The sequence below is a fragment of the Epinephelus fuscoguttatus genome, linkage group LG24 (assembly GCF_011397635.1).
Source record: "Epinephelus fuscoguttatus linkage group LG24, E.fuscoguttatus.final_Chr_v1".
Lineage (NCBI taxonomy): Eukaryota > Metazoa > Chordata > Actinopteri > Perciformes > Serranidae > Epinephelus > Epinephelus fuscoguttatus.
Genome location: NC_064775.1, coordinates 15,286,305 through 15,430,483, shown reverse-complemented (window position 1 = coordinate 15,430,483; position 144,179 = coordinate 15,286,305). Strand labels below are relative to the sequence as shown.

At 40.9% G+C, this 144,179-nt stretch overlaps 5 protein-coding genes across 12 annotated transcripts in view; 2 read left to right on the top strand and 3 right to left on the bottom strand.

The window, feature by feature from the left end:
• Positions 1-15,831, bottom strand: part of LOC125885195 (DNA-binding protein SATB2-like) — a 34,105-nt gene extending 18,274 nt beyond the window's left edge. Inside the window, exons 1-3 of the mRNA XM_049570729.1 lie at positions 15,780-15,831; positions 4,379-4,615; positions 1,572-1,757 (exon numbers count right to left, since the gene is read on the bottom strand). Coding sequence (XP_049426686.1) covers positions 1,572-1,757; positions 4,379-4,571 — 379 coding nt within the window. The 5' untranslated portion in view covers positions 4,572-4,615; positions 15,780-15,831. The remainder of the gene's footprint in view (positions 1-1,571; positions 1,758-4,378; positions 4,616-15,779) is intronic.
• Positions 15,832-20,100: 4,269 nt separating this feature from the next.
• On the top strand, positions 20,101-21,443 carry LOC125885194 (gamma-crystallin S-like). The gene is made up of 3 exons (XM_049570728.1): positions 20,101-20,174; positions 20,445-20,687; positions 21,058-21,443. Exons 1-3 carry the CDS (start codon positions 20,166-20,168, stop codon positions 21,328-21,330), a joined length of 525 nt encoding a protein of 174 aa, XP_049426685.1. The 5' UTR covers positions 20,101-20,165; the 3' UTR covers positions 21,331-21,443.
• Positions 21,444-21,575: 132 nt separating this feature from the next.
• LOC125885192 (potassium voltage-gated channel subfamily H member 8-like) lies at positions 21,576-55,880 on the bottom strand. Of its 5 annotated transcripts, none has more exons than XM_049570723.1 (15): positions 55,652-55,880; positions 43,453-43,686; positions 43,170-43,301; positions 42,706-42,851; positions 41,298-41,556; positions 40,045-40,202; positions 37,302-37,509; positions 35,707-36,075; positions 35,267-35,466; positions 34,286-34,535; positions 28,340-28,554; positions 24,399-24,673; positions 23,760-23,869; positions 23,522-23,574; positions 21,576-22,658 (listed from the first exon to the last, which is right to left on the bottom strand). In XM_049570723.1, the coding sequence occupies exons 1-15, from the start codon at positions 55,725-55,727 to the stop codon at positions 21,963-21,965; spliced, it is 3,381 nt and encodes a 1,126-aa protein (XP_049426680.1). In that variant the 5' UTR covers positions 55,728-55,880; the 3' UTR covers positions 21,576-21,962. The 5 variants fall into 5 exon arrangements, with proteins under 5 accessions (XP_049426680.1, XP_049426684.1, XP_049426682.1 ...); XM_049570727.1 differs by lacking the exon at positions 55,652-55,880 and adding an exon at positions 45,306-45,369; XM_049570725.1 differs by lacking the exon at positions 55,652-55,880 and adding an exon at positions 44,997-45,146.
• A 7,017-nt stretch (positions 55,881-62,897) lies between these two features.
• LOC125885191 (protein FAM184A-like) lies at positions 62,898-133,397 on the top strand. Of its 4 annotated transcripts, XM_049570722.1 has the most exons (25): positions 62,898-63,348; positions 77,530-77,607; positions 80,937-81,071; positions 81,410-81,508; positions 84,102-84,308; positions 84,747-84,920; positions 85,071-85,232; positions 86,202-86,337; positions 89,181-89,362; positions 89,447-89,632; positions 95,924-96,046; positions 97,079-97,240; positions 102,055-102,176; positions 102,496-102,646; positions 108,599-108,713; positions 109,038-109,135; positions 113,407-113,560; positions 114,400-114,527; positions 114,673-114,857; positions 118,712-118,858; positions 119,112-119,229; positions 121,975-122,079; positions 124,176-124,268; positions 124,367-124,491; positions 128,591-133,397. In XM_049570722.1, the coding sequence occupies exons 1-25, from the start codon at positions 63,184-63,186 to the stop codon at positions 128,703-128,705; spliced, it is 3,465 nt and encodes a 1,154-aa protein (XP_049426679.1). In that variant the 5' UTR covers positions 62,898-63,183; the 3' UTR covers positions 128,706-133,397. The 4 variants fall into 4 exon arrangements, with proteins under 4 accessions (XP_049426679.1, XP_049426676.1, XP_049426678.1 ...); XM_049570719.1 differs by lacking the exons at positions 124,176-124,268; positions 124,367-124,491 and adding an exon at positions 120,671-120,805 and having other exon boundaries at positions 62,900-63,348; XM_049570721.1 differs by lacking the exons at positions 84,102-84,308; positions 124,176-124,268; positions 124,367-124,491 and adding an exon at positions 120,671-120,805 and having other exon boundaries at positions 62,900-63,348.
• Positions 133,398-135,642: 2,245 nt separating this feature from the next.
• pln (phospholamban) lies at positions 135,643-143,916 on the bottom strand. The gene is made up of 2 exons (XM_049570717.1): positions 143,803-143,916; positions 135,643-137,748 (listed from the first exon to the last, which is right to left on the bottom strand). The coding sequence occupies exon 2, from the start codon at positions 137,496-137,498 to the stop codon at positions 137,337-137,339; it is 162 nt and encodes a 53-aa protein (XP_049426674.1). The 5' UTR covers positions 137,499-137,748; positions 143,803-143,916; the 3' UTR covers positions 135,643-137,336.
• Positions 143,917-144,179: the final 263 nt, after the last annotated feature.

The window sequence follows — 144,179 nt, the reverse complement described above, 5'->3', positions numbered from 1 at the left end:
ACTTGGCGTGCCATAACAAACATGGAGAATTACAGCCTGATGGGATAGCTGTATCTGTCAGGGAAAGATGAAACTCATTCTAAGATCCATGTAGATACTGAGGTAGTCCACTGTAAAAATGTTCGTAACCACAGGGTTTGAGGAAACAGAACATGAGGTTTAAGGTGGCGACCACCCAAAGATACACTGAAGCACCGTGCTGTTGCTACCTAGCTTGTTCACTACACGACAGAGGATCGCCAATGCATGATGTTTCCAAGATATTTGGCATGCTAACAATCTGGATCTGTTGGGAACCTTGTTGGTGAGCTACAGCAAATGACAGCACAAGACACACGTTGACATCAGAGACGAGTGGTGCTGCAGTGCTTTCCAATGTATGTGTGTATGTTTGTGAAGAAGAGAGAGAAAATGACAGAGAGAGGGGAAGAGAAGGGGAACTATTGCACGCAATGTTTCTGCAAGTTATTAGCTTAATAACTAACAGAAAGGATGCTTTGTCACTTTGATATTTTTCTGGTAAGCACCCCCCAACCTGGGTTGCGTTTGGACCCACGCATCACGACATACTCATCAGGGATTCCTCCTGGTGAAAGATCTTGTCGTGTGTGACCCTCTGTCGCTGGTCAGTCACGTAGTGCGACAACTTCAAGATTCGGGGGATGGCTCTGCTGGGTAGTCACGGCCAAAACACCAATGCTCTGGCCTGAAGCACGCTGAAACTCCAGGGATTGTAACACCAAGTCCTAACTGACGAATCTGAATACGATTATGGGTGGATGTCATGATATCTATATATTGGTTAAAGTAAATGTCTGTGTAGCTGTTTATGTTTAGTTGTTGTCTTGTTTCTGTTTTTATTTTGTATTATAATGTGATTTTTGTTTGTTACGTGCTATAGAACTGAGCCAGATCACTTTAACTTGAACACTTTAATGTTACTTGTATTCCTGTCCTGTATAATAATGAAAAGAAACATGTTCGCTAGCTGTTTTGATGTTTTAAAAATACGTAATTGTCACATTTAAACTGTCAGACGGGGTTGTAGTTTGACTGATATTCATTGTCACAGGACGTCTGTCATTTCCAAATAGGATTTCTAGAATATGAGGTGAAATTATAGTGCGCGTCAACATAAGTACAGTGCATTCTTTTGCTGTATGGCTGAAACATGAGACTTTATCGTGCAGGGATAAGCTGTATTTAAACCTCTGAATCCAGAAGGAAATACACAGTAAAAGATGCATAATTTTAGGACTGAAGCGTTCTGTTTTCTCAGATCAGATGACCCCTTCAGTCATGTGGGGTGCGGTGATCACAGGATGCCTTACACACAGTCTCATTTATGTGTGTGACAGAATTTGGCTGAGCTTTGGGGACAGTTCCCTCGGATGCAATGGTTAAAATCAGAAAAGCAGAGGAATCTCTGATCAACTTGACTAGTTAATCTGACATCTGATTATATCAATGATTCATATTAATATTTATCCACTTTTATTTAGTGAGAAAGTTATCAGGGGTGGTTTTGATTTGAACATGCACCTGCACACACACACTCAGACTCTACTTACCACTTGCCTGTACAGCTGAGCTGTGTGAGTATCCCAGGGCGACCAGTGCCGTCTCCACCAGCTGCGTGAAGAGGACATCCTTATGAACCAACACAAATTCAGCGTGACGGTCGCCGTGCCCCTCATAGTCACCGGCTACGCCTACGTCTGCGTGCTCCACCACACAGTAGACTGGGATCATCAGACCTGGCAGAGACAGAGTTATAGGAGAGGGTTAAACCCTAATGAGACCAGCTTCCTGTGAATATGCTTAGTCTCTCTTCTTTCCAGGAAGTGGATGTTTTTACAGATCCATATTCTCCATACATTTGTTTCTCTTTTTTTCTTTTTTTTCCCCTCCAAACCAAACTTCGCACAGTTTTAGATAAACTGAAGACAGCATTCCTAGGTGCAAACTTCATGTGCCACAGAAAAACCCTCAAAGTTCAACATGGCTTCTGCTTTCAGATTTTCAGATTACTAATGCTGTTCCATCACCGAGTACACTTGCGTCATCATCGATGTGACATATACTTAATGACAAACAAATTTGGAGTTTTAGCACTCTTGCTTTTGGATTTGGGACACATTTGTTCCATGTTTACTAATATTTTTGGGCTGTCTTAGAGCATAGGAATAACATGTATGAATTTTGAAAATGGGCGTAGTTCCTGTGTGAAAGGATTCCGACATTAACCAAAGCTGACAGCAACAAATTTCTTTCTGTTCGGTGACGTAGTGTGTCAGTGTAGCTGTATAGCAGCTTGGTGGTTTCATTGGAAGACTCTGGTTAAACTGGGCAGCTGCCAGTGTGAATATAAGTCAGTGTAATACTGTACAACTGTATTTGTGTTTGCACCACACATTAACAGCCACAAGGAATAAGACTTGTTTCCAGAACCGCTCTTAAAGCACTGCTGGACGGAACATCTATATCATTTAGCGATGCCATAACTCCAGCAGTGAAACCGATTCCTGTGCGTTGGTCTGGACGCGTTATTGGGCAAGTCTCGAGAGCTCCTCCTGGAACTATTCACACCCATCCAGTCCATTGCTCGGTCCCACAGGAACTGCTAATTAACAAGCTATCAATCCTCCTCCTGACGAGGCAGCGACACATCAGCTGGAGCCAAACCACAGCAGCACCAGGCACGCTATCCGCCAATAAGCCAGCCACTCAGTGGAAGGGTGGAGGGAGGCAACCCAGCCGAATATCTCTGTGTGTATGTGTGTGTGTGTGTGTGTGTACTTTTACAATGTTTGTGTGATGATGCATGATGATGTTTTCAACTGCATGAGAGAATAATGGGCATTTGTGCGTGAGTGTTTTCTGTGTTCGGTATTTTAGAATGTACATGCTGCCCTGCAATACCAACAGAGAAAGTGTGTGTGTGTGTGTGTGTGTGTGTGTGTGTGTGTGGCCGACCCACCCACAGACAATAGAAACCACCATCATCCACATGTCCTTAACAAACTTTACTTTGGTGCCCTGTGCTAACACTTTTAGCATCCTCAAGCTAACACTTTAGCACATCACAATCACGCAGACGAGGGCAAAATTGTTTAAAGCTTTTGCAAACATATTAACCAGCAAAAATTAAAGTAAAAAGCCAACCCTAGATACACTAGATTTTAAGAAAATCCTGCATAGTACATCTTTAATGTGAGGAACATAAAAACAAACACATGAATATCATATAATTGAATTTAGATAATTATATGTTTTATTGTGATTAGAATGATTGGAATATTGAATTTGTGGGATAAGGAAATACTGTTGGTCCACTGATTTCAATTAAGATTATAAAAACCTTTGGATGATGTTGCATGTGATCAGTTTATGAATTGCTTACATACTAACCTTAGATGTTGTGGCCAGTCAGACATTTACAACAGTGCTGAGGCTGTAGAAAACTGTGTTTATCTTGTTTAAGTTTATATGACAACACGTCAGTTTCCTAACTGCATGAGTTTCTTCTTTTTTGCATTTGTTTCTATTGTGCTTATAAACAATCGGCCACGTGCCTTTACTTTATGATCAAGTGGGACAGAAACAAATGAATGAAAAGCAGACTGAAGAGGCTTCTACGACAAAGTGTGAAAGGAAGGCCTTGACGCATTCCGGTTCCTTTCACACACTGGTGAAACCTACATTCAGCCTGTATCTCTGGTAGATTGCTTGTAATTGTGTTGTGCTAAATTCGGAGCAGCGCTTTATGACTGTAAAACCACGTAAAAAGGGGAGACGTATTTAGAAGTGGCTGACACTCCTATTTTTACCATAATTCCTGAAGTGCTGTTAATGTATTTCCATGTCGATTTTACACACTTTTCCATGTAAAGCAATGTTTTTTGTGCACTTTTGCTAACTTTACCATTTCTTTTGCTCTCTTTACTATTAGTGTTTTTGCAGTACATGATCAGTTACTTGAAGCATGTGTAAGGTGAATGTAGTGCATTTTTTTAGGTGTCGAGCTAAAGTTTTTTGTTTGATAATTACATTATTTTCTTCATGTACCATTGTGTGAGTTAGACCACCTACAATTGCATGTGTAATGTACTCATTAATATAGACAAACACATGCTGTTAGGAGCTTCACTTCAAATAGACTAATACTTCTAATACTAAAAGTGTCTTGCATTTTAAGGGTAGGTGTAAGGGTAAGGGTATTTTTAGCTGCCTGTTTTGCCGCAGCAGTCTCGCTTAGTACTGGACCAACTTCGGAAATGTTTGTTCCCATTAGTAACTTAGACACAAAATCATAAGGTCGAAAAATACCTAATGTAACCTTCAAGTAAGCATGTGCGTGTCTGTGTTAACACCCCACCTCCTAATGGTCTCAGCGGCGTGCCGTTCTGTCTGATCCTTGGAGCTGCTGGGCTGCCGTTGACCTCCAGGCGGTTCGACTTGCACGGCGGGGGGCCACTAGAAGCGGGGCTCTCCCCTCTCTCCTCTGGGCTGGCGCTGTCTCGAAGGCTGGGGCTCTCCGTTCCCCCGCCTGCACCTCCACGCTGCTCCATGCCCCTGAGAACTGCAGCAGGAGCACCCAGCACAGAGTGTGAAGCTAGGAGGAAACACAAGAAAGAAGAAATACATCAAGCTATGGACACTTTTGATGTGAAAACAATCATACGTCATTTTTCAAAAGCTTTGGCTTCACTCCACAGTTATGTTTTTGATGTCACATCCTCATTAAAGCATGGATATGATCGTTTGACTGAGCCTACATAAAAGGAAACAGTGCCTTGTATATCACTGAAAACAGATGATCATATTTTTTAAGGTTTTCGTTAGAAAGGATGATGACTATGCAGTTATTATATCAGTGACTCTCTCCCAACAGAAAACCAAAGCAGGCTGAAATGGTCCTCGTGCACCTACACACTGTATATCAAGTATATCATCTTTCATATTCTGCCAGTGTTGACAGTGGAGAGTCATTACAGACTGTTTCATCAACAAGTGGTCGTTTTGTTCGGTTCCTCCCCGGGCAAAACAGTGAACACATTTCTTTGTTATTCACATACAAGAGAGGCAGCAACGACCACAACAGACACGGAGTCAGAGGCATCTGGGACAAATCACAGGTCAACAAGTGGCATTCACTCAGACTAAATACAGACGAGTATATTATTCTCTGTTCAGACACTTTGAAGTAAACGACACGTTATAATGAAAGACAACTATGACAATGCAGCCTGTATACTTCTGGTAAGGATACAGCCATAAAGCACACATAGAATTGGGTGCTACAATTTTTATTTTTCTTCTTTTTTTAAACATATAGGTGGTGTTAACATCATTTTTAGCAAGTTGCCTCTATATTTACTATGTAAGTTAAATCCTGAATATATTATTGTAGTTTTAAGAGTCTTTTTCTTTCATGAACATGTTTATCTATGTGGCTTCAATATATACAGCAATGAAATAATCTGGAGCGACCATGATGACTTAAGGTGAGTAGATTACCTTGAAGTACAATAGATATGAATTAAACCTTGTGTTTTCTGCTGTATAAGCAGAAATGAGATAAAGAGACATGACATGACAGGATATGACAAAGGACATGACAGTGTGACATCATCTGTGTTGTGCATGAACGCCCTTGAAGAGTTCATTGAATGTGCTCATATTTTTTCTGAACGCTGAACTGAACACATAAGTTGGAAATGTATTGACTTGAGTGCAAGTGTTGTCAACCCGGTCTCACTCCAACGTCGACGAAAACCGCCGCTTGGTCGGTGACTTCCGGTGTCAGACACCAACAAAAAAACGCTGTCCTTTCACATGAGCGTGATACATGGCTGTCCGCTATTATTCTTTAATTGTGCCTAGCAGTGTCAGGGGAAAACCCAACCATGTGCGAGTGTTGACAAAATGTAATCACATGCATGTGTTGTTGAAGAAAAAAAAAAAAAAAAAGGTCAATTTGCAGTGTTGTACCGATGTAGTGCCTTTATTTTGAAAGAGACTGTATGCAAACGTTAAATTTCCTGTGAAAACGGACAATGCATTTAACAGGCAGAACTTGACATGGCGTCCCAGAACATCAACAACCAACACACCCAGGGTATCTTGCATGTCATATGTGGGCGTGGCAAGTCCTTGACCAAACGTCAATATGTGACGAGGTCGGGGTAAAGCAGCGTTCATACGGTCAGGGTTTCCGAGGCCCTGACCATTAACTCAGGGGGAAAAGTGCTTTGAACACGTGGTCAGAGCAGAATTTTCGCTTGGAACGTGGTGCGGAAGTGTAGCAACCCAAGGACCCCGAGTTGACGTGGCATGACATTACAGCAATGGTGGCCCCCTTCGCAACCGGCAAGTCATATATTTTTTCTTAGGTAAAAAAAAATGCATCTCAAAGACGTCTTCAAGCAAATTCTCCACTGCTACACGTAATTTGAACATTCCATATGCAGAATTAGTAACATTGCCAACACCATACATTAGCAAAACGTCTTTGACCTCTTCATTTAGCCAAAAGGGCTAACAACATCAGCCCAGCTCCATTGGGCTAGAGCAAAGATAGCCTTGTACAGCTGTGGTTGTTTATGTCCAAGGTCCGGTGTGCGGTGATGAACGACTTTTTCCGGAAGTAGGGGCTTTTCCGGGCTTTTCATGCCAGGTCCTCAGAAACCTCCGAGCCCTCAGAACGCAGCCTAAGAATGTGTTGGACTTATTACACCTGGCATGCTGACACATAGATGTATAAAGAGAACTGGATACAGTGTTGGTCGCAGGACCCTTTTCCTGTGAAAGTTGCTCAGTGATACATGAGGCTGAAAAGTTCAACTCAGCGGGCATAAAGTTCCAGACTTCCGAAATGTAATCGGACTGAATAGATCTTTCTTGGGGCCTGTCTGGACACAAGGCACGAGAATTTTGTTTTCCCTTGTGTCCAGTGTTTATGCTAAGTCAAACACCTCCTGGCTTCATATTTAACGCGTGGATATGAGAGTGGTACTTATCTTCTCTTGAGTCTTTGCAAGAGAGCAAATAAACACATTTCCCATTATGTCAAACTATTTCTCTCAAAGATGATGTTGTTACATGAGATCACTTGGCTTACAACGCAAGAAGACACAAAGACACATCAAGATATGGATTTATAGATGCTTAAATGTAAAAAAAATATACCTCATCAGTTTCTTATTCTACACACAGCACACATATATTGTAATCTGTTAAAGCTCATAAGCCCAATACTTAAAAAGTGAACACTATCAACTCAAATGTTATCTCAGGTCTCCATGTGATATTAAAATGAAGAAAAAGGTGCCTATGCATCAGTTCACTGTCTAATTTAAAAACATCTAATAGTCAGCAAAGCCTCAGAACATGTCAGCATACCCAAACCTGCAGCATCATGCCTAGCTACACAAACTCTGCACAGTGTCTTTGGGAGAGCTGCCTGCTCTCTCTGCTTTGTGTTTTTCCTCACACTGTGTGGTTTTCCACTGGTATGACTGTAAAGCCGGCAGCGACACATGAATCTGAACCCCAAAGCGACACATGATTATAATAAAACGCACATGCAAAATTAATAGCTGCTGTTAAAAAAGCCCGTCCAACACAAACAAGACAAAAAAAATAAAATTAAAATCACACAGTATGGAGCTCAAGCGCCCTCCCCCAGAACACCCATTGCAATCTGTTTCTCTTTACTGCATTTAGCTGAGGCATTATATGACTGAAATAAATGTATTTCAAAATGTGCTCCAGACTCATTGATTCATTAAAATCAACTGGTATCTGGTATCTGTGTCTGATATATCTGTCATAATTTTTCAGACAACCTCTTAAAAACTCACGAGTTGACAGATTTTGAGTTCATATATTCTCTTTATCTCTTTTTCTCAATGTGTCTGTACATATCCCAAGTAATGGGATATGTACGAATGAATCATGAGCCAGTTATTCTTGCAAGACCCATGTATTTTGGAAGGCCGTGAAAGGCTGGAAGTGGTCCAGAGCAGTCCAGGTAGGAGAAAGACTGGAGTGGTGGCTGGGTCATAAAACACAGGACTTTCACCATGAGACCAGTGTTTGGAACTGTGTGAACTCTGAGTTAAGGTACATCGTCAGCATGTTTCTTTTCCCTAAACCTAAGAAGAGTAACTTTACCTGCCCATACCTCACCTCCATAACTTTATGTTAATTATGTACCTTAACATTAAGGACCTAACGTCATTTGTGGTGCACTGAGTTGTCATACAAAACGTTGTTTGAGGATAGGTTGCTCATTTGCACAGGGGGTTGGGATGTGTTCAGCCTAGCTTAGCACAAACACTGGGAGCATGAGGAAGCTGCTAGTGATGTTAGATTTGTGAATGAATCATTTGTTTTGAACAACTCTTGAAGAGAAACAAGTTAACTTGATTCACAAGTGGAAGTGAGTCCAAAATCCTGCAACTGTATCCAGTTGTGCATAAGAGCCAGGTTACCTTCCAAAAGCTGCTGCTCAAGATGCTCTATTATTTTAAATTCAGCGTGCACCCCCTGAGCCAAGGAACAAGTCGTTCATGACCTCACACCCCTTGAGCTGAAGCATGAGTGAGAGCCGCTGCTCAGCGACAGACTCTGGTTTCAGTGGCATAAAACACACCCATTGAACCAAAGAACAATTTCCAATTCTGACTCAAAAGACAAATATACAGCTTTAATTTTTAGGAGTAAATGGATTGTAAGGAACGAGACATTTACTGGGAGCAAGCCCTCTCAAGTTTAGGGAGACTCATGGGTACCCATTGAACCCATTTTCATTCAGATGTCTTGAGGTGAGATTTCAAGGGACCCCTTTGAAAATGGCCATGTCAGTTGTTCCTTCGTGAAAATTTAGCTTAAATTTAAAGCGTTATTTAGCCCCCTTTCCCAACAAGGTAAAACAACATGGTTGGTACCAATGGATGCCTTAGGGTGTCTAGTTTAACAAGATACAACTACCTTTGTTTAAAAGAATGAGCACGCCTCAGCTTCTTAAGGAGTATTATTTGCCTCTAATTATTTCCACCAAGCAGGGCTGGAGGGGGAGCCTGCAATTGTATCAGGGTGGCCAGGGCCCCCTGCCTGCCCCTCCTTGGGGGCACCACAGGAGTACCCCGACCCAATTACTTCCTCTTCCATCTCCTTCCACACCACACCGTAAATCAGATAAAGAAAGATGAGAAGAACAAGGAAGCCAGTAGACAACACGTGTGCTGTACATGCTGTCACTTAAAAGGTTTTGACAAAGAAATGTCACGTGTTGCTCACACCAAGAACATACTGATGAACACCTACTACTGAAAAGAAATGCCATCACTTGAATTAAGAGCTTACTGTTTTCCTCACTCTTCATGGTTCACTGTGCTACACCAGAACTGTTAAGGCAGAAATTCACCTCTGACCTGGTTTGCTCATTGACAACAATCAAATTCAAAACATTCCTTCAGACATGGCGGCTTTACAGACACCACGTCTAATGCTTTGCAACAATATACAATTAAAAGCAGTCTTTATTACGAAAAGACCACCACTGTCGATCCTGCTGCTGATCCCTGTCCCTCTGGGTGCAGCTGTCCCTCCCACGCTGCCTCTGCTAATTTACCCATCAATTCTATTATCATAAATCACATTTAATGATCGCTAAGCATTCTCCAGGCCACCAAAACCAAAAAACATCTGAATATTACCCCCCTAGGAAATCTGTTTTCCCCTGGTGGGATTCATTTTCACTCCAGGGAGTTAAATAATTAAGGGCTTTATTTCCGTCTCAGTAATTTTCTCAAATGGACACACACCTAACAATGACACAATGCTGATTAAAATACACTTTTTCATAATTATTTTAACACGACACAGGTTCCGTCTAGATCAGACACCTCACATACTGTATCACATCACAAGCAACCGAAACAGGAATGCAAGAAAAGCGTACGAATTTTAGGCTGCATGTCAACTTTTAAAACATAAGCTGCTCTCTCTCCTCCAGTTTGTGCTTGGCCTGCTTTTAATAAACACATTTTTCAAATATTTGAGGCAATTGATGATAATCAGCCCCCTTCCCGTCTTCATATTTTCTCCTCTAACCAGTTTAAGTCATTAATGAGTAGACATAAAATGCGGAGGGGAAAAAAGATGGTTGTGGTGTTTGAAAGAAACTCACAGAGCACAGAGTATGTACAGTCAGTGAAACCAGGCACACAAACAGCACATACTGTAATAGAACAACACGGTGTGACTTCACTTTGTGAGGCTCTTCAGTATTGGGACAGTTTGTCTCTCTGTTGCAGCACATTGGGTTTCGAGCTTTACCATTTTTAACTTTATATAATGTGTTTACTTTGCTCATTTCAGCACAATACAGCAGCACAATTATACTAAACATATAGACAAAGAAAGCAAGGAGTTTTTAGGGCCCAAAATGCACACAAAAATGTTGCATCTCATGTATAAACTTTTTAAAATCACTTAGCATAATAAAAAATTTGGCCATAAATTATTGACAGTTTGTCCAGCATCATCAAACTTGGTGAATATTTTTATTTCAAGCTGTTGAGGCACGTCCCAAAAATGTTTTTGCTCTCAAATGAATGAGTGTCTGTCCCATTGTCTTTAACGCAGGTGTTGTAAACTGTCAAAGGTCTTGATCCTTTGCAGCTTTCAACCATTAAACATCCAGTGTGCGATTTAGGGGGATAAACTGGCAGAAAATTAATACAACATAATACTATAAGAGTATTTTCTTAGTATATGATCACCTGAGAGTAAGAATCCTCGTGTTTGAGCCATTTATATCTACATAGGGAGTGGGTCTTTGTTTATGGAGATCGCCATGTTTCATCGCCATGTAGAAAAACACTGATTTGTAACATGAAACTGCTTCATTCAGTGTTTTTACCAGTTTAAGTTATCAGGTCTGTTTGCTCTGGATAGGAGGAGACCTTGGTGAATAATTCAGCTTACGGTAAAAACCTCCTGGATGATCTGGATCATTAAGTTATCACATAAAAAGGTGAGCACACACTGGCATGTGTAGCTAAGCTACTTGTCTCTACATGCCAAACAGCGTCAAAGAAACACTGATTTATAAACATGAAACTGCTTTATTCAGTGTTTTTACTGCTTTTAATCATGGGGTCCGTTTGCTTTGGAGACAAAGAGACCTTTGCAGATAATTTGGCTCACAGTTAAAAACCCCTGAACAAAAAACACAGAAAAAAATCTAACTAGAAGTTTCAGCTGGCTGCAATCTACAATTCTCACCACTAGATGACACTAAATCCCCTGAAGTCTTACACACTGTTCCTTTAATGGTCCATGTTGGCTTAAACCTTGAAATTGCTGCCTGTGGCTGTATCCCCACAAGAGGTATCCGAGTGGTATTATTGTTGGCGCCGCTGTCACAAAAACAACCAGATCACTTCCGTTTTTGTCAGAGCCTAGCAACTACTAGTTTCCACAGTTACTTTGGAAAAAAAAAAAAATCACACTGACACTTTTTGGTAACTGGGGATAACAGCCGATAGCTACTGGGCAAATAAAGTGCTATCTTCTTCCTGTTTTGGTTGCACAATGGTTGACACACTTCCTTTATGCCGTAAATGGTGTCTTTATTTTTTATGGGAGATCATACCTAATGGCTTTTTTACTTGACTTTTAGCAACCAATATAAATGCTGGTTGTGTCATTATTCATATAGGGTTACACTGTGCAAACAAAATTTACGTCACGATGAGTTAAAGCAAAAAACTTGTCTATTTCCACTTTAATGTTTCATTCCAGTATGTCTACAACTTCATCAAGGCAAGTTTGTACAAATATAATGCATATCCTTCTCTTAAACATACTGAGGCTTGTGTGTCATAAAGGGCTTAGTAAATGCACTTGTGCACACTGTGTGATTGCATCTTTTGACTTCAAGTTGAATTGATTTGTTATTTTATAATTAATAATCTGTCTTTTATCCTTATTCTGTTTAATTTCAACATCATACATTAACTTTACACTTCCATTTGAGCCTTATGTATCAAAGTTAAAAATGTATTTTTTTTATTAGATTCAAATTATTTTCATGCCAAACTGAAAATAGTACTTTACCAGGCTAATATAAATACCTTTATGTGAAATACAGTAAAAAAAAAAAAAAGAAAAAAAAAAAGGGGGGGGGGGGTGTAAGACCTTGTTACGCTTGAAAAGTGTCTTTCACTCGCGCGTTCACACACATGAAACCACTTCAAGCGACACATTCAGAGGGTGTATAGCCAAGAGACCACACACTCCCAGCACACACTTTACTAGCACACATGGAGGCCAAATGTACAGTCACACTCGGTAGCCTCTGACTGTCAAATCATGGAGAAACACACAGAAAACCTCCGCTGGCTGCAAAAATACTGTAGTAGATTAATTTAGGCAGGGTCCAATTTAAAGGGTCTCCTGAGTGTCTTTAAAAGAGCTTCAAGGGCCTCTAACAGCATTTAAGGTGTTCACTGTAATCAAATTAACTGTGAATTCTCTAAGTAGGGATACTAAAGTGGAGTCTGGTGACACCTAAGAGCCCTTGAGAGGGTTCACAGGGTCCTTGAGTAGGTTGCACTTACAGTAGGACTGGCTGAATTTTACTATAGTTTAGTTCAGTGGAAATTATTAGAGTCTGGTGACACATACTGTAAGTGTGTGAGCAGGATCCAAATGACCCTGAAAGGGTTCCAGGGGCCCTTGAGGAGTTTCCAGTGGCTTTTAAGGGGGCTCAAGGGGCCACTGAGAGAATTCAAGGACACCACCCAAGCATGCATACACACAAGAGGTCAAATCTGTGTGTCTTTGTTTTGTCCGCCTGATGCGCGAAAAAAAGCAAGGGTTTTTATGAGGAGGAAAAATCATTCATCACATTTTGTAGATCTTAAGGGTACACACTCAGTGAGTTCTGGTGACTAACGCTGGACGTAAACATAACTTTGGTTTGTTTACAAGAAAACTGCACAGTGCACCTTCAAAACTGCTCAATCAGCCTCTTCTGACACCGTAAAAATTCCAAACACTTGTGCTAAATTGCTTCGATTACGGGCTGATGAACTCTGAACAGGTGAATATTGTCATAATATACTTACTGTTATTACTGACAACAAATAGCACTTATTTCTGCTGCATTTGGGTCAAATGTTGAGTTTCATCACGCTTATTCAGGCTTTAAATATTTAGGCACATTTAGGTTTGGTTCAGATGCTCTACATTTAGTAATTATAAATTCACATTTTACATTGTGACAGGGAACTATCTTTTATTTAAGTCAAACAATCAATCAATCAAACTTTATTTGTATAGCACTTTTCATACATTAAAAATGCAGCACAAAGTGCTTCACAGAATAAAAACAAACAAAAATAATACATACATATTGAAAACCCGCCCCTCCCACCCCCACATATAAACACACACACACACACACACACACACACACACACACAGTCAATATAGTCAATATTATAAGTCCATTTTTAGACTTTCCTTTTTGTTCTTACTGCTTGTGTGCATTAAAAGAAGCACATTTCAGTCACCTACATAGGAGACCTGTATTCGTCATTATTACCATTATGTTTATAGTTAACAGGCTGCAACAATATTACAACAGTATATATTCAAAAGTGTAAAACAGTATAAAATATTCAAAATGTTTCAAAATTCAAAATTGTATTATCTTTATTATGAAATGGTGTCATTGCTGACGCAGCTAGTTTAGTTTCAACAGATTTCTTGGGCTCGCATGAATACACGCCGAATCCCATTCAAATACTGCTCAAATAATAATTTGTTCATTGTTTATTACGCATTATTAGAAACCATACACATACTGTGACTACTGACTAAAACTTCAGGACATATTGGTAAATTCGGCATATATTTAAAAGTGATAACTTACTTAATTGTCGTTAAGTCTGAACTTTTAGTGCTGCTGAGGTCCCTACTGTCCTCCGCTCCGCACGGCAGCATGACGGACATTAGCAGCTGTAGGAGCAGAAGCTTCTCACCTGACGTGTCACAGCAGGACAAACACAGCTGCTGCTAATAAAATTAAGCTAATAATGGTTCCGTTTGATTCAGGTGTGCCAAATGAACCGCTATTGAAAAATTTATGGCAGCCAGTGCTGACAAAACGGCGCTGACAAAACAGTGTCCTATTGTTAAGGCTCAATGGCACACTAAATAAGACTGTGTAACGTTAGCTAGCTGTGTTAGTCATTATTAACAGCTAATTGTATTAGCTGCAGCTTTGTTTAATCAATTATACCTCTGTGGAAAGGGTCAGCTGAACTAAAGGATATTAATAAAATACTTGCCTGGTTGTGTGCCAGCCTGAACAATCACTTATTATATATTTTAAATAAGGCTTTATTAATTACTATGAATTTTGAACAGAGTTTGGTGTGTGGTGTGGAGCTAGGACAACAAACCTTTAAGCTAACAGCTAATTGAAGCTGGAATTAATCAAGTCAGTTTTTGTCAACTTTAAAACAACTTTTCAACTATTAAATTATGACCAGTGACACTTAATTAAGAATTAGGACACGTCTTTTTGTTCTTAATGCCGTTGTATATAGTTATTAAATGTGTTTTTGAATTAAATACACAAATACTAGCCGTAGCAAATCATTTAAATTGACTGTAAAAGTATTTTGCTTCAACTCCAAAACATTAAGGCAATAAAAATTATATTTTATTCTATTTTTACCTTATATCAGCTCTTCCTATTTAAAACTTTTTTGTATTTTCTACATCCTAGGCTGTATACAGTACCATATTGAGTAATTTCTTTGCAAACATTTCCATTTTCCTCCTTGACAGCATGAAATTTCCACCGCAAAATTTAAACACTAATTGTAAAATGTCATTAATTTCAAATTATTAGTGATTCCTTGTGCCAATCCAAGTGCTGTGTAAAGAGGAGGTTAAAATTAAACTTTCACCATGCATTGAAAAATGTTTTACAGCTATATTCCAAAGTGGTAATCAAGTTATGTGAAAACCACACAAATTTTTGGTATTTTTATTAAAGCAAAACACTGTAAGATTTGCAATGTAAAGGCTGTGAAAGGAGGAGAAAGTGTCAATACATAAATATTAGAAAAACTGAATTTTGTAAGGAATTATCTACATTTCCAATATTTATTTTAGAGTAAAATTTGACAAAAATAAATCACAACTATCCAAAGACAACCTGTAACATCAATTTACCATCTACATCAAGTGTGAGTGTATCAAATATTGGATAATGCAACAACTTGTGAGACATTTTCACAATCGTTAACTGGATTTTCAACAAGAAAACACATTTTGTTTCAGTAATGTCCCATAAAAAGTGACAGTGCCATTTTTCTACAATTTCTTTTTTTTTGGTCAGAAAGTGTGTTAGTTGCATTTGGTTGTATTTTCCTTACTTTACTGTCATAAAACCAACCTGTTTAAGGTCAACTGTAACTTTACAGTGTTAAAAGTATGACATTTACTTCCATACAAATATACTGTATATGCAACTTGACATTAAATTTGTCCTACATTGTCAAAATTATTTCATGTATCAGTCTATACTCCCATGAAACTTACATTACTTCATCATGAGACATCTCTACATCATTTTAACTATTTGAGAAGGATATTTCATCACAGTTAGTTTAGTTTTCTATCTGTAGTTTTCAGTCAGTTGTAAGGTAAAGAACTTTTTAAGTTTTCAGTAAACGCTTACTCACTTTTTAAGAAGTCACCGTGCTCTCTGGGAAATAAACTCCATCCATTGGTGAAAACGAGTGAATCCAGCCTGAGAGAATATGAATGTTCCCCAACGTTTCCCCTTGGTAACAAAAACAGCGCACCGGGAGAAGGAGCAAGGAGATATAAAGACAAGGAGTGATGAGGACAGACTGCTGCTGCCTGCTGAGTAAAGAGCAGTAAAATGACACATGTAGAGGGAGCAAGGGAGTGAGGGAGGAGGGGAGGAAAGGAGGGAGGAGATGGGGTTTGGGAGGGAAACTGACTGACATGCATAAAAATGAAAGGAAAATGTCACATTTATTACTGTCTTATAAAATAATCTGTACCATTAAAGCTCTCCAGCAGAAAACATAGTGTCAAATCAATAGAAATATGAAAAACACGGGCAAAAAAAGAGCTACGTCTTTAGTCTACAAAGGCGTGAATGACTAATGTGATCACAGATTTAGAAAGGATAATTTATTTCCCAGATGTCATGATAGCAGAGAACAGGAGGAGGAGAAGAAGAGGGGAAAAGGAGATTTATGTCAGAAGTTAATCACGCGAACAATGTCACAATTCTTAAATAGACACTGAAGAGATACACACAGAATCTAAAAGTTACAAATGATCAGGATGGATCATAGAGGGGCTGATTGTCTGCCCCCTACTGGTAGGAAAGAACTCAAACTACAGGACTGAAAGGACAAAAATATGCTGTGGGAAATGTTTTGACCTGAGCTGGACATTCAAGGCAAACCTATCATTTCTTGTAAATCCGTCCTTCTTCACTACAGTTTGTTACTTTGGTTGAAACTCTAACATCCACCCTTTGAGCCTATATGATGAGTCTGAGTTCACCACTGACTTTTAGAGCTTCAATATACAAAATTATATCCCCATATTCTTGCATGTACATATTTTTCTCTCTTTATTCTTTTGTATTTTGCTTTCCTTATCTATTATTTGCAGTTTTGCTTCTTTTTACTGCGCTCATTTAGGCACCCCGTATAAATTAGTCTGGTCAGTTTTATTTATGTCGCCCAATATCACAAATTTGCCTCAGGGGAGCTTTGCAATCTGTAGATAAAGACAAATAAAGGCTGAATGAATCGATTAATAAAATGTATTAATAACAGCATTTTTGTTTGAAGCTGTTTTAGTTACAGAGATGACTTCATTATTCATAAATGGTCAGCAGACTTAGTAACTGTATGTGACAGTACTTGTTTAGACACAATAAAAATGGACAATTAAAAAAAAAAAATGTAAGTTAGTGAAGTTTTTAGCAAAAGATTTATGCCCACACTTGTGCCTAGGAATATTCACTTAAAGCCTAATTTTTATTTTATTTTATTTTATTTCTTTTACAATTCTGAATTCAGTCTAACTTAACCTCATATTTCTAAATTCTGACTTTTACCCTTAAAGTTCTCAGACTAAGCTCACTTTAATCCTCAAGTTTGTTTGATTCTAACCACAAACGGCACTTCTAAAAACTATAGTGAGCTTTCATATTAATTCAGAAATTGAACATATTTTTACAGTGGGTTTTTTTCATATTTTAATTATCATTTTCTTGTATTCCATTATGTTTCTTCATTTTTGCAGTGCTTGTTTTTATTTTATTTTTTCTTGTTACGTTGATTTTATTCACTGACACACCAAAGCAAATGTCTTGTATATGAAAATCTATTTGGCAATAAACCCAAATTTTATTTTGATCTGATTCTAAAAGACGCTTTTATGATCGTAATGTTGCATTAAAGACTTTTGATTGTTTTCACAAGCAGACACATGGAGTAAAAGTTATTTTAAAACTCTTTTAAAAGCAAGACAAAAGTCTGTAGTACCCTGAGAATGTATCCCACATATTCCCACCATCCAACACTTAAGTGTGTATAAGTGTGTCTGTCCAAACAGCAGAGCTGGTGGTCAGCTTTCCTTGATTTATTTTAGATGGTAGAATAGTCACCTATCATTACTACTCCGCCTGTCTGCCTTCCTGTCGCTCCTCCTCTGTGGTTTGTGAGTGTATGTGTGTGTATATGTGTATGTGTGTGTGCATGCATGCAAACTGCCAACACTTGTCTGTCCTTCATCATCCTAAGTATCTTTGACAGCTCACCACAAGTCGCTCAACATGAACAAGAAGTGTGTGTGTGAGACGGTATGCGTGGCAATTAAAGAGTGCTTTCACAAGGCTCCAATGAAAACAAGCCAGCTCTTATTACCTGTAACAGCAAATATTTATGTTCTGCGTGTGTTTATGGTGTAAAACCACCATGCAGAGCTGCTTATGTACCAACTAAAGCATTTCTGATTTACTTAGATGGCATACGTGTGTGCTGAGTTTCAGGTGATGGATACTGGTGACCAAAAGCTGTGTGAAAGCAGAGGAAGTGATTATTTTTATACAGAATCTGGACTGTGTCTGGAGAAATTACTGTTAAATGAGTCACACTGATACTAAACTGACTTCTTTTTGGGGTTAAAATGTTTTGTTTTTCTTTTGCTATATGTGTAATTTCATTAGTAGAATGGATTTTTATGTGTTGCACTTATCAGATTTAACTTGGCTGCTATCCTCTAGGGTTTCAAATAATGGACTGTTTTCATGATCAATTAATGAATCTGCTGATTATTTTCCAGATTACAAAAGTCCTGAGAGGCAAGGTGATTTTTACTTTTTATTTTTTGACAGCAATGTTGGCAAAAAAAAAAAAAAAAACTATCAATGAAAAACAGCAAAAAACCTCTGATGAAGAAGGCTTGCTGTCTTTTCACTGAGGAAATGCTGCCCCCGTGTGGCACCTGAGGGAGTAGGTTTTGTTTCATGCATCAATTTTTGTTTTTTCTGCATCAATTTATTTTGTTCTAATTTCATTTTTCATGTTTTTTTTAGGTTATAGATTTTTTTTGTCAATGCACATGTTCTCAACATTGAGTGGGACATGTCTATGTCTAAACGTAGGCCCGTTCATTCACAATTAATTAACACTTAGCTCTGCAGTTACCATAAAACATCAACTAATAGCCCAGGCTATTATTTGCCTAAATCACTGAAATCAGCAGGCCAATATTTGGGACAGACGTCTATATGGGACAGGCTTTTAATGTCTTAATGTCTTCCTCACCTGTATGAATATTACTTGTATAAATATTAGGCTTCAGATAATGTATCTATTCTGAATCATTCATTTGATCGAACTCCGACAGACAGAGCATCAGAGAGAGTTATGGCACTCAAGGATCACAGCACTCAGCATACCGACACAACACCACTTTATCCTGTTAAAACAATACTCACAACTTAGATTAATCTTTCTGATCTGAGGACCCTTGCAGACAAAAGGAATATGAATAACTTGCAGGGTAATCGAGGAATGGACACATAATTTGAGGTAGCCAATAACCTGGTTTTATACATCCAAAGAACTTCTACAAAAAAAGAACCGCTTTACAATCAGACCAGGCCTCTAATTGAGACATGTATTTATTTGTCAAAATGTGTAGCTACACTGGGCCACTAAAAGGGACTGGGCGTTTCATTGGGACAAGGCTTTTAATTGACATTTTACGGGTATTCCTTAATCCTGTTTATAATCATCTTCATGTATTCTGTCCAAGACACTCAGAAATGTGTCTTTCTGACATTTCAAGGGACTTTTAGTGGGGAGGAAGCCAGAAACAGAGTAATGAAAACAAGAAATCCTTATTTACCAGTAGCGTTCTCATAGCTGTGTTAATCTGCTGGATTTGGGGATAAAATTTACAAATAACTAAAAATTACACACATATTGACATTTTGTGACCTTTAGTAAAGTTGATAAAAATCTAGTAACTTAAAGTAAGAAGAATTTTTTGTCTGGTGTTGTCTGTCTGGTAGTTGTGTGGCAGACACTATGGATTCAGGTTAAAATCATGGGATTAAAGGGGATTAAAATGTGAGCCAACATTGACATCTTGTGGCCATTTGATGAACTGCATCTTGAGATGCATTGATTGATCGTTTTGTTCCCTCAATGCATGAGGACAGTTTAACATTTATACAGTCACCAAACAGAGGTCCATAATATTTGTATTTATGTCACAGTGTGTTTGTGTACGTCTGTGTGTGTGTGTTGACAGTGCGGTCAGTGGCTGAGGTCTTTATGCTGAGTAATCCCACAGCCTCTTTCTGGAAAACATGACCGGCAATGGAACCACTGAGTCAAATTTTGGATCTCGTTCTCATGACAAAGCAGTTGTCTCCATCATAGAGGGCTCTGCAGGTATAAAAGAGAATGGGGGGCACGTACGAGCACACACGCACACATAGTATTTACAGTACATTACATAACACACATTCAAGGGAGACACAGCGGAGCACAGCTGGTCCCAGGATGGGCAGGGTGAGTAGGAGCGAAAGATAAAAAGTTGGTTATAGTTTAGTGTGATGTGCATGAGTGAGAAGTTCCATAATGTGAATCAGCTGACCTTTTGACCTTTTATTAAACAGGATATCAGCCACTTGTGAACAGTGACCACGATATCTTTTTCCTAGTCAAGTTTGTGCTTTTCATATATTAGTATTAGTCAAAAAAAACCTTAAAAAAAACGAATATTATACAGACAAACCTTTTTAAATAGTTAAGTATTTCCTGATGGTTACCTTCCCCCAGATCATCTTCTATGAGGACAAGAACTACCAGGGTCGCAGGTATGAGTGTGACAGCGACTGCACTGACTTCCACTCCTACCTGAGTTGCTGCAACTCGGCCCAAGTGGAGAGCGGGACCTGGGTGATCTACGAGAGGCCGAACTACATGGGCTACCAGTACATCCTGAGCAGAGGCGACTACCCCGACTACCAGAGCTGGTTAGGCCTCAATGACAGAGTCTGCTCCTGCAAGATGATTCACTTCGTAAGCCTCCCAGTCTTTAAAAACTGAACAAAACTTATTTAAATGAACAATACAGCACCATATCTCATATTATTTCGTCCATCACTGAGCCTTTAAAGATAATTTTCTTAAAGATTCTGATGCTCATTTCATTGAATGACTTGTTAAAACACTTATTTTTGCAGTGACATTAGTTAAGACCTACCCTGACACTGCACTTGTGCTGTGCCATCCACTTTCCAGTCCTTCACTCTTCCACACATCCTCTTCATCACAGCCCAAACCTGCCTCCATCTCAGTAAACCTGTATCCTCCCATCCATGTTTGCACCATATCTCTCCAAACCCTTCTCCCTCTCTCCGTTTCCTCCTTTTTTTTTTATCCTCCCCAGACCAGTGGAGATCCTTACAAGATCCAGCTCTATGTCAAAGGAGACTTCGCCGGTCGGGTGTTTGAGGCGACTGAAGACTGTCCCTCTGTGCTGGAGAACTTCCACTGGAGGGAGATCCACTCCTGCAGGGTCCTGGGAGGCTGGTGGGTCTTCTACGAGCACCCGCACTACAAGGGACGCCAGTACCTGCTGGAGAAAGGCGAGTACCGCAAACCAGTGGACTGGGGCGCTGTCTGTCCCACTGTACAGTCTTTCAGAAAGCTAACAGAGTAGGTACTGTGCCTTTTCTCACCCTCTTATTGGCTGTTGATTGGCTCATGATTGACACCTGAGTGATGTCAGACGGAGCAGCAGCCGTGGCAACAATAAAAGTGAATGATAAGAAATGACTGTGTCATCACTGTGTCTGGGTGTCTGAGAGTACGAGTGACCTCCAGTCTGATTTTGAGGGGGTGATAAAGGGACAGTTCATCCCAAAATCAATAATACATATTTCTCCCTCTTACCTATAATAATAATTTACAGTGTTTTACAGCAGGTATGCATACCTTTCTGATTAAGCTAAAACTCACTGGTTTTGTCCTTTTAGCTTCTTCCAGCATTTGTGGGATGTCTCTGAAAAGCAGTGTCAGAGCGCTTTTGAGGAAGTTTGGGGGGAAGTGGGCTAACTGCGTGTAACTGAGCGTATCCCGTCCAAATCAAATCAAAATGAAACTGTAAAACAAACTATTTTATTATCAGATCTGCATACAGCTGGTGCTAAAGATCATAGTTTAGAACAGTTTCAAATCGATGTATTTACATCTGAACTCACATGCCAAACTTTGGACAAATGTTTGTCATGCAGTTAGTTGTGCGGCATGCTGGTTGGTCCCGTCCTGAGCCAGTGTCCTCATCTTCTCCGCTCACACCGACGGCTGCCCTTCGTTGATGAAGCTGAGCTGGGCTGTGGGCTCCCCCCACTCCACCTCCTGCAGGTTCGAGAGGGATTCTCGGGTACGTGAGGCCATGCTGGAGGACTGGAGGTCGGGCTGGGGATAAGACGGGGATGTGAACTGGGAGTGAAACTGGAGTGGAGGATGGGACTGAGGCTGCCCACTATCAGGTCCTGATAAGTCTACCAAAAGGGGAGTGATGAATGACGGATGGCTTGATGAAGAAAGAGAGGGGATAAAAGAGGAGGGATGTGGAACAAGTGTGTGCTCATGGGGAGAGCTGTTGAGTGAAGGGGGAGCTGAGCGATGAGAGACTGGGGGAGCGGTGCTGGCGTGATGAGGAAACAGAGGATTATGGGAGGTGATGGGTGGACAGTGAAGTGGATCAAACTCTCCTTGTAACGCCTTCGTCATGCTGGGCTGAGGAGAGGACGGCTCAGGTACCAGGAGGGAAGGAGGATTTTGATTGTCCGAACAGTCCACAGGTGCGTGTTGGGTGAGAAGAGGTGGGGCCGGGGAGCAGCTGTGTGATGACACGCTTGGAGGCGGAGTCATTGCACTGGGTATCAGCAGCGTGGAGGGGTTATGGAAAAGAGGTTTGAGGAGACGCGTCATTTCCTGCAGCTCCTGACTGACAGCAGTCACCTGATGGGAGAGGACGCTCATCTGCAAAGGGCAGAGTCAGAGGGAGGCAGTGATGCTGGTCACACAAGACTCTTGTTTTTGATATACAGCAAAGTCAAAAGTTGGCTTATAGCCCTGCATTTACTGCACTTAGAGCTAAATTATTCCTTCAACAAATTGCATTTTTGTACCACTTCCATTAAACTGCCTCCTAAAGTCTTTTATTAGCATAAAATATGGATGTATTCTTTTTTAAATAAATAACCAGAGCTGTTAGAAAAAGAAGAAACATGTGACATTAACAGCTCAAGATTTATGATTCATTATATACATGCAGAATTTAGAATTCATTTAAATCTGTGAGGTCTTTGGTGACAGCTGATGAAAAGTATGAGCAAAAGTGCAACAACAAACTTTTAAATTCATCATAGCTCATAAAAAAGATAAGCAACAATTCATAATAATGACCTCTTTAAAGCTTCTGCCACTGCGAAATACAAATACAAATGGTTCTCAACACAGAGGTGGCTGAGCTAGAGGCTAACGGCTAACAATGCTAGCTTCATAGACAGCTCTTAACAACGGAAACAGTGCTAACGGAGCTAACAGAGCTGACCAGGGATGAACTGGAGGGTGGGCGCTATGCTTCAGTGACAGCACTGTGTCAATATCAGCAGTGACAGCTGTGTGAGCACAGTACAAAGTAGCCGCAGTGAGCTAACCAGTGGGATACACACATGCAGTAACATGCACATGTGGCTGCACCGCTTACCACAACCACAGAGAAGCTCAGATTACAACACACACAGAGGTAGATTGACTTTATTCTCTGCTCAGGACGCCATAACTCTGCTATATCTTTACATGGCAGTTACAGTTTTTCTCCTCAGTATGAGCCATCTTACCTCATGTTTAAGTTTAGCGATAGTCTCCATGGTGTCACTTTCATCATGGGCTCCTGTGGAAAAAATAAATAAACTAATACACGCATGCATATATGTATAAAAATACAGTACATGTAAGAAAGGACTGCAGCTCCACAGATCATCCAGTCCGTGTATGTTCCTTTGTGTGTGAGTGTGTGTGTGTGTGTGTGTGTGTGTGTGTGTGTGTGTGTGTGTGTGTGTGTGTGTGTGTGTTAACCTGAGGCAGCTGACTCAGGGCTGGGTAGGAAACTCTGAGTTGCACTGGGAGAGAAATCAAACTTATGAGCGGAACCGCTCTGGTGTTCTGTCTCGATCCCGTCCACAAACCTGAGGACAGACAGGAAGAGGGGAGTGATCCGGAAAATAAGCTTGTAGTCACAGTGTACAGTCATTTTTCTTCCCTATGGCTTTTCCTTGACAACATACAAAATCCCAAATGTCTCTTGTGGCTTTACATTATTCATAAACACAAACTAGACATAGTTCAATGGCCAAATTTACTGAATCAAAGAGCAGTATCTGACGTAGGCACCATAACGGTGTGTTTTTCTGTAGTAGTAATTTGTAATGTAACTGTAATTTTTCCCCAAAATATCTTTTTGGAAATCAGACACAGTGACACTATTTATGCTCCTGTGCCTCCTCACACAGCTGTACCAAAATAAATGACTTCCTCCGGCCAAGCGTCTGCTGCCACCTCTCCAGGGACTCCATGCAAATTAGCCTGTACATGGTTAGTGTTCATGAATAATGCCACAAGTCACAAAGACACCAAGTCAAATTCCAGCAGTGGGTTCCTGAATCAACAAGCTAACACTGAGCACCCAGTCAGTAAATCAACGCGTGGTTTCCTCACCGAGGGCTGAGGTCTGGCTGCAGGCAGCTGAAGCTCACCACGGGGATCTGCAGGCTGGCGGGTCGGGTGTGATCGCTCACAGGTCTAAAGGTTCTTGCCGGCAGTAGTGGGGAGCGTAGAGGGGAGCGTAATGGGGAGCGTAGGCCTCGGCCCAGTCTGCCTAAAGCAGGTATCTTGGGGAGCGGGGAGCGCTCACCCTCGGACCCTGATCCCTCCTCGTCCTCCTTGATGGATGGAAGCTTCTTCATGATCCCGCCGTTGCTCTCACAGTCTCCCTGAGGGGTCCAAAAAAAAATCCAAACTATCCCTTTAAAGCCTGCTTAGAATTAGCTTGTAGTTCTGAATCGGGACACAGCTTTAAGCAGAATTAACAGGTCAACAATGTTGAGGTCACTCTTTCCCCAGATGGGGGAGCTGCTGAGCCACGAAAAGCCTCACTGAGTGCAAGCAGTTGCCATTCACAACAGCTGCAATGGCGATGATATCCATTCAGTTTGTGAGCAGCGCTGTACAGAAAAGCTCTCATTCAAAACCAAGCAAGCATCAACACCATTCAAAGACTTTCAGCTCTTCTGACGGAGTTCTATAATCTCAGCTGAAAGAATACAAATGACCTTTGTGGACGTTTATAACTCCTTACAAGTCAAACAGATCATCCTCTCAGAGTCAAATTCCTGCAGTCAGCATGTTGTTACTTGTGGCTGGTGGAAGGTTATTGGACTTATATTCCTGCATCCTCTCTGGACTGTAACTAAAAGCTGATTAAAAAAACTGGCAAACAGATCTAATTTTCTCTTCCACCTCTATTCTCCCCTCCTCCTCTTATTCCCCTGTCACCACCACCCTTCCTCCCCTCTGTTTGTTGTCTTCACCATCCTGTCTTTGGCTCACGTGCCTGGCTGGTATTTTTAGATCACAGAGGTTTAATTTTAGCAGTGGTTTGCCTGAAGGGAACTAAGCGAAGAAGGGACTGTTTGGAATTTGTGTGTGTGTGTGTGTGTGTGTGTGTGTGTGTGTGTGTGTGTGTGTGAGCAGCACGTGCCACCGCTAATATACAGCATGCCACTATAAGGGCATCATCCAGTTATGTGTGTGCCTCTGTGGCTGTAAGGAAAGAGAAATGTGTGTGTGTGTGTGTGTGTGTGTGTATGTGTGTGTGTGCGTGTGTGTTGCGTGTTGAATAATGGTCACTGTACATGTGTATGCACATGACATGTAGCAATGGACAGCATATAAACAGCACAGCACGCAAGATGTTACATGTATTTGATGCACTACTACTGTCGCTGTACTACAGTGCATATACATATAAACTATTTGTGTTTGTAAGGTGCAGCCAGGAATGTGGAGTTTTTTGCGCACACTAAGGGTAAATTTGAGTTTTATATATATGCTTTTTTAAAACAATCACAACAATTACAGACAAAAATCCAAACTTTCTGTGAGTTAGTTGTGTTTGGAGTCAAATCCACTGAAGCGTCACTTAGTTACGATGCTGCACAGAAACAGAACTAACCTCCTGATGATCCTTAACGCACCCCAACCTTATCTCAGGGTGGCTACAGGTATCAGACACTTCAATGTATTGCTTTTTAAAACTTTAAAAGGTATTTTTACACCAAATCAAAGACAGAATTTTTTTGGCAAATCATGCTTTCCTTATTAAAGAGAGTTTGGTTAATCTACATCAGCTAAGTGCAAGTATAAAGTAAAAAGACTCATATTCTCATTTGCTAAATTAGTTTCAATTTAACCACCCCAGACAAATGAGCTGAAACTCCCAATTAAACAATCCGTCTTCTTGACTTAAGAACTTATTTCATTACAGAACGTGTTCCATCCAGAGCTGCTTGTGGTGTGTTGGGGATGTGTGTGTATGTATAGCGCTGTCCATAGGACTGAAAGGCAGTGGAGGAAATCAATAAACAGACAGAACACTTCACTTAGTTGAATTCTGCTTGCTTGCTCTGGTTGTAAACAGAAGTTTCAACTTTCTCTTGGAGAGAGATGCGAGCCACAAACAGCTGACTCTGCGTTGATACCAAGATAGGTTGTATATCATGATTTACTGGGGGAAACCAAGCAATTCTGTGTCACATCAGACAATCAGAACCCCCATACAGCCCCAAAGGAATGATGCATGTGTGACATTTCGACTGTAAGACTGGCAGTCGAATGAGGCTCCTCAGACCGAATCATCAAATAGTCGACTGTTTTGAGTCACCCATAGCGCCTTCAACTAAATTTTGTTCTCCCCTGCCCTGTATTTCCTCCCTGGCTAGCTCCTGGTTCCAGCTTTATATGTCAAACACACATGACTGTGACATCGATCATCTCAGCTACAAGAAAGTACATAATGTGTTTCCCAAAATGTCCTTTAAGTTGCACAGTGAGCTACAGCAATGGAGTAGCTACACAGCTGAATTTATGACACGGCAATACAAGGCAATATTGACAGCGAAGGCTTAATTTTACTTTGTTGACAGACTATATGTGTTACATTTCCTTTTGCTTCTGTACGTTCAGGAATCTTATTTTGATGCGTACATCCAGCTGGAAGAAAACCCAGTTTAAATAGAATTTGAAACAGTTTGTTTGACCTGCCTGAAAATTGGATGGAAACAGTGAAGCTTGACAGCTGGGCTAAAATAATAGCTGCAAGCGTCGTGCTTTATTCCTGTATCCATAAATGAACTGCATCCTTTAATTTACTCGCATCTGCTCCTTGTTCTTCGATCTTTTTATAGAGATAAGCTGTTTATCATCAAAAATTAAGTGGACTCAGCCAATCAGGGTGGATTGGTAGTTATAATCAAGCGGGAGTCAGTACGTTTTCAGAATCTGACACAAAACTGTCAAGGTGTAAAAAGCAAAGGATTTCACAATCTCATGAATCCCATCGGTCCATATACTCCATCCAGGATGTTAATTAAGTATTATTTAAATATTTTCGCGCTGCTATACCGTCTCGTCCCCTGATATTTCTCTTGGACGTCTGCTCTAATTAGCAAGCTTACTCACAGCAAAGATATGACTTAGTTATTTCCACTATATATGCTGGTTATTCATGTGTACGCCACAGCTGAGATCCATCTGTAAATCCCTGGCATCTGAATCGTCCATGTTTAGCTCATGTCTTTATCTGTTGGCTGCATCTCAAGCAGAAACCGTGGCTTCCTCCTCACTAACCAGTCCAGATGGCTAATCCGTTCCAAGTGCAAAGCCATCACTCCGGCATTGCGTAAAATGTTGGGTAGAGGAGGTCACTGCATGGCTGAGTCTAATCTAAAAAACAGAAGGACCCTTCTTGTGGATCTTACCCAAAATGTTTTTAAGGCATTTAGAACATGAGATGAGTCTATGCTGTGATAATGTAGTGATAATAAAAACATGAACAGAGGGAAAACCCCAAAAAGCTGGACACAGGTCTTACACCAAAACAGTTTACAGAGACTAGCTGTCATACTGCACAGATACTGGGTTGGAATTCAGTTTTTGCCCAAGGCAGAAGAAGTTCAAATGTCTCAGGGTTTATAAGTGAGGAAGAGAGGTTGTTTGGACATCTGATCAGGATGCTTTAGAGCATGTTGAGCTGGGAGGAGATCCTCCAGAACATGCTGGAGGGAGCACATACCCCATATGGCCATCTGGAAACATCTTCATATCGCCCAGGAGGAGCTGGAGCTGGAGCTGGAGGAGCTCACCTGGTTTCAGAAATTCAGCTTAACCATCAAAACTAAGAATTTCACTGCAGGCGACCTGTTATGCTCATTTACTGGTATTTTGGGATTATACTAGAACAAGTTTCCGTGTTTTAATGTTCAAAAAACATTAAATTAAATCATTAAATCCCCTTTAAATTCCTAAAAGCAAAAGTGTAAAGTGGGCAGCAGCAGGTATCACGTTTAGAGAGATCAGAAAAGCATCGGCCATCCTCCTACCTCAGCATTGTGTCCCTCTCTGAGGTTGTACGTCAGGTCGTGCTGGATCTCAGTGATGAACTTCTGGGCGTAGTCAGGATAGAGACAGAGCACCTCGCGGAGGCCTTTGAGGCTGATGTACTGCAGGTCGCAGTAGGTGAGGGCCTTCACACAGGCGTTAGTCTTTATCACTTCCTCCTGGGTCAGACAGTCGGAGCCTATCAGGTCGCCCCGACCTGGACAGTAGAGATACATACTTTGTGTCAGATCCTTAACCTGGCACCTGATATAAGAGCCATAATACAGTATTAATACTTTTACTGTCGTAAGGGATCTTAATACTTCTTCCACCAATGGCTGCATTATATGGGAAGACTACAAAGCATGAGTTGCCCCAGTAAAATAAATAATCCTCACCAAGAGAACACAGAGAGTATTAAATATACTGACCCATTTAAAGAGCACAATTCCCCAAAATATTTAAGGCACTCATTTCTGTGGTTTTATCACTGGCAAGTGGCCAAGGTATAAGCAGGAATACACACTTAACCCAATGTTTTTTACGATTGGTTACACACTGAAATTAAAAACAACACATTGTTAGTAAAACCTGAAACTCAAGGAGCAAAAGCTGAGCTCAGATCTGCACAACTGTAAGCACATTCTCAGCCTCACACTCTGCAAAACACAACACACACTCTACATCAGACACAGAGATCTAACCTGATGTCACTTCTTTGCCAATCATAAAATAAAATAAATAAAAACAAAACTCTCTGAAGCAGAGAGGTTGAATATATGGCTTGCCTATTCTATATTTGTGTTGTAGTGTTCACCATGGGATACAGATGGACCGTTGTGAAGTATAACAGGAGGTCTGTATTATCCCATTCCTCTGCTTTCTCTCTCTACCTCACTGCCTTCTTAGCAGCTGTAAATCCAAAGTGGCAGTGCCAAAACAATTTGTGCGTGTGTGTGTGTGTAAGAGAGAGAAAGAGGGAGAGAGCGAGAGAAGCAGGGAAAATTGAAGGAGTGTTTCTACAGCACGAGAAAGAGAGCCAGAGTGTTTGGATGTCGGTTCGGGAAATATGTTTGTTTATCTACAGCTGCACGAGAGGAAAAGGTGGTGTGTGTGTGCAACACCCTCACATATGTGCATGTGCACACACAGCAGGTCCAACATGTTAATGAGTTTCCTCCATAGGCAGCAGTAACTTCATTATTTACAGCAGTTAGATCATTAATATGAAAAACAGTGTTGCCAATTTGCTCCCACTGCTGTATACGGACCTGAACTGATTCCAGAGCTGTTTGTGAGTCTGTTTGAGTGTCTCTTTTCTGTTTCATCTGTGTTATGCAGAATGGAAGGAGTGTACGTGTTGTAGGACAAGGCTCCAGAGAGGCTTTGCTTCTGGAGGCAGGTTTATGGTTGTAGTTTGTTAATTTTGCACTATTTGAAAAGCAGTTTTCTGGACTTTTTCAGTTGTTTTGGCTGTGTGGGGCGGGTGGATTACTTTAGTTTTTAAGCCACAGTGTGTTTATGCAAACAACGGATGCGTTACATTTATACATTATTTTGCAGCGGATGCATTTAAACTTTACGTATCTCAACAGTGCTGTGATTAATGCGTTGTCAAGATTAGACACAAAAGATGGTGTGGCCTAAATTACTCACATTCAGTAGCACAAAAGCTGCTGGAAAAGCAGGGCTTGGTTTGGTGGTTCAGATGCCACTGGGAATGCCGCAATGGGCCCCTAAAAACACCCAGGTTAAGTAAGCAAGTAAGTAAGTAAAATTTTATTTATATAGTGCCCTTCCCAGCACAAATGGACAGAGTGCTTTACGTAAATAAACAATACAATAAAATACAAGATAATAAAATAAAATAAAATGAGGACCTAGAAATTAACAAGGTAAAAAAACTGAATAAGAGGGGGCGTTCCAGAGCCTTGGGGCCACTACCCCAAAGGCTCGGTCCCCTTTGGTCTTTAGTCTGGTGTCCTGGGGAACACCAGAAGCTCCTGGTTGGCTGATCGTAGTGATTGGCTGGAGGAATATGGGAGGATGAGATCAGATAGGAGGGGGCGTGACTGTGGAGGGCTCTGTGGGTAAATAACCTAACCTTGAAATGAATTCTGAATTGGACTGGGAGCCAGGGCAGAGCAGCAAGGATGGGGGTGATGTGGCATGATTTCTTGGCCCTGGTGAGCAGCGGTGTTTTGAACTAGTTGGAGTTGGCTGACAGGTGATTTGTTGAGTCAGGTGAACAGAGAATTACAGTAATCAAGCCTTGATGAGATAAAGGCATGTACAGACATTTCTAATTCAGAGTGGGTTATGATGGACTGGAGTTTTGCAATATTTCTGAGATGAAAGAAACAGGTGCGGGTGAGAGATTTGACATGCTTATCAGGATGCATAGACTGGCAAAATAACACGTCCAGATTTCTCAGGTGGGTGCGAACATTTTCTTTATAGTACCCCAATTGTGTGGACACACAAGGGGCAATATTGTCTGTGGCTATGATTAGGACCTCTGACTTAGCAGCATTTAGTTGGAGAAAATTACAGCCCATCCAGATTTCAATTGCCGAGAGACACTCCTGTAGGACTGTAAGTTTCTCCAACTCATCGGGCTTGAAAGAACAGTACAGCTGGATGTCATCCGCGTAGCAGTGGTAGGAAACTCCTGTGAATTTACTGATGAGGGAGGCCAAAGGGAGCATATGTAGGGCAAAGAAAAAGGGCACAAGGACAGAACCTTGAGGCATGCCACATGAAAGGGCAGAAGGGTCAGACTTAAAAGGGCCCACAGCTACAGAGAAGCTTCTCTCCCTAAAGTAGCAGGCGCACCAATTTAAAGCTCTTCCAGATATGCCCACCCACTCCCTGAGTCTGTCCAGCAGAATGCCATGATCGATCATATCAAACGCCGCAATGAGGTCTAATAGGACTATTATCAACTGACATCATGATGTCATTTGAGACTCTGAGGAGGGCGGTTTCAGTGGAGTGTTTTTTACAGAAGCTGGATTGAAATTTGTCTGCGAGGATATGATTTGACAGATAGCTAGTGAGCTGGTTGGCCACAACTTTCTCTAGGCCCTTAGAGACAAAAGGCAGCTTGGAGATGATCATCAATGGAAGCCCTGCAAGGGTAGCCGAAAAAACAACCACTTTAGTTGTTTGTTGATCTGAAACAGTGGTCTGCAGCTGGCAGGGATCACCTAGTTGTCACTAGTTGTTTACTGCATACTGCACTTTACTGCATACTGCACTTTACATCAAGGTATTCTATATTTTTGTCATTACAATTATGAACAACATTGCACTTCCTGCCAAGCACCAAAGAGTGGACAAAATCAGTGACTATCTGATGAACACAGAGAAACATTTAGGAGCTAAAGAGCCAGATATTTCTCTCATGGGTTTTTGGAGACCAAATCAGAGCTACAAAGAGGACATTTCTTTATCAGGAGGCCCAAGATATGACTCCGAATGAATTACAATGTTGCTACATGATGGCTGGATGTGTAAATAAGTGATTATTTTGTTTATTATGTTGTGTTTAAAGTTTGTTCCCCTGCCCGTAAGTGGCAAAAAAAAAAAAAACAATTAATGCTGTTTATGGTTCCCTGTTGGGCCTTTGGCTGCTCCCCAAACTGTTCCATCAGTCTCTGGGTCACACTCCGTCTTTCACTTGATGGGGTGTGACATGTTTGCCCACAGGGGCAGTTTAATATGAAAATAATTGCAGTTTTATCATATTGTAGCACTAGGCTGCTCCCCTTCATCATGTTCCTCTTCATAAAAGCTGTCTGGCTGGCGATTAAATGCTGGATGTCTAATAACTTCCTCAGACGTAAAAGCCCTTTCTCATCTTCGGCTCATAATGCTGCAAACAGACTCTAAAATAGACTCCAAAATAGACCAAAGACGAGGATATTACTTTAAAAGCACTTCATGGTCTTGCTCCAGCATATTTTGTGAATTTTATGCCCATACACACAAACTCAGTCTTACAGTCTGCAACAAACCTTTTGAAGCAGATCTCTGCAGTGTTGTGTAGCTTTTAATTAAGGTGCTGTTATCCCTCCACCAAACCATCAGTCCAGTGGTGATAGCTTATCAACCAAAGCTGCATCACCTGGGTCTCTTACATCTCTTTCATCATCTTGATATGAAACATGAACCTCTCCCAGGGAAAACAAAATTCATTTCACTCTCACTTAGCAAACAGCCGGGATACTTGTAAAGGCACTGCAGTCGTGGTTCTTATTTTCTGAAGGTTGCTGACCCCACATTATTTGGGGCTGGTGTAGGTTGGCTGCTACATCTTCTTCTTGCTTCCTCTCGTAGACGCTGGTTTCTGAGTCACTTTACTGCCGGAATCTAGGGAGGGCTTCTATGGTTTGGAGTCCAAGACAGAGAAGCCCTTCAAGATTCAGGTAGCAAAATGACTCACTCAGACTGCAGGCCCAACAGGAGGATTGACCCAAACCCAAAAACTCACCTCCCATGGGAGCGTGGGCCATTGGTGTACTTACCTACTTATTTAACCTGGATCTGAGCAGGTCTGTCAGAGGCAGTAATGGAGCTGTCCATTGTGCTGAACCTCAGTGGTGTGTTTGGCATGTACTGTACTGTATACTATATCATGTTTGAAATATTTAATATGAGCATTTTCAAAGCTACAGTTGGTACCTTTTATAAAAATAACATTTGGTCATATACGCTGAAACTGTCACTACATATACACAGTATCATACAATATGACACAAACAATTTGAGAGGGCAGAGGAAGATGACTTTTTACACATACCTGTCTCATGTAGTGCCGTGTGGCTGCAGTGACAGTTTCAGCAAATACGTTAAGTTATTCTTCCAAAAGTTACCAACTACAGCTTTGAGGTCAATATATTAGTCACTGTCAATGTGTCAGCATAAACTACATGTACTGTATATACAGTCATCTGCCACTTTATTAGGTACACTTGTTCAACTGACCATCATTTAAACGCCACAGCCCTCCTGAGTATTGTTGCTGACCGTGTCCATCCCTTTATGACCACAGTGTACCCATCTTCTGATGGCTACTTCCACCAGGATAACGCACCATGTCACAAAGCTCAAATCATCTCAAGATGGTTTCTTGAACATGACAATGAGTTCACTGTACTCCAGTGGCCTCCACTGTCACCAGATCTCAATCCAATAGAGCACCTTTGGGATGCGGTGGAACAGATTCACATCATGGATGTGCAGCCGACAAATCTGCAGCAACTGTGTGATGCTATCATCTCTACTGTATACGGACCAAAATCTGTGAGGAATGTTTCCAGCACCTTGTTGAATCTATGCCACCAAGAATTAAGACAGAAGGCTAAAGGGGATCCAACCCAAAACCAGTCAGGTGTATCTAATATTGTGGCCGGTGATTCTGAAAATGTTATATCATTTTAAGAAACCACTTTGGGCTTCTGATGTCTGGTATTGATAGTTTTATTTATTATACTACAGCAGCTTATTGCTGTTTTTGGAGCATTTGTTCAAAATCTTTGAAAAGTTTGGTTTGTTATAATCAAAATTAAACTCATATTTAATACTATAAAAAATATACTTAAAAGGTGGAGTCAGCGATTTTGGGGAAAGATTTGTGATACTTGAACTCAGCACCCAAACAAATACACCCTCCCGTCAGTGCGTCCTCTCCCTCCCACTCTCTGTCTACACATCCACGGCCTTTCCCCTGTCTGGTACACGTCTGAACAGCCCCTGTCACTGATTGGCTGGAATAGTTTGTTTGTTTCCCATTTATCAAGCCAGGGCTGTGTGTGAACTGCAGATTTTTTTTTTAGCACACACGAACAGAACAGACAGCCAGCAGACCATGAGGAGATTTTTGCTGAATTAGAATCGCTGACTGCACCTCTAACACAAAATATCAGCTGTTTTTTGTTGTTTACCCAGAATGGCCAGCACAGTGTTGTCCTTCAATACTTCCATAGAGCCCGAGCATACGAAGTAGATCGCCTGGAGGGCGTCGCCCTGGCGTATGAGGAACTCTCCAGGAGCACAAAAGGAGGTCTTGATGATGAGGGAGAGGGAGCGCAGACACCCCCTGCTGGCCGACTCAAAGAGCGGCAGCTGCAGCAGCTCGTTGTTCAGATGCATGGCGATGTCGGCCCTCAGCTCATCGGGAAAGTCCTTCAGCAGCTGTGAAGGGATTTAGAAAAACACATTTTACCTCTGCAGTGAAGATACACAAAGCACAATGTGATAGCAAACTATGGAGAATCCTTGTCTCTCTTTTATCTTTGGCGGCTTCTCTCCTTTGTGTGTCATCATTTGAATGTGACTGTGTGGGAAGGTGGAGGTAACAGAACCTTTTCACTTTCCCACATAGTCACAACCAGCTGACACGTGCATGACAGTTTATGGATGAGGTTTTTCCATTATGTACATTTACTCAAATATCACCTCTATATACTATACCATGCTATACTATACTATAGAATGAATTTCCACTGTATGAGAAACAGCAGCGAATCAAAAATCGTTGCAAGGGAAAGTTGTGGGTTATTACCTTAAAGTATTAGCGTCCCCCATCATGTTATCTCTTTAAAAAGGATTATCTAGATTTAAAACCACGGTAAAACACATCAAGAGTGAGTTTAGTGTCTATGAGGTCATTAATCCATGAAATTAAGATAGCTGGCCCAGCGTGATAGAAACCCAAAACAAAACCCAAATCCTCTCAGTGACTTTGTCTGGTAGGAGGGCAAGTCACCAGATTTGCACTTTCAATTTCAGAAGCCAATCCCATTTTAACTGGCAAGGTCAATCCAACTCCCAGAGGTCATATACCCATCTCTAACATTAACAGAATATTTTCAGAAATGTGCCTGTTACATTTAATCACTAAATGTACAGAGAGTCCCTCCTACCTCGCTGACGTCGATGCCGTTGTTGACAGACCAGGTTGTCTGGAAACATTCCATCATGCGTTGCTCAAGGGCCTTGGGCAACCGGTGCACCCGGATAAAGTCCTTCAGGTCCTTGGTGCGGGTGTGGTAGAGGGAGCGGCGTGAGTACATCCTCTGGATGATGGCAGTCACATTACCAAACACCACAGCGTGCATTAATGCTACGGACAGAGAGACAAAAGCACCAGAAAACATTTTTAGCTCCCCATCAGAAAGGGCTGTCCGCCTTAGAAGTACTGAGCATACAACTGGATAAATGAGACTTGGATAATACTGCATGAGTTGTGCGAGAGTTTGTAAACAGATGTTTTCTTCTAAAATTCCACGTAACATGGGGTAAGTAATTGATATAAAAAGGGTAACTTGGGAATATGACTGCTTTGGTGTTGTGTTGAGCCCACCTCCAATCAGCATGGTGCAGATGGAGAAGATCTTCTCAGAGTCTGTGTTGGCTGAAACGTTGCCGAAGCCCACACTGGTCAGACTGCTCAGGGCAAAGTACAGCGATGTCACATAGGAGCTCCTGACCGACGGGCCGCCGCTCAGTGTCGTCCCAGAGCCGCTGGGCGTCCTCACTCTTGTCCTGCTGCCGTTCCACTGGCCTGAACCCAGCAAACCCACCTCGTTCAACCCCGAGCCGTTCCACTGGCTGTAATTGGTCAGTCCTGCTGTCATGGTACCTTGAGGCAAATCAGAGGCTCCCAACAGGGAGGTCAGCGGTGACAAGAAGTATGGTGTTCCCAAGCGTTTGGCCAGTTCATGGAGCCAGCCTGGTGGGAAGAGGAGCAGGCAACAAGAGTTTGTCAGTTTAATGAGATCTATTGTTAGATTACTGTTACTAGAAGGCTTCATTAGCAGTGAGGCTGGAAGGGCAAAGTAATTATATCAGTGTTTTTGTATTTGGGAGTACGGGCCACACTGTACGCTAGTTTTTCTGATAATGTCAGCTTTAATTTGCATGTATGCCTGCTGCAAAGTTTTTGACTACTTTCTAAATTTGTCTGCTTGTCTCATACAGCAAAGACTCACACAAAAGTAATCCCTTCCAATCATCACTTATGATGACCGCAAGCAGTGTGTTGCGGTGTCTGTCTCTGCACATACCCTGCCTTCTGCCTGTATCTTCTTATTTTCTTCTTATTTTGGGTTGTTCGGGATGTTTATGGGTGTCAGTCTTTGAGTGAGAGTGAGAGTCATGGAGGACCTGTTCAAATTTAAGTTATGAAATGATACTGTGCCTCCTGTTAAGATGAAAAATAAGGACTTGGTGTACAAAAGCCTTAAGGCATGAGAAGAGTAAAAAGAGTCAGGAAAATGTTTCATTTTTAAATATCATTTTCTATAACTGACAACATTTTTATATATTACAACCTCCAGGAATGTCTGTTTTTTTTAATGTGAATGCTGCTGTCATGAATTTTTCCTCTGAGGACTCAAAGCACTGGAGTTTGATTGTGATGTGTAATGGTAAATGGATAGTGTTTATACCCTGCTTTTGAAGCCGGGGAGGACAAAGCGTCTTTAAAAGCCTCTCATTCACCCATGCACACACACTCATTAAGCAAGAATAATGGAGCGCTGCCCTGCTCATCGGAAGCAATTTAGGGTTCAGTGTTTCGCTCAATTACCAACCCTACAATTAATGGATGACCCGCTCTTCCACCTGAGCCATAGCCGCCCCATGAACACATCTGTGCACATCTACATCTGTGAATCAGTGGAGGCCTTCTCTGTATAGTTTCTCCTCCTGTCTCATTCCACATTGCTGATTTAAACAGCCTCCATCACCTCATGCACCTCGCAGTATTGTTGTGAGCACAGTAGGAGAGGAAACAGATCTCCATAATTAGAAGTGTTTTCTCAGTAAAAGGACACACACACCACACGCTGAGTGTATACAAGCATGTCTTCATAATCTGCTTTGAATCTGTAAAAATGACACAGATGATCTTCGTTTTGGTCTCCATCTTTCCAATGATTAAGGTCAGGCACAAACCTATATCCCAGGAGGCGGGGCTATTATTTTCAATCTCGCTGCGTCCGATGAAGTACCAGATGCAGGCCATCCAGTGGCCCAGTAAGGCGAACGTGGACATGAGCAGAGTGAGGACCACGGCGCTGTACTGAGAGTAACGATCCAGCTTCTGCAGGAGGCGCAAGAGGCGGAGGAGGCGCACCGTCTTCAGCAGGTGAACCCCGAAGTTCTGGGAGAGAGAGAGGAGTCATGAATTTGAAGGTATGAACACATCTAACACATGATACACAAAATGGAGCTCAGTGGGATGAGATTAGTTACTCCTGGATAGGTACTGCAGACTATTAATCACAACCATATTTCATGATTAATTTTAAGAGTTACCCATCCGGAGCCCATCAGAAATTACTCATGCACACTAAGAATTTTAATCAGACATCTTGACAGTGCGCTGTATCACTGGGGAACAAGCCCCACCCTCTCATTCATGGAGCAGAAAAACGGTCAAAACCTTGTCACTCAGATGGGATTAGAAATATTCCAGGACCATGAATGGATGACGATACAATGGGCACCTGAGCACAAACATGCAGAGGGCCCACCACCTTCCTACACTGGAGCAAGACACAGACTTTACAGTTGTTCAGCCTTTTGCTGAGGTCTTGCATCTCTTTGTAGTTATAACACATCTCTGTTGTTGTTTTGTGTCTGTTTGTAGTCATTTTGAATCTCTCTGTGTTGCTTTGGATCTATTTGTGGTTGTTTAAAGACATCTCAGTTGTTGTTTTGTGTCTCTTTGTAGTCATGTTTTGTCTCTGTACTTGCTTTGCATTTCTTTGTTGTTGTTTTGATTCTCTTTGTAGTTGCTCTGTGTCTCTTTGCAGTCATTTTGTGTCCCTTTGTAGTAGTTTTGTGTCTCTTAGTGGTTATTTTGAGTCTCTCTGTGTTGCTTTGTAGTCATCTTAAATCTCTTTGTAGATGTATTGTGTCTTATCATAGTCATTTGGCATCTCTTTTTTGTTGTTTTGCGTCTCATAGTGGTCACATTGTGTCACTTTGTAGTTGTTTTGAGTCTCTTCGTTGTAGTTCTGTCTCTTTGCAACCATTTTGATTCTCTTTGTAGTTGCTGTGTCTCTTTGTAGAAATTTTGAGTCTTCTTGTAATACTTTTGTGTTTTTGTGTGTTAGCAGTCATTTTGAGTCTCTCTGTGTTGCTTTGTCATCATTTTAAGTCTCTTTGTAGTTGTTTTGTGTCTCTTCATCATTAATTTGTGTCTCTCTGTAGTTGTTTCTTTACTCTTGGTGGCCTTTTTGAGTCTCTTTGCAGTCTTTGTAATCGTTTTGAATCTTTTTGTAGTTGTTTTGTATCTCTTAGCAGTCACTAAAGTCTCCTCAGCTGTTTTGCATCTCTTTGTAGTTGTTTTGTGTCTCTTTGTTGTCCTTTTGAGTGTCTGCTACATCAGTACGTGTCTCTCCGAGCGACATTTCGCAGGTGAGGGCCAGGGGGTCGAGCCCTTGGGCTTGTGTCTGGTAGGCCCGTTCAATAATCCATCTAAGACCAGGACACCAAATTTAGCTCAAGATGAATTTAGAGTTATTTTAATTTCAGTTGCAGCTTAAGACACAGAAACCATTCAGAGAACATTGCTGCCATTATCATCTCCTACTGAAAGAATTCCTGTGGTCTTGCAGTAAAAATGTCCTCATCAAACATTTCTCTTTATTGATTTCCTCCCTCACCTCCGTATAAACTGATTGCAATGCCCTGCATGTTTTGGTGCTCAATAGGTGCTCTGTTAATTGAATAGCTCTGGTTTCAACAAAGATGGATTACTCTCCAAAAGGATTTAATTCTCTGGATATTTGGTCATGAATCCATTCAGAGAATTTAATTCTGTGCACAGTTGTGTAAAATCTCTTCTCTACTCCAGCATTAATCACAGACAAAAACACCCTCTGTTTCTGAGCACACCCAGTAGTCTCTTTAAACCCATTACACCAACATCCAGCTCTACCTGAAGCCCATTCAGCAGCAAAAAACTGCAAGCTTATCACATGACCTGCTGTCAAGCCAAAAGTAAAGTCAAAAGTCTGAAAAATTAACATAGTTTTGCTTTCAGGAGAATTTTCCTTGTTCTCATTACAATATAATCATCTTGTGACCCTTCAGATTCAGTGATCCATTATCTATCAAACTGTATCCTTTACAACAGCTAGCAGGCTCTGCACTCAGCATCATCTGGCTAATCTACTCGCCTCTACCTGTAATTTGTCCTCAGCGTACTCATTTATCAGCTTAATTACTGGCTGCTTAATAATGAGTTTCTTGTTGAAGCTCACACTCTCAGTTTTCTTCCCTTGCAGCAAAGACAGCAAATCGTGAGAGCAGGATTTCAAGAAATTATGAACACAAAGTTGAAGATAAAAACAATGTTTTATTAGCTCTCAGTTTTCTTTGCCTCGTCTTTGTAGCATAACATTTGCATATGCAGGCTCTTTCATGGTCTTATTAAATTAATGTTGAGTGAGCACCAAACAGCAGGAGAGTGCAGCTGATAAAAGAATGATGTCTATTACCACTGTGAGTGCCCACAGAGCCTCTGCCTATACATCACATACACATAAATCAAACCTAAAGGCAAGCAGAAGTGCAAGCAGTCAAACATGTAGGATTTATATGCACTCTCCCAAATGTGCACACATTATATAACAAGCAGACCTGTATAGCTGTTTGTGTGAACAGTGTGCGTGTGTGTGAGACCCACCACACTGATATTGAAGGCGTAGAGAAGGTCAAAGGGCAACGCGGCAATCAGATCCACAAACAGCCAAGACGTGACGTAGTGAATGCAGATGGAGCGGGCGTCGTACACGACCTGGCCAGATGTGCTCACGAAGGTGGTGCGAAAGTTGAGCACGATATCTGGAACACAAAGCTCATCAGTTATATCTCGTTTGTTCACACAAAACAACAAGTTTTCCAACTTTTATGCTGAGCTAAGCTAACATGGTGCTGGCTGTATGTAACTTTACCCCACAGACATGACTTTGAAGCAGCAACAAGGACCTTTCATTCTGTGTTGCCTTTGGCGCCCTCTCTGGACAAAAGAGGTAGTAATTCCATCACGTATGTAAGAAAAGAACTAGATACAGTACTGGAGAGGGGGCCCCATCAATTCCTATGAAAGTTGCTCAGTGGCGCATGAAGCCAAAACATTTTGACTTCCCAAGTAAAAATATTACCCAGATCTTCACAGAGCCATCAGACTAGGAACTTTGCCAGCCGAGCAGCTAAATTCTGGTTGAGCCCTCCACTGAATGGAGGAGGAATATCATCCATAACCACAAAACATAATGTCAAAAATACAATTTTCTACAGCCTGCTTGCCCATGTGATTTTGAGGGGAATCCAACCAGGGGGCAGGCATTAAGAACAACTATATGGAAACATCCAATCTCTTGCTGACGGTCTTGCTTGCTTATGTAGGTCATATAGAAGCATCAGTATGAAAGTGAGACTATTTTATAACCAGTTAGACCCTTGTAGCTGCTTTAACAAGCCTTCCTCAAGCGGGATTAGTGGACTTGGTTGCCGGAGGGGAGACAGCGGGGTGAGATACAGAGGAAAGAATGTGGAGATCGTTAAGGAGGGCCAATTAGCATACCGCTCTTATGCGTCAAGAGGAGGAGTTGGAGGCAGTGCAGGCTATGGTGCGGCTAACTGGGCCAATTAGGAGAGAAGGAGTGGTGGTTTCAGAGCTGCTTGTTTGGATTATTATTGTAAACCAGGAAGGAGGTGCCCCTTAAAGTGATATTAGGAGAAAGTGGAAAAATATATAAATGGACAGAAGCCGAGAGGTGAAAGGATGAGTCTGGTGATATTCTTTCTTATTGCTGATAAATTCCATGAGAAGACCAAAACCAAGAATAAACTGATTCCAGTATTACCTGTGTAGCTTAAGCTTAATAAATTTTAATCCTCAGGATAACAAGGGAAAAAAAATTAAGGCAGCCTTACCAATGATAAAAAGTATCTCCACCAAGATATCGCTGACACTTGGAGGGTTACGCGCTGCTGAGGCGCCGTCCTCTCGTACTTCCACTGCAGTGAAGCAGACGTTATAAGGAACGGTGACAGCAACATAGAAAGTGGCCAGCAAGATGAGCCAATCCCAGCCGGCCTTAAATGCACCGTAGTGAAGGAGGATGAAACGGGACTTCTGGACATCTGCCACCTTGTACTCTGGGACCGGGTTCGCATTGGCTCCAAGAACACTCTTGATGTGATGTATGGAAGCACACACACAAACATTGATGAAAAAGACATATTAGCTATATGAGGGTATATTTTCTGTGTAAATTGATTAATAATAGATTGTCTTATTATCTACTGGGAGCCCTGTAGCTTAAGAGAAGCTCCACCAGCCAGGCCAGCATAAATATTTTAACATCATTAGCAGCACTGCTACTCCTAGTAGTTTAATATTAAATTAAATAAATTAGTTAAACATGGAAACATAAACAGAAAGTAATCAAAAATAAGTTGCCTTCACAGTATATCTAAACAACGTATTCTCATACAACCGTTTGTATGATATCTAACAGATTAGTGCCCCATGGCTGACGTTATGTACTTCATGAAAGGTTACGTACTTAACGTAGAAATAAACAAGTTAGGTTCAAGTGAGGAAAGTTACTTTGGTTAGGTTTAAGAAAAGAAGCGTGGTAGGGTGTCATTCAGTTAGAGTAAGTAAAGTCACGTACGTTAGCATTAGTAAAAGAAACAAATAATTTGTGAGTCAGCATTTACTTTCCTGCATTCTGGTGAATTTTTATGTTTCAATTAATGGGCGTAATGTCTGTAATTCTGTCAAGATAAAACGGGTGTGCCCCCCTGCATCCCCCCAAAATCTATGCCTATGCACGCCATGTATGAACACATTATGTCATGACAAAAAACACGTGTCTCTGAGCATCAAGTTAAAAGTTAGCTGATGCAAGAGGATGAAACTTGTTAAACATGATACAGCACCTGATGAGCCAGCCTCATGATTAATTCAAATGACTAATGAGAGCTTTTATGCTAATTTCTTCCCTCTTAATTCCCAGGTCATTAAGATAACACTGCAAGGGCACATTTTGTCTCATCCCTGTTGCTTGAATTTACAAGTTTTCATCTTACTGACAGAGAAACTAGTGCAAATTGATGCCCTTGACAACACTTTTGGACATGCAAATCGCCCATTTTAGAAAATGCGAGTCCTCAAAATTAATCTGCACTACACTGTGTAATCCTTATTAGCCATGGGGTCACTGTACTCAAATGATTTATCCTCTAAAAATATCACTTTCAGTGTTATGCTTTACGAAATACAGCAGGTCAAGTCTTAACTAGGACAGACGGTATGTAGGACAATATGTCTCACATTGTTGATCTTCAGCTTGCTCTTGGTTTTGTCCTGTTTCTGTAGGTGTCCAGACAGCTGGTAGAGGACAGCGCGACTGCGGCGGCGCTCCATGTTGAAGCCTGGAGGGCGGCTGATCTGGCGGATCTCCAGGCCAGTTTCCTCATCTGAAAAAAAGACACAAAACTAGAGATAAATAGTGAAAGAAACTGCCTGTGTATAAATCTGTGGCTTTTACACTTTGATTTAGAAACTGTAATTTATTATTAACCATTAATCTGAACAAAAGAATTGATGTGCTGTTTTGCTGAGAGAGGAAAACAGGTAATTTGCTTGGTGACGGCTCCCACACCCCCTCCATAACAACACCAGTCATGTCTGCTGATAGATTTTTGCCCCAGCTGCAAACCCTCTGTTGGATCATTTCATGTGAATTACAGTGGAATTGGAAAATGCCTCACTATATTTTTCATGCTTTCTCTCACCAGTTTCAGATTCATTGCCATGGTCCAGGTCCTTATTTTCTGTAATGTCCTTTTGTGAGACCAGGAACAGAACCACCTCGCTCTTCTCATTCTTTATGGGCACTATGTCCAGCAGACACCAGAACTTGGAGCCTGATCAAATAAAAGAGATTTGAATTTTCCAGCCTTAAAAGAAATTACCCTGCAATCTCCAAACATGTCAGGTCTGACAAAAAGACATCTCTGACACTGCCAGTATTAAACATGATTATCTTGACAATATCCTGCAGCTATCCCAACTTACCACTCTTCTTGTACAGAATGATTTCAGTCTTAAACTCCCGACGTTCATCCAGAGCTTTCTGCATCTGAGAGGTGAGGCGGTCGCTGGTTTCGCTGCCATACAGGAAGTGACACATGCAGCTCTTTTGCATCAGCTCGCCACGGGCAAAGCCGGTGAGTTCACAGAAGCCATCGGAGCAGTAGACTATGGGATAGAGGGACTGGACCTGAGCGTTCCCCAGGACAAAGTTACTGTCTGTTTGAAGGAAAGACAGGGAGGTAATAGGGACAAGACACAGGAGAGGGAAACAGAGTAGGCATAAAGCATAACTAAAGATGGTGATGGTAAAGATGGTAAACAGTAAGAGGACCACAAACATCCAGCTCAAGAGATGTTTGATGGTCTGTCAGAGGGTCTCCAGAAACATGAACACATAAGTGTAGTTTTATTTACTCCTGCTAGAGCGCTCCCCCTAAACACATCTGAGACTGCACAAATCTGTCCCTGTTCAATCACTTAGCAAAATTCAACTTTTCAGAACTGCTGTTAATAGGGATGCACAATATAGGATTTTTTGCCGGATTTTTTTATATATAATAGTGAAAAATAAGAAAAATAACGTCAGCAGATTCTGATAGGTCATTCTAAAGCCAAAATCAGTCAATACAGAGGACATGCTGATATTATTGTGCATCCCTAGCTTCTAATTTGTAATTAATGTTGTGTGTTATATATTTTTAGTCTCGATTTCTCATGGAAAGTGGATTTGTGTCACCCGAAAAACAAAAGTAGATGTGATAAATGTGATGTTAGTATTTTTATTATTATTGTTATTCACCCAAAACTTAAAAAAAATGTCACTTATGTTGGTTTACAAAGACATAAACTGAAACTTTCACTTTTCAGAACCTTATTCTTGTCTCAGTTTTTACGGTTTCAAATAAATTTACATGCTTGAGTTGAAAATTAGAGTCTACAGCCATGCTAGCATCTAATTAGCTTAGTGTATCTGTGCTAGTTGCTACACTACATGCTAATGTCACCATGCTATGTTTAGCAGGTAACGTTAAAATATGGCTACCTCTTTCCATGTTCACCGGTTTTTTAGTTTGCTAGCTTCCTATAGCTGTTTTTGTTCGCTAAATGCTAATATCACCATGCTATATTTGGCAGGGGTAATATGGTATGGCTACCTCTTTCTCGGTTCATCAGCTCATTTTAGCACGTTGGCTTGCTGTAGCTGTGCTTGTTCGCTAAATGCCAATGCTAAATTTAGCAGGCATAATATGGCTACTTCTTTCTCGGTTCACCAGCTTATGTTAGCATGTTAGCTAGCAGACATTTCCGAATTAGACAGGTACATTTGCGTCTGACGGCATGCTACCATGGTCATAATGACAATTTTGACATAACATACAGCAGGTAAAATGTTGTAGCTACCTCTTTCGCTGTTCACAACTTTAAATTAGCGTGTTAGCATGCTAATATTTGCTAATTAGCCATGATGGTAAATTAGCTAGTTTGACGGTCATTTGCCGTTATATCAGATGAACATAAAGTTTGACCTGATGATGGCGCTGGTTGAATAGTTTCTACAAGTCATGCAGGTGGGACAGTGTCCACTAGGTGATCTGGTAGCTGAAGAGGTGCCAGTTTGCCTCCTGGGCACCTAAGGTGAGCAAGGCACTGAACCCCCGACTGCTCAGGGCGCCTGTCCAAGGCCCACCCTTGCTCTAACATCTTTCCATTTAATGCATGTAAAAGTCCTGTTTGTGTATGTGTGTGTATTTCGGGCCTGTGTGTATATGACACCAGAGTGAAAACAAATTGAATTTCCCCTCAGGGATTTATAAAGTATATCTTCTTCTACTTACTTTTTATGGGAATGGATTTGAGTACTACTTAATGCATTCAGGTAAAATGGAACAAAAATTGGCAATATTGGGACATTTTTTTTCCAGATTGAACCAGCATGATGTATGCTATGTGTCACAGCATTTTTTTTTTTTTTTGTATTTTTGTCACTTAAAAATATTAAAGATGACGCAGTGAGCCCAAGTCAGCCACAACAGTCCAGGAGTAGCCTTCAGCACACGCAGGCATATAGACAGTTATGGCACCATGGAAACAGGCGGTAAAAGGACAGGGAAAGCATGGCAGAAAAGTAAGACAAATGTTTTTAAATCAATAGCCTCTGGATACATTAATGATTAATTTAATTAATGACTGAACTGATGAATGGATTTAACTATTTAAAAAACAAACAGTATGACTATACCATTTAACCTCACTTGTCATCCCTCAAACCTCTATGGAGGTGTACTAGTTGAATTAAAACAAATGATCATTATCATTATTAGTATTATTAATCCAGCAGGATGAACATGTTGCAGTTGTGACGTGTGCCAGTCTTGTTAGACATCCAATCACATGCTTTCCTCAACCATGAGGTCATCACCTACAAGTTCACTAACATGTCATCCCAACTCAAAGAAAACACAATTAAAATTTCATGCACGGCGTTCTTTTTTTTTCCTCGGTGTTCCTCCTCGCTTTATGTTTGCATCTGCACTCCGAAAAGCTTCAGTGTAATTCTGCTCACTTTGAAGAGCTCCTCCTCGGGGAGAATTTAACATGCTTGCTGCTTTCCAATGATATTCACTTCATCTTCTTTTCTTTTTTTTCACTTCCCGCTATTGTTCTCTTCAAATAATCTCTTCTTTTTTCTTTGTTCCTCCCATGCGTATTCCCCACCTCTCTCTGCCTCTGTGCCCTCTACAATATTTCCATCTTCTGCGATTACAGGCTACACAAATAAACTACACTGTTCTGTGGAGCTCAAACATCCCAGATTTAGATTGCGAGAGTAATTTTTGCAGCCTCAGCAACATTAAATAGGGAGTTTACTTTGCAGAACAGAAACATGTAACTCATAATCAGACATAAATAAGTGTAAAAAATGATATTTTTTCTCATAACAGCTCAGTGATGTTCCAAAACCCATATTTCACAATGCTGTGTAATGATTCCTGTGGAGAGGTTGGTGTGTGCAGCAGAAGTAAAAGCATGCATGTAAGCATACTGTCTGTTAGTAGATTGCCAGAATGATATGAGCAGGAGCTCTGACAAATGGTTTGACAGCCTGAGTTATGGGGACAATCTTGAATAATTCATTATGAAACTAAATTCAGTATGATAGGTGACTCACACAGCCAAGGCATTCAATCCACTGAGATCATTAAAGTCCATACATAAATGAATCTGGAGGACTGGAGCGCTCACTTTGAAGAATGTGAGCAATATAGAAGGAGAGAGCAGGCGAGCCAGTGATTGAATGAAAGGGGGAGACAGAGTGAGAGACAAATTCACCGAGACACAGAGAAAGTGGGATTGCACGGGGATGAAGCGGGAACAATCAAATTTAATAATTCATGCATTAATAAAGTGTCCAGTGTAAACGCTCTTGCCGAACCTCATCGAAGCACCACTCAGACAAGGAGTAGCTACAAACTGCCGCTCGTTGCAGCGGGCTCATGGGAAGTCACACATTTTCTCAGCACAACAAGTTATGAATCACAATAATACAACTGACAGAATGATGCTCCTGCAACATCTGCTGGGTTTGAAGCTGGGGAGCAACTCCAGTGGAGGGAATTGTGGATGGTATGACACCTGGGCAAGACACCACTGTTCAAGACCAACAACAGACAAAACCGGTTGTTTTTTAGTGAGTCATTTCTATGTTTCCATGACGTTTTAGGCTCCAAACGTAGGTGTTTTTTGTAACCTGTCTGTTTATCCAGTGCCAAGAAAAGCAGCTGTTTTCCTACCAAGACACTTCTGCATTTGCAGCTGTGACTGTGGCACCTAAACAAGGTTTTTTAAAGCTCAAACATGATCTTTTGTGCCTAAACATCACCACACAACAACCACAGTGCTGTTGAAATGTAAGAAAATGCTAAGTTTCAACATATCTTCTATCCAGTGGTTTGCAGAAATGCCAACATTTTCTGTAGTGATTGGGTTATTTGAACAAACTAATCAATATACAGTGTACAGATTTATATGAAGCAGCCCAGTGCTCAATTACAGTCCAATGCACTAACTCCACTCGCATATCAGGACATTGTAAATCTCCTTTTTGGACTGAGTGCGTTTATGGTACTTGGTAATAATAGGGATAACAGAAGGAGTACCTCACAAGATGGTGCCCCTTACCTTGTTAAATATGTAATAAATAATGTAACTATTTTAATTACTACATCAAAGTAATACAACTTATTATGTTTGATTATGATTGACTGCTTTTGTAACAGATGTTTCAAAATGGGTAATAAAGCAGAAAAGTCCTGAAAAATATATAAGTGAATAAGTGTTGCAATCAAATTTGACGGCATCCCTGCATGATGAAAAGATGCAAAGCAACACTATGGGTGTTAGCTCTTCTAGCTATCCAATCAAACGTTGCCACAATCCCTCTCAGCCAATCATGATGCTACTGTCAAATTTCAAATCTGCTCTCCTCTCTGCTGCTCTCTGCACCCCATTCATAGTAAAATGTCAGGTTGTAGGTTTTGCTCCACAAAGCAAATGTACCTCACCAACAACCACAATAACGGATGGAGGATCATGTTGTGAGTCTATCATCTCATATGTCCACGATGAAGGCCACACACTCTGTGCAGCTGCTTTTTGCCTGCTCTGCTTCCTCACCCTAACAACAACGGACCACTGTGGGACTCGAGATGCAACAAGTGTGAGGCCGTGTTACTCACATATACAGCCAGATGGATTTGTAGTGACAACAGCAGCAGCGGCGTCGACTGCAAGGCAGCAGGGGAGGGAGGCGGTCTGAGATTCTGAACATAAGAGTGACGCAGATGGTCGATTTTGAAGAGTGTGACAGAATATAATAGGATTTCATGAATCACTTCTCCCAGAGAAAAAAAAATAGGCCTGTACTTTTGAGATGATTAACTGGTAGAAAGAGGAATATATTAATATTTAAGAGCAGTGTGCACGATTTGCATAAAAAGAAGGGTAGTGCTTTTATTTAAGGCGTGCTTTTACTGGCCTTCTTACACTAGAGCTTTTCAGGAGAATGTTAAAGAAGAGCAACCAAGCTCATATGTCAGTGTTGCAGGCAAAGCCATGGGCATTATTTGCAAGTATTTTCTCCCGTTCAGCTACAAGATTGTGTTTTACAGAGTTGAGGTCAGGTCTCTCTGCAGGCCAGTCAAGTTCCTCCACACCAACACAATCTCTTTATAGACCTGGCTGTGTGCACGGGGGCATTATCATGTCAAAACAGGAAATGACTAGCTCATTTCATTTCATTCTTCAGCCTGACATTGTGGTCCGTGTTACTGATTTCTCTCTTGTAGGGGGCTTTTTTTGTTTTGTTTTGTTTTGTTTTGCCCTAACCAGTCAGTAGCGAGTGACTCATCTGTTTGTCATTTTCAGTCGACACAGAAGCTGCAGAAGAAAATCATATTCTGATTTACTTATTTACAGTAAGTCGAACAACAACAACCTGCACCGCTGTGTCAGTCTCATCATCTGTCATTCTTTTTCCATTACTAATATTCAAGCGTGTGGATTTTTTGAGTAGAGAAAACACACTGAATATAAAAATTGAGTGTGTTCATATACAGGCAGCACAGGAGCAGTGTTTCACACAAATATCATTAAAATAGGAGAGACACAGCACCAAGAGTTATATCTTAGCACCTGGATGTCCCCTGCCTCAACATTGTGTGCAAGGTTACCCTGCTCATTATGCGTACATAGTGGCCATTTCCCCCAAAGACGTGATCTGGTTTCAGAGAAACAGCCCCTGTGCTCCATTATTTCCCCTCCACTCTGGCTTTCTGCCGTGTTCCTATTTTCCTTTATTGTACTCATTTTCTGCACATTCCCCAGCAGGCGCGAGGCACGCCTGTCACTTCCACACTATGATCCAGGTGTAATAACGTGCGAGCTGAAACTACAAAACCACTCAGACTCAGGCCCCGAGCAGCTTAGGGAACCCCGATAAACCCTGGTGCTGATAAGCTGACAGCGACAGCCCGCCACAATACATTCACTACTGTGCACAATGTAAGCCAAACACACTCACAAAGGCCACACATGGTTGTTTAGAGCACTTTTTAAGGACACTATGTTGACTTGCATTCATTCCATGGACACTTAAAGGGACAGTTCAAGCCCAAAATCAGATGTCTGCCTTCTCTCGAATATAATGTTACTCGATGGCACTCGGTTTGTGGTGCTCAAAGTGCCAAAAAAAAATCCATTTGAAAAACTCATCAGCAATGTCTCTTTCCAGAAATCATGACCTGGTTACTCAAGATAATCCACAGACTTTATTGTGAGCAGTTTCATGTAGGAACTATTTTCTTTCTATTGAAGTACACCCACCGAATGGATCACCGTGCTGAAGGAAGAGTGCATCTACTCATGGACGAAAGCCTCACGTTTGTGACAGCACGAGATGTAAATGTTAACGGCTAAGCTGTAAGATGAACTAGCTCAGTGGTGCTAGCTGAGCCATATCGACTACCTATGAGGAAATGTTTGCTGCTAGGTAAGCGTTGATTTGCAAGTTTACTGTCTTTGCCTATGAAAACACATTAGTTCCACCTGCATAGTTCCTAATTGATTACCAAAATATTGTGTGGTGGTCCACTTAAAGTACGTAAAGACAAGTCGAGGGCTATTTAAAATCAGTCCATGGTCCTCAGTTGGCCCCCAGGCTGGACTTTGGACATGCCTGCAGTAGATGCACACCTCCTTCTGTTCAGTGATATGGTTGGCGGGTATAATTCAAAAGAAAGAAAATAGTTCCCACACAAAACTGCTCACAACAAGGTCTGTGGATTATCTTGAGTAACCAGGTCATAGCTTCTAGAAAGAGACATTGCTGCTGAGTTTTTCAAATGTATTTTTTTGGCGCTTTGAGCACCACAAGCCGAGTGCCATCTGATCAAAAGAAGGCAGACACCTCTACAGCTGATATCTCCAACACTCTGCAGCTCACATCAAAACAGTCTAGACTGATAGAGAGCACTACAGTTAAGAAGACATGTATGTGTTTTTGATACTGGGTGGACTGTCCCTTTAATTGGACTACTATAATGTATCAAAAAATGTACACTGAATCCTGTGCACAGCAAAAATCTACACTTGTAATGCTTCAAAAATGAATCTGGAGTATATGGCAGTACATGTATAATGTATTTATTCAATACCAATCATCTATCATCCATTTACAATATCACATTAATAGATCATAGATGGTTGAGAAGAAAACATAACATTTTCAAAGTAAGAGTCTGTACAATAGGAAATAAATCTGGCAAACAATGAGGGAGCTAAACGCTGACGGCCTGATGATTATTTGTTAAACTAGCTCTCTGATGTGTTACCTAAATCTGAACCGAAAACACATTTTTACTCTGCATCAGCTTCAAAACTTTACAGCCCACAGCTTTGTGCCAGAACTCCCCTGACAGAAACACAAGAATCTGTCACTCAGAAGTCACTCTTCAGTCTCGTATGCTCACTTTTACAGACATTTTTTTTGTGTCCACACCCAATCAAAACTACTGTATGACCAGTGAATAATAGACTTACATATCTTGATAAAGGCATTAATTAGTTTTAATTTAAAGAGTTTGAACTGACTAAGGTGACACTGATTATTGGTATAACTCATCTATAAAGTATGACGATTGCAGCCCAGTTGCCGGGAGGACATCTTGGCATTGGACATTTTTCCAAACCAAGGTTACATTACATTACATTTGTACATTTTATATGTAGTGCATCAACATTCCCAAAGTGATGTGGGCCTAATGTAACGTATCTGTGGTTTGCAGAAACATACAAAGCCAACATACATTCTACTGATTTGCCTGGAAATTGCCACGTCCAGTGCTAACATGTGTTGCTTTCCTCAGTTTCTCATGTACACTGACTCCCTTTGGGGTTTTAGATGGTTCGACAAAATGAATGAAGGACATCCCTGTGGGCTCTGGGTATATGTCATTATTTTTTGACATTTACAGGCTCAGCAATCAATTAACAAGGCAAAAAATTATCCTAACGATAAATAAACCTCAGTTGCAGACATGGTTAAGCTTCATCTCCTGGGCACCGTTAATGTCTGTACAACATCCTCCCATTTTCAGTCTAGACAGTGTTGACCAACCAACATTGCCATCCCTAAGTGATTAATTAAAATCTGTAACCTTTGTTCTTATTAATATGTATGTCGTGTATTGAGATATCTCTGAGTGAAAGGGTTCGTTCTGTGGCTTTCTACTGCAATATAAGAAAAAGAAATCTGGAGAGATTTCCCTGGAGTCCTGCTGGTTATCGTGCTGCATTAATGTTGTATGGCAAAGATGGAAGATCCCAGCCTTCAGACCTGAAAATACTTTTCTGCTCAGCTGCTTTCTAGTCGCTATCTGCCACGACGGACATGCTCAGTATTCTGTTATTAAGTGTGCAGAGTGACAAATAAAACAAAGGTTTGGTCACAGTGGGACTTAAAGTGCCGCCCTCGATGCTTCAGACTTGGCATTTCTCAACCTGCACTGTTACAGCTTTGAGTCATTAGTGTGATGATTTAATGTGGCATCTCTAATCTTTCCCTGCCCATTTGTGGCTGTGTTTGAGTCTTTTTTTTTATCTTAACTAAAAACAAAGAGTTTTTCTCAACCCTTCCACCCCTCACACACTTCCTTGGCAGCGCCCTGTAGTCAGCTATGTACAGTTGTAAAGCTCAGCTAAAGGAGAAGCTCCTCATTAAAATCCCCCTATTGTTTTTTGTAGCAGAATGAAGAGCTCAACATGAGCATGAATCCAGTGTTCATTTTCTCACACCAAGCATGAGGAGGTGCTTCCATTCATTCATTCACTGCAGTTTGTTCAGATCATGAGTTATACAAATAAACAAACGGGCGTGAGGGATTTTTAATGTTTAATCAGGGTTCAATAAGATGCTTCTTTAATTCTAACTCGCTGTTATCTGTGTCCCCTTGGAGCAAGAAACACAACTTTTAGATGTATAGGGACAAATAATCTGATAAAACATTTATAAACAAGCTTGGTAAACCCAAGCGCGCAGTGAGGGGACATTTGGAATCATTAAGAGGCCCCTGTGGCAGATTCTCTTATCTTACACTGACTTACTAACAGTGTTATTAAACAATCTAGACTGATAAATAGCACTACAGTTAAGAAGAAAATATGTAATTTTGATTTTGGAGTGAACAGTCCCTTTAAGAGCACTTGTTCTATTTGTATCATACGTTTTAACATTTATTGGATGCTATGTATTTGGGATGTATTTTTTCTCCTATGGCTGGTTGGATGAGTGTGGGTGGAGGGGAAAAAACTGAACACCTAATGTTCCTTACAATAAAATATTACTGAAAAAAAGCAGAGGTGCTGGATAGGAGAATCCAACTGATCGTCAAACGTCAGATTCAAAATGTGTACTCAGTCCTGGTTGCGGTCTAGTGGACCAGCTCTTTTAACTTGTGATCATACATAGCGGAGGGCTCGTGGGAGTTTGCCCGTTGAGGATGGGCTTTGTGGGCTGTGTCCCTTGGAGAATCTTGTGGGGGGCGCTCCTGGAATATAAAGTGTGGGGGGTTGCTACTCAGTGCCGTCTGATCCTTGTGTAACCACTAGAAAGTCAAGACAAGCCCACCAGTCGTGTTGGACTGTATTTTAGTCAGTTAATTTGTTCAGTTCATGGGTAATATTAGGATAATGTTATTTTGTGTAGCAAAAAGAGAAGATCCCCTGCACGTGGAAGCTGCAAGAACTGATCAGACACAGAGGAGTGAAATCTGTTCCCCTCTCAGATCAGAGAAAAGCCGATCACTGTTGACACCCAATGAAATATTCTAATTGAATTAATGCAATCTTGTGAAACGCTGCCTTCAGGGGACACACAAGACACATCAAATACCTACACATGCCACTGAAGATGACTGATTTCCACACAGCACGCTGTAATCATGTAGCACCTTGCAGCAGGAATGCCTCGGTAATCTAATTTGCTGCTCAGAAAATAGACAGATCCCACTCTGATTCCTGGTACAGTATATCCTTCATCCACACAGTCTGTCTGCTGCTCGGTCCTGCCTGTTAGTTTGCGCCTTCAGGACTGTGTTATGTAACAGTGTTAAACATGATAACTGCATTTTGCATATTGATTGACAGTGATTTCTGTGTACATTTACATGGGCTTTGTATATGTAGGGTAGACTGATGTGTGGGGTTTTTCCACTGATTTGTGTATGAAAACAGGTGAATAATAATTACAGTACAGGTTGTATTATGTGTCATGGTGATGATTTTAGTTAAAAAACTAAACCTCTGAGGTTTTTAAAATAGTGCCACCTTTACTTGATGAATGGATCCATGCTGTCTTTGGTAGCTGATGTAACAGTTTGAAATGTTTCCTTCATATCGTCCTAGTGTTTAATATAAAACAATACATTTCAATCCACAGTACTGTATGCAAGGCTGGATTTTCAGCCAGGCAAACCAGGTAACTGCTTTGGTGTTTCACCTGATTTGAGCGAATTCAATTTAAACTTTGTTTGGGGAGCCACTACAGTGTGGTGTCAGCTGACCCTTGGGCCTGTTAAGTGGGTCCTGCTTCATTACCTAATCTTGGGGTCTGTTTTTTAAAAGGGCCCATGCATCAAAGTCTAAATTCAGGACTTTCATTGCAAAGTTTTGTGCTTATATTGGCAGATTCCCAAAGGAATGTGTTTAATCACATTTCCACACAGCGGCTTAATGTACCCAGCCAGCCAAGACACCAGAAGAATCCCATGAAAAGCAGTTGTTTTTTACAGAGATGTCGCAGCATTTTCTGCTGGGATAGTGCCATGAAAAGCAGTTGTGTTTTTTGCTGAGATGTCGCTGTGTTTCCTGCCAGGATAGTGTCCTACAGAGCGGTTGTTTTTACTGAGACACCCCTGCATTTCCTGCTGGGATAGTGCCAAGAAAAGCAGTTGTTTTTTTGCTGAGATGTCGCTGCGTTTCCAGCCAGGATAGTGTTATGAAAAGCGGCTGTTTTTTTACCGAGACAACGCTGCATTTCCTACCAGGATAGTGCCACGGAAAAAAACGGAAAGCATTTGGGTTTTTTTCGAGACAATGTTGCATTTCCTGCTTGGATATGGTCATGAAAAATAGTTGTTTTTTACTGAGACAACGCTGCATTTTCTGCTGAGATAGCGCCACGAAAAGCGGTTGTTTTTTTTACCGAGACAACGGTGCATTTCCTGCTGGGACGGAGCTACAAAAAGCAGTTGTTTTTACAGAGACAGCACTGCATTTCCTGTGGGGATAGTGTCATTAAAAACAGTTGTGTTTTACAGAGACATCAATACGTTTTCAGCGGGGATTGCATTCCAACAACAGTGTATTTTAAGCTGAAACATGATCTTTTCTCAACCGTAACCAGGTCGTTTATGTGCCCCAGCCTAACCAAAAGTTAACCATCAAGTTTTAACACATCCAATGTATGGTTTGCAAAAATGTACAATGCCAAGATGTATTGGGCAATTTAGTTGACCCAGCACAAAAAACACTGCACATCATGTGGGAGACATCGTTGGGGGGGATATTATGGGCCTGGCAGCTAATTTGGGACCCCATAACAGGTAATCCAGCCATGATAAATTAAGTGTAACTGAATAAACAGCATACTGAATCCACATGAACTGTAACTTTTTGAAATGACTGACACTTCTCAGTTGCAGTTGCATATTTTGGTTAAGGGTAAATTATCACTAATGTGAAAAAGGAAAAAGAAAATTTTTATAAAGTCATTTACATTTTTGTGCACTCACTGACAAACTAGCCTATGTCATTCATTTCTGCATCTGGCTCTGGAGGACCAGAAGACAATGGTTAATTCTTCTGGGTGACCAAGTGGGCACTTCATGCATTCTTAATATGTTAAACATTAGTCTGTGCTTCATTCATCATAATCCATTCATCAAACTATCAGCTCATGAGTCCAACAGTCGACAGTCCTCTTTATGCACTTTACAGGTTTTTGGAGGACTTTGCATTTTCAGAGTTTAAATATTGTTTATAAACTAATTTGTGAAATATAAACTGCGTGAAACCTCCATTGCGCACCATGAAATTAAGGGATTAGGGATAATTCACATGTACTCACGGGTCCCATCGAAACGAGTGGCGATGGTATCCAAGAAGGTGTTCTGTGGCGCAATCAGACCCCGCATCACCGGCATCCGAGAGCGGGTCGAGCCGCGTCTCTCCCGCCGCTCGGAGCCTTGGCTGTCGGTGCTCACGAAGCCCGGCAGGAACCTGGACGAGGTGGCTGGCCCTCCTCCTAACCCCTGGAGGAGGGCGCCGAGCCGAGACACCCGGGACTCCACGGTGGGAATCTGACCACCGACCACCGTGCAGAAGAGGAGGAGAGAGGAGCCGCTGGAGGCTGGAGGAGGGAGGACGGAAGGGATGGAGGGATGGATGGATGGATGGATGGAGGGACCGCGGTGAGGATGGTCACATTTACGCACGGGTGTACTGCAATGCAATCCCCCTCTCCTCCTCCTCCTCCTCCTCCTCCTCCTCCCCTTCCCTCTCTCTTTCTCTCGTCCTCTTGTGCACAAACACTTTTCTCTCTCCTTCTCCTTCCATTAGCTCTCTCCTTTTTTTCTGTCTCCTCCACCGGCGCATCCACCTCTGTGTGTCTCTATTTGAAATTCCAGCAGTCTCTCCTCACCTCTCATGCTTTGATGTATTGATGAATGCATATTTCAGTAAAGTGGTATATTGTCTTGATTTTGGGTGTTTCTTACAAATTAACATCTCCAGCAGTCTGCAATGTTTCACACCTGAAGCTGTAAAATGTGTCACCAAGACAAAAAAAAAATCTCCTCTGTGGAGCTGTGATAAATATTGTGATGGACTGATTCATTCATTACACATGTGAAATATCCAAAAACACCATGTTCCTGTCCATATGTGAGTTTTCCCACGTGATCTCATGTGATAAATGTGATCTCCATGAGAGGAATTCACATGCCCTCTGATAGACTGGAGGCTTATCCAGGTTGCACCCCACCTCTCCACCAATATGAGCTAGAAAGACAGCTACAGATAACAAATGGATGGATGTCCTTTAATAAAGATAATACACCCCCTACAGTAGAAACCACAGTTGTAAAACTATGAATGACTGATTGAACAACTGTAAGGATGCTGCTGGAGATGACTGCTCTGTGATGCAGCGATGCTGAGCCCAAGATAAGTTTCCCCAAGGAGACAATTAAGTATATGTCATCCCATCTCATCTCCAAGGATCCCAGCTGTTCTGTTTGTTACAGGTTATGTGTTTTGTGGCTCGACTCTGTTTCCCACTGTCATTTCATTTAACACAAGCCGTTTCATCCTGTTGTAACCTATAAAAGCTCTGTGTGAACTCAGCAACTGGATCTGTTAGTTAACTCTTTGCTATCGGGAAAAAGTTTATTTAAGTGGTATTAAAGTATATGGAAACGGTGAACTGACTTGTTCCTACAGCAAAGACACTTTTGCGTAAGGTTTAAACATAAGAACCACTTGCTTAGGGTTAGAAAAAGATCACGTCTTGGTTTAAAATACCCAACTTAAGGGGCACAGTCCCAGATGGAAAAGCAGCAATGTCCTGGTAAAAAGCCACTGGGGAAAAAAAGCAATGAGTCTGTAAAAACACCCAAGTTTGGGGGCTAAAATCCTGCAGGGAGAACAGTGATGGTCCCTAAAAAACACAGATGTTTGGTGGCTGAACAGCTGTAGGAAAAACAATGACTGGTCTCTAAAAATCAAATGTGTTTGGAGGCTGAAAAGCTGCTGGGAAAAGAGCAATGGGTCTGTAAAAACACCCAAAGTTTGGGGGCTAAAATGGTCCTTAAAAAAACACAGATATCTGGGGGTTGAACGGCTGTAAGAAAAACAGGGACTGCTCTCTAAAAAACACCCATGTTTGGGGGCTGAAAAGCTGCCAGGAAAAGAGCAATGGGTCTGTAAAAACACCCAAGTTTGGTGGCTAAAATGCAGCTAGGGAAAGAGCGATGAGTCTGTAAAGAACACCCAAAGTTTGGGGGCTAAAATGCTGCAGGGAAAACAGTGATGGTCCTTAAAAAAACACAGATATCTGGGGGTTGACCAGCTGTAAGAAAAACTGCGACTGCTCTCTAAAAACACCCATGTTTGGGGGCTGAAAAGTCGCTGGTGAAAAGAGCAATGCGGTCCGTAAAAACACCCAACTTTGGTGGCTAAAATGCAGCTAGGGAAAGAGCGATGAGTCTGTAAAGAACACCCAAAGTTTGGGGGCTAAAATGCTGCAGGGAAAACAGTGATGGCCCTTAAAAAATACAGATGTTTGGGGGCTTAACAGACATAGGAAAAACTGTGACTGGTATGCCTAAAAAGCTGCTTGAAACACAGCAACTACCTGGTAAAAACAAATGGTTTTGTTGTTTAGTGTCTTATGCTGGGCCTCTGAAACTAAGGAAACACAGGGCTTATGTTATATCATCCTAGCTCCTCCATGACACTAACCACAGACAAAACCAATAATGCTATACTTAAACCCACTCAGAATCCAGACAAACTGAAACAGTGTTGGATGTGGCTTACAGCTTAGTAAAGTCCATATTAAATGTCCTCATGCCGCAGATGTGCCCTTTGGGTGTGGCCTGGACAGGCTGAGGCTGTCACTGTGAAGTGAACTGGAGGGGAACACTAATCTCACACAGGCAGACCTCTGTCGCTTCAAGCCTTCAGGAGTCATTCAAGCACAGAAATTGGTTAGAAAAACACTTTATTTGTATCCAAACTGAAAATCCTGAGGTGCTTTTTCTGAAGGTGGAGACGTTTTCACACTCAGCTGCACTATGGCTGCCTCAGGATTCCTGACGGGCTTGTTATTCCCAGCAGTGGAAAGTTAAGTAGACCTCAACTTCACAACATCTCAAAGGGAAACAATTTATTTCATCCTCTACTGCATGTAAACTACAGCTGTTGAGCCTTTGCACACAAAACATGACCATCGTATAGTTTGGTGCACTGTTATACAGTAAACTACCCAAGAGCAAAGTTGGTTGTTTATTGTTTATTTATGAGTCAGTAAGAAAGAAAACAAAGCAGCTGAGTCAACAACGAACTGAAGCTTGTGTCTGCACATCACTGCTTTTAGCCGAGCGGGCTCAATGCCGGGAGCAACAAAAGCCCAGAGCTACTGTCTGCAGATAAAACTAAGCTAAATTAAGCTGTCCACACCTGCCAGTGCCATCGCTTGGGAAGTGGTGAGCTCTTCACTAAAGCATTGCGGCAGAACGGTCTCGATCAAGTGAGGAGATGCAAGGTGGAGGAAAGGGGTCTGGGGTGGTGTTGGTCAGGGTGCAGTAGCTGGGGAAAATAAAGACTACTAGCCTGATGTAACAAAACTGGATTCTTGCACTGTGGCCATGATGTTGAAAGAATGAACAGTGATCATATTTTAATATCAAGTGGAGGCCATGGGTTGTATTAGTAAGGAAATAGCGCCCTCTACAGGACATACAGCTGAAGTGAAGGGAAATTAAAGAATTCCAGTGATGCAAAATGTCACTTTTTGAAAACTCTGCCTGGTCATTGACTTTGTTTGCACCTCCAGCTGCACCCAGAAGTTTAAACTCTTTATTGTCATGTGCATAACAGTCACAGAGAAGCAGTTTTTGGTAATGTATCAACACCTTCAACAATGTGCATTAAATATGTAAAAAAAGACATAAAAGAGAATCTTAGACATAAAAAAGTGCAACTTAAAGCTAAAATATGGCGATACAATAAAAAGGAGACCCCATCTAGTCTGAGAAAAGCAGCATTTGTCAGCCTGTGAGTGGATTGATTCACTGATTTGTTGTCAAGCTTCATCCAGTGCTGCACCACAGACGCCTTAGCACACCTCCTCCACACCACCCTACCTCATCGAGACAAGAAAGGGGAGCCATATGAGATTGTTGTTTATTGACTGCAGTTCAGCGTTTCACACCATAGTTCCCTCCAGGCTTGTCAAAAAGCTCAAGGAGCTGGGATTAAACACCTGACTGCGCACATGGTCCCTTGACTTCCTGACAGGCAGACTCCAAGTGGTGAGAGTGGGTAGACATACTTCTTCCACCCTCATCCTTTACCCCTGGAGCACCCCAGGGCTGCGTTTTGAGCCCCCTGCTATACTCCCTGTTCACACACAACTGCATAGGCATAGGTTATGTTTCAACTTTGTTTCAAACACTTAATATCCTGCATTTTGGTGGATTTTCTTGCACCGATATGTGCCTTTTCTGAATCAATTTCTGGCTTAAATATCTTCTATCTACTGGGGCATACAAATGCACACATTCTTAATATTTAGGAGGACATTACCTCTGCGCCCCCACTGAAATCTTCACCTATGCACGACTGTGTAGCCACTTTTGAGGTCTACACCATCATGAAGATTGCTGATGACACAGTTATGGTGGGCCTGATCACAGATAACAATGAAAAGATTGAAGGAATTTGAGGACCTGACCCGCTGGTGTCTGGACAACAACCTACTCTTGTACTAGGAGATGATAGTGGACTTAGGGAAGGAGCAGGGAAGGAAGCACCAGACTGCAAGACCCTGCAAAGAGTGGCTCATTCAGCTGAACACACTGTAGGTGCTGCTCTACCTGAAAGATGAATACACCAGGTGCAGCAAAATAAGGCCAGGAGAGGCATTAAGAACCCCAACCACCCAGTTAATGGCCTTTTCTCACTGTTAATGTCAGGAAGAAGGCACCAGTTATACCATGCCAGCACTTAGAGGCTCAGGAAAAGCTTCTGTCTTCAGGACAACAGGATCCTATGTCTCAAACCCTCAACGCATAAAACCAAAATGGTGGATAGCACACTATCAATAAATTAAAAAAAGTGTATCATTTTTGTGATTTGGGTGGACTAACACTTTAACCCTTTCACCATAGGGATATATGATGATATATAAGTTCTGGTATCTTGAGTTATTTGGAGGCATCAGAAGCACATGTATTTGATTTAGTACTAAGCCAAATGGATGGAAAGTCACATCGCAGGCTGTATCCTGTGAACACATCTGAAAGCATTCTGCTGTTTGATCAAAGCACTCAAGAGGACTCAGCAGAGACATCAGTGCTGCACTTTAAATAGTGTCTAGACCCAAATTTGGCACAAAGGGATGTAAAATTAGTTGTAACTGTTACACCAGTCATAGATTGGTCTGTGGAGAGAGCTAACTGGAGTTTCTACTGATAAAGCGAAATTGTCAAGCCTGGAGACTCAAGTTTGTAGCAATGCTATAATGTATCTTTTGAGGAGGGGATGTATGACCTTATCTTTGATACACATGCACATAAAGACTTATGTACACCTGTGCAGTCATTCATTTTTCATAGGGACTAGTACTTTGGAGTCAAAGGTAAGTTTGATATTCTACATTTTCCTATGTTTTTGTGTCCAAGTGACTAATGGGAATAACAAGTTTTGAAACTGGTTCAGTGTAAAGTGAGAATGCTGCAGTTGGCAGTGGCTCGGGGGCTGCAGTGTAACCACTCAACGCATATGCACTATCAATTTCTGTCACTAAAAGTGCTTTTTTTTTTTACCACTGACAGGCTATGATTGTTGTATCTGGAAACATATAAAAAATGCTTACAGATAGACCTTTTTGTTAAAATGTAAGCTGCTTTCTGTTTCACCAGAAACAATCACCATCATCAAACTCACCAGACTCAAAACACAGTTGTTGTTGAAAAACACAGAAGCTATCTTTAAAGAGTGTTCCAATGAAAATGGTTGTCAGTGTTTGAGGATTATACAGTTAGTTTATTACTTTATTGACACACAGAAATAGGATATTTGGGTCTAAACAATATATGAAAAAATCATATATACGATAAAACCCATTTGGAAAAATAACTGTGAGCACCACAAACTCCACTCACCTCCATCAAGTTGCAGTGGAAGCAGGAATAACCGAGACTGATATCAAAAATATTGCTTATAAACCAAAAACATGCCCAGACACCACTAGAAGTACGAACATGTTTGATGTCAATGTTTAATATGCAGCAAGGCCTTTCTTTATTTTTTATGTCTTTTGCTGATTGGGTGAACTGATCCTTTAATAATTATTTTGCAGTTCATAAATATCACCAGCAGATGTCAGTGCAGGATTAATCACAGCTTCAGCATCCACAGAGTGATGTAATGCAGTAAGGTATGAATGGAGACTAGCAGCAGTCCCCTTTACGTTAATAGCTGTTACCTGAACTACATATTCATTTTTTATTGCAACGTGTTTATTTGTAAGTTTTGAAATAACTGTCAGTTATATTGCTTGGTTAATTAAATAAAGGAGAAAATAACTTTATATTTTAAACAATAAATCAATTACAGACATTCAGAATCAGTGTAGTGTTTAGTAAAATTTTTGCTAATTTTCTTGTGTAATACCACACGTACACAAAATGTTGTAACCTTTTTCCAGTTCAAACATTATCTTCTTATAAAAGCAACAACGACAATAAACCTTATTTATGCGGAACTTTTTTTTTTTTTTTTTTTTTTAAAGTTACAAAGCAAATTTACAAGGTTGAAGCACAATCCAAATATTTTAGGACTGCAAAGAGGCAAATAAAATCAGACAATTAAAAACAAATCAAATAAATTACCTGACAATAATTTTTATCACAATAGCTCACAACAATAACTGTAATATCTACAATTTTATACAGAAATTTTTTTTTTTAAACTTCACATCCGAAGGTATTGCTTTAAGGCTTGTGTATGGAGATAGATTTGTCTTAATATTAATTGTGCGAGGAGATGACAATCTGTGTTGAATGTGTAATCTGTAAATATAAAAAAAAAACTTTTACAAAAATGAAAAAAATGTAAATGCACAAAAATATTGTGCAAATATAAAACACATCTGCAAATACACAAATTTGAAAAATCCCATCAAAAGAAAAAAAATAGATTCAGTGTGCAAATTCACAAGCATAAAAAATGAATTCCTAAAAGATACTGACAGTATTTTGAATTAAATATTAAATAATTTTAAATAAATGTATTCACAGATATTTTTTATTTGTGGTATTTGGGAATTTGCAGATCCACTTTATACTTGCAAAACAATTTCTGACTTTTCAAAACTAATTTTATAATTGTGAAAGTTTTTTTTTTTCATTATTATTGTTATAACAGATCACATATTGACACAGGGACTGTCGATCTCCTTACACAAATAATATTGAGACAAATCTGTCTCCATACTGCTGAGGCTGAAAACATGACACGCTCGTGTTCATCAACATGTCGGCTGTTCTCTGACTGTAATGAAACAGTTGAGCATCCACATAAGAAGAACAAGTCATAGAGGGCTGCATTACAGCCCACTGAACCTGCCATTGGCTGAGCATCTGGCGCGCGTCTCCGCCTCTCTCATCCTTCCGAGCGCTCGCGCCCGTCTGCGGATGCGTGCGACGGCACGGTCTCGCGCCCCGCTGTCCCTGCTCCCCATCTTTCTCTCTCCGTGTCGCTGAAACGGAAGATTAACCACAAACACAACAATGGGAGGATTTAACGCGTAGCAGCCGCTGCTCCATTTTATTGCAATTGAAAGCGTCGCGTTTGGGTTTATTCCCCGTGAAAATGGCGACGGGGGCAGGCTGGCAGCCTCCGTACAACACCTCGACTAGCAACACCAAATATACCCCCTCTCCAACGTCCAGCATGTTTTACGACGGGAGTTTGACGCTGGAATACACTCAAGACCTGCATTTGAAGATGAGCAAGAAGATAGCACAACTGACCAAGGTCTGTGGATGTGAATGGGTGACGTGGGGTGTAGTGGTCAAGTCATTTAGGGCAGGTTGGGGGTGTAGATGGAGTAGTACTGTAGAGGCTGTGCTGCTGGTGCTGCTGCTGCTGTGGGATGGCATTTGTAAACATGCTGAGGGGGAAGGATGTGCTGGTATTTATGAATGCACTTTGGTGCAGGTCAGGAGGTTGGATACTGGTGTGGGATGTGTTGGTATGTTGGAGCAGGTTTGATGGTATGTCACTGCTCTGCATCGCTGCAGGGTTCATAGGTCACCATTAAATACCCAGGGGAGGGTTGTTTTGGATGCTAATATGTAGTGGTAGTTAGTAAGTGTGAATTTTATGCAAGACTTACCTAGAAAGAGTTTGTATCCTCCTGTGGTCTTACTACTACTGTGCAGGCTGGTAGTACGCTGTACTCTGCCTGTACTCTGCCTGCAAAAACACAAAACTGTGACCACACTGTATTTACACTGATAGCTGAGAGATTTCCAGATGTGCTGCCATCAATTTTACACACCACTGTTCAACCTGGGCATGTCTCTGTGCCATCACAGCGCTGCCATCGCCGCTCAAGGGCCAAGGGAAGTTATGTAATCTTGGAGGGATGCAGAGGTTTGGCAGAGATGCTTCTTTGTACTCCACCTGAAACCAGTAGGATTGAGGGGACACTATGTAGCGCTGGAGTAGGAGATTTAAGGTGGCAGCTACAGTTTACAGCCACTATAGGTGAGTCAGTAAAAGAGCAGATAAAATGTTAATAAAACAGATTATATGATCATGCTGCACAGGGGGAGACAAAAGCAGAGAGGATTTTACATAACAGGCATGGTGATCGTAGTATCCCAGTACAGAATTAGACACTGTGTACAGTAGGATAAGCTGTACACACAACACTGCAAATAGATTGAAACTGTGGATATCCAGGATTATAATGCAGCGGTTGATTAAATTGTTTGTAGTGGTGGGGAGATTGGCAAGACAATGGCGGTGGAATTAAGGTCCATGAACGACAGATTTTAAACTCTGAAGGCAGTCCAAGAATGCGTTCAGTGTTTAGTTAGTGTGTTTTCCTTGTTTTTACACAGATGTCCTGCTCCTTTAAAACAAAGAAATGCAGGTTAGGTTGACTGTGATAGACCTGGCAATCTGTTCAGGGTGTTTCTTGCCCAGTGCATGCCGGGAAATGCTCCAGGTTCTCCATCACCACTGTACCCAGGAGCCTGAACAGAATGAGCACATGTAGAAACTGGATGAATGGATGGTTGGAAACCACAGATATTGATCCAAATGAAAACAAGAGATTCACCACATCACTAAAATTTATGAAGACAGGATTGGGACCTGCTACCAGCCACAAATTAACTGACCATTTACCACACACATACTAGTCAAACTCATTATTTAATATTTGGTTTTATATTGTCAAAACCTTACTGATTGCAAGTGTAGCTTGTGGCTGGACTCATATCTTTCCTCCGCATACAGCTCAGTCTATTAATGATAATAATCACGGTAAACATGGCCCTGAGGTCAGAGGCAGAGGCAAAAGAAAGAGAGGGCAGCTGCCACTCACCTAAATGTCAGCGGCTATTTTTCTGCAAAAGTTGCTCCTTATTATCCAGAATAGGTGGATATGGTGTTGTAGCGTGTGGTTCAGGTTCGCAGTGGGTTCATGAGCTGATACGAGTAGTTGATGAATCAATTAGTGAATCAGCAGCAAGCATACTGATGATCACGTTTTTAGCAATTATTCTGAATAGTAGTGAAAAAAAGGTAAATATTCTCTGTACACTCATAGAAATAAAAGTGACAACCTGAATCATACAGGGTTCTTCAGCTTGTGCCCATAGGAGACCCCTTTTTGGTTTCCAAGTTTCCATTGGTAACCCTTTCAGAGGGTTCTACTTAGAACTCAGCGTAAGGGGTTATATCCAGAAGAAGGTTGCAAACGTGAGGCGCACTGCACTGCCTTTTTTTTGTGTGTGTTTTAGAAAATTTAATATGTTGCACCTTATTGTTGCCAGGCAACCATCCCATCCCCGCCTTACTCTAACCATCCCGTGTAATCAATCTACTGTTTATTTTGGCAAGCTAAAACTACCTGCGTATTTTCACTGTAATTAGTGGCTAGTTACTAATATGGAAAGGCTGAGGATAAAGTCGTACAGCTCTGGGTATCCAGCAGCCGCTACCACCAGTTCCCCCTTCATTGTTTATCAACTGTATACTTGTTGTCATGACCATCGCAGAAGGCCCGCCTCTCAAATCATCGGATTGGACAATGGGAAACAAGTGGAAATGACGTGGGGGGCTTTCCTACTCGCCAGGTGCCTAGAGCTCAGAGACGCAAGGCAGGTAGCAATGTAATTTTACTTATAACACAAGTAAAATGAATTAAGGGGATTCCAGATACGTCTGCGTTTAAAAATACCATTGGAAACACGAGTAAACATTTGAATATTTAAGGGCGAGAATCTTGTGTCACTCGTGCTTTCAATAATCCTTGAAGAACTCCATCTTCAAAAAAGGTTTCTTTGGAAGAAAATGGTTCTTAACGGAGCCCTTATTTCTAAGAGTGTACAATCATCTTTAATGTGAGCTGTTTCTCAGTTGCGAATGGGTTTTGAATTGTACTGTGTGAATAATTTGCACATCAATCGATGAGAAAAGCAACTGTTGTAGGATGTTATGTGGTGCAGTGGTGGTTTAGGTCCCTGGTTGAAGAAGTTAAAGAAATCCCTGGTCAAGAAACTATATTAAATAATGGAGTCCTCAGGTCCTTTCAGGAATTGGACTGTATTTTACTGCAGCTTTTCTTCAGCCCTGCTGAAAAGCTAAGAGCATTTCTCTGTGTGGTGTATCCAGATGTCTTTGCTTTTTAAAAATTGAAGGTGTTATGGCAGATTTCTGCCTCCGTGTTTTGCTTGTGTGGGGGGATCTGCAGGCTAACTCTTTCTGCTCGCTCATCCTGCTCAATGTGGCGCATGTGTTGCTCTTCTGTGGAGACACTTTCAGATGTCACTGCGCCGCTGCTCATGTGTTCCATGTGTTTATTTTAGGGGTGGTAATTCTTTCATAAACTAAATCCTAGCTCTCCATGAAGCTGTGTTGTATTTAATTCATTCCACTTTCAGTGTTGTTGAAAGCTTTGTTTAGAGTGAAGTAGGACTGCATTGTTTTCTTTAATAATTGTCACGCAGCAGTGCTTTGAGGCAGAGCAGGTAGAAAACAGGACATTTTCTAGTTGTAGAACATGTGAGAACCTTCTTGTTTTGGACATTTTCAAAGGAAGCACACAAAAAAACATCCCACGTTACGTTGTAACATCAACAAAGAGACAAATTAAACTCAAAAAATAAAATCTATGATGAAAAGGAGCTCCTTTTTAAACAGAATGTTTAGAAAAACAACACATCTAACATTTTTATCTGCTGCAGCAGAGCTTATTCAAGACTGACTTTGATTTTCTGTCTCATGGCTTCATATTTTATTGCAAACAAACAACAGTGCACAAAGCCAGCCGGCATTACTCCAACTTTTTTGATCATCAATTAATCTTTAGAGTAGTCTCTCAGTTTATTGATAAATCATTTGATCCATACATAATTGATTAAGAAATAATTGATTGTCATGTCAGAACAATTAAAACTACAAAGATGTTCAGTTTACTATCACTTAACACTTCATGTACACCAGAAGACACTGAAAAGACGTATTGACAATTACTTACATGTCAGAAAAAACGTCATCAATATAATCCATAATAATAACTTGTATTTGTGTAACAGAGGCTTGTTCTTGTGCCTCCCCTCCATGTTAACTGTCTACCCACTTTGCTGCTTCCTGTTTGGTGCTAGAGAGAGCTCAGCTATTGGTTGTTGATGATGTTCGCATCATTGAACTTCACTGTTTGCATGAGCCAGGACTAAAAACTTACCATAATATTAAAAATGTTTGATTTTATTGGATCAAGATGAGAAACAGACTGAGACAGCACTGACTGAGTTTTATGATCGCCTCACACCAAACGATCATGATCACAGTAGCACACCACAACTGTAGCAAAACTCATGATTTTATTATGATCATGAACACAGTTGTAAATAACTAATTAGTTAATCAACTAATCGTTTCAGCTTTACAACCAACTGTAGCAAAGTGGTTTAACCCAAACTAGTAAAAGAGCACTAGCTGTCTGATATTGATACCCTGAAGCTTTTATTTCTCTCCTGCCTGCGAGCAACAAAGACACCTGATGAGGAGAGTAAATGTGCGCTCCAGGATCAGACAGTTATTGTCACTGTGGTACAGTAGATGATGTGCTCTGTTCTGATCGAGACTCTGATAACATGCAGCCTGTGTAGCGTTCTGCAGCTGCAGAGATTTAAACAAGACATCCTGGATTTTGCCTTTCATGCTGTTACATCATCTTGAAGGGTAAGAACAGTGCCACATCGACAGCACTGAACATATCTTAAACCTTCTGACGTCAGAGCTACCATCACCTCTAAGGACAGATTCCTCATCTTGGCATTTTAGACACCTTTACTGCATGCACCTGCTGGGTGCCTTGAATAGCTTTAATCAAGTACGCAGCTGTTTTAGCCCATCTGATAGAAGACAAAGGGCTGAAATCTGTTGTGCTACACTGACTTTCCAGGTCATTTTCATTTGCAGCTTATGCTGTAAATGCATGGCTACGGTTAAAATACAGAATGCAGTGATTAGTAATAATAGTGGCTGCACAGCTGGACTGAACCTCTCTGCATTTATGAAGGAAATTCAGCTCAGTGAAGCCATAGAATGGTTTTCTTGCTGTGGGGGAGCGCTGACAAGCCCCAGTCTACTAAGCCAGAATGGAGATGTCAAGGTACACTGAAGTCAAGTTCATACCCTGCTTTAGGAGCCAAGGTTCAGTGTGAGTTCGGTACAGCAGAAACAAAACAAATATAAAAGAATAGTATGTTTCTTTTCATTTAGTTTGAACAGACACTGTCAAAGACAGACAAAATCCTCCTGCTGGGGAGTGAGGTAACATTTGCCCCCTGGCAACTTTGGTGAACTATTTCTATTATAACAGTAAGGAACATTTCACCAAGAAGCAGTGTGGCGTAACCTGTGGGACACAGTCATCTGCAACAAGAGATCATTTCATAGCTCACTTTCAGCAGGTTAGATAGTAATGTACAGGTGGATGATGGTGACGAGGAGGATGTGATAGGGGATGATGAGCGCACACAGACACAGACAGAGCGACAGTGTGGAGACAGTGAGGGAGGACAGCTCAGCTCCTTCAGGTAGCCGTGGCGCCAAATAGGAGGTAACTCCAGTTGAGAGAAAGGAGCAGATGTGTCTTTCCATTTTTGTCTCGTATTGTGAATTTCTGCAACAAATAGAGCAATAAAATGCGAAATGAACAGGTGTGCAAAGCTTTATTGGATGATGGATTAAAGAATACGGGCTTGGAGTGCCAAGGAATAAAACACTGAACACTTACCTAAAAGGCAATAACAGGTCTTTAAAACTGAAAACACCTTTTGCCATAAAACTAAAGATACTAAAATACATAGACCAATAAATAGGATTTTTCAATGTATTCCATATTGGCCATATTAAAACATTCAAAGCACCCAAGCATTTATCATCTTGGTGATTGGCACATCTGGGTGATGCTATCAAAAGCGGGTCAGCATGTCCAATGTGTTTCCATTCACATCTCCTACAATGGTGGAGCAATGCCGGCACATCGTCCCTTTCTTTGACACAACTATTTCTCTTTTGCTCTTGTAGCTGACCAGGAACCATGGATGTATTATTAGATCTAGATACTGGATCCAGAAATTACAACTTTTTAGTCCAAAATGTAATGAGTTGTGAAGTTTTACAGATATTAGACCACCGTGGATCAAAAAATGTAATAGACAGAGTCATAATTGATGTTGTTTGCAGTTCAAGGTGTCCTGTCAGCAGTTTTGCAGATGTCTCTTTCTATAATAGTGGTGGTCTGTGGGGAAAATGCTATCAGGGCCGTAGGAGATTTTTTTCTGGCGACTGGAAAAAAATTAGGAGCAAAGGGAAGCAGGGTTGGAACCTTCAGACATGTCCTCCAGTCCTGTTTCATTTGTTAAATGGACTTACATTGTACAGTGCCTTTCTAATCTTTCACCACTCAAAGTGCCTTAACACTCTCTGTGACATTTACCCATTCACACACACACACACACACACCACTTTCTACTCAGTTAAATAAACTCACACACCAATAGAGTTTCATTATCTTGCCTAAGGATACTTGCAGACTGGTGGAGCTGGGGATTGAATTGCTGATCTTCCAATTAGTGGACGACCTGCTTTACCTCCTGAGCCACAGCCACCTCATTTGTGCATGTCATGGTGTGACTGACTTGTTGCCAATTTGCTTGTTATGCTAACCTCGGGGCATGTTGCTAACAGCTTATGGCTAAAAATATCTGCCAAAAGTCGCACTTGTGAACTGTGGTTTTGCATTACAAGCATTAGTCTACATATTCTGAGCGTGGCTGCATGCATTGGATTATGACCTCCATACCATGATGTTTGGTACGAATGCATGAACCGTCACAGCCCAATGTATTTGAAGGCAAAGATCACTTAGAGATCCCATAGTTCATTTTTGTCAAGCAAGTAGGTCCTCACAGCTACAGAAAAATTGGCGCAGATTGCCACATAATGGATATTTAAAAGTTTAAGTTGTAGCTTAAATTTAGTGACACTAACATTTGTAGTGAGGAAATTATAACAGCCGGCGTTCTGCTCAAAGCTCCGGCCATGTCAACTTGTTGTTTTGAAATGAATGCTTGGATACTTGCTAGGAGGTCACAGCAGTCCCTCAAGAGTTCCACACAGTTAACCTCCAAAAATAAGAACCCAGATTGAAGCCTGAAGTCAGCTGTTGTGTCGGTATTGGTCCATTTAATGCTCATATCTGTAGGCTTTCGTACATTGAAGGACTAATGTTGTCAATATGAGTTGATAGCGAGAAGGTTTGGGAATACAGTTTTTATACTGTTTTTAAAGAGCTAACTGGATCAAAACATGTTTTCTACACCATATCTTAGTTTGTACCCTGCTCTTTTCTCAATATCACAGAAAACACTACTTGTGCGTTCTCTATCACAGAGACTCAGTGTGCCCTTGTTCTTCTTGCCCGCTGTGTTTGTGACTGAGGTTGTGATGTGGTGTAGTGATGCTCAGGGAGGAAAGCGTGCGCGCCAAGTGTCCTTGGAGCATCGGAGCAGCACAACAACGAAAAGGAGCAGATGCAAAGTGCTTTTACATCACGACTGGGAGGACAAAGTAAATGCGCTGTGTGCTTCAGCTAATTGGTAACAGAGACTCTGTTGCCACTTCATGGAGTGTGTGGTGAAGGAAAACAGTGGACTAAAAGCTCAAATGCCGTGGGATCCCGTTAAGACTACAGCACCTCCGAGAATAAGACTTCCATTAATCCTTTAATTAGTGAATATGATGGTAATCCTCTGAAAATGATGAGAGCAGAGCAACAGGGTTTTGTTGGAGCCAAATGCTGCAGTTGTTCAACTCCAGACTTCAATGACCTTTATTCTGTAGTTGAGTCAATAGTGATCGACTGAACAAAATGTCCTTTAGCCTCAGAAACATCCCTCCTGGGCGCCCTATTGTCATTTCCTCTCTTATTCTGCACAGAGCTGCTCTGTTTTTGACATCTTGGTGATAAAAGGACTCAGACTGTAAATCCAGCTCATAACTGGCCTTTTGATGAAAATTTGCAAGCAGCCCGTCATTTGTCCACCTCCGTCATACAGTAGATACAGTGCAGTTTGATTGATTATGCACTGGATCAATGCTCCGCCGCTTGGGAAGCGCTCAAGCTGAATGGACTGTAATGATACATTTTAATGAGATTCCTGTGGGATGTTTTAGTGTGCCACAATGGTTTAAATGTTCTGTCTTTCTGACAGGAATAAAAAGGATGCAGTGAGAAAGTTAATCTTTCTTATCTTTTTTATTATTCCCAGCGAGAGAATCATCATTATTTTAAAGACTTTGAATAATTATACCTCTGCCCAATTATGGCCTTTTCTTTCTAAATATATGTGATTGCAGATCTGCGTGCAAACCCTACATCTGTTCTGTTAAGCTCACTCTGCCAGTGAAGTGCTTTTAGATCATGTGAAAAGATCACCCACTCCACTGAGATCAGGTTGATGGATTCATGTGGCATGGTGACATAAAACAGTGGTTTTTAGTTTCAAAAAAAGATTGACACAATGAGCGCCGTTCTGGAACGGTAACGTTACGTGAAATTTTCGTTTAGGGGCACTTTGCAGCACTTTTGTCTGTTTTCTAAATTCAAATGCACTCCCAGGGACCAAAATTTGGCACTGATGGATTTATCGGGAATCGATTCTCGGCAAAACAGACATAATACGGGTTGTACCCATAAAAAGTTTGTTCCCTAACCCTCATACATGCTGCTATCAGGCAGTTCTAAACAGACATGTCTTCCTTATATGGCTCAACATATGGACTTGTTTTATTTCGCTCCACTTCACTTTTAAAACCTCAGCAAAATCAGTATGATGACATAGCTATGGATCAGTGCGGACTTAAAATTACATTAGATCCAGGTGAATACATTGGTCTCTAGTGATTGGTTAGGGAAAATCGAATCCCCCTGCCCACACGTAAATCAGTAAGAGTGGACGCAATGTCAAACTGAAGATGGAAACAGAGCATAATGAGTTAACAATTCTTTCTGACATCAGCCGAGTGAAAAGAAGCAGCTCGGGGGAAATCATAGGATGCAGAGGAAGCACGCTGTAGTTTTCATCTTCCTCTCGCCAATAGAGAGGTCAGCAGCAGGAAGGACGGTGGTATACAAAGGAGATCCATGATAAATGTCTCACTGCTCAGTGAGTGATTGACTGTAGCTGTAGCAGCTGCAGGCTGTTGTGTTGCCTCCTGGCTCGGTGTGATTGGAGCCTCAGGCTGGAAAACTTTGCTGTGAAACCCCCGGCAGAGAAGAGAGGAAGAAACTATTTGCTGTCACTCCCTTCATTTTCTTTTATTGTAAAAGTTCCCATACCGAGGGATGGACACATGCATGCTCTGCCTTGCTTTCATGTGGTGGCTAACTCAGCAGGTGCTCAGCTGGATGATGAAAATGGGAGGAAAATCTGCTGTACTGTATATTGTTAATGTTCTCTCCTATGTGGTGGAGAATTGTTTAAAAAAACTGCAATATTTATGATGGCTGGATGCTTCTCTGCTACTGAGAATGTTGATCAGCTTTTTATAGCTTGTCACGTTACACCAGTCTGGTTGACAGATGCCAATTAAGTCTGTTAAAACAGATCCGGCTCCAGCACAGTGGAAGTAACACATTTTACAGCATGTTTGCATCTTAACACATTGAAATCAGATGTAAAATTAGTAGTGTTGCAATCCGCAACAGCTCCTATATCTCTGCTGTGAAGGTTTCAGTTATGCAAAGGATAACAGTGTGCTTAAAGTTACAGATCTGAGTTTTCCAGCTGACCATTTTCATGCCAAGAAAATCCAAATTACCGAGGACTTCTTCTAGAACATCATTGCTGTCAGGGTGGATAAGACTCTGAAAAAGAATTACAGTAAACCACAGGATATTAAAACGTCCATCAAATCCCAGGAATAAAATCAAAATTAGCAGAGCTTAAGGGCTTTGAAGTTAATCAGTCATATAATAAATATACAGTATCATCAATCAAATAGTAACATATCTGTCATATCAGATGTAGGCAACACTTTTTAGTCATTGATCGTGTGTGAAAGTTTTTCAATTAGTGGTTGAAACTAAGAACAAGGAGTTTTATTCAAGCATGCACCAACTATGAGCTTGCATTTTTGAGAATAAAGCTGTGGCAGGAAGTTTAATTTTGGCATCCTTGGTCAAAAATTTGTCTTGGATTTGTTTTCCTTAACCTTACCATAGTTGCTATACACAGATGTTCCCACAATGGCAGTGGGAATTTCAAATAAACACACATAGAAAAATATATTCCGTCTTATTTTTATCTCCTTTCTGTCCTCACTTCAACCCCAGTCTCCACCTTAGATATATATCATGCATTATAAAGCACAGCGTTGGCACTTGGACTGCTGCCATTTTCATCATTGATTAATCTACAAAACCATGTTAGAACTGTTCATCATGCTACATAGTTCAGTCAACAAATATGTTTTCACTGCTGGTTATAGCTGATTTGCAACAGAATCACTTTAAAACACAGAGAAATTGCATCGCGAATGATTATTTATGGAAAGCTTTAGTGTTAAGATGGAGACACAAACAGTAATGCGAGGTCTCCTTATTCCTGGGAGATGGGGAGAGAAAGAGAGCGGAGAGAGAAGCAGATACAGAACAAAAAGCGGGAGAGATAAAAGGATGAGAGCAGAGGGAGAGGAGAGCGAGATGAAAGCAGCAGGCACACCAGCGTCATTAAAATAATCATGTATAATTGAAGGAACGTTTCCATGGCCGGCTTACTGCTGGGAATCAAAGGCTCACACTTGAGGAGAACAGAAGGCTAACACCTACCTTACTCGGCTCCTTTCACTGCCAGCTGAAACATACTGTCGAGGTTGCACCGGTGATGTACCGGTAAATAAAAACATGCAGGTATTGATTATCAGCAGGCGGCAAAATGAGCAGAAATCAGTCATGTCGTTGCACTTTAAAATGACAGTTTAAATTATATCACTGATACATCTTTTATTCAGAACGACTTCTTCAGGAGACAAAAACCAAGTCCTTTTTCCAAGTATCGTCCGTGTACGCTTTTTGACCTCTGATTGAATGTTTGTGCTGCAGAGCTTTTCTCCAGTCTTGCAACAGTTAGCTGCAAAAGTGCACAAACCAAAATGGGTGGAATTTCAGTAACCAGGTCTCATTTGTGATCATTAGGGTCGCTTCAGGGCCTCAGTGTGCTTCAAACAACGTGCTTGTCATCTATCGGCTGGAAACCCTCTGTCTGACAACCGAATTGGGGTGGCGGTGACACATTTTTGTGAGTTCTCAGAAGCCGACAGTCTGACAATCACTCCCACTTGGCCAGGTGTGCGGAGGCATGTTTTAATCTTCTCTTTCTTCTCTGTCACATAACTAGTCCTGTCACTTTGTCTGTGACCACCATGAATCACTTGAAGGAGAGACTGACACTCTTAAATACTTTTGTCTTCAGATGCAGTTGGACAACATGTCATCAGGGCTGGGTATCAGTACTTTATACCTTCAAGGTATTGACCAAAATAACCCGTGACAGATGATATTGAATTATGAGCCAGCCCTACACGAAACCATGACATGACATATATGTCAGAAACACTAATGTACATACATGGATATCATGAGAACAACACCAGGGTCATATGGGATGCAGAAGTGCCGGGAAGTGCATCAATTTTCCATGGAGCGCTGCCTGCTTTCTCTCGCCACCTACGTTGACAAATTGGCCAGTCCACTGTGGATCTGCTGTGGCCCCGAGCTCCGGGGCTGGCTCGCGATCTGCAGCGATAGTTCTGGCATCTGGTCTGTTTTTTCTGTGAGCTGCGAGCGAATCTGGCAAGATTGATAATCTGTTACAAATGATATGTTATATATGATGATCTGATTCCTGTAAATGTTAAAATATGCATCTAATGCTTACTCATCCACATATTTGTCAGTTGGGTCTAAACAGAGAGCGAGTCGAGCAGACGCACACACACACACACACACACACACACACACAAGCACATACTCACACTAGCAGATGGAGACAGAGCTCTACGTGTGATTAGAAAAGAGCAGGCGTGCAGAATCACTTGCTGACTGGTGTGGAGAAATGTGCTGCTGGTGTGAATGGCCAGTCAGCTGCTTGCGAAACAATTGATATGTCAGGGCGCCTCCATGTCCGGGGTGAACATGGTGTGACCATGCTGCCTTTGAGGGCATTTCTTAAGTCAGGCAAATGGACGTCAGTGCATGAATATGTACAGGATGTAAATAATTGTTATCTGTGGTTGAGGTACAGATGTATTACAGCAGTGCTTTTAGTTTTTCAGTGGAGCTTTCAATAATAAAAAGTTCCCAGCTGTGATTATTACTTGGATGTTGATCCAAGTGGTGTTTAAATGTCAGAAAAGTGCTCTCAGTAGAGCGAAGATCTGCAGCAGGTGTGCCTGGGAGCATTTGTAGGGAACAGGGAGTGCAGGGTAGGCTGTGTGTCCAGCATGTATAAATAACAGCAGTGGAAAGAAGAGGAGACAATATGCAGGTTACATTATCAAGTTGTAACTAAAGTAGACGGGCTTTATGGAGACATACCTCGGACACAATGTCCAATAAAACCCCTCCCTACCTCCGTTTACGGTTCCAGGAATCTCACTCAATTGTCCCTGTTGGCTCCCTTACAGTGAAGATGATGCTGAAGACAACAAATTAGGGGGTTTATTCATCTCCTGTTGTGCTTAACTGCAGTGGATTATAATTTACCAGGTTTGGAATTAATCTGCAGATGCTCCAGTTGAAAGTGGCACCAAACTTTTTTATGGATCTTGGTTTTTTAGCCCCAAGAAGGAGCAAAATATGGCCTGTAACAGACAGTAAGGCTTGTTGTTTTTAGCCGAGCCAATTGCTGTGAATGCCTTTTGTTATGTGAGCTTGTTTATCCCAGTGACGGTATAAAACAGTAAATAAAACAGGATTTTTTCAACAATTATAAATCATCGCAATCAAAAGAGGTTATTGAGCATAACGTCATAAATGGGCACAAAAGTATTAGGCTGATTGGTCCAGTAGTTTGTGCAAAAATAGCAGTGGACAGATAGATTCACACTAGGGCTTGGCGATATGAAGATAGTATATCGTTATCGAGATATGAGACTATATATTGTCTTAGATTTTGGATGTCGTATCATGATATGGCATGAATGTTGTTTTTCCCTCATTTTGAAGGCTGGATTACAATAAAGTGATGTAAATTTAGCAACTTACAGTTTCCTTCATCCACTCGATTGTTATGTCCACTGTATGGGTGATTATTGATCAAAAATTTCATGATGTTAATATTTTCTGGATCATAGAGGGTTTTTTGTTATTTTCGATTTTGTCTCCCTGTCCTAGCGTTAATAAAATCCTTTCGAGGAGATTTAAGTATATCGAGATATATATCGCGTATCGAGATATAGCCTAAAAATATCATGATATAATTTTCAGGATATATCACCCAGCCCTAATTCACACACTTAATCACAAACACGACTGGATGCTTGATCCCCTCCAGGCGAGCAGTAATTACATGCTAAAGCCTTATGGAGGATAATTACCATGTATGTGTCTATTACATGCTGTACGTAACCTTTCACATCACCTGCAAGTGGAACAAAATGTGGAGCTTCTAGTTCTCATGCCAGCGGGGCTGTAATTCAGCTGACCATGACTGAATATTAGCTGCTCACCAGGGGCTTCAATTTGCTGAAGCTTAAGCGTATTTTAAAGCTCCTGCATATCATTTACCTGCAGCACATTGAAAACCTTCTTATACATCTGAGGGAGAGAGAGAGCAAGCATGACTGACAAGATGGTTTTCACTTAGGCTTGTTTGTGGAGGGTGCTGCAGCCAGCAGAGTATCAGGTGACAACATCTGAGAGCCATGTGGGATTTCTGGGAATAAAAAAGGTCAAAACATCTGATCAGTTATCTCCTTTGCATCAGATTTGTTTTGTCAGCTTTTGGATACAAAGACCTTCGTCATGGCTTCTTTGCTGTGACTTGTTTTGTGTGACTCAGTTTGTGAGGTTTACCTAAGTCAGGCTTTTCTTGGCTTTCTTTACAAAACACTCATTGCTCAAGAAAAGTTTAGATACGAAACACTTCTGAAAAAAGAGGTGACTGTATTTTACAGCAGCTGCTGTGAATACACAGCTCTGTCTCTGGATACTTCTGTCTTTAATCAGTGTGCGAAACCCATTTCTCTCCTTTCCTGATGTTATTGGTATTGATTTTGCTGCACTCTGAATGCAGAACTGAGATTTACTCCTCACTGTGGAACTATTGATCTGATATTGAAACAGTTAATAAGAGCTTTATGTCCCATCCTCATTCTGTCGTCTAATTCTCTTCCTGTCTCCAGGTAATTTATGCTCTCAACACCAAGAACGACGAGCACGAGGAGGAAATCGAGTCTCTGAAAGAAGCCCACGAGGATGAGGTATGGACATAGCAGAGCACAACACCCATGATTATATACAGCACAGTAACATGCGGATAAAGTCGTTCTCCATCATCCTAGTGCCCAACACAAACAGCATCACTCTTTCAGGAATGAGCCAGGCTGTCATGAGATAGAGATTTATCTTTAAATGCTGTTTTTCATTAGTTTCAGTGGAGAAATTTGTGACACTCTCATGAGTGAGGATTTTTCTTGGCCCGTTCAGTATTTTAGTGACTGGCAGTGTGCTGCAGTGGGAGTAGAGGAACAGGAGGCGCTGCTGTCACACTGCAATTTTGGCGTCAAGACTGACCGTATTTTAGCTGTCTGCAGGGAGCAGGTCAGTGCCGCACTGTGGATGATGCACCCTTGTTTTTGTCACATTTCGGGGGAAGGTGCTCACACATAGCCTGGGAACCAGAAGAATCTGCTGGCTCATGTTTTATTTGCTCTGGCAGATAACGTCTGGTCCGTGTCCTCTTCAGACAGATTTCCAGCCGTCTTTGCCTGGGTAGAGCCAATCACAGCTAGGGATGTTCCTAACGACTAATTTGCTGCGGACTTGTAACAGTCGCATGCACGTTGTTCTGTCCATATTATCTGCGTGAAAGAGGGACAGAGGGAGAGACGTTGATGATCAGAGCAGCTGGTCAGTCTCACATACTGATCCTTACTTCTCCTGTTTTCTTCTGGCTATCTTAATAATAGGTTTAACCAACTAGTAATCCTAGTATTGACCTGGGAGGGGAGCAACATTCAGTCATCTAGTCGCCCCTTTATCTAATATGGGGCATGCTTCAGATGATGACTAACAACTTGTAGAGCCTTCAAGCGTTACGCAAAATGCGTGATGAATACATACAGGAATATGGGAACATTACGGCGATCTTTAACCTATCTAGTAAAGAGGAGCGCTGTTGAGGCATTTTTAAAACAACCAAGATGGCTGCAGCTGATGTGGAACTTTCTGTTTAAGTACTATTTTCAAACTCTGATGGCCCAGACCCAGTTTATTCATGCTACTTGTCTGCTTCACCTTCATTTTTGAGCGTTCATCTTAATTGCTCAGAACAAATACACTGTCATTTGAGTAAAGGCAGTGATGCCATTAAGGTAGAGTAAAGATTAGTTAATGTCTCACCAGCATCTGTTATCCACAGTTTACAGATGTGACGCTTTGTCCTTTCAGCTGATTTACTCACTTTAAAGCTGTGGGTGCAGATGGCGGCCAAATGAAAGGAAAAACCACTGTGAAGTGTGTTAGTGAGGTGTTTTCACACCACAAGCCTTCAGAACAGCTCTAGTGCTCCTTGAGATGGATTCTCCGAGATTTTAGACCCTTTGCTGGATGGATGAACACCATCATCTAAAAGTTAAAGATGAACCCTTATTTGGTGTTTTGATGATGATGGTGGTGCCTAACACATTGCTCCTAAATCTCCTATATATCTGACATCTGGTGAATGTAAACACAACAGGATGTGATTCATATCATCTCTTTCTTTCCTTTTTTTTGGGACATTTTTCTCCTTTATTTGGGATTACTTAGCAGCAGCAGGTCACACAGTCATCTGTAATGAGATACTTTTACAGAGTGATCCATCTTTTCAGCTTTTTACACTGTAATTAAAGAACACAAAATAGTAGTTACTTTACTAGCAGTGTTAATTTCATTACTGAAGTCAAGACCTTTTTTACCATGACAAAAATGAGATATTGACAAGCTAGAAATAGAGCTTTGATAATTAAAAACTGTGACACAATGAATGTTTTGTTTTTGTTGACAAGATGAGACAGGAGTAAAATGTTAGTGGTCATTAGACGCTCAGAATGAGTTGAGATGAATGTTTTAAACTAGTAAGCCGAGAATGTCCATGCTTGACATAATTTTTCAATGCAATATGAACGGCAAGAGATCAGAGAGCCGATGGGCCGTAAACTTGCAAGTCTTGCTAGCCTGCAAAACACCAGAGCAGCATCACCCATTAGCACCGGTTTACAGTTAACCTGGCTACTAATAGTTGTCCGCTTGTCTGAAATTAGTTATTTTCTGAGCTTTTCCAATTTATGAGCTTTTTAAATGATTATCAGTAAGCCTGTGCTCGTAAATCATCCTTTACATCTGTCAAAAACTCTGCCAGAGGAATGCAAGTTTGTAAATGTAGAGAAATTCTTAGTATTTGTAGAAAAAAAATTACGTCCTCATACTTGAAACAACCTGACACATTGATTCAATTTGTGATGCCTGTATTAGCCTTATTGACTTAGTTTAAAAGGGGCAGAAACATTTTGGGAGGAAGCCGGAGTACCCAAAGAAAACCCACGCTGACACGGGGAGAACATGCAATTCTGCACAGACAGACTGAGTTTTTCCCAATTAAAAGCAATTTTGTATAAATCTGGAGCAAAAATCTTAACTCTTGGACTGACCTAAGATAAGTGGTGGTTGTTGGCTTCCTTGGAGCCACAATGTGTGATGAAATATCTACTAAGACTCCTCTTGACAAACGTTCTCCATGAGGTTAAGCTTGACATCCTCCATTGAAATTCACAATATTTTGTCCAGACTTTCTGTGGAATGTGATTCACATCATCACCATACTCCTTATGCCCCTTTTAGAAGCATCTGCATTCGTTATGCTTCACAAGTCATTCATTCAGCCTTTAATTAATAATTTGTCACTGGGATGTATGTGCTCCATCTGCGGTCTATAACTTAAGTGACACACATTATGGAAGTGTGATAAGCCATGTGATGTGCTGTTTGTTACCTTGAGTAAGTCTTGTTCAACCTCCACCAGGCTGCATCTACCGCAGCTACCAAAAAAGTTTTATTCAATACAGTCGATTTTTTTGGACTGGTTTTACAGAAATAAAATAAGTTTGGCGCTTGATCAAAAACCAAGATCTCCAATGACAGTTTATTCAAGGACAAACCCTAAGTGGATATGAAACTGGTTTAAATGTTGTTAATTTCATTCGTATTGCTTCCAGAGCGAGGCTTTAGTGCACCATAGTCTAAGTTGTTAGTCTAATTTGTGTTGCTTTCAAAGTGTTAAATTTTCAAAGTGGGTTTTTTCTCTGCCAAGAAACATTTGGACACAGCAGTTGTTGTGCTGCCTCCTATTTTTATTTATTTCTACATTTTCCTCCCACTCTGTACGTGGGCTTTGGAAATCCTCGACATGTTGTAACGGAACAAAATAGTTCAGTGTCATATTGTCAAACTGGCTCTATACATTCAGCTTTACGAGACCAATTCTTGTGCTAAATTATTTCTGCAGCTCTCAACGTGACGACTGTTTTAACTTTTTTTTCCTCCCACTCAGGTCCAACACATCGTGACTGAAACCAGGGACAAGATCATGCAGTACAAGAGCAAGATGGCAGACGAGGCGGACCTGAGGCGGCGGCTGGCCAGTCTGGAAGAATCTGTCGAACTCCACGAACACATGAAGAGACAGGTCACTCACGCCTGCTGGGCACCACAGGGGCTCCATTTAGTTTGGCTGTGTTTCTGTTTGCTCAGAGTGGATGTTTGCAGAGCGTCACACATGCAAATTTTAGAGACAGTTTACTTCACATGTCATAATCTTCATGCCAGGTTATGTCATAGTTCTGCAGCTGCCTTTAATGAACTGAAGTAATTAAATCTGAATTCATCTGCATGGCATCTAATAATCTTGTGATGTAATATAGCAATGATTGCGTGAAATCGCACTTGTACATTTGTGTGATTTATTGCAGTTGCTGTAATTTGATGTAAAATAATGCAGCTGTTTTAATGTTTTCTCACTGTCAGGCTTTAGCAGAGTTTGAGATGTACAGACAGAGAATGGAGGATTCGCAGCTCTGCACAGAGGCCCAGCACACACAGAGAGTGGTTTCTATGAGCAGAGAGGTAAGGGTTTACTCAGACACACACACACACACACACACACACACCGGGTCAATGGAGATGCATCGTGATTCAGTTACCCCGTTAAATGCTGATAAAACACAAGTATTATCTAGACTGTTATCTTTAGTTTGTATAAGTCATGATGCATTTTGCTTATCACTGCTAGTGTGCAACACTTGCGAGTTAAAGGAATATATTACTCACAAAATGATCATTTGTTTTTCTCACATGCATCCACAATAAAAGAAGAATCCAAAAATGGCTTGATGAATGTTCGCCCAATTCTTGATGAATTGGAGTAAAAGGGGACCACATTTAACAGCCAGTATCCAAAATTAAATTCTGACTCACAGGCCAGAGGGAATGTTTGATAAAAAATGTTTTTTACTGGCCAAATCAATCATTGCCTTTTTGTGTCACATACATTTGTTTGTTGTGTGTGTTTGTGTGTCAAACTGTGACACTGAAAGCAGAGGAGCAGCAGAGCAGCGTGCCCATAAATGACACCAAAACACGGTTGAGATTCAGCATATTACATGAGTATTTTAGTTCAAATATTTATCCGTCTGACCAAATGGAAAATCTACCCACGCTTGGCCCTTGAGGGGTGTTAACTTCGGACACTGACAACAGCAAAACTAGATCAAAATATCAGTTTACAGACTCTCACACAACTCCTGCAGTATAATCCAAGTCTCATTTATCCAGTGGTATGCTCAGTACTTCCCAAACTCATGTGTTTTCAGAAACCTTACTGTTTGAAACACTTATTAGAAGTATGCTTTGGCAACTCAGCTGAATGCACGAGCAGAGTTCAAACCCACATGCTTGCCCAGGTGCCTTGCTCACATTGGAAAGGTTTTTAATTGTTGATGATTCACTAAAAATGCACGTGTTTGGGAGGTACTGAGCATACAACTAGATAAATGAGACTTGGATTATACTGCACAAGTTGTGTGAAAGTTTGCTGTTGTTTAACACAGCCCCTTTTTACTCCAATTCATCAATAATATTTGCCATTTTTGGATTCTTCATTCACAGTGGAGGCATGAGAGCTAAACAAAGCTGTCTTTATTAATATAACATAACAGGGTAATTGATATGCAAATGATGATTTTGTGGGTCAAGTATTCCTTTAAGTAAGACAAGTTAATGCAAAGTAGAAATGGCATGCCACTTGTTCCCATTGGCTTTATGGCGATTCTTAAAGGAACAGTGTGTAACATTCAGGGGGATTTAGTGGCATCTAGTGGTGAGGATTGTAGATTGCAATCAGCTGAAACTTGTTGGAACCAGTTGGAATTCCTAAGTGTTCATGTTCTGGAGGTTAGCAATTGTTTTTACAGGGAGCCGTATTATCCGCAGAGGTCTCTTCCTCTCTAAAACAAACAGACCCAGTGATTTAAACTGGTTTAAACACTGAGTAAAGCAGTTTCATATCAAAAAAATAATGTTTACCCAATGTTGTTTGTAATGGAGGAAATGCTAACTCAAGTAGCTGATGTGAAAGTTGGAATGGCCCATCTAGGGCCAGTGATTTGTTTGTCTGTTCTGGGCTTCTGTAGATATATGTCAGTGCAATAAGGCTCATTCTATGGCAACAAAAACAAAACTATTCTAACTATTCAGGTGATTATACACTAAAGGAAACTTTAGTGTAACTTTAGTAACTTTCTGCCCATATGTCCCCCTAAATCCTACACACTAGACCTTTAACTGGGTATATGGTGCTGCTGTGGTATAATGCACAGGCATAATGCATGGCAAATCACAGCTGTTTCACTAAATATATTAACTTTTAAATTAAAAATGTAGATTTTGTGACATAAATGTTGTCAAATGTTCAACTTTGGGAGTGCTGTGAGATCTGTTCTCTGTTAAGCATCAGCATCTTTTAGATGTTTTAACTATACAGTAATGCAACAAGCATTGATTGCAAAAATAATGTAAAGTAAAATCATAGACAAAGATAACTATATCTCAGTCCAATATGATTTCATACATCATGTCATGTATCATATCATGCCATCATACGCCAGTGTCATCTCTGCCTGCTTCTGTAGAGTCTGATGGCAGTGCGCATAAATGAACTCCTGAAGTGTGTTTAGATGTGATGAGCTGGTGTCTGACTGAGCTCAGTTCATCATCAGTTCATCTGTGTCGGGATTGGTGTGTGTTAGCGTTGGTGTTGTCTTCCTCTCTGCCACTGCCTTCACACTGTCCGCCGCCAGCTTGACAAACCTGAACCAGTCTGCAGCCATCACATGACATCACATCCCATGTTACATTTTTATATATTTTTTCCACCTCATGTCTGTCAGATCTTTCGACGCAACTGCAAACACAGACATTGCTGCTGTTGTTTCAACACGTTAGAGAAGCTGCAAGCATTCTGTTTGGCTCTCAGAGAAATAACAAATGAGTACACAGATAGCAAACAGTAATAGAATTAAACATTTTCCCTTTTCCAATCATTTCAGAGAGATTTTTCAGGAGATGCTGTGAGCATTTAGCTTGGCACAGATTGAGCCCGAGTTGGCATTAACACATCAACGACTTAAACAGAATAGAATATGTCTCGTGGTCTCAATAGGTGGAGGAGATGCGTCGGGATTTTGAGGAGAAGCTGCGGGCGTTCAGCCAGGCACAGGCCCAGTTTGAGGCGGAAAAACGGCGAGCGCTGGAAGATCTGAGGACCACCCACCGCCAGGAGGTGGAGGAACTCCTCAACAACCAGCAGAACCAGAGCGCCTCCTCCACCGAAGACCAGGAGAAACTGGCTGAGCTGCATAGACAAGAGGTGGGCTAAGAGTGAGAGGGAGGAAGATAGGTGTGCTTTGGATTGAAGCATGATATTCTGGGCTTTTCTGGAGTTTTAACAGCAAGTTACTTGATGGGGTAATTGCTGTTTTGGAAGCTTATTAAGTGTTTTTGGCATTAAAATTGAAAAAATAGGGTTGTTTTGTTGGTGCAGTTGGCTCATGAGTATAATATAAACCTGCAGTGGTCACATTCTGGACCTTTGTTGCATGTCATCCCCTTGTTTTATTCCCATTTTTCCTCTCCTCTCAACTGTATCTAATATAAAAGATTTACCAAAGACTAATCTTTAAAAACAAACAGATAAGTTGATAAATGTGCACAATATTTGCAGTACCCAAAGCTCTCTGAATTTATCGTGTAAGCTTTGAATCAAAAAACAAAGACTTGCTCTTTATTTATCCGTCTCCGTGTGTAGGTGGAGGCATTGATGGAGAGGGTGGAGGAGATAACGAAGGACAAGGTCCGTCTGGTGGAGGAGTACGAGGCCAAGCTGGCAAAGGCTCAGGAGTATTATGAGAGAGAGCTGGAGGCCATGAGGAGAACACACCAGCTCACCACTGAGAACCTGCTGGCCTGGAAAAGGACCGAGGTAAAACACAGAAACAAAACACTGTCTGTGTCTGCCGTTTGGTGCAGGACAGGTGGTGTTAAGGGGGTTTATCAAAGCTGTTTCAGAGCCTGGGGGCGGGGGTGTCTTTATGTCCTAAAGCGAATTATGTCATCCTCTGCTCTTGTGAAGGTTGAGCTTCGTAAGGAGTTCCAGGCTCAGGAAGCTGCGCTGCAGCGCTCTCTGTCCAAGCTGCGGAGTGAGCTTCAGAAAGCACAGGAGGAGGCCAGAGAGAACCGAGACAGGACCAACAGACTGCAGACATCGCTGGCCAACGCTGAGGGAACTATCAAGGTGTGTGTGTGTGTACTAATTGACAAATAAATGAGTGAGTGGATGCACAACTATGCAAACTCTTTGGGCCCAGTGATGCAAAAGATCCAGGTAATTTACACCAGAGAAGTCTAACTTTTTTGGCCAAGAAACTTTCATAGAAATGAACGGACGTCTGTTTGCGATCATTGCAGCCGGGGAATGATGAACCGAGTACAGCACCAGCATTCAAAATCTTCAAAATCAATCCAAAATCCTCACAAGCAACGTGTTCCAGCAGCAATATTATCCATAACTGGGGAGAAATTAAAAACATCTGCAACCAAGATGACATACTTCACTGATGTTAGCACGTAGCCACATTTAGAGGTGTGTGTAATGTAAGCATGATGACCATATAAAGAAATCTGGCATGAGCCAACGTCAGCTTGTAGCCAGAGCAGAAAAAATGTTGGAAACAGAATTCAGAACAGTTTGAAACCTGAGGTTTTTCCTCACTGGGATTACTTATACATATTTTTACGTCTTTATTTGAAACGTTGGCTACATTTTATATGAACATCTGAATTTGTGACATTATATATATGGCAGAAAATAAGGAAAAGCATAATAGGTCTCTTTAGATTTTTAAGGCATAAGATCCAAATAAAAATAATCGACGTCGGAATTTACAGTTTTCCTGAATGAGAGTCATCCTATGGTTAAATGTGGGCAGGAAAGTGGGTTAAATCGGATGAAAAACAGTTGCAGGAAACAAAGACAAAAGTAAAAGCCTCAGGGTGAAAATGGTTTTTCAAGAATCTCAGTGTGGTGGGAAATCTAATGTGGTGTGCACTGATGGTCCTGCAGGCAAATCTGCAGAGTCTGAATAGCTGGGTAGGTTCATGTGATTGCAGTGGGAGAGATATGACAGGGTTTTAGAATACAGAATGTTGGATTGCTGTGGTGTATTGTGAGCACTGTATCTGTGTGCTCCTGTGTTTGCTGCAGAACCTGCACAAGCAGCTGGAAGAGGCCATCCAGGACGGAGAGATCTGGGTGATGCAGCTGAAGGACACTGAGTATGAACTAGAGGGCAGCAGGGAACGAGTTCAACAGCAGGCAACTGAAATCCTCCACAAAGCCAGTAAGACGTTCCTCTGCCAACTGCCATTCACTGCTATAGTATACAGTGCTGTGTACAGATGTTTACACATCTGTTAAAGGGGAATTCAGCTATATATCAGCCTAGGGCTTATTTTATTTTTATCTATTATGACTATTGATGTCATGGTATAATTTTAGTCACCACCTCATTGTAGAGAGAGTCCTTTGTAAATATCTCTCATCCGACTCTCCTCACTCTTTGTATGTTGCGACAGTTCTGAAATAGCCGACTACCTACAGACCACTTGAGACCACATACCTTAAAACTGCCCAGATTCACCACTAAAAGTCAGACTGCACATACACATAATTCTGTTTCATTGTGAAACTTGGAGCACGTGCAAGAGCCTGATTTCCACTCCAGCAGTCAGTCAGAAAATAGTTGCAGACACACAGTTAATTACCTAATTGCATATCAATGCTACTGTCTGCTCCACCAGTCTTTAGTGGAAGTGCAATTTCATGGATCGTGTTGCCAGACAGGGCCAGACAACTCATTATGCTTCATTATTACATTCCATCTCTCATCATATTTTTCATCTCAACTTTATCAGATCACTCCCTGATCATTCTCCTTGTGTATGCTGGTCTGAAGTATGTGTGAGCTGTGCACATTGTCTGGTGCGAGTTCACAAAAGGACTGTGTAGCTTTCGTGCCTTGCACAAATAAGACAAAAAAAACATTGTGGAATTCTTAAAGCACCAGCAAAGCAACTGTGCTGCCGGGCAAATAGCTGCTTGGTGCTGCTGTGCTATTTGCACGTCTTTAAGTCAGGTAATATTGATACATCTGGCACAAAACTGTCCCCTTTGTATGCAAGTGAGCCTCATTGATACAACAGTCAAATTCACAAAGATCTGTGTGTGTATCTGGTCAAAACACGACAAACTTAACAGCCGGATGCATGACAGCTAAAAGACTGGTAGCAACGAATTCGAAGGACGTAGATCACTTGAAAGAGGGATTATAACTTTAAACATTCCAAGAGTCGATCTCCATGAAAGAAGAGACTTTCTGAATTTTATAAAAAGGTGTTCATAAAATACCCACCCTCCCCAGAATCTTGAGGTGTACTCTCGAAGAAACATGAATGGTCCATTTTTTACTTTGTTTATTTCTCTACTGGATAGAAGGCTTGAACTATGCATATTTTTTAGTTTATCCTCCAGATGCTTATTTCAATTGTTACTTTTTTACTGTCTTTTTTCAATCAAGAATATGTGTATTTAATTTTAACAGGTATACACACTGCATATTCACAACAGGTATCAAACGTAAAGCGTGTACATGACGAGCATGACATCCAGATAACAGCCAGAATATCGTCACTAGGACAGTTCTCCATCTCCTGAATAGTACAAAAAATGACAGAGTTGAAAGTCAGGCTTAATGTTAAAAGAGAGGGGGAAAGATGCCTATGTACACACTGACAGAAAGCAACAAGAAAACACAAAATCTTAAGTTTAACTGACAGCTTTGGAAGTTTTTCAGAAAGGAGCCCTAGACCTTTTGGAATTTAAAAAAAAATTGAGTAGTGTATCTTTTCAAGGGTAAGTCATGTCTTTTTTACCTTGTGTAGGTCTCTGTGCTTTTATATATTGTTTCCATTTACATTTTTGAGAAAATCAAATTCAAGTAAAAGAAGAACAAAACAAAAAAAAATAGATAAAAATGAAGGATCACTGTGCGCAATGTTTCTGTAGGCCTAAGTATTAATAACTAAATCGCAATGCTGCTTTGTCAGTTTTTGACCGGCCAGCTGAAATCTGTGATATATATGTATATATATATATATATATACATATATATGTATATAATGTTACCAATGAATTATAACAAAACAAAAGAACAGGTATTGATTAGTGACGGTGGCAAATATGGACAAACTTGTTGCTTCACTTCACCCATACAGTAGCCTACTGTTCATCTGTTAGATAAGTCAGAATTGATGCCATCGTCCATCGGTCCAATCTCAGTCTTCAGAGGGTGGTTGGTAACTGAGGCGCATTTATGAGTGTTGTCACGTCCAGACTTTGCAATGATCAAATTCCAGGCTCTGCCTCTGCACCTCCTCAGACAGGACCTGTGGCTCAGCATCTGAAAGTTTCTGTTTTCTTTTTCTCTCTGCCATCGTTCTGCCTTCTGTGTTCTTAGTGCAAAGGCAACATCTATACTTTGCCATATGGTTAATTGTAACAGATGCAGAAAAAGGCCTACAAATCTTTCTGTTTGTGTTTGTGCTGAAACATAATTAGTGCAATATGTTATGGGAATCAGACCTTCAAATGGGAAAGATAGTGGTTATGGTGCTGTTAGTGGTTCCGTTCTTTGTGGTTCTCAAAATGAGAACCCCCTGGAGAAAAAAAGCCTCACATAAACTGGTTTGTTTAGAAAGAAGTGTGATTGCTTTTGAAAGCTCTGGATTAAACCTTTTCTAATCATGATAATCATGTAAACTCTCTGGTGCCTACTTTGTCTTTCTGGAACATCTGCTCTCTTTCTGCCCACTCAGTTTCAGTCAGAATGCACCCCACGCTATTGTCTTTTCCCATGGACCAGTTCTCGACCAGTTTTATGAGCAGCCTGTATTTCTCACAGGAACTTTTGAATAGCTGATACATTTGTGGAGATTAACAGAAAGCTTGCCTTCTGTTCGGCAGCTCCAGTTGGAGTAAATGTTGATGAAACTGTTGCCTCAGCAGTAAAGCAATAATAAAGCCAACTGCTCAGATCAATTTTAGAGGTTTGACTCAGTGTGTTGGATGGATCAGCGTTGTTCTGATTGCTGACTGTGTTGCCTCTTGGGATTTGGCTGTTCCCAGGTCAGATTGGCTCGTTGCAGGCCACCCAGATGGCCCATGAGGCGACCATTAGGAACTTGGACCAGGAGCAGAACCGGCTGAAAGAGAAGATCAGCCGGCTGGAGGAGGAGAGAGAGGCACTGCTCAACCAGAGTCAGACCTCCAATGAACAGCACAAACAGCAAGTGCTGAAACTAGAACAGGTACTGTGAACCCTTCCTGTAATCCAGGTGTAGCCTGAGATCGTTAATCATAGAAAGAGATCATATTCTCCTTTGCTTCTCCAGTCTCTGCGTGAGGAGCACCAGGGGTATGAGAAGGAGCTGTGCAGGCTGAGAGCACACTCTGAGGAGGAGATGCTTCGCTTTAAGGAGGCGCAGGTCAGAGCGCTGGAGGAGCTGGAGGAGAAGCACCAGTCCATGAGGGAGGAGGCGCAGCAGGAGAAAGAGGAGGAGAAGCAGCTCCTCATGGCGGTAAATCCAATATCAGGATTTGGTGTTTAGCTTTTTGTGCTTGTGTTCTTTTTCGATTCTAAAAAAAAAAAGATCCAATATGAGTTTTTCCAGTTTTATGATACAAGAGTTTTGTAATCCAACACGTACTTTGCTTTGACATAACTAATGGCCAATCAGAGTCTGCAACGTGAGCAATGTCATTGCTTTCAAGACGTGACCGATTAATACATCATGATTTACTGAAGCATTCATCTCTAATTTTAATCTACACAATATGACAAGAATATTGGTGAAAAAGGTTTTTCTCTGTTCGGATTTTTCTGCAGTTCGAGATGACATATATCAGATCTACAGATTGGTTTGAATAAACGCTGTAGAAGTGACAGAGTAATTTATTCCCGAAGAATGAAACACTGTGACTGCTGTGTTTCTCTTTGTTACCATATGGCTGAATCGTATATTTACACACTTCTGTCAAACCCCCTGTCAGTGTCGCTGCAAAAGAAATCACAAGCTCAGCGAGAGTTGCTCTCTTGTGGTTTGACTATTGTAAGATATGTGGACACAATTTAACATGAAGCAAGGAAAACAGTTTTAGAGATTGTTTGTGTTGTTTGTTTACCCTCTCATGAAGGCGGACGTGTATTAACCTTTAACGTAGACCCTACGGTGATAAAACATGAAAAAGGCCACAATTGAAATTCCCAATTTTCATATAAAAACAGTGATTACATACAGAGTGTTGCTCTCAGGGTTTTGTATCTCTCTTTTCAGCGCAGCACCATCAGCAATTAAATTTCGTCCTCAGCCGTTTAAGAAATATGTATCCCTGAGAAATGAGCAGCTCCCTCAACTGACTGCACTCATTTAATTAGGTCAACATTAAGACGAAGACGTGAAAACAACATCGCTCTCTCCCTGTGTTTTGTTCTGCGCCTTTCATTCTGTCACGTCTTTTTCTTCCTTTCTCTCTCCTTCCAATTTTCCAACATCAGATCAAATTACACTGTTTAAATTAATTTAGCCGGATTCATTTACCCCAACAGCATTACATTACCAGCAACAAATGGATGTACGCAGAAAGGACTGTTGTGTCTCTAGCCTCTATTTATTTTGAAGCCTCTGTATACTGCCATGGGCTTACTCACATCAAGCTATTGATTCTTCAATCATGGATGAATTACTGAATGGGCCTACCAGTCTCAAGGACCCAAAGTGTCAGGGGCCCCCCAACATTCACTTACAAAATGTCAAATGTCAAATTAACATGTACTGACCAGGAGGAGATTCAAAATGACCACAAAGAGACACAGAAAGACAATAAAAAGATGCTAAGGAATTGCAAGGAGGCACTGAATAACTAGAAAAAAAGACACAAAATTACCCTAAAGAGACACAAAATGACTTCAAAGAAACACAAAATAATCACAAGGAGATATGGAAATTACTTCAAAGTGACCCAAAATGACCCAAAAAAGACATAAAATGATCTCAGAGTCATAAACAACTACAGAAACACCCAAAAAACAACCACAAAGATACACAAATTAACAAAAAAGACACAAAATTAGTCCAAAGAGAACCAACATTACCCCAGACTAAAAAGGCTAAAAAACAGACAAAAAAAGACACTAAACAACCACAAGGAGGCACAAAATAATCCCAAAGAGACACAAAACAATTACAAAGAGACACAAAATAATAACAAGGAGACACAAAATGACTTCATAATGACACAAAGCTACCGAAAAAGATACAAAATTACCCCAAAAAGACACAAAATAACCTCAAAGAGACTCAAATGACTACCAGAAGACACAAAACAATTATAAGGAGACACAAAACGACTACAAAGAGACACAATATAACCACAAGGAGACACACAATGACTACAAAGCAGCACAAAACTACCAAAAAAGTTATAAAATTACCCCAAAGAGACCCAAATGACTACAAAAAGACACAAAGCAACCTTAAGGAGACACAAAATGACCACAGAGACACAAAGCTACCTAAAAAGATACAAAATTACCCCAAAGAGAAACTCACCTAAAAACAAATTAGCTAATTACCTAAAAAAATACCTAAAGAGGTACAAAATTACCCAATAGAGAAACAAAATAACTTCAAAGAGACTCAAATGACTACCAAAAGACACAAAACGACCATAAGGAGACACAAAATGACTACAAAGAGACACAAAACAACTACAAAGAGACACAAAATAACCACAAGGAGACACAAAATGACCACAAAGAAACACAAAACAACTACAAAGAGACACAAAATAACAAGAAGACACAAAATGACTTCACAGTGACACAAAGCTACCTAAAAAGATAGAAAATTACCCCAAAGAGAAACAAAATTACTTGAGAGAGCCCAAAACAAATACAAAAGACACAAAACAAGGAGATACAAAATGACTTCAAAGCAACACAAAACTACCAAAATGATGGGTTTTAGGCGCTGTTGTGATGTCAGCTACAGGTTTGATATTGGTTCTCTCTTTTGGATAGTCCTGCAAAATGTCCCTGTCTACAGACTTCATCCTGTAATGTCCTAATGCTGCTAGGAATGACGAGTTCAATTACAGAGGAGCACAGTACTCCTGATCTCCCCCTGTAATGGTAATCCAGTCAGAGTGGGGCTTAATTCAATATCCTCTGTAAAATGTGGTTCTCTGTGTGCATTCTGGACAGCTATTAGAGCACGCTGACCATTTCTTTGATCAGCCGATGACTTCATCTGAGGCAGCTTTCACACCTAATCTGTTTTGGTTGAATGAACTGCTGCACTCGCCCATCTGGTACGGTGTGTTCAGGCCGGTGTGAAAGCTGTCAATCAAACTCTGGTGCGGACTAAACCTGCGGACTGAGAGCGACGTGTCCAGAGTTTGCTTGAGACAAGACTGAGACTATACACAACCAGCAAAGATAGTATGAAAAAAATAGTGCTTTTTGAACATTAAAGCATGTAAACATGTAAATGAATAAACACATAAGGAACATTTAAGTGCTGCATCACCTGCTGTCAGTCAACATTTCCCCACGTGGGTCCGTGTCCATGCAGGATGACGTCGCCAGCATTGTCCAATCACGTGGTGACGGCACTAAAGAGCGGCTGTTATTATCCGATTGGTCAGCCACAATGATATTATTTTTCTCCTGCAATTCTAGAAGAGGAGGAGCGCTTGTTTTTCTGCTGCTTGCAGCCCTTACAGCACATTACACCCAATTTATTCACGCTCACATGGCTCCACCTGCATTCAGCGAACATTAAGAATCCCATTCATTCTGGAGCTTGTTGACATCCAGTCAGAGTGAATCAGCTCAGAGGCATGACGGCAGCATGATACAGAGCAACTCACAACACTGTGTCTCCAAAAGACCATTCCTTTAACATTCCAGCTTATTTTCTGCCTCTGAAATGATTACACACTTTTTGAGTTTTAAATAATTTTGAACTCAGTGTTCTCCCTCTGTCTCCTCCGATATCTCTCCTCTTTCATAACGCTTCTCTCTTTTTTTCTCCCCCCTTCTTGAGCTCGTGCTTCCAATGCCGTTTGAAGCCGACTGCTAATTGGTTGATTTTCATTGACATTAAATCCTGCCTCCAAGCCAAGTGAGAGCAGTGTGTGAGCATGTGGGTGTGTGTTTATAGATTCCCTGAAAGAAAGAAAGAGCGATGGAGAGAACGGATGGAGTGAGGCGCGAGAGGGGAATGATGAAAAAGGAAATATTATGTAAGCCGGAGCGGCGCTGCGCCTCATCATCTTTAGATTAATGTCTGTTTTCATTTAAAGAGGAATTAAAGAGGATGCAGGAAGACAGAGACGGTGAGACAATGATGCAGACTGAGCTGGTCGTTTTTAAAATCTGTTTTTACTTTTACGTCTGTCAGCAAGATATTAACGAGTTTCTAATCGGAGGCAATAAAATGACAAATTCTACAAATTGCTCGTGCTGTATTAATTCATAATTCACCACAGTCTACCTAAGGCCAAATGAGACAGCAGCAGGATAGAGGCTTTGCAGTCATATCCCTAATCTCCCGTCTGATGACTGCTCTTCTGTCGATGTACATTAATTAATTAATTCATCTGGTGGGTTTGTTTTCCAGATGGAGGAAACTATGACACATGAATCTTTGTCTTTAGCTGTTGTCTTCACTCTCTGACATCAGTATCGTACGTAGCCAGGGTTAGCGTTAAAGAAGCAGGCAGGAGTACCAAGACAGAAGCTAAGCAATATGATGCTGTGGATGGAGCAGCAGCAAAACGTATTCTAACCACTTAAAAAGATCAATATCAGCTATAGTGTACGCTATATTTGGAGTATTTTTATCGCTTCGCCTTGCAGTCAGGTGGCCCTTTCCGATAGGGAACTAAAGCCATATCTAGGCCCTCTTTAAAGCCACCAGACTCCACCGACAAAAACAGTAATTTTAGCTTGCTAGACACAGGAGCTGCTGCTTTACCACTGCCTCGATTGGATAATTTGTTTGTGTGACTGTGTTGAATCTAAATGAACCTTACACTAAACACCAAACACTGAACAACCAAAGTTACACAATAAGACAACCAAACTAACTGATTGATGCAGCACTAAACCAGCAACTCCTGTGTTCAGCGATGTTGAATTACTGTTTTTCTCAATGGAGTCTGGTGGCTTTGAAGAGAGCACTTTAAGAACTTCAGTTTCCCATCGGAAAACAATGTCTAACAGCGAAAATATTCTTAACATGTCCCGCTAGAAGTGTGTGGTGTACTTACCTGCAGAGACTCTGCCCTCTGCCTGCCTTTTTTCTTTTTATTTCTGTGCTCTGGATGTTTATGGGCCTGCACCCCCACAGTGCTCAGATGGAGGTTGGGACTTCATAAAAAGGTCACAACCAGGTTCCAAAGCCAAAGCAGCAGGCATGAAAAAAAACATCACACAAATATAGTGAGGCAAAGTGCTTAACGTGTCAAGCACAACTTGGAGAAGGACTCACGAAGCAGTTTTTATCATGTAATACAGTTTAAAGCTTTAAGTCTTTATCTATGTTTTTTATCGGTGGGTTTTTATTGTCAGTGTTTTTTATTTCAGCATTGGCTGATTAGCAATCTCCATGTTCTTATGGGTGAATAAATTAAACCTTGAACCTTGTGGAAGGCTCGAGGCAGCATGGTAACAGGCACATCTACTGTAGTTGGGTTAAAGAAAGAGGATTACTGGTTGGTTCCCATGTGGATAACATAAGATGGGTGGTTGCTTTATAGTTTCCTCACGTCATATTAGGATGGGAGGTGAAGCTCGGAAAGATTCTCATTGTTCCGTGTTTCACACCGTCAGTAATTTACACTGTACAGAAAATATGGATGGGATCACTTTGTGGCTCATTTAGTGAATAAAAATCTGAAAAATCAAAGTACGTTGGTGCCAAAATCTTGTAATTCCAGTATTTATAATCAGTCCTTCATTTGCAGTGATCATATATAAGCACATTAAAGAGACAGCTGCTGCAGACACTTTATGGCCTATCCGTGCTGTATAGATATTTTCATATTAAGCAGCTCTACTAGCATTTATTTAAGGTTGCATGATGATCAGAGCTGTTCATGTGGGGGTAAGAAATGTTGTGCGTTTACTGAATTAGTATTACTTAAGCAGATGTTCAGCATATAAAGGGAAATCACTGTGAAATTTAAAGAGTTTGAACTCAGTCTGACCACCAGGAATCTGCCTCTGAGGATGCTGTTCATCCAGCAGTACTGTACTAAACAACTGCTTCAAGTTCAACACACACAACACAGCGATGGTTGTGTTCCATAAAACCTTTCCACTGTTGATACCAGTGCTGGGAATTAATAGCAAACCAAGAAGTAGAAAGAGCGTTTCATGAGAGAAATTCAGAGTGGCCCAGAAAGGATTTGGTGCTGTGGTTTGAAGGATTATAGAAACCGGTTGGTCGGATGAGATGGCCTTTTAAGTTTAAATGACAACTCACGTGTCCTTCCTCCATTCAGTAGCCATGCTTCACACTCAACAACTGCCACGACTCCATATTACGGCACAAATGGGATTTACAGTGGCTTCTTAACTCCGCTCCTTTTTTAGACATTATACTTTCACTAGGAAATACTGCAGAAACCAAAAGACAGAGCTGCCAGGCCGTCATAGTAAACATGCACCAGTAATTTGTCTTTTCAGGCATTAAAATAATTTAATATTTGAATATAAAGTTTCTAGAGTATATCTCACTAATTAGTGAGTTTCTTATTGTCTTTCCTTTCATCCTCTTTCTCTTGCTCCTCCTTCTCTCCAGAAAATGAGTCAGGAGTTTGAGATTAAGCGTCTGTCATTGGAGGAGCAGCGCGACCGCCTTCAGCAGCAGCTCGACAACTTGAAAGAGGAGCTCTCAGCCAAGCTCAATATGGCCAATCAGGAGGTATGGTCGCTAAAGGACGACTCCGTCTGCTTTCTTTTCTGGGTTTTACAAAGGGAAACGGCCAATTATTTGGTAGCAGAAGCAGTGATGTAGGGCTACTAATATTGATTATAACTTAAAGGGATAGTTCAGATTTTTTGAAGTGGGGTTGTATGAGGTACTTATCCATAGTCAGTGTATTACCAACAGTTGATGGCGATCGGCACCCTCTGAGTTTAGAGAAGCAGACAGTTGTACAACCACAGAAGCTAAGCAATGTACTGCTGTGGATTATTTTTTTTTTAAGATTTTGATGATTAATTAAGATATAAACTCAAAAAAAAATCTCACAGAATAAGGGCACAGTGAAGACCTGAACGCAAACTGTATTCACAGAGCCTTCACTCTCTGTGAAACAGCCTCATCTGGCACTACAAAAGTACGCAGTTAAAACAACTAAACAGTTATTAGAGCAATGGCCAATCATCAGAGAGAAGAAAACACTGAGTTTGTCAAGAAAAGAAGCTCATTAGGAATGTATGATTGTTAGAATAAATAAAAAATACACAATACAGACAGATTTGTATAAAAAATTAGAAAAATATCATATATTTTACAGAAACTTCATGCAGTTATTGCATTCACATGTTCTGTGCTGTTATTGTTATGCCTTTAAGACAATATGAAATATCCATAAAACATGTCGCTTAGTCAGGGGTTCCATCGAAAATGGATCTGTTGAGGAAAAAGCTTGGGATTGGGTTAGAGGAATATAACTAATTTGGATAATCTATAACACACAGTTCCCAACAGAGGCTTGGCTCAGTCATGAAGAGGCATGCCAAGTGGTCTAGTGGGTTTATATGTAGCATGACACGTGGTAAATGGTTTTTGAAGGGCTTTGAAAAATAGCGTTTTGACACTAAATACTGCGACTGATATTTGTATGTCTGGATTTGAATGCATAAGGAAAACTATTGGGGAGCTATGGACTGACGTAACTAACGAATCTTTGAATGACGATGTGATAACCCCCTCTGTTGATCTCTTCAGGTGTCCCACCTCCAGGAGCTGGTGAGGGAGGGAGAGCAGAACATGAGTTCAGCTCAGACACAGATCAGCTGTCTGAGGGAAACTCAGGAGAAGCTCAAGATAGAGCTTGACGCTACGAGAGCCCGGGTCCGAGAGACTAGCAACCTGCTAACTGACCTACAGGTGAGGAAAATAATGAGGATGAAACCAAGAGGATTTAGAGTGTCAATACAGGAATTGCTTTATTTTACAGCTTCATAAATTCTATAAAACTCCGTCATTTGTCGGTAATTAACGAGAAAATATGAAGGTCCTTTTACCCCAAGGGAAGACTCATCTATTATTTATTTATATTAGGATACTTTAATCTCCATATAGGTTGATTTGTAGACTTGCCTCTAGACAAATTTCACGTTTTTGCATATTCAGCTGAAACAATGTCTCAATTAGCGCGAAAGCTTTATTGGAATTATTTAATTAGAAACATACCAGTTGAACTCTACTTTACGTACTATTAGTTGTGAATCATACAGCTCTTTCTAGGAAACAAACACGGACAAGATACTTTATCTCTGTCAAAAAACACAAAGATTATTGTGCTTGTCTTTTACAAATGGCTCTGCTATTACAGACAGTCACTCATGACACCGATAAACCAAACGAGGGAGTATCTTCTCAGACGTTTATATCCAGAAAAATCAGCAATAAAGTTCAGTCACAGTTTAGAAAACTGGAGGTGTTACTGTAATTTCTCAGATATGTATAATCTTCTTGTTCCCTGCCGGTGGGAAGAGCAAAGTGTTCCTGCAGGGGTCCAGCTGGTCGGTGCTGACCTTGGCTATGAATCATTGCAGTGCTTTTGAAGATGTGCCTGTTTGTGAGACTGTGTTTTTGTTTTGCTGCTTATTCACTCCTGTTTTATCGTATAAAGAATCAAGGTCAGGCCCTACATATAATGAGAGTCCATAACCTGCTGTGTCAAGTACAGTCAGACAAACCAAACACTGGCTCCTGATAGGGTCATTTGAATTTTTGTGTTTTTGCGTCAGCCACCTTAGTTCTCCCACATGCTTTGCACATGGGAGAAGTTCCAGTTGGTCGCAGTCTGCAACCTCAGCCACTTAATCCTACAAACTGGACCTTTAAAAAATAGTCCTTGTGTGAAATCTGTTTCAGTGAGGCGTCACGTCACAATCCCACCACTCCTGACTGTGACTCTGTATCCACACACACCTCCATATAGTACAGTTGTAGCAGCCATCCTCCTCCTCCTCCTCCTCCTCCTCGTTACAATCTGCTCAAGTTTTATTGGCTTTCTCTGTTCATCAACTTATACATGAAATCGTAAACGCTAACTTCAGTGGCCTTAATGTTTGTGTAGCCAAGTCAGCCACTCGTGCAGCTGGTTTTCACCTGTCCCTGCATGTCTGACAGTTTCTACTACGTGAACATTGATGGGCAGAGAACCACGCTGTAGAGGTCAGTTTTAGATACACTGCCGCCTACAGTTTGAGAGAATGCTGGTTTGAAGCAAAGGAGAAACCGCTCAGAGTATAAAAGATCCAAATGTCTCCTCGTCACGATCCTTTGTCAGCTCACGTCAGAGCGGAAAGCATAACTGACGCTTTAGAAAGAAAGACGGGAAGAAAGGATGGAGAGATGGGGGAGAGGAAGAACATTTTGTATGCAGGAAATGAGATTTAACTGGGAAATAAGTGCGTACTGAAGGCCAGCTGTGAGATAATGATGATGAGGCTATTTTGAGTTGAGTGGTCCTGTGTTTGAAAAGAGCCCCGCTGGTAAGGAAGAGTGTAGAGAGAGACAGGAAGAGAGACTGTTTTTTTAATGTTATTATTAGTCATATAATTAATTGTTGTCGGGAAATTAAATCAATGCAAAATAATAAAAGAAAAAAGCAAAAGTGGTTGAAATGTAAATAAAACGATTGAAATGAATTGAATGTAACTCAGTCAACAACAACATGCACAAAGATGAAGTTCATATATAAATGAGTGGAAAAAGTCACAGCTGGTGGAAACTGGCACATAAAATCAGTGAATACAAAATGCCTAATAAAAGAGGAGTGATAATTAGATGAAATTGCAGAGCGGTGCTCTTTGCTTTCCCACCAGAGCCCGGCTTCTATAAAAAGAGGAGATTTGGTTTGTGTGCAAAGGCCTAACACAGGATTGTATCTTGTGTTCTCACTGAGCACATTGCAGGAGAGACACAAGCAGGGAGCCAGCTGATCCCTGCTTCACACTGAATTGAGACCAGCTATTGTTTAGCAGCGTAGGAACTGTTATAGCTTAGTTGCTTATTACATCATAAAAAGACAGAAAAAGACCCTTAGAAAGTTCAGCTAAAGGTTTGTCAGTTTATAGTATGAAATTATAAAAAATTAAAGGCCCCCTCCAGTGACAATCAACCTTGTTAACACGACCATATGATGTTTTTACACGCTACCATGAGTACTACTACTACTACTATGAGTGAAATGAGCGCTCAGTGCTATGGCGAAGCATCGACAATGGCAGTCTCCCGAATGCAGATTCAGGCTGGATCCTCACTAACTATGTTTACATTTAAAACTTTGCCACATATATGCCCGGCATCTACAATACTCTGGTGCTTCCAAACCCCTAAAATGGACCTTTGAAAACGCTGCTGACCCCGTTTCAGTTTGAAAACTCCGGGGTTGCGTTTCAGTGTGAATGGACAGAAACTGAGACTTTTGAAAACAATAATGCAGACACCCATTTTGTCATGACGTGTCAAGCCAAAACATTATCCCTACAACTAACTTACATAACTTTCTTGTGTGGTTAACTTCAGCTTGGCTTCCTCCAGAGAGGGATAATGTTCCTGTAATCCTGCTGTATTTGCTTTGTAATGATCTGTTTTCTGCTGCCTTGACCACCTTATACTCGTGTTATTTTCAGTAGCAGTTTTACTTTGTCATTGATCCAAGGAAAGAAATCTCTGCTCTTACTTTTTGGCATCTGCTATATTTTATGTAACTAAGCAACCACAGAGTACGCAACGTAATGCTCATGTGTACGGAGATCCTTTTCATTTTAAAACACCATTTTAAAATGAAAATGTGTTAGTGTTGATATGTCCTCAGACAGCCATGGTTCGTTACGTCACAAACCAAAGGAACTATCTTTGCAGGGTGGGGCTTTCCATATCATTAGCAACACATTATTACCTGTTTGGTAACGTAGTCATGCCAAAACCATGATATCCATTACTGTTTACAAGCAAAGGTTTGTCTGTTCAGCAGGTACACTCATTATATCTGTACATACTATATGAGTTTAAGGTGTAGAGTTACATCTAAGCCTTTTCAAGCCATGAAGAGACTTTTTTTCATAGAAAAAAACCTGTCAATATGTAGTTTTATTTTATGTGCATTAACAGAAATGAGTTTTTAGGGTTTAATCGATGTCTGGAGAGGAACTAACAGATTATTTCCTCACAAAGCAATATTATGGTGTCTATTTTTTGCTGTTAAGAGCATTAATTGTTTAAAAAAAATAGTATTTGGTTATTTAATTGTATACAGTAAATACAAATAAGTACAATAAATGACCCAATACACACTACATGCTGTGTTAATATATTACACTATCCTAGTATCACATTTAATTACAGTATTTTTTTTTATTGCACTCACTATTAAGCAGCAGTGTAAAGTAGCTCAGTTGTTGTACTTAAGTGCACATTTGAGATACTTGTACTTTACTTGAGTTTTTCCATTTTATGCTACTTTATACTTTCACTCTACGACAAGTTAGAGGGAAATACTGTACTTTTTTTTACCATTATTATTATTGTTATTCTTAATAAAGAGCAAGAATTCCAAAATATGAATACAAATTTCTCGGGACCCCTCAGATTTATCTGGTGACCCTTTGGATGGCCCCGACCCACAGGTTGGGAACTACTGGACTAAACTACCTAGCTGTATATAAAGTTAAAAGTAGCTCCACCTCGACCAGCTGCAACAACAAAATGCTGCTTACACATACTAAAAAAATATACTTATAATCTAATAACGCCATATTTAAGTATATATCACTCACAGGTGCCACAGGCTATTTTATAGTCTGTCATACTGTGTGACACTCTGCAGGTTTTCTGCCTTCAGACATAAGATGTGTTCATATGATTCAGTCTAGATGCATGTCACAGTACATTGAAATAATCAATACTACTATGATGAAATTGCAGGGCTCAGTTACAGTGAAATGTGACTCATCTCCACTGAGTGTTTTTTTTTGTCTTTAATACTGATGAGACCATTAGTCACTTTATCTGAGAGATCCAGCCCAGCATGGACCAAACTGGGCCCCAAATATCCAAACCCCCAGATAACTTGTGCAGCAGCCCTAAAACCTGCCAGAGAACAATATCAGGGATATTTTCCCAACATATTCAGATGCATTTAAATGGAAGCTGTTGTCTCGAATACAACTTCCTGAACATTTGAGTCTGGATTTAACCACTCGGGCACTTTACCAGGAAGCTGAACAAAAGAGCTTTTAGGTCCTTTAATGAAGTCATCAGCAGATAAACCCTGGAGCCTCCTCAGCAGCAGGAAACGGCTGACCTGGTGAAGTTAGTTTCTGCCTCGGAACCAGCACATTATAAATGCCCTGTAGCCCTGTAGCCGTGGCATTATAAATAGATGTGGAGGTGGGCATTATGAGTCATCCACCGTTCAGCTATTGAAATGCTGCATCTGGTCAGGGACGGCAATTTGGGAAGATTTCGGTACTTTTAGTAGCTTCACATTGTTATTGTTAATGAGTCAGCACTCTAAATACATACACCACACACATTTTATACTGAGTTAATGACACACTTCAGTCCTGATCACGCAAAAAATGTTTGAAATTTTGAGATCACGTAAGAATAAAATCTCTGACTGGAACACATTTGCTTGGATGACACAATAAATGAAAAATTTGTGCACCTGTTTGTGTCTGCAGGAGGAGATCGAGACGCAGAGACAGCAGCATGAAGCCAGAGTGATGTCCATCAGAACAGAAGAGAAACAGAAGATGGACAAGATGGCAGACGACTTGGACCAGAAATGGAGAGACGCACTGCGGTAAATAAAAAAAAGCAGCCCTCATGTGTTTCACTCCCTGTCAGCCTGTCAGTGTCACATTCTCATGTTTTGCTCTACCCATTTGTTTCCTCATCCATCTCTGTCATCTCTCGCCCCCTCTGCTTCACAATCACACTTGTTATTATCATAACAAGTTGCCAAAGCACTCATGGATATTAATAAGAGCGAATTGGAAATGAACACCAGCGGAAGCAAGTTTATGGAGGCATACAATATTTACAGACATGCTTTAGCAGGACAAAATGAAGCAGAACGGGCACAAATGCAATGAGGTTTAATTTGACCAAACTCTCTGTAGGGAGGAGGTGCGCCTGTTAAAGGAGGAGTTGACCGAGGAGTATGAAGCGGACAAACAGGCGGCGCTGACTCAGCTCTCCCAGCAGAAAGAACTGGAGATGATGGCGGCAAGAGAGGGCTGGCAGAGGAAGGTGGAAGACCTGCTGGAACAGGTAAAGCACACGTGCCCACACTGCAGAACCCACAACATAAGGAGCACATGCACGTCATGCTGCGACCAGCACAGCTTGATGTGCGTGCTAAATTAGTAGCATCACACACACCTGGCACTGAGCAGGTGTACAGTCTGTTACCAGCACACACAGTATCTGGTATTAGAGGGCGATGTGTACATATCTTTATTTGGGTTTTTACAGCAATTGTAATTATTTAGCTTTTACTTCAGAATTTCTGTCTTCTATTGAGGAAAAGCTTTTGAAAAACATTTTTAACACCTAATCAATGGACCAAGGATAAGGTTTAATTAAGACCCGCAAAAGGGTTTCACCTTGAAAAGCATGCAGGAATACTGAAGCGGATGGCATACAATCAAGAATTTAAACCTTCCGGCCTACATGTGCAGTTTATGCAGTGGACACATAAAGGTGTAACACCTTTCTGCACTATATTCATTCATTCATTCATTCATTTTTATTTAGGTGTCATGGCCCTCTGGCCCATCCCACATGGGATCACAAAACACTGTCATTCCACACACATCTTCCAGTCTTGCAGCTACAAAACAAAACATATGGAAAAGGATAGGAAAAGAAACGAGATGATATGGCACACAGCGGCGTACTGCTGTGGATGGGGGCCTCAGCCAAAAAAACCCCACGAAACCTAAACAATATCAGTTTAAGTGTACGCTATGTGTGGAACATTTTCACTGCTTTACCTCACACACTAACTGATCGAGGCAGCCGTAGACCAGCAAATGGCTGTTTCTGTCAGTGGACTCTGGTGGCTTTGAGATAACAGCTTCAACTCCCTGTTGGAGAAGGCTGTCTAATGGAAAGGTAAAACTGTAAAGAATATTATCACTAAAACTCGTTCTTGTATGTGGGCCTTTTAATATTTGTAATGTTGGGGTTTTCTAGGAGGGTTAATGTGAGCTAACAGAATATTGATCTTGGGGACGTACAGCAGGACCCTGACAACATATATACACACCCGGATGATATTTGGGAGGGTCAGGCTCGGACTGCCAACATAATGCGATATTTTGCGACTCTGAAATTGAAATTTATACAGCGGGGTTCTCAGGGACAGGATGAAAGCTGGAGGCAGTGTGGTAAATCAATAGCAGCCCACTTTCATACATTTTGAGGCTGCCCTCAGATCCATTCATATTGGCATGAGATCGCCAAAGAAAGAAATAAAAATCAATTTTACAATAGAATTTGATTGCTCTTTTGTGACATTATACCTGGGCATAATCCAGACGGGCTCATGGCCCAGGATGAATATCTTTATAAAGTACTTTTGGGTAGAGAAAGCCATCACACAGAAGTGGCTGCAGGCATCAAAGGACAACTGGATCATAAGTGTCAACGAATACACAAAAATGAACTACATACTGTAAGGGATGTAACCCACTGCTCTGTGGCAAAGTGTGGCTCATACCAACACCAATAAGAAAATATATTTTGGGCAACAAAATGTTCAGTTTAAATCTGATTCGGCCCTTGCTTTGATCGAAACGGGGACATCCACAACCCTGACCTTTCCCCCTGCACCCACTTTGGGAGTCACTTTGATGGACTGCTCCGCTCGTTAAGGCCTGGAGACGGCCTGGAGCACAAAATGTCTCTGTCCGAGGAGAGATACAACTCCATCTCACACACGCGCGTGCTCTCACAGGCTTTGCTGCCTCTGACTGTGTCTGTGAACGTGATTTACAGCGATGCCATAAACAACCACTTCACCTGCTTTACAATTCACATAATTCCCACAACAACAATAAATCGGCCTGAAAAGACTAAAGGATTTAACTTCGCTTCCTGTGCTATTTTGGTCCAATTTCTCTCTTCTTCGCCCGGAGAGTGATGCAGAATGCAAAACACAGCTTTTGTTTTTTTAATGAGTTTTTCCCCAAAGCCTGTGTCTCTCCTCGTACACACAGCTGTACATACACATACATAGGCACTTCATGCATACACACACTGAAGACGCAGATCTGAAGAGCGTGTGTGCGCAACATGCGTTTGAAATTAGGAGTCAAGTTCTCCTCATAGCTACAAACAGTGGAGAATTTTTCTGATGGGAGTGAAAGTGGAAATTAGAATTAAAGCTCAGTCGCAACAGAGAGCCATTTGAGTTTGGGTTTAAAGCTCAGACGCTTGTCTACTTATACTCATGGACCCGTCCGCGCTGAGCATACTGCCTCTGGGTAATTCAGAGCTCAGCTGAGTCACAGCTGAAACCTGAAAGAGGCTCGTCCTGATTTTGCCAAGACGCCAGTGGCCTCAGATAAACAGTTTCTGACAGGCTGGAGGCAGCAACCACCAATGCCAGCTTGGCAACTTTTCAGACGCCCTCAACGCCCAGATACGGAAGAGACGAAGCTCAAGGCAAAATGCCATGAAACTAAAGGAAACTTTGAAGGAAATCATCATGTTTGTTGTTTGACACAAAGTCAGACAAGAGAAACATTATTGGTTTTGGCCAAGTTGAAATTTATTATTTAAAGAAGATTAAGATTTAGCCGGGATATCAGCAAACTGACAGAAACATCTGACATACTGGACACTATAGACGTTAACTCTGATGTCGACGATGTCATATACAGCCACAGAATGTATATAAAGATGGAGGACATGTCTCCACTTACCCCCACTCTACAGAAGTGGAGCCAAATTATCCGGGATATTTTTGCTGCTATCTTGCTCTGGTGATGTCATTTGGAGCCAGAGTCTGTGCAGTAGCTGCAGTAGTGCAGCAGCGTGATAAAAACTACCTTAAATGAAAGAAACCATCTTTGGGAAAAATTTATTTGACGTATACTTTTCCATAAGTACGTTTACCTATTGGCAAGTAAAAAAAATCAGTCAATCAGTATCAAAATTGTCCAATTTTGTTTTTTATTTTAAACATAGCTATTGTTACTGGCCCAGAATTTATCACTCTGTGCATCCCTAAAATTACTTGCCTCTGTGGTTTTGAGGCAAAGTCCATGTATCTGTGCTGCTCTGTGATGGACCACTGATCTGGCCGCAGTGTTGGACAGCAATTAATCTGCAGATTAATGTCTTAATTAGCTGATTAATCATTTGGTCTGCAAAATGTCAGAAATTAAAAAAATAATTCCCCCTGTAGTTTCCCAGTGCCAACAGTTCAAAACCCCCAAATTATAGATTTACTATCACATTAAAAATGGTAATTCAGAAGGTTATTTAAGCTTTAGCCAGGACAGGGAGGAGCAGGAGGAGGAGGAAGAGGAGGTGGCACTTAGAAAATAATTTCATAAAGGCTTGTGCAGTGAGCGCTATCTGAATTTCTTATATCAGTTTTGGTAACTAAACATGCTGCGTTTTAAACTGATCACGCAGAGTGGCTGAAAATAAACATCAAACAGTGTCACAGACCAAATACCTAAGGAGCTTACGCTGTGTGTGCATACATGTCTCCGTGTTTGTCTGCGTCTGTGATCTCTGCATGTGTTTCTCTCAAAACAAAGGTTTTGTGTGCTGTGATGTGCTTTTAAATTTTTATGTCCTTTGGTTGTGTGTGCTTCGCTCGATGTCTGACACAGCCCTCTGAGTCCTGTGTGTTTTAGTGTGTGCTATAGAGAGAATCACTGTGTATACGTGGTATCATACCACACACATCATTTTCATCAAAGTCTCGACAAGAAAGAGAAAAAACATGGTCTCCAAAATGTTAAACTATTCCTGTGAAGGCAGCATTAACATGAGACATCAGCTGGGAAAACATTTTTCATGGTTTTATCTCAAACTCGAAGGACAGTAGATAATAAAAGAGTCTTTCTCAGGTATAGCCACATCATACCTTATGCATATACCTCATGCATCCCTCAATACTGGCATGCATCCATGTGCATGATATAAATGTTCCCATAGATGGGACTGTCCAGGAAAAGGCTGTTGTGAAGACAAATGGACTCAGGTAGAACTGAAGTGATCTGCCATGTATTGACCTACTTTCAGCTCCAGCGAAACACCAGCAGCACTGGAGGCTCAGAGACTCACACTCCCCTCAGATACACTCCGACACTTCACTTCACATTTAAAGCGTTGAGCAGCTCTGTTTCTGTTCACACACGATCCATGATTGAGACTAACAGCTGTCAAAGTGACAACAGGAAGTCTCTGCTGTGATGGATGAGTTATCAGCTGTAATATAATCATTTTTAGAGGCATTTTTGTACAGCAGATTTTTTCTTTTTACCTGTTGTCTGTTATTATACATTTCTCATGTCTGCCTCCCTACACTGCTTGTACGTACACTGCAAGCTAAATGTGCTGCTACCTGGTGGCTACGTTTTTGTTAAGTCCTGACCACATGTCGGTGAAGATTCTCAGTCATCCAGGTCATGGATGACTAGCTTGCTTCCAGTCCAGGTGCCTACGATATAGCACTTATGAGTCCTGACCACACTTTTGCGCTGGCATTGGCTGGAGGCTATACACCCACTAACATCCCAAACACAGCAAAATAAGAGGAAATTAAGAAAACACCAGGCCCCCAGGAACAGAGCCAGGCTCATACCATGGACTGGGTTTGTCACTTGATGCCGTTGGGCCCAAAAAGACTTTTTCTCACAAACTGACATTGTAAAAGAGACGTCTGTGAATCAGTGGATACTTTTTTTGACCAAATTACTTGTTTCACTATCGGGATCACACACAGGAGTCCATTTACAATTAGGACTCCTGTGTCTGTCATTACCGGATCAAACCACACATCAGCCTCTCGCATTTGATAGACAACCTCACATACAGTTTCAGAGGAAGGGAAATTATTTACTGAATATATTAAAGCCCCACTAAGAAGTGTGTTGTATATATGTGTGTGGGTGAGTGTGCGTGTGCAATCCTTATCTATAATGACTTCTCTTTCATTAAGATGTTTTCATTACCGGGTTGTAGCCCCAGGCTGCTTTGTGTGCGTGTGTCGACACAAGAGTGTGTTTAATTAAAACATCAAGGGTTAGAGACAGGTGCCGCAGGTTGTTTAAGGTATTCCCACTTTGTTAGTCCTGTGTGTCCAGTTATTTTTCTGTCGGTGTAAAAATGATCCATTTAAACAGACATGTAGTGGATACAGGATGTGAGGATATACCGTAGAGGTCATCCCTCAGTCTTTTTAAATCCATATCCACTGTTGAACCCCATAAACTTCATTCCAGCCCTGCTCCTCATCCTCTCATTTTAAATCCATCTTACCTTGCAGCCACTAATGTAGTACTTCTGCAGCACTAAATCCCGCCGGGGATTTAACAGCCGGAGCTTGAGGAAGAGTGGCGTGCGGAGGGGCCAGAGCCGTCAGTCTGGCCCCTAATAGTTCCAATATCTCCTCAAAACAAAACGGTTTTGTGTGCTGTGATGGGGCTTATGCTAGTTGACTTTATGTCCTTTGGTTGTGTGTGCTGTCGCTCGATGTCTGACAAGCTGTCGGCCTAATCTCCAACCACAGCTCTGTGTTTGGCTTATATCCATGTGTCGATACCACCACCAGTGAGTACTTGTCAAAAAGATCTCGACTAAAGTCAAAACAATCTGTGGGAAACATATTTTTATACGAGGATTAAAGACGACACGACTCAGGAGGAAACACAAAGAAAGAGCAAAGATAGTTTTAATGTTGACCTAATTAAATGTTTGCAGTAAGTTGAGCAAGTTGTTCATTTCCTGGAGATATATATTTCTCAAATGTCCAAGGCTTTTTGCTCTAAAGAAGACATTTAATGTGACATTGCTGCACAGAAAGAAAGCCAGTAATTACTGTTTTTATCCTCAGTGCAGGGCCAAACTGACCTGTCCACATTTTCTTTTACAGTCCGTCCGTCCATTTCTTTACATACGGTCAATGACTGCTTTGCCCTTCAGTATAAACGCCACTAATTATATCTGCTTCTCTTGGTATTTGTCTTCTCTGTCCAGATCTCTCTGTTGAAACAGTCCCTGGAGCTGCAGTTGTCTCAGTCCCAGGCGTCACTCCAGCAGCTGCAGTCTCAGTTCAACCAGGAGAGGGAACTGCTGAGCCAACAGCTGAAAGGTGAGCTGGTCTATATGACGCTTTCCTCCATGAAATTTTCATTTTTCACACGGCACATTTGATAATATTTATCGCTACTGTTAGCAGTTTAATATGAACGATAAAAGACTCCCTGATCACTGATTATTCTCCCACAGCTGCAACGTGCACGCGGCACGAGATCAGGTCATGGTTGCTCCTAGCATGATGGAAAACGATGATGTCTTGCAATTAAATAGAAAATTAAGGATGGGTTGGAATAAAAATGCATCACTCAAGTTTCAGCATTTTTGTGTTTGTGCAAGATTGAGGATTTCATGTCGATGCTTGTGTGCGTGTTTGCAGAGATGCAGAGAGAACATCAGAGGAGAGAGCATCGATTACAGGAGGCTCACTGCTGTGCCCTGAGCACCATGGAGGAGGCCAGACAACACCAGATAAGGGTAGGAGTCACCCACACACACACACACACACACACACACACACATCATGCATGAATGTAAGTATATGTGCAATCTTTTACTTGGGATTGGGCATGTTTACTGCAGTCCTTGAATAAAACTGAATCAAAATCAGATGCCACAATCAAAATATGCGTTTGACCCAGCGCGATGGAACCACCATCGCTACTGGTTCTGGCACCTTAAAGGAATACTTCACCCCACAAATAAACATTTGTATATCAGTTACTCACCCCTTGTTATATTGAATTTGTGACAAAAACTTTGCTTTGCACGCATGCCTCCACGGTGAATCCAAAAACATTCAACATTCTTTCGTCAAAAACTGAAGTCATAAGGGTCCCCGTTTAACAGCAGTGAAACTACATTAAAATATCTGTAAACAAACTCTCACACAACTCATGCAGTATAATCTAAAGCCTACTTCAGACCAATGATTCGCAATGAGACGAATCCATTTTAGAACATTGCAGAGAAAAGTTGCAGGTGTGAACTGATCGGTCAGAGCTCGACTCAAACCAGCTGATGGTGTCACCTGCAACATGTAAAGCACATCACCTGTTTCAACAGCCAATCCCCCTATACTGAAGTCCTCTGGTCATGTCTAAATGACAATAGATGCCGTGTTTGCTTGCTGCGGCAGGCGTTCCATCCCCACCAAGCCCTCTATTTCCGTCCTCAGGGTGAGCCGGTGTCAGATGGTGGGTTGCTGCTACTGCTCGCTGTATATGCTTGTGCCCCTCACACACACATCCTCATTGACTGATTAATTGGCACATTAACATGAATACAGTCCATCTGATACTTGTTTTGTTTCTGTTTTTCACCATTTCATCACTACTACAAATGTAACTGTAGCCAGTATCTCACTATCACTGTCCTCATTCATATTTTAAGAAGCTACAAATTATATTCAGCCACAGAATAAACCTGAAAAGCTGGAAATCAGAACAGAAGTAGTGGCAGAGAGATGATACACCGTCTCATCTAGTCTCATCGCTGTGAACCTGCAGGTTTTTAGAAAGTTGCAGAATGGGACATCTCAAGTAGTTGCCTGTTTTGTCTTACTTGTCGTCTCGTAGCGAATCTTTGATCTGAACTGGGCTTTAGTCTTCTTTATCCTCATATGCTCAGTACCTCCCAAACAGAGAGACAGCTTTTTCTGACAAGAAATAGAACAGAAAGTGAAACTTCTCTTCAAAGCCAGACTCCATTGACAAAAACAGTAATTCTGCCTCAACACACAACACAGGAGCTGCTGGTCTACTTCTGCCTTATCAGTTAGTTTGTTTGTGTTATTGTGTGACTTTGCTGAATCCAAACTAACCCTTTAAAACACCAAAGTCACAAAATAACACAAACAAACTAAATGATTAAAGCAGTAGTAGACCAGCACCTCCCGTGTTCAGCGAGGTAAAATTAAGTTTTTGTCAATGGAGTCAATGGAATTACTCAATTTATCAAGAATTTTCTCAGTTTTTGGATTCTTCATTTAGTGTAGAAACATTTCAGGAAATCAACATAACAAGGGATAAGTAATTAATATACATATAAGTTGTCATTCATGGGGTGAAGTATTCCTTGAAGTTCAGGCAGAATTAGCTCAGAATGCACTCACATGTATGTGTGTGTGTGTGTGTGTATATATATATATATATATATATATATATATATGTGCCTGTACACCTGCTTTTCAGAACAAAAATGTGCTACTGCTGCTGCTGTACCTATTTTTTCACTGTTTTCACCTGCCGTCTGTGATCAGCAAAAGCCCCCAAAATAGTGTTTCTGGTGCGAGCTGAGATCCTCAGTATGAGCACTGAAGATTCTCTCTGACATGTAACTTGATTTGTTGTCCTGGGACTCTCCACCCACAGCATTATCCTGAAGTCGTTCCCTCCTGAGAGGAAGTGATCGCCTCTTACAGTTTGGAAAGTGCAGTAGTCAGTGTTGCAATTTGGACTCCTTTTTCAATTTAGTCTGTAGCACACTGATTATTACTTTATGTGTGTGTGTAGGAGAGAAGTATCGGTTGTAAGACTCTGTGAGTGATGCTCTACAAACTACCAACACAATACACAGACGTGTTTCAGTTGTTCTATTAGCATTAGTTTTAATTTAACGATCCTTCTCCTCCTGCTGCAGAGTAAATTGGAGGTTAAAGATTCATAAAGCAATTAAATCAGCTGAGAAAGCTCCGACTCTGTGAAACTATTCATTAGGTTCATCTACTTTAATTTCACTCATTTCCTTCCTCAGTGATATTGAAAATGAGCCAGGGTGGTAATAGCTTATTGTTGACTTTATGGTTGAAGCTCCCATATAATTACACTGCAGGCAGAAACATTGGATGATTTTTTGTACTGCCCCATTGAACAAAATGATTGTAGCACTCTGTCTATGAGGGGAAGTGTCAGGTACCTTTTAATGTTGTTTCAGTTCCTCCTGCTTAAGGTCATGGATCCCATAATGTACGTTTATGGAAATGAGGCTGTTTAGTAGGTGTCATTTTATGCCTGCTAAACAAAGTACGGCAGGTTTTTGCAGAATGATGCTAAAGCTACAATGATTAATCGATTAGTTGTCAACTGTTTAAATAACCTGCAACTAATTCAATAATAAATTAATCAGTTTGAGTATTTTTCGAAGATAAAACAATCCAATGTAAATATTTTCTGGTTTCTTTGCTCCTCTGTGTAAACAAAACAGGACACTTTTCGAGTGTCATTTTGGGCTTTGGAAAACATTGTCCAAACTTATTCATTATTGGAGGAACTAATTGTCAGGCTAAATGACAATGAAAACATTAATTAGTTGCAGCCCTAATTTAGGCTGATCTCCCAAAAACTATTTGTGCATTCTTTTCCCAATGTGATCTCATTCCTGCTCGTCACATCATGCAGCCTTGGCAGAAGCCTGGCGTCACTGTAGTGATGCTGGGGGCAGCCTTTTGCATTGTGTCTTGACTTAGAAGAGGTTGGCAGTTAGGTTTAGGCAACAAAACTACTTGGTTATGCTTAGGAAATGATCACAGATGTTGTTGCTTGGTCTCAAACGCTGGCCTCCTCAGGTCAAAGTCCGGTGTTCGTGAACCCACCCGCCTTGAGTAAACTTTCACACTCTATAAACTACGTCCGTCGCTCCGTGCGTCTAATAATGACGCAGATAGGTTTACTGGAGTTGGTGGAAAGCCTGGTGCATCTCACACAGACTAGTGACGTAGATGACACTGCCTAAGTGGCATATTTTGATGCCGTTGGAGTGAGACTAGGCTCCCTTTTCACAGACAAAAAGCCTTAACGATGCTTCTCTTTTTCCTCAACATTACACCACTGATGATATGGTTCATGAAGGGTGCACAGTGGGAGCAGGCTTTAGCATATATAATTTACATATATTTTGCATATAATTTATACGACTCATGACCCTTTTTACTGAAGAACTTTCCCTGCTGTTGCATTTAAAGATTCTCTGTCACCAGAGAGTTAGCAACCAAACAACTGTTTTCCATAGAAGAAGTGGCTACTATTACCTTATCCTTTTCACAAACCCAACTCAGTACTTCACATCGATTTTTATATCAATTTCCTGCAGGAAATCAACGCACATTACCAATAAGTGTTTTCACATGGACCTGAATATTCCATGAATAATCATAATTGTAGCCCCATCCGAATGAAAATGGTGAGCCGAGGTAAAACGCTACATTTGAATGACACTGCCAATTAAACTTTACAAAGAGAAAGCAGAATATTGTGATGACAATGACTTATTCTTCTCAGTATTACTTGGCAGAGTTGTCTCTCCACACTCCACCATTTGCTCCAGTGTTTTGTAGCTGTGAGCTCTGTCTCTATTACGCAGTGCATTGTGGGACAAACTGTCCAACAGCACACTCCATAATGAAGCGGATTAAGTCTTCATACTGACTGTTTTGAGTGTGATTAATTTTTTTCATTAATGAAACACTACATACTCAAAACCTGATGGGAATTAGTATGGAATTGGGACACAGCTGCAGTGTTCATTCTTTCTCCCTGTTTTGTCTTCTGGGTTTAATTTTCTAAAACAACATGTCTTCATAAATGCAGCTCTTTCTTTCAGCGAACGCTTATTCCTCAAATATTATATGTCAGAGCATCCTTTGGGTTCTCATAACTGTGTCACCACATGGAAAAATGTATTTTTGATGTAACTGGTTAAATCCTCTCCTCCCTTTCTCCCTCCTCCTTCTCTTCCCTGCCCCCTGCCAGGCTCTGGAAGAGCGTCTGAAGCAGGAGCAGAGGGAGGAGGTCCATGCTCTGAAGGAGGCCCACAGGAGGACCTTAGACATCCTGAGACAGCAGTCGGACCAGGAGCTGCAGACGCTGCGATTTGAGCTGGAAGACGAGGGGAAAGCAAAGCTGGGTAAATGATAATACATATAAACGGCATGGTTTTAAACTACAGCAATGACTTCTCTACCCCCAGAGAAGATGTCTCTACCCATGGTGATGATGTTGCTACCTGCTGTGTTGATGCTTATTCCTGTCATGATGACAAAAATTCCACCTCATTCTGCATCTCTTGACTTTTAAAAGAATAGAAGGAAACACAACCACCCGTGATCAAAGCGGCGATGCAAACCTCTGCAAGATGTTTAGATTGTAAAAGACTCTGTGAGAAAAACTGTGTGATAATGGGACTAAATCAGCAAATTGCATTTAAGAACAATAATAATCAGTGACAGGATAATGACACTAGGTATAAGACAAAACTTTTACCCGCTACTTTTTGTGTCACGTCGTTAAAAGGCTTCCCTGCATTTAATTGCACTGAGGATTCAAGTAATCAAAACTGAACGTCATGTTAAAATATCTGACATGAAGAGACAGTCTGCAATAGAAAATAATTGCCTCTCTTATTAAGGTGACCTTGAGATTAAATAAAAGAAAAGTAAGTTTAAAATGAGATGATGAAAAGCTCTACTTTTGTTGGAAAAGGATTCACAAGAAAATATACAGTACATCTATGATCTGCTCTCAGTGGTAACACTTGCACAAACTGTCATATTTCATCTTACTCTCATCTGTCTCGACCAAAGAAAATTTGGTCGAACAACAGCATTACGCCCAACTAATCGACCAGTTGACCAATAGCTGTGAGCCCTGATAATGTTTCTACCCATGATGCTGAGATGTTGCTTGATGTTTTTACCCCATGTTTAAATATCCACTCTCTTTAACTCTGGTGTCTCTGTCTGGCAGCGTCTCTCCGTGCAGAGCTGAACCACCTCCACGCTGCCTCCATAGAGCATCTAAAGCAGATCCACCTCAAAGAAAACACTAACGCCAAACGAGAGTTAGAGAAAGCGATGGAGCACAGCCACCAGCAGGTAACTGTGTCTCTACTTTACTTTGTATTGTCTGCTTTCCTCTTTGTTCCTTTCTTGTGTTTGTGTGTGACCTAGTTAAGATCTCCCAACTTATTCTCTTTACTTTTCTCTGTTAATTTGAACAATGCTCGTGTATTTTTTCTAGGAACAAGAGCTCCTGGGTCGTATTTCAGACCTGCAAGCGGAGCTGTGCTCTCGTAACAACCGCATCACCGATCTGGACCATGAGATCCACTCTCTGAACGAGACCATCGACACTCTGACCAGAGAGCTGGAGATAAAGGGTAAAGAGGTGCTGCGGGTCCGCAGTGAAGCTAACCATCAGATAAGGTACATAACACCATTCAGCAGATGGAAGCCAGTGTGTGTTGTATTTTATCGAAGGGAGCAGAACTAAACTGTGACTGACCCAGTTTTCAGACGATTAATCCTGCACTCTTGTCATTTGGGAATATCCATCTAAACAGTTTATAATCAAAAGCATCATCTTGGGAAGTGTTCTTGTTTGAAATGTCATGTTTCTGATGTCATGATGAGTTTCAACTTTGTGACTTTGAACAAACAAGACACAGTAGGTACAGCACCTCTGAGTGGTCATTTTGGGAGCTGAGTTGTGACCATTTAAAGTGAAAATAGACAAAACTTCTGTTCTAACTTTTCATTAAGGAGTGAATTTTGATTGCACAATGTAATAGCTATCGAATAATGACATCATTTGCATCTAGATTGGTTCCCTATAAGCCTCATTTTCACTATTGACTACTGCACAACCAAAACAAGAAGAGGATAGCGCATTTGTTTTCCCTTGGTAGCTATCGGGAGCTATCCCCAGTTACCAAAGAGTATCAATACAAGTTCAGGCTACACTTATTATGATGTAATTCAACAATAACGAGTGTCACTGTTACATGGTTTGTCAACCAGCGAGCACTGACAAGTTAATTTTTACACTGTAAAACATCCCACTTGGTCTGTATTTTGGTCACTTGGTAACAGTGACAGTGACAGAACAGACTTTTAACAAATGTGTTTGTCAGTGACCTTTTATTCCATGACTAAGATGAGATGGCAGTGACGTCCAGAATCCAGAATCCAAAAAATGTCATTAGTCCCACCAGGGGCAATGTGTTTGAACAGCTTGCCTTGCACACATACTATAACTTAACATACAGTACAGAGTTCAGTGGTTTAAAGGAATCAATAAATGATAAAAAGTTAATAGATTGATTATCCATAAAAGAGATTAAAAATCAGACATTTTTTTTTTACAGAGAATTTAAAGACGAATAGCAGAGGGAATAAAAGATATTGAATACTTGTTAGTTTTAGAAGCTGATTCAGAAAATAAAAATGAAAAAAAAAAAAAAAAAGTCCTAGTGTGTCACTCCTGTGATCTTAGAGCAGGTTTTAACAATGCTGTTTAGACTCTGTCTTTCAGTGTGAGGCTATGAAACCAGCAGATAAATGAAAAACACAGGACTGATCAAAAAAAGGCAGAGGATGAGAAGGTGAATGCTCTGTTGCCTTCGCTTCACAGTATCTGCATCAAATTTAAGATGTTTATCATAAAAAGGAACCTAAATAATGTGAATAATGCTTTCTTTGGTTGTGTCTCTGTTACATCTAAAATCAATCCACTCCTTAGTTTTAGATACGTTTAAGTCCAACAAAGTATTATCACACCAAGAAATAAAATCCAAAAGAGCATTCCCATGGTCTGACACTGTTGATCACCACATCCTTTTGGACAGGCTGAGGGACAGGGTAGGAATCTCAGGGACTGCTCTTCATTGGTTTAAATCCTATCTGTCTGATCGATCTTTTTCTGTGGCTGTTGGCCCTCATAAATCAGAGTTTGCCCCCCTTTCTTGCGGGGTGCCCCAAGGTTCAGTGCTTGGGCCTATCCTCTTTACACTATACATGCTCCCTCTCAGAGATATCATCAGCAATTTTGAAGGTATCTCATACCATATGTATGCAGATGACCTCCAGTTATATTTTTCTTTTAACCCTGATAGGACCAATGGAATTGACTCACTGTACGATTGTATGAATGTAATTAAGGACTGGATGTCTTCTAACTCCCTTCAGTTGAACGCAGCTAAAACTGAGATTTTAATTATTGCACCTGATGCCTCAGCATCTAAAGTGGCCAGCTGCTTAGGGTCCCTCAGTGCAAATGTGCGCCCCAAGTTGAGAAATCTTGGGGTCACATTTGATCAGGCCATGCTCTTCGATGACCACATCAAAACTGTCACTCGCTCCTGCTTTTTCCACCTCAAAAACATTTCCAAACTCAGACGCATGTTAACTTATTCCGAGGTAGAAATGATCATCCATGCTTTTATTTCCTCACGTCTGGATTACTGTAATTCTCTTTTCACCTGTCTAAATAAAACTTCATTAGACCGCCTGCAGCTGGTCCAGAACGCTGCCGCCAGGCTTCTGTCCAGATCTCACAAGTTCACTCACATCACTCCAGTCCTGGCATCCCTGCACTGCCTCCGTGTTAATTTCAGGATCCAGCACAAGATTCTAACCATCACTTGCAGAGCCCTCCATGGTCAAGCACCTGCATACTTGATGGATCTGGTGTCCTTTCACTGTCCTGTCAGGTCACTGCGGTCCGCTGAAGGCCACCTACTTACTGTCCCTCACCCAAGATTAAAGACGAAAGGTGATAGAGCCTTTAAGGCTGTTGCACCGAAATGGTGGAATGCACTACCTCATGAGCTGAAAGCGGCCTCTTCTGTGGACATTTTTGAAAAGCAGTTAAAAACACATCTGTTTAGGCTTGCGTTCCATTAATTGTCCATTGTATCATCTCTGTATTTTGCTGCACTTTACTTTTTATTTGTTTTTGTGTATTTTGCATTGTTTCTGTTATTGTATTTTTTGTATTTTATCTTGTGAAGCACTTTGTGAGTCCTCTCTGTGAGAAGTGCTATATAAATAAATTTACTTACTTACTTACTTTACTTACTTACTTACTGATTCTGATCCCTGGACAAGAGACAGCAATGCGGTATCTATCAGCTGCCCTGCTGGGTGCTCCTGCATTCATTATAAAAAGTAACTAGAGTCTGAGGGTCAGCCATCTACAGAAACCCTCTGCTCTCTGGTAATTAAGAAGGCCAATATCTATAATACAAGCCGGTGGGGCAGATTAAACACTCAACACTAACTGTACTATCAACAAGCAATATTGTTGATGAAAAAAGACAAGATGAAATATGCAACATACCTGCAGCACACAATAACAAGAGTCAGATGGACTCCAAGTAACTTCCTTACATGAAGGTTCAGTTCTGGAGAAAGACAGTAGATTGTTGAGTCTCATTTCCAGGAGTTCCAGTAGACTTCCAGTAGTTTTAAAGACAGTTTTGGGTCCCAGTCCAGTTGTTGAATTATGTTCGCTCAAAATAAAAATGCAAATCAGAACATGTTCCCTGTCTGCTTGTATTCCTATAATTGATACCATCAAACAATGAGACGAGATACTTTCTGCAAAGCTGCATTCTTAATGATTCAACTTGTGTCTCTCATCAGATAATGACAAGATAAATCTTATCTGAAATAAGTTTGACGAAAATGACAAAATTATTGACTGAAATGTCCAAAATAATCTAATGAAAAGAAAAAAAGATTACAGGTCACAGGTTACACTGACTACAACTAAAATAGCTTTGGTTTTATTTGACGAAAGTACGACGAAAAATACCCAGACTTTTAGTCAACTAAAATTATAGCAGCCTGCGCTACTCAGATCAGCATTGTTTTCTTAGATGAAACTTGATTCTACTCAGTTCCCATGTGTGACAGCAGCACCCTCTCCATTACTTCCTCCCACAGTAGCCATGGATACCATTTCATTTTAGCATGACAAGACACCCCACATTCCTTGTTCCAGCTCTGCTCTCTGGGTCCCAGCTGAGTACGTGTGCAGCTGCACATCTTGTCGTCTTCCTCTATAATTTAGTAAGAATTAGGCGTCAGTCTCATCACTCTGTACCAGGGAATTAAGTGTGTTTGTGAGCATTATCCAGGATGTGCAGTGAAAATACACACACCAGTGATTACTGTTAATATGTGAAGTTGTGATATTCCCCAGCACTTAAGGATCCAACACAGATAACATGACCTAATGTTGCCTCATGGTTTATGTATGCCTGTCTGTGCTGCAGGGCCCACGAACAGGACCTTTCAAAGAGACATGAGAGGGATCTGGGGGAGATAAGTATAGTCCATCACAGAGAAACACAAATCATGCTGGCTGACTTCAACAAGGCCCAGGAGGTCCTCAAAGACAAGATCACTGCGCTACAAATACTGTAAGTTGCAGAAATGTGTGATGAAAGTCTGTTGTGTTGCTGCTTTGGGCTGCCACTGTTTAACAGTGTTAACAGAGACTCACAGTCGTCTCTTTTGTCAAAGTCATTGCTTTCAAATGTCTGTTTCTTTCTTTCTTTCTTTCTTTCTTTCTTTCTTTCTTTCTCTCTCTATTTTTTGAAAATAATTTTACATGTAATATGTTATTACTATTACAGTTTTTAAAAAAAATGTCTGTCGTGTCTGTGTGTCCAGGTTGGAGGGGACAGAGGAGAAGTTAAGAAACAGAGAAAGCCGGCCAGAGGACCTGCACGTCATAGCAGAGCTCAGAGAGATGGTCACCGAGAGAGAAGCTCTGGTGAAAAAGCTTGTGGTGAGTAGACTGGGTGGTCTCTGATGTACTTAAAGTCATTTCTGAAAACACTCAAATCAGGTAAATGTTTTTAAACTGCAGTCACAGATATCGCTGGCCGACATCACAGCTGTTGCTGGATTTTATCATCCGGAGCAGACAAAGTAATTCCGGTAAATGTGCACTGCAGTATCAGTGTCATCAAAGATGTTTTTGCGGGGAAACACTCACCACTCTGTAAAGATAGAGGAAACCCTCCGCTGTGTACAGAGTGAATAATGTCTCCAGTTGACTGCAGGATTTCACCACAATATGGCAGAATGTTTAAGTTTAAAAGTTCATTTTTTAACTTGGGAAAAGCAGTTTGACAGATTCCTCCACATCTCATTGTTTTTATAAGCAGTGTGCACAGTGAATGAAGCAACTGAGCAAACTGCATCTCAGGGTCTGTATCAGTCTGTGTGTAAATGATGAAGACAGTGAGATCCAGTTAAAAGGGTTAAAACCATTTTGTAAAACGATGACTAAATACACTGTTCCAGTTTTCTCAGTTTTCATGCACAAAACTGTCAAGGTTTTCCCAGGTATTTGTTTAAGTTAAAAGCCTTGTTCCAATGCTCACCCTTACACCTTATTCCAGTTGAAAACATTTATTGATATACATCCTATAATTTGTTGGGTAACACTTTACTTGAAGGTATCTACGTAAGGGTGACATAACACTGTCATAACTATGACATAACACTGTCATGAACTTGTCATTAACATTATGTACATGTCATAAATGTTTATGACTGCTAAATTGTCATGCGGTTTATGTAATGACAGGTTGACATTGTTTGGGTTGTCTTGATTATGACAACTTGACATTAATCAAAGTGACATTACCAGAAGATATCTTTGTGGGTTGACAACCCAAACAAAACCGAATGACACTTAATGACAGCAGTCATAAATGTTTATGATGTGTACATAATGTTCATGACAAGTTCATGACAGTGTCATGTCATAGGTATGACAGTGTTATGTCACCCTAATGTAGATACCTTCAAGTAAAGTGTTATCATTTGTTGAGAACAAAATGCCGAAACAACTGTCATTAAAAACCAAAATCATCAACCCACAGAGGGCTGGATTCAAAATCACACCAAAAATCAAGAAAAAAAATTTAATTGAATTTTATCACGGCAACTCATAATGAGGCTCAGTAGTGTATATGGACCCCACGTGCCTCTATGCACTACTGACAACGTCTGGGCATGCTCCTGATGAGTCAGCGGATGGTATCTCGAGGGATCTCCTCCCAGACCTGGATCAGGGCATCAGTGAGCTCCTGGACAGTCTGTGTTGGTACTTGGTGGCGTCGGATGCACCGATACATAACGTCCCATAGGTGCTCAGTTGGATTGAGGTCAGGGGAACGAGAGGGCCAGTCAATGACATCAATGCCTTTGTCATCCAGGAACTGCCTACACACTATGGCCACATGGGGCCAGGCATTGTCCTGCACCAGGAGGAACCCAGGGTCCACTGCACCAGGAGGAACCCAGGGCCAGCTGCACCAGGAGGAACCCAGGGCCCACTGCACCAGCGTAAGGTCTGACAATCGCTCTGAGGATTTCATCCTGGTATCTAACATCAGTCAAGGTACCACTGGCTATGACATGGAGGTCTGTGAGACCCTCCCAGGATATGCCTCCCCAGACCATCACTGGTCCACAGCCAAACTGGTCATGCTGGATGATGTCACAGGCAGCATAACGTTCTCCAGACTCTTTAACACCTGTCACATGTGCTCAGTGTGAACCTGCTCTCATCTGTGTACCTGCCAGTTCTGGTGTTCTCTGGCGAATGCCAATGAAGCTGCATGGTGCTGTGCTGTGAGCACAGGTCCCACTGGAGGACGTCGGGCCCTCATGTCACCCTCATGGAGTCTGTTTCTGACAGTTTGGTCAGAAACATGCACACCAGTAGCCTGCTGGAGCTCATTTTGTAGGGCTCTGGCAGTGCTCCTCCTGTTCCTCCTCACAAAAAGGAGCAGATACTGGTCCTGCTGCTGGGTTGATGCCCTTCTACGGCCCTGTCCAGCTCTCCTGGTGTAACAGCTGGTCTCTTGGTGTCTCCTCCATGCTCTTGAGACTGTGCAGGGGGACACAGCAAACCTTCTTGCGACCACACGTATGGATGTGCCATCCTGGAGGAGCTGGACTACCTGTGCAGCCTGATTGGGCTTCAGGTACCGCCTCATGCTACCAGTAGTGACAAGGACACTAGCAGAACACAAAACTAGAGAAGAATCAGTCAGGAAGGACAAGGAGAGAGTCCATCTGTGGCCACCACATGTAAAACCATTCCCTTTTTGGGGATTGTCTTGCTTTTGCTATTGTTTTCATTGAGAGACCCCAAGCAGCAGAAATAACATGTGACGTGTGTAAGAGCTGTCTGCCTGTCTTTTTGTGCTCCCTCCTCCCCTTCAGCGCTTCAGACTTTGCTCAAGGAAATAACCGACAATGCCTCACATCACAACAGTGATGACGAGGAAAAGAAAACATGTAATTAGGTTTTCTTTTTACAACATAATGACTGTAAACATTGAGAGTAGTGGGTTGTGCTGCCAGAGTGGTTTGATAAATTCCTATGGACATTTTGATACTTTCTTCCACTGCGGAAAATATTTGGCCACATTTTAAGTGTACAGAAGATGAGAGTTTGATTCTTGAAAGCCTTGGGTGGATTACCACGTTAACACGTCATCTTGTTTTATAGGACGACAAGAAGTTCTACCAGCTGGAGTTGGTCAACAGGGAGACGGGGTTCAACAAGGTCTTCAATTCCAGTGCCAATGTTGGAGTAATCAACCCTCTTATCAAGGTGAGTGCTCTCATACGCCCTTGTCAGTGTGAGTGGCATGGCTGTAGAGGAGCGCGTGGGTGCTTATGACATCATCAGCCCCTTTGAGCTGAGTGGCCTTCATGCAGCAACCTCTCAGACAGGTGAAATGACAAAATGTGTGGGAGGACTGTGTTCTCAGTGTCATAAATACTACTGCGTGTGACCACTGGTTTGTAACGTTTTTATTTTGAATGCTCCTCATTGCTCTACCTTAAACACCACACTTGTGTTTCACGATGCATGCACTAGATTTTTTTTAGATTATTTTATCAGAATTTGACATTAATAAAAATAGTACATGCACACAGGCAGCTGCTGCATGCAGTTTGGCTGGTATCCACCTTTGTTTACAGTTGCCAAATCAGGTTATTGATCATTATTGAAGGTAATAAAGGTCGCTGTCATGATTGTATATTTGTATTATATTGGAATTGATCCGCAGCAAAGCTACAACCATGCAGTGACGGACAAGGACAGCTGCTGTGCTCACACACTGTGAGAAGAGAGGAATATTTATAATCCTCGTGCTTGATTTTATTCTGTGTTTTCTGGTACATTTAATTATTTTCACTCTGTGTAATACCTTGCACTGATCTTTTTGTTTGAGCACTGCGAGCCCCCAAAGCACCAAAATCATCCCATTCTTCCTGAAAACCTGCTGCTCGTGTGAACATTACACGCCGCCTCGCATCACGTTTGTCATGAAAGACTGATCTCTGCACACAAAGCTGCTCATCATCCTTCTTACGTGCACACAGCTGTCATACCTGCTGTCTGATCTCGGGAGTCATTCAGAAACAATAATGCTTGATTTCAGCATCATAACATCACTCCTCTCCTTCCTCGCTTTCCTCCTCCTCCTCCCCACGCTGCTCACTGTGGGGAGATAACACACGCATCCCTGGTTCCCTCATTTACACTTCTAAGCCCCCATGTGCAGGATCATCTCTGAGTTTGGCAACTCCTAGCGGTAGTATTAAGAAAGTGTCTGTGGTCGGCAGTGACACACCTCCCTTCACCAGCAGAGCCTCTTTTTTAAGCCCATTTATGGCGACAGGTTTTTTACCATTTTGAAGTTATTGCAAGATACTTTTAATGTTCTATCATTGCAAAACTGCTGTTTGTTTTCTGTGATATATTGAAGTTCATATCACGTTGTGTAACTGACCTCATGATGACCCCGAACAGCACTTGTCCAGTTATAGTTTAGCGACTGTTACTGGGCATGTCAGGTCTGTCAAACAGATGGATGAAAGTTTGATAGTTGCCAGTTATAGTTCGACTCTGCTGTCCATTTGTCAAAGTGACCTTTTATGCCAGGGAAACATCATCGGTGGCCATAGATGTGCAGTTTGTGCTCCTGCTTGCTGCACACAAAGGGAAGCCGTGCAGCAGTCTAACAGCACCATAATTACATTTAATCATTAAAGTAAGCTGAGTTCATAAAAAAAAGACAAACTCATTTAATCTGATGAATCACTGAGGAATTTGTTTCAAGGGATTTTTTTTTTATTTTGAAGTGATGATGTCATAAAATATGACAACAGACATTCAAAGCTTCTTGTAAAAACCTCAATGGAAGCTTCAAATGTCAAAAGAAATGACAGCCCTTGTGTGGTTGCAAGTTGCATTAAAAAGCCATTCAGGATTGGTCTGGCACATACACTGTGTTGTATTCCCCCACTGTGTGGAAGCCAGGTCGTAGATGCCCTCTTACCAGAATTCAGATTAACTTTAGCAATTCTGTCCATTTCTTCATTGGACTGGGGGACAGTTTATATTCCAGGAGCTGCAGCCAAACTCCTTCCCAGAGACAGCATTTCATTTACCGAACACATTTGCTACAAACTAAATTCATTCCTCTTACACAGCATCATCTTCCCCAACCCTGCCTTTCTGTCGCGTCTTTCCAACTGGACAAAAAACCGCTGACACCTACTTATATCTGGCTTTTGTCTTTAGTGGGAAAGGTTACACTCTGCATTTATTCCAGGGACGTGTGTTCTCCTGCGTTTAAAACACCTGCATATATGCCCTAATTTTGGTGGGAAAAAATGGTCAAAGTGTTTTCATAGATAAAAACAGGCAGCCAGTCAGCCCTCAGAACTGTCAGCTGTCCCACCATGCGTCATGAAGGACAGGAAGAGGAGGGACTGGAGGGGGAGGAGGTAGAACCAGGCGGCCACTTTGAGCCTCCTCACCCCCCCCTCCTGAGGTCCCTCCCCTGCCACTGTTCAGCCCTCTTCCTCTCTCTCCTCTTCCTCAGCATCCTCCTCTTCCTCCTCCTTCTCCTCATCCTCCACATCATCCCATGCCAAGCCTTGCTCTTCCTCATGCTCCTCATCCTCAGGAAGCCCTGGTGCAGCATCAGGGCCTACAAAGCTTTAGGAGGTGAGAACTAATCTGTCTTACTGCCACTGCTGCCCCTCAGTTCACTTTCACTTCACCTGATTCAGGGAGGGGAGTTACGTGATATTTGCTGCCCCCACTGCATGTTTCTCTCACCTCACTTCTTAGTCTCCCTCCCTCCTATCCTCACCCCTCTCCCCAGAACCTGAAGGAGCTTATTTTCTTAAAAGGCAGACGTTGGCCTTCTATCAAAAATCAGATGCTTGTTATCCACCTCTGATGTGACGTTCATCTTGTTTGGCTCTTCAGGAATGATAATCTGTGAAGTGTGGCAGCCACTTGCAGGGCCAGTTCTCCATTACATAGACAGACATGAGTCGACATAGTTATTTTGACATGACTTTTTGTCATCTTCTTTTCCTCACCAGACACTTGCCACCACGAGGGTGATACCTTGGCAGTTCAGTGCATATATTACAAAAACGAGGCTTTTTATGAGCATACTGTTAAATGTGTCTCCTCAAATTCATGTGAATGATTCAAGTATTTTTTCTTGTTGATAACACATAATAAGGCAGTTAACGTTTGTAATTCAAGGCTAACTTTGGTATTTTTCAACCTGGACTCTATTTTCCAATGTTTTGTGTCTGAATGACGAATGGGAACAGTTTTTGAAACTTGTCCAGTATTGAGCAAGGGAGCTGCAACTGGCAGGCTGAAGTGTTACCACTTGGGGCATGTTCACAGTCACTGCTCTTCTACTAAAAGTGCTTGTTTTTGCCACTGAAAGGTTCAGGTTGTTCTTCCAAGTGTCTTATGGAAAGAATCCTACAGAGATAGACCTTTTTGTTAAAGAGTAAGATCCTTTTTATGAACCCAGAACCAGCCTGAATTTGCCATTGCCAAATCCACCAGACTCCATTTAAACAAACAGTAGTTTTATCATCCAAAACACACACCATTAAAAATTAACCAAAGCAACCCCCACAAAACTAGGGCTGCCCCTGACTAAGAATTTTCATAGTCAACCAATAGTCATCATTCAGGACCATTAGTCGAATAGTCGCCTACATGTTTATGATATTAATGTAGTTATTAAATTATATATTTTGGGCGGGGCAACACAATTGTTTGAGTTGAAGGTGTGGGAAAGAATAGTATCAGTAACATTGTTAACACTGTGCTACATTACAGAGAAATACAAAACCGTACTAATGAACCTTCATTAATAAAATCGTCTCTTACATCTGGAATCTCCCGTCTACAACAGGCTTGAGACACGTACTCTTGAGGACTTGTTGTCAGAGGCTTATTATGACAATTTGAGCCTGTCAGTGGCTTTCAGTGGATGTAAAATGACACCCCCCGAGTGGTTATGTCGCAACTTGTTTCCAGCTGCTGGCTAAAGCAGTCTCACTCAATGCTGGACCATTTTCAAAAATTCAAAATTCAAAAAGCTCCAGGTTGAAGTGCTGTGTCTGTTATGTGCGTAGAGTTGCATGGGAAGCTCTTCATTCCACAGACTACTGCAGTCTTCCTTCATTAGTTCAGGGTCAACAGAGGAATATAATGAAGATAAAATCTCCTTTTGATCCATTATGCTTTAACATCTCATTTTCCCTTTTCGTATCATTGAACTATCACACAATCTTACACAGAATCTTCTTTGAAACATATTCTCAATCCTCAGTGGCTTATAAAAAGAAGCCAACCCTGAAACTTTGCACTGACAAATCAGTCTCTATGGGACCTCAAACTCTGAGTGGCGCCAAGAAGGAATGAGTGATTTAAAAGCGCTGCAGTAACTTAAAAGTGCAAGACGCAAATGTGAAGCCATTAAGATAAGGCTTTTGTGCTTTTGTTCTCCCAGTAAAAAGGCAGTGGACACACAGTGTAAGAGGAGATGAAGGAGTGTTGCGTGCTGCAAGCACCGATTAGAAAACACCGGGAGGTCTGCTGCTGAAAAACTGCACACCAGCTGAAGCAAAGAGTTAGTTTGAAATCTGGATGTTTGTTCTGAAAAGCTGTTTTTAAAGGGAGAAAACACTTTGTTAGTGCTGCTTTTTGTCTTTTGTTTTACAGTTTTAGTGTTATTGTGAAATGAGAGCACAAGTTTTTCTCACTTGTTAATTTGTAAGATACAAGAACAGAGAAAAACAGCTGCAGTAGCAGTGTTGATATACTGTACATGTGTAAAAAGCTGAAGCTAATTTCCAACACCAGTCCCCTGATGGGCATTTATAGTTCAAGTGGTCATTAATCTGTAAGTTTGCGTCTGCTCCGCTTTTTCCTCTGTTTCTATCTGGAAAGCAGAGCCGCATGTGTGCTGGGTTTAGAAAATGAATGGATGAAAATTTGCTGGTTGTGGTTTGATCCCAAGCTCCTGCTGTGCATGTGTTGAAGTGTCCTTGTATGTCGGGGTAAAACAGTCGAAGGCCCTGTTTACACCTGGTGTTAACATGCGTCGGCTCACATGTGGACAGCTCGAAGTATAGGTGTGAATTCACCCAATGTGTCCTCAATGCGTCTTGATGTGCAATGCGTGTACACTATGGCTGCACAATATTGGAAAAAACTGACATTGGGATCTTTACTTTTTTGCGATACATATTGCAATATATGAATATATATATACACGTATTCACAGTACATGACTTGAATTGCTCTATTTAGAAATAATTAACCTAACCTAAATTTAAAATTACTTGTAGGATTTTGTTGTGAAGTGCATCTGCATAGAAAAATAATAATGATAAAAGCTAACTTTTTAGTCCGAAGGAGAGCGGGGGAAATTAGTTTAATTAGTTTAATACACTGGTTGACTTAACATGGCACCATTGTATTTATATAATATATAATACCACAGTCATTTCAAACATTTTCGTCATCTCAACACTTCCTGTATCTGTTTAAAATTAAAACCCCATTATAAGTTCGGTGGAGAGAATCCCTCCATTTTCTAAACAGGCTTTTATTGTGAAACATTTGCAGGAACTTGTTGTGGAGGATTCAGTGACTTGTATAGTTGCGTACGGTACTTCAAATGTAGCTCTTGCCATCTGGTGGCACTTTTTACGTTACTACAACAACATTTTGGCTGGCACATGAACAGACACAGTGACTGACGTAATAGTAATAATAACAAAAATTGTACAAGAATAATCCAATGACATCACACACATTGTGAAAGACGACCAGGGATGATTGGTCATGAACCGACGTGTAGTCTGTCATGTCTGTCTGCCAAGTCACGGCACGATTTTATGACTATTATGACTAATATGACATAGTGACTGTTGGAACAGACAAAAATGTTGTGTAGTGGGAACCCAGCATGAGTGTGAACATTACCTTTCCGACTTCAGGTTTCCTTTGGTTTCTTTAGGCTAACTCAGTTAGCTTCGCCTGGAAAGTAGCTGGTAACTAGCTTTAATCGTCCAGCAACTCTGCAGTGAAGAATGATAGCGGGACGCTGTGATCATGAAGTCATCAAGATTCTTTATTTCTTCTGTGCAGCGAACACAAAACATGGCTTTTTCACAGTTTTCACACTGAAACCTGAGCTTATCGAGACCCGTTTGACTGGAATATGTCAAAAGTAGACCCCATCTGTATTGTTTTGATTTTGCCATCATGCCAAGGTCAAAGAGGCATTGCTGCCTCCTGCGAGTTAAAAACAATAATGCATTTTATCTTTTCAAAGGGAAATTATGTGCATGTTTATTTGCATACAGAGTGGGAAAGTGAGATTTGATCGCAAGTGGTCACTCAAGATGGATGTGGGCGCATTCTAATGCCAGTTGTGAACAGATACAACAGATGCATGTTAATACCAGGTTTAAATGGGGCCTAACTTCCTTTGAGGTCATGTATTGTGGACGTCACACCAGCCTTCACTTGTTTGGCATCTTAAACAAGCCTCCACTGGATCTCCCTGACTGGAACTGCTCACAATAACTTCACCCACGAGAATCTCCCTCTGCTATTTTCTGTTGGTGCCTGACAAGCTACCATGCTCCCAAGCTTGCCCACTAAAAATGTGTGTATATCTAATTGTACACGTCTGTATGTTCAGTGTGAGCATCTCTCTGTCTATTACTTCTCATCATTCTAACACACCTGTTTCTCTTCCCTCCCTCAGCCTTCCTGAGGCCAACGCCGCGACACCATCCGACCCGAGGGCGGCGGAAGCAGGAAAAAGCAAAGAACACGTTCTAAGAGAAGAGGAGCTGTACGCCCAGCACTTCTCTTTCTGACCGGCAAAAAAAAAAGAAAAAAAAAGTGTCCAAAAATGAGGCAATGGGACAGCGAGCTAAAGTTGGACAGCAATCAAACTGTAGGTTTTGAAAGTCATTTGGGCGACATCAATATCAAACGTCCACCGCTAAATGTAATCACAGCGCTCCTATCAATCATGTGCAGGACTGAAACTCCAGTGTGATTGAAACCTTAGGGCTTCCATACATTGTGAGAATGGTGAGTAGTGTGGCTTGTTAGTGCATCATCATGAAAGTGTGCATGGCAGCAGGAGGTGAGGTGATAAAAACACGTTTATACCATTGGCATTATGCAAAACATGACATCTGTGTGAGCTTCAGAGTAGTGAGAGATAAATATAATCTTAAAGGTTTACAGGACTTCATCACCCATTAATTTTAATAAACTAAGACCCACAACTCTAGATGTAGAATTTTGGAGGTGTGGAGGTACTGAAGAGACTTGCAGCTCTTGTTACCTTTAAAGTCATTCAGTCAAGATGAGGGCTGCATTAATAGTTATAACAAAAGACAGCAGAAATATTTTAGTATTAAAGGATAATTCTGGTGTATTACAACTTGGCTGCTACTGGGAATCCTCCCTGGAAACGAGACGTAAGCGAGGTGTGTAAACAACTCAGCGGTCTGTCAGCAGCAGAATGGACAGCAGCTGGTTAACCTGCCTTCACCAGGGTATCTGACAACAGACAAAAACAAAATAGTTTTCATGTCAGCGCCATGGGAAGAAATCAACCGTGTTTATAGGTATTGATTCAATAATTTTATTTCCCCGCTGTCCCCTGCAGGGAGTGAAGGGAATCTGTGTGATCATCCCTCATGGATAACATGCATTTATTAAATGAGCTGCCGTTTTGACGGTTTCTTTTTCAAAACATTCATTCGTTATGTCAAAGGTCATAAAATTTCCAATACTGAGGGCAGTGAGTCACTTTTAATAAAGTGGTTTTATATAATCTGGCTGAATTCTTGGATTGTGTTGACAATTTTGTGTATAAAATGTCTCGTCAAAACCTCTAAAATAATATCCAAGTTGTAGCAAAGCTGAATTATCAAGTGTGGGACTTTGACATCTCAGTTAACGTCTGTTCCATTCAAGTCCCTGCCACCAGGGAAAGCTCTCTGTACTTCTTAGTTTACTGAAGTTGAGCTGAGCTGAAACGTTTTTGGATTGCATACTATACAAGATAAAAAAAAAAAGGAACTCTGCATTCAGAGGATTAAGGTCGGAAAAAGTCTTGCAGAGAGCGCTCCTGGTGGTGGGTGAGATGCGGTGAGCTCACCTGCGGAAATACGTCATAAGCAGGCGTCAGTAGTGTTTGTGTAATTACTCTCACTGCCAGAGGGGGAGACAACAGTTCTGCCCTCAGATTTCGCAGCCTTCTGTCAGTAGCATGAAACTCTCAGAAACATTTTCTCACCCCTTTCCTCTCCGCGGCTGAAACCACAGCCAGACTCTTCAGCTCATACAAAGATGTCACAAACAGTGTTGCAGTGAGTACAAGGTGTGGCACTACTAACATACTTTAGATTAAGAGGAAGCGTTCTCAGCACATATAACATCTTATATGTTTGTCTCTTTTTTGTACTTTAACATGTGTCTTACAAGCTGTAATCAGACTGGAAGTGCTTTGAAAGTTCAGCCAGGATAAAGTGATTTTTGCCTTGATACTCGCCTTTAGTCGTTCATGCTGTGTCCCCATGTGTAAATACACACACTCAAACGTGTATTGAGGAAACAGAACGACCTAGCTGTTGATTCTGGTTGTGTTTTTTGGCCTCTACAGTAGGATGAGCTACAGTATACCACAATAACGACACCAGCAAAACAAAACAAAACAAAAAAAAAAAAAAATAGGAAAAAAGACTAACTTTAGCTTGCTGTCCCAGAGCTTCGACTGTGTACATACAGTATATGTTTGAAAGTCATTTTCAAATCTCCGAGCTAGCTGAGGGGTGCTTGATTTACCATTCCAGACACCTCAGAAGTCTCAGGAGGGGAAACACCACGAGGACGTGAATCAAGCACCCCTCATATTTTTATTATTCCAGTATTTATAATGTAACAAGCTACTGTTTTTCTACGGTCTGTTTGTGATGCCAGTGGAGTCGGAGACATACAGAGGGAGAGTTCTGTCAGCGACATGCAGAAGTTGATTGACTCCTTGCAACTTTTTTTCTTAATGCCAAGGAGTGTTTAGTTAAACGCTTTATTTTCATTACGAGCTCGGAGTTCATGTCGGTGACGGAAGTCTTTGGCTACATGTCTCTGCCTGTGGGGCAGGCCATAGAGCATGTGAAAACAGAAACACTATCATAATGCTGCTGTCACTCACTTGAATTCCTCATATCTCCGTTTTTTGGTGTACTGTCTGTTTTTTAACTTGACTTGAAAGTTTACATAGTTCTCGTGCTGCGTAATTTTCATGACCTGAAGGTCCACGAAGTCCATTCAGTAACCTGTACAGTTTCCAAACTGCATGGTCATCATCAGCCCGTAAGAGGCTGTGTTTCTTACTTCTTGATACGTGGATAGAGAGACGTGAGGTTTGAGAGTTTACTTCCTCTCACACTGACACCCACGGGGTCCATTCAACAGCAAAACAAACAGTTCAGTTACATCACAGCATTGATCGATGCTCGTCTTCCATAACAGAATCAACCAAGGCCTCAGTGGTTCAGAAGTGTTTGTGCTGTCATTGTTTGTATGTATGGATCACACACAATATCAGACGCACCTAAATAATAAAAATAAAAATCCCACTACATAGAATTGAATCTCTGATAAAGTCTCAAAACATATTAAACCCTTGGACAGCTTTGGACTGTTACGTTTTTTCCATTCAGCCCCTGTACATAGATAGATCGCAAAAACACCTTTGAAGAAGTATTCAAACTAAAAATACCCACTTGCTTACTTTACATGTAGCAGTGTATGTAATGTAAACACTTGCAGTAGTGCCCCTGGACCAGACGACCATATAAAGAAATCTGTCACTAGCTGACATCGGCTTGTCTCAAAAGGTAGAAAAAAGAGTTAGATCATTCATAGCATTATATAAATGACAGAAAATAAAAGAAAGCATAACAGGTCCCCTTTAAACCATCCACATTTTGGAATTGCCCTCTTACCCAGAGCCACATGATATATATTATATACCAATCTTCTCATCTGACTGGGGGTAACGCAACATTCCATCATATTTCTCCAGATGAACTTATTAAGTATAATTTAAGTTTTGTCAAAGTAAAAGAAATGAAACACTTCCTGAAACCGAGTTGAGACAGAACCTCCAGCAGACATGTCTGTTTTTGTGTCATAAAGGAAAGACAGGGAAAATGAGCAATCAGATGAAAAAATCTATTAGTTAATACCTTTGTAAAGTCTGATCTACACTTAACTTCTATCATGGCATCCTAATATCCGACTGTCCCCTCATGACAGAATGCAGCATAATGACATTGAAGCTTTAGTTAGGCTAAATGTCATCAAAGCTGTTACAGCATATTAAACTGTTTAATTGTAAATACTGACCTGTGACAAATACAGATGACGGTATCATCTCTGGGATCGTAGTCCCGACGCTGAACCACAGTTGGTTCATTCCTCCATGCTCACTGTGAAGATTAGATTTATTCAAATTACTATGTTAATATATTGACATTTATGCTCAGACATCTGCATCAGACGATGCAGAAGTCTTTAGGTTCTTCTTAGTTTTTTCTTATTAATACAATTTCTCACAATCACCTCCAATTTTACTGCTACTCCTTTTATTTCCCTGTTGGTAATTTCACATATTTGTATTCTAAAAACTAAATCAAGAAGCACATTGTGTGACTTTGCTGTCTAACAATGAGAGAGTGTTGAATGTGTTTTACCTTCCAGGCAACCGGCTGCAAAAAATGGTGCCTATTCATTCCAATGGAGTTGCTCGTCTGAGGTATACACCAAAAAAGTTTCTGGCTTTACTACTAGCTTTACTTATACAGTATGCAGCCCATTGATTATGCTTTACATTGTGTCAAAAATGTTCCCCCATAACTCACTGAGACACAAAAACATTGGAAAATAGGGTGCAGGTTAAAAAATACCAGACTTACCCTTTAACTTTGAAAACAGTTAAAGCAGACGAGGTATTTCCTGTGACGATTGCCAACCTCAAGAAACTTTAACGTCTCTGTTAATCAGTTCGCAGGATTGTAAAACACACTCATTCTTGAGCTTGGAAACAGCAGGTGACAGAACAATCTCACCACAAGGTCCATTGAGTGGCTGTTCTGGAGCTTTTCATTCTATCACATGATCTTCATCAGCAGAAGGACTTGGCCCTGTTGCTGTTGAATCCCAGGTGCTTAAATTTACACACATTCCTAGCACTTTAAGGACTTCTGGTCCATGTTGACTGCTAAGTTAAAAGTGACAACCCCTGTGATTAGAAAGCTCCAGAATGGCTACTAAATGGGACTTGAAGTGAGATTGTTTATTATGAATGAATAAATGTGTGAAAACACTGTTATTAAATAGCAAAAATGATTTTTTTTTTTTATCTGTTTAGGTTTATGTTTTTACACAATTGTTCCCATTCACATGTTTTTTTCTTTCTGCACTATTTGGTTTGTAATGTATGTATTTGCTCAGACATTATTGGTTAATTTTGATGCATTTGTTTATCTGTCCCACACCTGACTGGACTGTTGTTTTAAAGGACATAAAGACATTTCTTGGAGCCTCTTGTGGTCATTAGAAGAACTGCAGGCATTGCCATCACATGACCTTTGTCCATCATTACCCCGAGGTTAATGAAAGTCTTTTTGAAATGTTGTAATCTTTCAAAATGAACTGTTTCTCAACACCTGGCAGAGGACACTTCTGAAGATTTTTTTTTATTATTATTTTTAACACTGGCATCAGCCAACCATTAGTGAACCATAGAAACTGCAACTTATTAAAACATGAATTGTCTGTTTAGTTTTTTTTATGTGATGATATACTGATCAGGGCTTTGTTCATTTCACTTTCAACTCAGTGTTTCCAAAATTGCAAAAAATCTGGAAGAGAAGATTGTGACATCTTTACACTTCAAGAAATAAACTGAAATAGTAAATGTGTTGCAGTTTGTATTTGAGTTGGAAGTGATTTGATGTCACCCTTGTGACTTATCATTTGATGATGTCTGTCTTGCCATTTTTGAAGTAAAAAATATATAACAATTATAGCAACAATATTTATTTATATTTATATCATTTCTGTTGTATGTTATGGAACAGTAAAATTATGATTGTGAGATAAAGCTTTTTGTTGTGTTCATTTTAGTGTGTATGTCTGTGTGAGGAACAACCACAACATCCTATATGCAGCTGTGTATTGCAGACACAATATACAGTAAAGGGTCGACTGACAGCCTAATTAATAAGGCAAGAAATATGTTTAACTTTTATATCATTACCAACAAGTTAAATGATTTAATTTGCATTTTTTGTGTATTCAGACAGCCACATGCATGACATTTGTGCCTCTGTCTGCTGTTATTAATGAGGACGCTGATGTTTGTAGTCAGTCCTCTAGCTAAATCCAAATCTAATTGCAAAGGGTAGAACCTCTTAATTTAATTTTATTTAAATGATAAAACCAATTTACCACAAAATGTAAAATGTCAAATACCCTCCATACACATTTCAACATGTCTTAAACCGAAGCAAATACGAGACAAGTGTCCTGCCCTATCAGGATCCTACCTTGGCTAGTTGCTAGGTGAAAAAACCGATAACATACCAAAGAGCTTTGTGATTGGCGCTCCCTTTTGTCGAAGTTGGTATTAAATTAACCAATCGCATTTCACCTTGGCCAGTCGGTATGTGAAAAAAATTCCTTGAACGCTAACATTAAATCAACCAATCACATGTGTCCGTGAAATCAACCGTTAATTGATGAATCAGCTGCTAGCTAAAAGTTGGGTGGCAGCATAACGTCGTTAAAAGCAAGAAACATGGCGTTTTTGTTGCTAGCTTTTTTGGTAACACCCTTTTTATGTCTAAACTAAACATTTTTGGACGGCTGGAGAAGTTTTGGAGAGCCTTTGTGGACTTTTTGTCATCTCCTCTTCCACTGAGGCAACCAGGTAAGTCAGTAATTTATTAGCAGCTAGCTTAATGCTAAGTTACCAATGCTAATGGTTATTTCTAATTATTTTTAGTATGTGTCAAGCCAGTAATAGTAGTTATGGTGGTGTGGTTAAGTGTTGTTTACTAATTTAAAGATAGCAGCTTAGTAAAACATGTTATAGAGATGATTAATTTAGCCTTTAAAATGGAAAATTGTTCTCTAATTACCAATTATCAGTCTGGAAACCATTAAAAGAGGTAACATCTAAATAGGGACAGAGTATAGAAAGCTCCACTAGATGGCAGTCATGCAACAACTAATAATACTAGCGTTCTTCAAACAACAGTTACATAGATAATCCAACGCTGGTCACTGACCTTGAACCAGATGCGATTTCAAGAACATTTTCACTGCAAAATTTGCCTTTAAAATTCTATCATTTGAAGGGATAATGGACATTTTTGAACACTTTTAATCTGATACTGTGTGAGTCTTTTGTGTACAGATACGGTGAATATAATAGCTTTAAGGATGTCCAGCATGTATGACTCCAAAACTGAGTCTTTAAACGCAAGGATGAATGTTGTCTTATTTTCAAATTATCATTTTTTTTCCTACTATTTTCAAATTTGAATCGCATATAAATTGTACAAACCATCAGTTATCTACACCATCTATGAGTTTAGGACTGGTCAAATTATCTTTTGAAGCTGTTTTTGACGACTTAATCTGTATTTGGGTTGTTGTTTTTTTACATCTTAATGCATAAAATTGGGATTTGCAATTAATAAAACATTTCCCCACACTTGCAGCTGGAGAAGCCACTTTAATTTTATTGACATGCGATTTCTTACATAGTTTAAAAGTCAGGTGCATGGTACAATTTTCCAAACATACACAGAAGAACAAAAGTGCAATTTATTTTCAATAATTTCTAATCCCAAATGTAATTGTGATTTATATTAACACATTCTCAGTCCTGGCAAATATCATGAAGATACATTATATGAAGATACATTGTAAAATTCCTGATATGTGTGATCATATAATACATTCTTGAGGATTTTATTATGCACTTCAGATTTAGGAATCTGACTTTACAGTTTGTTTTTATACACTCTTGCTGCTACAATCAGGGCACGTGCTGTAATACACCAAAAATTTCCATATTAGTCAGGAATAATTCAAAACTGAATGACATAAACAAAAAAAGTCATTAAGTGAAATCACACCATGCAAAGTGAAGTCTTCTTCACAACTGATAAACTGCATGTACTGTATATATATATATATATATATATGTATATATATCAGGCCTGCAGTATACCAGAAGCTGTGTGTGCATGTATGCGTGTGTGCGTGTGTGTGTGTGTGTGTGTGTGTGTGTTTAAAACTCAAATGTACATTGACCTCTAGGCCCAAGTAAAGTAGTCCATACTTAACATAGTGGATTGTAGGAGTGAAATGTTGCCCCTCAGAGCAAAATGCTAAGAAGGTTGAAGATGCTCTCAGTCTTATTAACATACTATACAGGCTCACAGTACTTAGAATAATCTCTAAGTATGATGTCAAGTGTTATATGTTATATAATTATCGGTCACACTGAGTGTCATATCAGACCTGCTACCGTCATACTAGATTCTAACGCACTTGGCCATCTGTCATACTGATAATAAAAGGGACTTCACGCTCGGTGTGTTTACTTAATTGACAGGTGCCTCAGCCTGTCACACTCAGCCACGGTGTTGCTGCTTTCCTGTCCCAGTTTCTTTTTGCCAAATTTGGATTTTTAGGCTGCCACAATTGCTGCATTGAGGTTTCAAAATACAGAAACCTGATGTCACAGACACTACAGCCATGTTTTTACTGCCTTTGGTCTCTGGCAGTGGCAGGTGGAGGAGGAAATTAAAATGCAAATGGGAAAAGAATCATTTCCAGCATGTTTATTTTTCTCCTGGGGATGGTGGTGTTTGGGGGGCTGCAGGAAGCAATAGGACTCATGGGAAATTGAAAATGAACAGTAGTGATGTATTGATATCTCAGTATTATACACATTGCACCTGTTATTAATCAAGCAAGAGACATTTTTCAAGAGTGTGTCTTTAAAGGAGGAAGTCAGCTTCCTCTGTAAATCACATTGTGATGTAAGCAGGGTCTGAATGAGCAGGAGGCACATATACATACATACAGTGTATCAGTGAAGTTTAAACTGTTGAAGTCGGGTCACTTATGATCATTCCCTTGAGACACAGAGTCAGGGAAGCTGATCCCTGATCAGCTCTGACAGGAACAATTTGAGAGTGTTTGGCCATTATTGTTTTCACATGGATTTGTTTGACCTCCATGATCCTTCACAGCTGTTGTCAAACAGGGTTAGGCTGATATATGGGGATGGTATTATTGCTTTATTAGAAATCTGATCTGTATGAGTAAAGCCCATATCTCAGCCAAACCTTCGTCCACAGCACAGCCATGCCAGACTCTCTCTGTGGACGTCGCTGCCGTCCTCAGCTGCTCAGGAGGACGATGATGTAAATGAGGAGCAGGCAGATGAGGATGAGGGTGAAGTTGACGAACAGCTCCTGCAGGTTCCTCTTGGCTTGTGGATTCACCTCGATCTGAGACGCTCGGCGGATGGCCGACTTGGTCATGTGCTGAACACGCTCCATGGGGACTGGTTAGATCTTGATCTTGGCTGGATTGTGAGAGAAGAGAGTTCGATCAGGCTGCTGGGCCTGAGTAGAGCTGGACTGAGCTGGTCAGGCTGCTTTGAAGAGGTGGAATCAGGGAATCTGACTGCTGCTGGTTGTCTGAAGATGAGCTCAGGTCAGCTGTTTGAAGCAGTCCAGCATGAAGTGCTTCAGTTCTGGTTACACAACAAGATCAGATACCTCTTCTCTCCTCGTCTTCTCTCTGCTACTGGAAAAGAAACACACAGAAAGAAAAGGTTGTTGAAGACATGCAGTAGTTCACTGTTGAGTCTCACTCTGCCTCGGTACTGCGTACAGCACCCTCCTCTGGGTGATCTCTCCTGGTTGAGATCCGGTGTGACCTTTCTGTATCGCAGCACATGGTGTGATGATAAGAGAGCTGCTCAGAGGCGCCAGCTGAGGTCTGATGATGTGTTAAGCCAGACTCTAGTAGGAGTGGTAGCAACACAATGTAGCTGACAAGGAGTGCATTCATATCGTACAATAAGAATACTAGGAACTATATCACATGATGTAAGACTTTTATCAGGGATGTTTACCTTATAGACTAATGACATTTTTACCTATTAATTTTCTTTAAAGTAGCTCTACCATCCGAAGGCAACAATGGTGATTATTACGTGCCTAAATTTCACAAGGTACTATGTAATTTTCTCCCACTAATTTTCTGCCAAACAATAACAAAAGACAGAGCAATGCAGCCACTGCAGTCAGTTTCTCCTGGTTAATATCCCTTCAGTGTTCAGTGTTGGTAGCTATACCTACCAACAGTTTGCTAACATTAGCCACCATAAGCTAACAGTAACACCAGACCAAGTGTGTTTTATTGCTTGTGAATTAAACTTGTAATTTTTAACTGGAACATTGCGATTTCTTCTTTTTAAAAAGTTGCATTGTCACCCTTTCAGACTTTTTCCTGTCACAACAGTCTCATGTGCTCCTCTTTATGTTGAATGAATGAAAGTACAAAGTACCCGTTAAAAAAGCATGTGAGCAGAAGTAATGAGTGTCACCGTGCAGCTGCAGGCTCTCCACAAGCTGCTAAATCCCTTTTGTCATCTGATCTGGGACTTTCCTGAGATCAAAGTCACCGTGACAAGGTGACCGTGCTTTTGCATTAGTGGCTCCCACACACAGTGGACGTCTTACCACGTGGACATCAGATCTGCCAAGGTTTTTGCTATGTTTAACGAGATTAAAAGTCCTGCTAGCGGCCCCTGCTGAGTGCATTGTTTTATTATAATAAATACAGGAGGGGAAAACAACATGCAGACAGCTCTGGATTCTTGGAGCCTTGTTATGAGGAGATGTCTGATGTTAGGGTGGTAATCTGTGCATTAGATATCCCGTTTGTCCTGAGGGTGGCACTAAAGTTAAGTGTCCATTTTAGATTGCTATTTATTCTGTCACTCTGCCTGTAATACACTTTCATCCATTCACTTCCATTGTTATTTCCTGTTACTTTGCTGCTGTGTTGCATCAGTACAGATAACAGGAGCCATTTTAGCTATTTGATGCCTTCTACAGACTTTTCAACACATCTATTTTTATCATCTCACTTTTGTTTCTTCCACCCTTAATCTGCTTCTGAGTCACCCATTATCACTTGACATGTTAGCACCTTAACACACACACACACACTTCCTCATCTCCCATGGGATAACTGCATAAGAGCGTCAGTCTGCTTTGAGACCTCCAACTTCTGACCTGACTGAAGTGTCTGCTCCGACAGCAGCAGCAGCAGGTTTTCAGGGTTTGATTTCTAAGCCCTGAAGAATTCACAGCCTCTGTACATGTACGGTAAAATACAGCTCAGTTAAGTTTGAATTAAATATATAAAGCAGACTTTCCATTAAATTGATTTAAGCAGAAACAAGTGACACATTCATGGGCTATGATATGATCCAGGTGGAAGAAAAAACTCTGCTTTACTTTATATTTTAATGAGCAAATAGTTTAAAAGATAGGGGGGAAAGTTGTGCTCACGTTGTATCAGACTTGGCTGAGGTGCTGGAGCTATAAATTATAAATGAAAAAGCATCCAAACACTCATATCTGTGCAAAATCTTACTTAATTAGCAAGCTTTTGGTCAGAGACCTTCAAGGCATGAACACGTAGCAACTTTTTTCATTCAATGAGCAAAAAGTTACAAAGAAGTAAACTTTGATGGGAAAGTAGCTTACAAAACAAAAACTAAAAAGTTGGAGCTAAGATGTACAAGTGGCTGAGTATGCTACACTAACTTTTTGAGCTGGACTAATCAATGTTTTGACAACAGATCAAAAGATAAAGACATGTTCTTGTTGCCACCATCCAGTGGCCATTAGAGGAACCGCATCTTAAAGGGACAGTTCACCCCCAAATCAAAAATACATATATCTCCTCCTACCTAAAGTGCGATTTATCAGTCTTGATTGTTTTTGTGTGAGCTGCCAAGTGATACACCAGCCAAGCGAATCACCATGCAGAAGGAAGAGTGCATCTACTCATGGAAACGAGGCATGTGCTAGTGACAGTGCAAGATGTAAATATTAATGGCGTCCTCCTTGGCCGAGCTGTAATGTTAGCTAGCTCAGTGGTGCTAGTTGAGCTGGCAATAGATGCACTCTTGCTTCTGCCTGGTGATATGTTTGGCTGAAGCAGTTCGGTAGAAAGAAAATAGTTCCTACATGAACCTGCTCACAACAAAGTCTGCGGATTATCTTGAGTAACCAGCTCATGAGACATTGCTGTTGAGTTTTTCAAACATTTTTTTGGTGCTTTGAACACCACAAGTTTCATTATATTGGAAAGAAGGCAGACATCTCTACATCTGATATCGCCAACACCCTGCAACTTACACCAAAACTATAGGTTGATAAATAGCACTACACGTAAGAGGATCTTGGAGTGAACTGTCCCTTTAGGGAACCTCAGCAGTGATTTCCTCACTCAGCGGTGATGACTTTACAAATGACAAAAATCTTCAATTCCCTAGTGTCATATGAGATGAGCCTTTAAATTCCCTAACAGCAGCTCATAATGGACCTCAAACAGTAAGATCTTCAAATCGCTGGCATACTGCGAGGCCCCTGTCAAGCTCTCGGCCCATGAATCATTCAGCACAACAGGTCGTAAATGGAGCTTTCATCAACTGCTCCCACTCAGTGAGAGAAATTATGGTACAGCCTTTGATACCTTGGGTTAAATCGTGATCATCTTGTGCGCAGGCCTCTACAGCTCATTACTGTGTGAGTGACTGGTGCTCCTCGCTATCCTCCACTCGTCTGTACACATCAGCCCACATCATTATGTGCTGAGTGCCGGCTGTCAAACATTTCATGTGAAATGGCGGGCTGTCGTTTTCTCTGTGACTAGTGTGCAAGTAATCCTGATTTCCACAAAGAGAAAGGAGTGTGAATGTGAAATGTTGACAGTAAATACACCCACGGCTGTTGCTCTGTTACAGGCTCGCACTGATTGGTTGATCTTCGTTATTTCATTTACATGAAAGCGTGCAACTGGAGGCAACTGGGGGAGTTGGGCAGGCTGGTAAAAGGTGGGTTTGGCTTAACTAACAAATAACCCTCTCTAAACATTTTATTAGGTTGAAACTGAGAGTTTTTCCCCTATCTCTGTGTCTTTCTTGTGATCTTTATTTTTAGACGGTTATTACTGCACAGAGGACTCTTGTTCTGTTGAAAGGACCATGTTGTACTTTTATAAACACAATCAGCTGTTGTTGGCTGTCATTGCCAAGAGTTAAATACCTCAAGTGTGACCAACACAGGGGGCGTGACATGTCAACAAGTAGTGAGATATGAAAGTTCCTGTTGTCATCTTTAAAGTGAACTAAAACTAAACGGTTGCATTTGGGGAACCGTGTGTGTGTGTGTGGCCTTTTAGATGCCAGTCATTCCATGGGTGTGAGTTTTATCAGTGTGTCTCAGCACTGGGAGCTGCTGTCTTGAGGCAAAAGGCAAACATACATACACATTCCCCTACTTTCATATGCGAGTAGATCCATGTGTACAGACACTAAGGACAGTTTGATTTGATCAAAATCAGTATTTTTACTTTTTTTAATTTAAACAAAACAATTGCAGTATTTTTGCAACTTGTGGCACATCATCTGGGAAAATTATCGACAGCTATGGAGAAGAAAAATGTGGGTTAGACAGATGGATGCTGATGCTGACCTATTAACTCAAGTGGGGCATGGTCAGTGTCGCCCACCTGCTGATAAATGTCTAAATTTAGGTGTATGTTGTAGAGCTTGGTCATTTATTGATAATATATCAATACACTGACATAGATATCGTCTTAGATTTTGGATATTGTCATATTGTAAGTGTTGTCTGTCCTGGTTTTAAAGGCTGCATTACAGTAAAGTGATGTAATTTTCTGAACTTACCAGACTGTTCTTGCTGTTCTATGATTTGCCTTTGCCCACTTCGTCATTATATAAACATTACTGATGATTACCACTGTGTAAATTTTGTGTAAATAGTCAATTTCACAAGATCGGATGTCGAGATCAAGGTATTTGGTCAAAAATATTGATATTTGATTTTCTCCATGTATCGCCCAGCTCTAGTAGGTAGTCATAATCTGCCATTTCCAAATAAGAGATATTTATGTGACTGGTCTAAGATGATACTGTAGGATTGATTAACCCTTTGAAACCTGAGCAAGTTGGCTTTATTTCTTTCAAAAACACAGGAATAAAGAAGAAGTGACCCAGTATATTGCAAGAAATTTTTAAAAAATAAAATAAAAAGTAATTTATTATAATAAAAAAAAGAAACAAACAAACAAACAAGGAAATGACTTGGGAAAAAAGTGCTTAAAAAAAAAAATTATTTTATATATATTTTTATTTTATTATTTTATTTATCTTTTTTATTTATTATTTTAAATATTATTCTTATCTTTACCATAATTTTAAATATGTAATAATAATGATTATAAATATAGTTTTTCCCTATTTCTTTTTTAAATAATTTTCTAAATCTATTAATTTAGAATTTGTGGGACATTTGTCGCCAAGTTCCTCATTGCCTTTTTCCCCCATGCTTTTGACAGAAATTGCACCAATTTGCTCGGATCGGAGTTCAAAGGTTTATGTATTTGTGAAAGGCGTCTGAAAGCAGCACAAGAAAAGTAATGTGACGTCAGGTTTCAATGGGTTAAAACACTTTGTATTTGAAAAAGTATTCACCAACTAGATCATCTGTTAATAAATCCAGCAAAGTTTATTGAAATAAAAATGGCTACTTTTAAGTAACTACTGAACACTGACTAGACTGTTTGCTCATTTGTATTGCAATGATATCATATCTTGGAGCCTCTGATGATTCCCACCCCTACAAACAACTAATTGATTACTCTAGCTGCAGCCCCAGACTGCATTTGCCGCTTACTGGGCAACAAGTGTCACTGTGCTTTTGCTTTACTTTGGTTTATTTTGCTTTTTGGTTAAAAAAATGCACATAACTCCATCAGAGGTCAATATGGAGTAAAGAAAAGTGTAAAGGTCAACAGATAATATGTTGCTAGGATGGAAAGTCTCTGCAACTCATCAAGACACTCAAACATTTAAACCAGAATGATGCTTCTAGTAATACCATGGTCCCAGTGTGGCTTCCAGTGGAGCCAATTTGATCTGTCCTGTCAGAGCAGATTGATTTTATGAGGGCAGAATCATTTGTTAGCTTATGCTACTGTAACCCTAAACTTCGAAATGGGTGTTGGAGCCGATTTGGCTCCTCAGTGCTCTAAAATCAAATCATGTGCTTTAGATGGGAATGTAAGAAGTGGAGATGAGTGTTTATCCCTCTGGGAGGTTCAGTCCAGTTTCCATTCCCCCCTCCTGCCCCTCTGTTCAGAGCTGTGTTTACTCTATGTGAACAATGAGTTTTTATAAGAAGCAGTGAATCATACAGTTTCCTCTGTATCTTAATGCAAAACATAACTTGCTCTTACTCTAACAGTAAGTTCAGTGGTGTCTCACTGTGCGTATCTAACAGCTAGTTAAGTAAATGACTAACTTAAACTTCAGGAAGCCTTTAGGGTCGCGTTAGAAACTGTTTCATGGTTACTTAATGCACTAGGAACAACAATACCGAATGTATTTTAGTGACTAATCTCGTCTTATGATCATTTACAAGCATTATTATCTCGTACACATAATCTGTTATCATCATTAGCTCCACATCTACTGTTATAAGAATAAATCAGAATTAAACCGCAGCTGTGTCTGGAGAGGATGCTGGTTCTTACCTTTCAGATGAGAACAGAGCCGGTTGGAGTTTGAGAGAGAAATGTCAGATATGCAACGCTCTCCAAGGCTGTAAACACAATGTGAGAGAGAGGGAGTGGGAGGGAAGGAGGGAGAGAGAGAGAGGCAGGACATCCTATAAAAGATTTTAGGAGAGGAGAGTGGGGAAACCAAGGTCGTACCATGTCTATTGAATTATACATGCAGCAACCAGCATCTACCAGCCCAGTTTAGTTTGTTCAGGAATTTGGGTTTGAGTCCTAAAACCTGAAAGTTGTTATTCCTGGTTCCCATGACTAATTAAAAAATGGACCTGGAATTATAAAAGTTACGTTTTGACAATCTAATTATTTTAATCTGGTGTATATGTCTGTAAACA

Bases quoted from the DNA above. Each gene is read 5' to 3' on its own strand.
- LOC125885192 (XM_049570723.1), bottom strand. From the start codon at position 55,727: ATGCCGGTGATGCGGGGTCTGATTGCGCCACAGAACACCTTCTTGGAT. The intron at 24,674-28,339 runs GTAGGAGGATGG...TGGACCCCTCAG, and splicing joins GAGAGGGACACAATGCTGAG to GGAGACTGTGAGAGCAACGG. The intron at 22,659-23,521 runs GTAAGATGGCTC...TGCCCTTTGCAG, and splicing joins TCGCTAAACTTAAACATGAG to ATGAGCGTCCTCTCCCATCA.
- LOC125885194 (XM_049570728.1), top strand. The intron at 20,688-21,057 runs GTAAGCCTCCCA...TATCCTCCCCAG, and splicing joins CCTGCAAGATGATTCACTTC to ACCAGTGGAGATCCTTACAA.
- LOC125885191 (XM_049570722.1), top strand. From the start codon at position 63,184: ATGGCGACGGGGGCAGGCTGGCAGCCTCCGTACAACACCTCGACTAGC. The intron at 63,349-77,529 runs GTCTGTGGATGT...TCCTGTCTCCAG, and splicing joins AGATAGCACAACTGACCAAG to GTAATTTATGCTCTCAACAC. The intron at 89,633-95,923 runs GTAAATCCAATA...CCTTCTCTCCAG, and splicing joins AGAAGCAGCTCCTCATGGCG to AAAATGAGTCAGGAGTTTGA.
- pln (XM_049570717.1), bottom strand. From the start codon at position 137,498: ATGGAGCGTGTTCAGCACATGACCAAGTCGGCCATCCGCCGAGCGTCT.